The 128,068-nt window shown below is 40.5% G+C and overlaps 5 protein-coding genes across 9 annotated transcripts; 3 read left to right on the forward strand and 2 right to left on the reverse strand.

The window, feature by feature from the left end:
* Positions 1 to 7,855: 7,855 nt before the first annotated feature.
* Positions 7,856 to 9,881, forward strand: id3 (inhibitor of DNA binding 3). Its single transcript, XM_034675867.1, has 3 exons — positions 7,856 to 8,280; positions 8,646 to 8,724; positions 9,112 to 9,881. Exons 1-2 carry the CDS (start codon positions 7,981 to 7,983, stop codon positions 8,697 to 8,699), a joined length of 354 nt encoding a protein of 117 aa, XP_034531758.1. The 5' UTR covers positions 7,856 to 7,980; the 3' UTR covers positions 8,700 to 8,724; positions 9,112 to 9,881.
* Positions 9,882 to 15,553: 5,672 nt separating this feature from the next.
* e2f2 (E2F transcription factor 2) lies at positions 15,554 to 30,039 on the forward strand. Of its 2 annotated transcripts, none has more exons than XM_034675862.1 (7): positions 15,554 to 16,409; positions 23,368 to 23,467; positions 24,886 to 25,105; positions 25,748 to 25,909; positions 26,022 to 26,136; positions 26,310 to 26,505; positions 28,045 to 30,039. In XM_034675862.1, exons 1-7 carry the CDS (start codon positions 16,134 to 16,136, stop codon positions 28,317 to 28,319), a joined length of 1,344 nt encoding a protein of 447 aa, XP_034531753.1. In that variant the 5' UTR covers positions 15,554 to 16,133; the 3' UTR covers positions 28,320 to 30,039. The 2 variants fall into 2 exon arrangements, with proteins under 2 accessions (XP_034531753.1, XP_034531752.1); XM_034675861.1 differs by having other exon boundaries at positions 15,556 to 16,409; positions 26,307 to 26,505.
* A 4,015-nt stretch (positions 30,040 to 34,054) lies between these two features.
* asap3 (ArfGAP with SH3 domain, ankyrin repeat and PH domain 3) lies at positions 34,055 to 62,622 on the forward strand. Of its 2 annotated transcripts, XM_034675543.1 has the most exons (27): positions 34,055 to 34,686; positions 39,231 to 39,303; positions 41,517 to 41,662; positions 43,016 to 43,090; positions 44,101 to 44,150; positions 44,768 to 44,885; positions 45,837 to 45,922; positions 46,274 to 46,349; positions 47,357 to 47,443; positions 47,643 to 47,752; positions 48,340 to 48,409; positions 48,508 to 48,595; positions 48,860 to 48,908; positions 49,756 to 49,922; positions 50,312 to 50,445; positions 50,582 to 50,673; positions 50,775 to 50,955; positions 51,870 to 51,955; positions 52,086 to 52,201; positions 52,289 to 52,356; positions 52,899 to 53,006; positions 53,189 to 53,414; positions 53,734 to 54,010; positions 54,104 to 54,320; positions 54,481 to 54,612; positions 54,747 to 54,870; positions 62,406 to 62,622. In XM_034675543.1, the coding sequence occupies exons 1-26, from the start codon at positions 34,561 to 34,563 to the stop codon at positions 54,819 to 54,821; spliced, it is 3,033 nt and encodes a 1,010-aa protein (XP_034531434.1). In that variant the 5' UTR covers positions 34,055 to 34,560; the 3' UTR covers positions 54,822 to 54,870; positions 62,406 to 62,622. The 2 variants fall into 2 exon arrangements, with proteins under 2 accessions (XP_034531434.1, XP_034531433.1); XM_034675542.1 differs by lacking the exon at positions 62,406 to 62,622 and having other exon boundaries at positions 34,056 to 34,686; positions 54,747 to 56,500.
* Positions 61,715 to 62,332, reverse strand: LOC117806476 (TMF-regulated nuclear protein 1-like). The gene has a single exon (XM_034675428.1). It carries the CDS (start codon positions 62,330 to 62,332, stop codon positions 61,715 to 61,717), a length of 618 nt encoding a protein of 205 aa, XP_034531319.1.
* Positions 62,623 to 70,367: 7,745 nt separating the features above from the next.
* rps6ka1 (ribosomal protein S6 kinase a, polypeptide 1) lies at positions 70,368 to 119,963 on the reverse strand. 3 transcript variants are annotated; one of them, XM_034674577.1, is made up of 22 exons: positions 119,273 to 119,963; positions 112,153 to 112,197; positions 80,844 to 80,960; positions 80,658 to 80,739; positions 79,765 to 79,845; positions 79,047 to 79,126; positions 78,813 to 78,919; positions 77,548 to 77,585; positions 76,905 to 77,047; positions 75,896 to 75,966; positions 75,683 to 75,771; positions 74,987 to 75,051; positions 74,768 to 74,870; positions 74,348 to 74,478; positions 73,912 to 74,037; positions 73,599 to 73,688; positions 73,344 to 73,502; positions 72,898 to 73,059; positions 72,688 to 72,764; positions 72,476 to 72,593; positions 72,242 to 72,379; positions 70,368 to 72,153 (listed from the first exon to the last, which is right to left on the reverse strand). In XM_034674577.1, exons 1-22 carry the CDS (start codon positions 119,333 to 119,335, stop codon positions 72,031 to 72,033), a joined length of 2,208 nt encoding a protein of 735 aa, XP_034530468.1. In that variant the 5' UTR covers positions 119,336 to 119,963; the 3' UTR covers positions 70,368 to 72,030. The 3 variants fall into 3 exon arrangements, with proteins under 3 accessions (XP_034530468.1, XP_034530469.1, XP_034530467.1); XM_034674578.1 differs by lacking the exons at positions 112,153 to 112,197; positions 119,273 to 119,963 and adding exons at positions 86,635 to 86,688; positions 87,618 to 87,725; XM_034674576.1 differs by lacking the exons at positions 112,153 to 112,197; positions 119,273 to 119,963 and adding an exon at positions 83,614 to 84,133.
* Positions 119,964 to 128,068: the final 8,105 nt, after the last annotated feature.

Raw genomic sequence — 128,068 nt, forward strand, 5'->3', positions numbered from 1 at the left:
AGGCATTTCCTGGTAGTGTTACTCTGTTTTGGGGGGTGAGTCATGATTGTGAGAATGTTTTATTCTCAGAAACAATTGTTTACACATATTGTAATGCATTTTAGCTTAGCATTGTTTGTTAGCATGGAAGTAAAAAAAAAATATTGTGGATCTTTTTAACTCTGGCTGTTTGTCTGAGATGGTTTACAGTCAAAACAAGAACAGCAATATGTCATAAAAACTCCCACAGCAAATTACTTACATATGACACCACTACAGTTTAGTGATATGATGGGGGGGTTTGATGGTTGCACACAAAAAGCCTAATTAAGAGGCCTTCCAGTACGTTGTAGCTGAGCTGACCAGCTGGCATACTGTCCATTTTCCCTGAGTACATCAATCTCATGATGCTTTGCACATCACACTACCAAGATTAGAGCCACTTCAGAGCAAGAGGGGGGCAAGGGGGGAGTCAGGGACAAACAAAAAACTCAGAACCACTTTCAAGATGATATATTTCACTCTACGTGGAAGATCTTACAGTCAGATGAGTTTGTGACAGCTAGTTAGAGTGGTAGACAGTCCAGTATGGAGGCCAGGGTATGCATGTGTTTGATTGGTTATAGAGCTCAGTAGTCTGTGAAGGAGCTTTTAATCAGGTCACCAAGAGTCCAGACCTCTCTGCTCCCACTCCGTCTGGAGGGCTCCGCCAGGGGTGACCAAGAGGGGCACCACTGACCCAGATAAGGAAAGGGTAAGTGTGTGTCTTGGGGTGTGTGAATGTGTGTGTGTGGGAGCAGTGGGAATCAGCTGTGTATCATGTCTCAATCCCCACTGTTTCAGTTCATTAGCAGCAAAAAGAGGAGACACGAGAGGAGAGGTGGCAAGTGTGTGTGTGTGTGTGTGTGTGCGTGTGTGCGTGTGCGTGTGTGTGTTCCAGCATATATCCCTTTGTACATGCATATGTGCTGGAACAGGATCGTGTGTATAAACACTCAGTCACGTGCACACTTTCATTTGAATTAAAAAGTATTACAAAAGACCCTAAAGTAAATATTCTATCTTATTTTTGTTTCTTAAAATGTAAAAGAAACAAAAGACCCCACTTTGTTTGTGACACGTGATAGTTCTCTGTAATATAAAACTGTATGTGTGTGTTTGTGTAGGGGGTAGAAAAAGAAAAGAGATGTGTTAAAAGAACACAAAGCCAGTGACAGAAGGAGAAAGTCACTGCTGCTGCTCATCTTACATTTCAGGGACACACTTGACCTAGAAACACATGACACACACACACACACACACACAGGTGCAGAGATACCCACCAGGGACCTAATGGCCTCCGTCTGTGTGTCTTTGTGAAGCCTGACCAGCTGAACCCCTGCAGCAGCAGCAGCTACAGCGTCTTTCTCTGTCTGAGTGTGTCTTTCTCCTTCTGTCACTAGTCCTCTCCTGCAGTCATTTTCCACACTCATGTTCTCTGACTCTCACAGTTTGTTCTGTTCTTTGGACTCGGCTTCCTGATCATCCCTACAAATTTCCTGTTTGTATCTTTCCATCTTTCTCTCCCAGTCCATGTCGCCTCCCCACAAAAACACATCCATGAGCTTTAGTTGTGAGACGTCTGTGGAGCAAATGGAGATTCCTGTGTTACATCTGTGCCTAAAATATGTTAATTTACACTTATTCGCTGCTACTTCAGTAGATTTGACATAATAGGAGAAGTTTGTTGTAGGTTTGAAGTTTTAGGTTCCTTCTCCCTCTACTTTACATTTTAAAAACTCTGATCAAGCTGAATTCTGAGTTCTTGTTTTTTTCACAATACTTCATTCAAGAGCAGTTTGAAGCCAAAATGGGCACAGACTGGAGTATAACAGAGACATGAAAGTGCAGGAATAGACTTGGATCGCACTGTGTTGGGTCTAACAAAGTAAGGACTTAGACAGTATGTAATAACAAGGTCAAAATTACAGTTCAACTGAGTTTGAAGTGCTTTTTCCACAATCATCCTACTTGCAAAACAACAGTAGTTTTTTTATTATAGTCATCATCATGTCGTCATCTGCATAGGTCATGATTTGGGTTTATGAAGCTCTAAACTGGGAAACTTGACAACGTTCAGACTCGCTCTTCCTTGGCACATTGAAGACTGAGACAGTTTGTCTCTGTTGGGTCTGCAGACACTCATTCTGGTGTTTATTTGCAGTTTTAAAACAGATTGATGGTTTGAGTAGAAGAGAGATAAGAGCCTGCAGTTTTTCCATGAATGGTCATCAAGTGGAAACTACTGCACCAAGTCCCCTATCCATACTTGAGAGACACTTCATTTTTGGTCTGGCTGCCTGATAGACTACAGGAGGTTTGAATAAATCAATGTATGAATTAAAAGTGGCCATATTAGATTCAAAATCAAACATTTTCAAAGTTGTTAGAGAAAAATAATGAAAGATTTTGGGACCAGATCACACTCCTTTGCAGCCAACTGGCCCCAGCTATAATCACAGTATCTGACCTTAACTCTGCTTTCACAAAGTCAGATGTTATCCTCACTGGACGGCTTCAGAACAAACCATCAGTTCCAGACAGGAATGATGAAAACGTCAAAACAATAGTGTGACCACCAGCTGGCGGCCTCTGCACCAGCCCAGTCAGCTACAGTCAGCTTGTTTTGCCCTGTGTGGTGGCTTTATGGCCTTCTGGGGCCTGAGTCCCACCTGCAGACTGTAGAACATTTGTGTGGCCTCCATTTACTCCTTCATGGGCCGGTGAAATATTCACACCCAAGGACAGAGACAGGGCCACCTGACAACATGATGATACCAACAGCAAAGTTCCCACAATGAACTGCTTCAGGAGTGCAAAACTACTGTTACTGAATAATTCCAGGTATTCAGGTGCACTCTGTTTCTAAGAATCACATGATCAAGTTTTGACTACCACCAATATTTCTGTCAGGGTTAAATGAAGCATAAACTCAGCCCACAATTATTTGAACTCACTGAGGAATATGTCAAGGGATTATATTTAGCGTCAAAACAAAGATACAGAAGCACTATTCACCCTAAATGGCCATACCCAGATTTCAATAACTTCCAATAAAGACTGATAGTAGTTCATAACTGAGATCAAAAGGCACTTTTGAAATGTAGGATTGGCATAATGCCTTATCTACTAACCAAAACAAACATTTATCCTACAAGTAAATCCGCATTCCCTTCGATTGGTATCGTTGATTTGAAGTATACACCCATGGTTATAGAAAGTTCAATGACTCTTGTGTCAGTGTTCCATTTTCTCTCTTTGTTCCCCCTCTACTCTGCCAATCTGGTAAAGAACACTGCAGAAGCCTGCATTTGCCGAAAGAGCTGTCAATCATGATGTCACACCGCCTTTTTTTAGCACTGAAAAATAAACACTTTGCTTCAGACATATTAGTTTGACTCATGTCCCATCTGTTACAATACAAAAAATGCTTTATGGCCTGGTTTTGGCTTCACTTTGAAGGAGTGGTTGTGCTGTCCATGTTCTTATGCAGTCTATGGTTAATAACCACTCTTTTCTAAACACCACTCCCCAGCTTGTTACTCAGATTTTCTGGTAAACTTTGTAAAGTCCTAGCCCTTGCCGTCTGATGACACCACCATGACATCAGAACGGTCATTTCTTCCAGACTTGATAAAGCTTCTCCACGGCATCAGAACATGCAAGTGTTTCTATCAATTATGTGAGTGAACTGAGAGTTAGTGAGTAGTTTTTGTTTCCTGCCTTGTGTTGGTCTTTTTTGCCTTACACCTGATTAATTCATGTAAATCTGAGTGTGTCCGTCTAGAGCCCCCAGAGCAAAGGGACTCTTTTTCAAATCTGATCATTTCTTCATTAGCATCACTTTTATCACATCGCCAAAACGCATGTTTCCCTAAAATAAATAAGGCTTCACTCTATTATTGATTCTGTTAAAGTCTTGTATGATATTCAGATTCATTGAAATGTTTGTGGCAAAAAAATAAATAAATAAATAAATAAAAAAGAAATGTTTGTGGCATACACTTTGGTTTCTATTTTATGACCTTACAAAATTAAAGCTGACTAAAAACTATGGCTCTTCCTCACCTCAAGCCTTGCATGATGAATTTCCTGTTCAATACTTGCTTCTCTCTCTTGCTTGATGTTACACCAAGGGGGGCATTCAGTTTGGATTATGTGGTTTAACTGTGAGCTCAGCAAAGAAAAGGTATTTTTAAGTCATAAGGTGAGAAAATAAAAGCACTACTGTGACATGCTCCAAGTTGAACTTGTGTCCTAATAACCCTTTATTCGCTCTACTCCATGTGATCTGTTAACTCACATGTAGCTGTCACATGTGACTGTGGTAAGGAAATAACATATTTACAGGTACAGAGTGAAACAATGTCCAGATTGTTCTGTCTTTTATTGGAGGTTAGAGGACGATCTGTTCTTGGAAATGAGATCCCCATATGTCTTCAGTATGTTGAATGCAACCATGCTGGTATCCAAAACTGGCTCATTGTATTTGCACAACCAAGTTACAGTATATTTTAGTATTTACCAAACGTTATAGCCTTTGAAGTCTGCAGTGCCACCCAGCATCCACAGTGTTGAGTGTCTGAACCAGTCAGAAAATGCAGTAACATAACGTGGGTGAGTTTCTTTGTTAACACACTGCTTACCCTCTCATGTAAAAATCAAGTAGGGTCATTATGCACAAACTCAAACAAGAGACTCAAACAGAAATAACAAGTGACCAGTGCGAATCTACAATGTGCATGAAATGTCATGTCACTGCCTGGGTCACTTGGGACAAAAGCTCGGGATCTGTAGGCTGTTCAAAGCTGATGGAGAGGACTAAAGCGTCTTTGATGGAGGCAACAGTGAAAGCAGCTGAGCAGAGGAGGAGCAAAGGAATCCTCCATGACACACACCAGGGATACAATGAATGAAGTTTCACAGTGTTTTTGCCACTTAATGATCCCCCCTCCTAAGATGGGCCTGCACTTGGGCATGAAAAAGATCCCCCTCTGTATACAACACAGCCTCTCAACATGCCAGTATGGTGCTTACCCTCCCTCCTTCTGTGTCATCTCACAAGTTGATCCTAATTACTCTCTTCTCTCGGTACCACAAGTGAAAACTGCATTTGATTATGATCAGTGAAGGTGCTCTTAGAGTGGAGGGCTGAGATTTGGAGCCTGCAGGTACGGAAAAGGCACATTCAGTCACAGAAGTGGAACAGATGTTCTGGCTTATTATTAAATGATAGTATTTTTTAACTTCCTGTGTAGTAAAATATGGTAGATTGAGATTTAATAGAGAGAAGCAGAGAGGGCAAAGAGAAAGGGGGGCGCTGCTAATTATGCATGGCGATTGTTGATGCCTTGATTGTCTGCGTCCAGCTGCACGGAGGAGGAGTGGGGAGGGAGGGAGAGGGAGAGGGAGGGCGGGGAGAGAGGCAGACTCACTGACGCCAGGCTCGGAATTCTCCCATCCATTGAAAGAGAGACCCGATTGTGTCCGGGGCCTTTCCGACAAGCACCTGATCCCTGCCCAGACACACCAGTGAGTTTGTGTGTCTGTGTGTGTTACGCACATATTTACGCACTGAAAACTCTGGAATCTACAGACAAGCTCTGTCATAGAAGGAAAATACTTTGTTTGCACTATTTTTTTAAATTATTTTGCTATACATGAAATGTACTAGTTCCTGAAAGTGACACGAATTCAAAGGCGTGTTTTCAAACGGGCTCACGTTTTAATGTTTAACTTCACATGAGAGCTGTAATCCCGAACACGTATTCCATTTAGTCAACAGTTTGCTCAGTCAGCAAATAAAAACAACATCTTTCCCACCAGACCTGGGAAATTTAGAGCAATATTTGTCCTCCCAGTGACATATTTAAGAAAGATATTTAAGGTCAAAGTCTTGTTTGGATTCTCTGCACTGCTCACACAATGTATCTCCAAAATAGCAGCAGACTGAAGTCCTGTCTCACGGTTCAATATTGTGCTTTGCTCTAAAAGTGAGGCTGCTGAGTGACTTGTCATACAGGGTCAATGGCTGTTGGGGGGATGAGGAGGAGGGGGGTATGATTGCCACAACTGGAGGAAGGCAGTGACTTGAACATCTGTTAAACCTCTGCATGAAGTGGGGAGGATGACTCTATTCGTGCACATTTACGCACGTATGTGTCCAGAATAGAGATAAGATTCTAAAGTGCCTATCTATGATTGCTCATGATCCTGAAATAACTTTTTTTTTTTTAAGGAAATCGTCTTGTTTTACATGATGTGACACAATTTCAAAATCTGAATCCTTTAGCATTAGTACAAACCATCATGATTGCATGGCTGAGGCGTTCACAGTGTTTGCAAAATGTCTCGTGAAATACTGGCACTCCCAAATAGCTGAGCAACCCCTTTTTCTCACTACTGTATAAAAACCACATCACTTGTTGGTGTAGAGTTGGATTAATATTAATCTTAGCTTTGATTTTAATCTCATGTTGGCTATGGGTCATACCTGAAAACTCATTTCTTTCCATTTTCCATGAAGGAATATGCGTTTTTGGGCTATCTGTTTTTTTCGTAAGAAACTCGCTGAGTATTTGGAGAGACTTTCCTCCTAATTTCTCTGACTACAACAGGAGGAGGGAAACCTGGATCCATGGAAGTGAGTGACAGACCTGTTCAGCCAATCGGATCACCGAGCGCCTCTGCCTCTCTCCTTTCTGCAGCCGGACGGGGGAGGGCGGGCCGTCTGCCAAAGAGGGGAGTGCGCGTCGGGGTGAATGGATGACGTCGGGAGGCTGGCGCCAGCATGTCTGGGACTGGCGCGTTAGATCAACACAGCTGGGCCGGGATAGGACACACAGCTGGCTCAGGCCTGCATTCCTCCACAAAACAGGATTGTGAGAAAAGGGGAAAATAAGACCCAAATAGGAGCAGAACGGGACGTGCTTTGATGTAAACTAAGAGGGAGCAACATTTGGAATTGTAAAATATAAGTTTCAAAAGACTGCTCCACCAAGAGGTTAGCTTTTAGCAGTAAGTGATCTGACAGATTTGGAACAACCTTAATGTTCTTTTCTAGTTTGAAGTATTTCAAGTTATACTTGTCATCGTGAAACTTCAAAACAAGTTTTTTCAACTACATAAAAAATCCAGTAGTGGCTATGTATCAAAAAAGGCAATTAAAATAACATATACTCAGTTATTAACTGATATAATAAATAGTCTGACCTTTTACCTATATAATGTAAATTTCAGTTTGTCAACACTCCATGTTTGCATGCTGACTTGTGGGACTGTCAATCCTAGAATAGGCTGGATGTACTCATGTAGAAGCCTTTTATTATTCATCCATCCTATTCGAGGAAACCCTGTATAAAGTTTTTAAACATATTTAGTCATGCAGTCAAAGAAAGGATTTACAGCACAAAAGAAGGGTCATAATCGAAAATGAAAGCAACAACAACCATTTATATCAGAACACTTTTATTTTCACATCTTGAATTAAAAGTTACTAAACTAACAACTGATGTGTAATCTATAAAGCAGGCCTTCCCTCTTGGATGTGAGCACTTAAAAAAAAGAAGCTTCTTTCTGTTAATTATTTCAAATGTGTCACGTGCTTTCTTTTGACAATTTGTATCATCTTTTTCAAATTAACAACACCACCTGAAACCAGGTAACTTACTGACTGACAATCCCCTTTGGGCATCTCATCCTAATTTCCTCATTCTTTCCAACCCTTCCACAAGGTGGTATCAGCCAATCAGAATTGTCTCACTCTTCGCACTGGCCAATCGGAGCATTGTGCGAAAAGGGGGGCGTTAGCAGGCTGATGTGCATGGTATAAAACTAAACTGTACGTCGCTGTCAGATCGTTGTAGCTTTTCAGGACAGTACGAGAAGACCTCTTGAGAAGGATACGCATCACAAAGTTACACTCCAACATCAATCCGCGTCTTTTTTGTTGTTGTTGACATCATGAAAGCCATCAGTCCCGTCCGTTCGGTGAGGAGCTGCTACAAGGCCGTGTGCTGCATCTCGGAGCAGAACCTCGCCATCAGCCGGAATAAACACTCGTGTCTGGAGGAGCCGGTGGGCGCCCTGTGCGACATGAACGACTGCTACTCCAAGCTGAAGGAGCTGGTGCCCAGTATTCCGCAGAACAAGTCAGTGAGCCAGGTGGAGATCCTGCAGCACGTCATCGACTACATCTTCGACCTGCAGATCGCACTCGAGGCGGAGGACGCAGCGGCACCGGAGATGGTCCTGTCAATAAAGGTGAGGACTGTTGCTTGTACTTAAACATTGGGAGACACTGACATGCACTTACAGTAGTATTTCTACAGCTGTTTTTCCACCACATACATTTGCAATACCCTTAAAGTATAATAATATATACATTTAAATGTTCTTTCTGTGTATTTTGGAAAGTTAATTCTGGCAACTTGTGCGTAATTCTTGATTTCTGTTTGCACGCATGATCATGTTTGTTGGAGTATTTTGACGCTGTACAGATGCTTATGTCCTTTACATGCTGCTAAAGGACCTCCTTACTAACAGTTTATCAGAACTAGACTGTATGTAACAATAAATAGTTTGTGTAACAGGGTCTAAACCTGCCTCTCTTTTCTATATCCACCCAGGCTGCAGATCTTGCTCGTAATTTCTCCAAAGAAGGAGGACGATTGTGCCACTAGGCTATTCTAAAGATGACAGATTGTGGTACGTATTAATCACCAAACAATCATTTTCTTTTCTTTCTGCATACAAAAAAAAATCACAAGATGAATGTGCTTGGAAACATCCTGCCTCCAGGAGATAGTCTTAAACATACAACAGTGGCTTGTTTTGACTTTTGAATTTAAGTAAAACTTGGAAATGCCAGTGAGAATAGTGTTGGCATTGATGTGAAGGTCTCCTTGCCCCTCCACATTCACCATGGCTGCCAATTAGACAGGCTCAGTGAATGTGTAGCGGATTCATTGCTATCTGCCTGGGGTTAATGAAAGTTCCATGCTAGGCGCCAGTCTGTCTGCTCTCCTCTGGAGGGAGGGAGGGAAAGAGGGGGGAGAGATCTGACTTCACTTTTCTTCCTTTCTCTCCATGCAGGTGCAGGGAAACACATGTCTCCACTTCACTCCGGGCAAGAGGACAAGAGGGGCAGAAAGGGTGGGATAGGTATTTGGAGGAGAAGGAGAAGAAGCAGGAGGAGGAGGAGGGAGGTGGAGGGTTTAAAGAAAGAAAGAAAGAAACAAAATACAGAAAACAGTGGATTGTTTTCTAGATGAGTGGGGATCAGCAGTAATGCAAGAGCAAGAAAACAGAGACTCATTCTTTGGCCCTTGGAAAGACAAATCAACACACCAAAGCAGAAGCCAGGAGTGGAAACTGAAGCAGATCACCTTGAAAAGGACCTGGGACCCCCCTGTTAGTAGAAGTAGACATATTGGTACAACGTTCTGTTTTTGTCATTTTGAATATCAGTGTTGCATTCCAAACAAACTTTTCATGGCTTAAACTCCACACCCAACCTGACCCCTGTCTACACAGAGTCTCACACCATCTCACTTAAGTATATCCCTCCCTCTTAATCTGATTTGTAATGATCTGGAGACTGTTACAGCTTCATGTGATTGTGTACATATCTGCTGTGGGTATGTATGGTGTGAGTACTTCTGGATGTTGGTATTTTTTCTGAATGGGAGTTTGGGTTTTCTTAGGTATAATCAGAACTCTATAATAGAGTTGATTGTAACTGTTTGTAGGGATTGTGTTATTTCTACAGACAATGTGTTGTGAGTTTTATAAACTCTTTATTATAAGGTTTGCTTTGTATGTATGTTCTTATGTAATGAAATAAACAAAACACATGAAACAGTCTGGTTGTCATGGTTATGTTTTATTGGAAATAATGACTGAGTGTGAACTTTCTTCGTGTTATTCAGAAAGGCGATGCTGACTTGACTTTCTGGCTTTGGATGACAATGAAATGCTGATACAACAGGATGTATTCAGATGAATCTTGAGGTTGAGTGGTTGGAAATCAAACGGAGGGAGTTTCCTGTGAGGGTTTCTGATTTTCCAAAGAATGATTTACTATCACTTGAAGGCAGCTGAACTTCCTAAATGATGAAGAGGATGTTATGTGAACACTAACCAACCCACTTTGACAGTTTAAATAGACTGAGAGTGGAGGTCATTGTATTTATAGCAACATTTTTTCAGGACTTTAATAGTCCTTTAATGTAGGACTGTAACTATAGCTTCATGTGTGTAATGACCATGGCCTACAGGAAGAATACAAATGCTGTAATGGTACATGGGCTGTTTTGGAAAATATAAAACTGTACTTTGCTGACGTCAAAGCTGATCAAACTGCTCCACCTTGTGGATCAGTCTGGAAATTCGGACATACACACATGACACTAACATCTCTTCTAGCATCGTAATAGACGTTTTTCATCCCAAATCTTTGTGACAGTTTCATTAAAGCTCCTGTAAAGAGTTTTTAGCTGGATGTAAAACATATAATAATTAAAACGGATGCCTATATATGACCTATAAATGTAAACAAGACCATCAATAAGGAGACTATTTCTACAGTAGTTTTTAAGGCCAGAAACTGCTGCTGTGCGGTAAGTGTAAGATGAGTATGCTGCTAAAAAAAACTTCTATTTACATTTTATTATTTTTATTTTTTTTACTTTATATTTTATCTATTTAAATTTTCAACAGCAAACATTCAAACAAAGGGGTATATTTGACTGTAAATGATGGCAGGTTTAGATTTTGTATCTAAAAATTACACATGAACAGGACAAGGTCAGGAGAAGATATGATGTACCACTTTAGCCACAAGGGGTGCCAAAATGTACATAAACTCGAAAAACCTCACAGGAAAGTAAGAAGAAAGAGAAAATGAAATGAAAAATGCCAACTGTATGCTGAACAACTGATATCATGACTCTAGTTCTAACCATGAACTGCAGTCTACACTCAAACCGCCTGCGGATAATGATGCTACAACTCCATCTAGTGGTCAAAATTGGTTATTGCACCAAACACTAGTTTTTAAGACTTGTGGAACACCTCGAGCATTCTGTATATGTTACAGATTTTTTTTCTTATATGAGTTTATACAACAAATCTGTTGTGGTATTTGTTTTTAACCGTGTGCAAAGAGTCACTGTCTGGGGCTTGTTTACATCTGTCACATATAGGGCTAAAATCAGGGAAAATTCTAAAAAAGCTTGACCTTTAACATATGGAGGTGGTGAACATCTTAAACTGAATAAGGCCATGCCTCACACAAATGGATGTTGAGTGAATTCCTTTAAGTATTTTAGACCATTGAACTTCAGGGATATTGGTATCCAAGTCAGTTTCCCAGTTTTCTTTGACAATTGAAAGAGACGAGCCTTCGAAATCAAATATAGTAGCATACAGTTTGGATATTGTTCTGCTTGCCCCTGGTTTGGTTTCAATTATTACATCAAGAGCAGTTTTTGGTGGCAGGGTAGGAAATTGAGTAAATTGACTTTGTATGAAGATTCTAACTCATCCATAACTTGATCAAATGACATAAAGATGTTTTCCTTATACAACAGTCTACAGTTTGAGACTCCTTTTCTGGACCACTGATTGAACGCAGTGTCGATGAGGGAGGGTTGGAACAGGTGATTGGCTACAATTGGGGCATAAGTAGACATTGAGACAACCCCTTAATGCTTTCTTAATTGAGCCCACAATTTCAAGGAGTGTAAAACCACAGGGTTCTGACAGGCCAGGGGATTGTGCAAAGGAATTGACGAGCACAAAAAAAAGCAGCGAGCGAACTTGGACATTTTTGAAAGTAATTGTTGCTTCATACCCATCTTGCTATTTTCTTTGTATTTAATTTCATCAATGTTTTGCTGTCTTGTCCTTGTTTTAGATGTATGTTCATTTCTACATTTTGTCTTTGTCAAATACTTAAAAAAGAAAGTGAAGCTTAATTTAATTTTGATTGACTATTTGTTTAGACTGTTAAAGAATGGCTGAGCTGTGGAGTGTTTTCAATAAGTGTAATTAACGTGCTTGTATCATAACTCAAGTATGCAATAACAAACACCAACATTTAAATGTACTCACATTTGACAATGTAAACTCCATGATGCATGTTGCAGATACAAACATTTGGACTAAAATTACCATGAGAGTGGACAGTCTGATAAATAACAAATGTAATTTTGACAAAGGTAATAACTGTCACAGTGTGCAGGGACAGCATCACCTGACATAGTGCTCCGGTCAAGCAGTCAGTGGAGGGTTTATTATATAGAGCTGACAGTGCCTTGGGAGGACTCAGTGGAGGAGGCGTATGAAAGGAAAAAGCTTAGGCACTCAGAGTTAGCAGTAGAGGCAGAGCAGCGAGGTTGGAGGGTCAGGGTTTGTCCAGTAGAAGTAGGATGTAGAGAGTTTGTAGCCCGATCAACTGTCTCACTACTGGGAGAATTGGGAGTGTGTGGACAGAATTTGAGAAAGACAGTAAGGGAAATGTCAGACGAAGCAGTTAAAACTAGTCAGTGGATCTGGATGTTGAGGAAGAATACCAGTTGGGGGGCCAAAACAGAATAATGGAAATATTCACAAGGGGGAAGGTAGAGCACACAGCCTAGACTGGCGGGGATGAGTAATAGCCTAGACCTGCACCTCATCTTGGCTCTGCCTCCCCTGTCTTCTAATATGTAGCTACAGACTCTGTTGCTATGGGTTGGGTGGTGGGGGCTGCTAGGGGCCAAGTGCTAGAGTAGGTAGTATCTGTGTTGTCACTACCTGGAGCTTGCATGTACGGAGCCTGGGTCCGTTGAAAGTGGGAATACTGTTTAGGTTGGTTGATTCAATTTGGGTATTCTGCTAGTAGATATGATGGACAGTGGGAGCTGGCATCGAGGGGGTTTGCCCTAGGACGCCAGAGTTAACTGTTTAGCCTCTCTGAGGTGTGGTGGGTCTAACTAAACGAAACATCAGTAAAGGGAGGTGCCCACTTGATAACCCCAGTGATTCGCTGTCTCTCGCTGCCCATCTGTCCTTTCTATCTCAGGCTTTGAGGGACATGAGGAGTCATAGGGTTGGCTACTAAACTTATCAGTAGAGGGCATAATGGGGTGAGTTTCTTCACTGAGCGCTCATCCTTTCTTTAAGCTCAAGTACCTTGTGTTTATCTCGAGTAATGACACATTAAAAAAAAACAGAACTATGAAAAAGGTAATAGCTGTCAGTATTATTATATTCGACTGCATCAGACATGTGGTCATGTTACTGTATTTAGTGTAGATACAAAACATCTCTAACATCTGCTTGTGACATATGAATCCACGAGGACACTAGGAACATCTGGGGCTGGCCTATTAACTGTCTCAGGAGGAGTCAGAACAAAGCATGGAGAGGCAGCATTTTGTCATTATGAAGCACAGACCTGGAATAACCTCCCATACGATGTTTGACATGCCCTGAGTCTGACCACTTTTAAGTCCAGACTAAAAATATGCCTATATAATACTCCTTACTATGCCTATAATGCTTACTCATTTTTAAACCCAGTTTTATTTTCTTTCAACTTTTCAACTTCAACAAACTTTAACAGTTTCAATGAATTGTAATGATTTGAATGATTCATTTTTTAGACATGTGTTTTTTTATATTTTAACAAACTAAGTTTTAATGAAAAATGTTATTAATTTTACTTTCTGTCCTTCTTGGTCATATATTTTAAAATATTCAGTGTTTTAATTCTATATGTTTTGTTTTCAACTCTGAAATGCACTTTGAGTTGCTCTTAATGTGAATGGATATGTGAAGAAACTTGCCAGAAGATAAACCAGAGACAACACTTCAGATGTCACTGCTGAATTTTAGGTCCCGTTCCACACCACAAGATGGAGATGTTTGATGAGGATACAACAACTTGTCTTTCCTGGCACTCCATGAATCTAAGAACTATAAACACAAGATAAGCTAGTTGCTTTGGAAGTCAAACTGAAACTCTACAGGTCAAGTGCTGCTCTGACACACACACACACACTCACACATATGCACACACATAGACACATTTGTTTCTAAACCAGTCAAACCATGTTCAAGCAGAAGACATGTACTGAAATAGAGCTACTTCAGCATTTTAATACTATGTATTTATTTCAGACCTCACCAAAAATGCACTGCAATTCTAAACAAAATTTGAAACTGGATTTTATGTCAGGGAACTGGAAATGAAATCTGATGAGCAGTAACATACTGAATAACGTAACTTACAGTAAAAGAGGAAGAAAGGGAAGGTGGGGCTGATATTGGTTGCACCATAATAAAATCTGTTAGTATTTCTTTCTTTATAATGTTGCAATATCATGTAATATGAATCTTAGTTCTTAACCAGCAGCCAGCTAAACGTTATGTTATCTTATTTGAGGTAATTACCACCCAACTGTTTCAGCACTTCTCCTCACCCTAACCTATATATGCTGTGTTTCATTCATTGGCTAATATTTGGAGTGAATGCTCAGCTTATTTAGTATGCAGAGCATATATTTGGAAATATAACCTGAAATGTAGTTCAAACTGAAGCCTGACAAAAGGTTTGCTTTGGGTTGGGTTGCTACATTGCCTTGGCCAATTGGGGTCAAGCCATATAGCTTGGGTTTGGTCGCTGTGGATGGGGGAGGGGTTGTTTTCTTTCAATATCTCCTGAGAGCCAATAAGGAAGAGTGGTTAGTGAATCCAATTATCATCTTCAAACTATCCCCACCTAGCAAAAGGCCACAATGCACTCTCTTCAAGTGGAAACTCATGTTACCAATAAGAGGCCCCTTTTCAAACTATATGAGAGACCATGAATATTTTTTATTATTACAAATGTATATTTAACATTTTTTCACAGCACTTCCTTTTTTATTTTAACTTTGGTCTTAAGTCTGTACCCCACTCTATACATGAAGGCTTTAAATTATCTGATTGTTTCCCTTGTTCTCTTTCCATACTTGCTTCATCAAAATTAGGTTAAATTCTCATTGTAATTTGTGGATGCACCGCTAGCCTACATCACAAAAGTAATTATGCATACTCATTTATAATTGTTTTTTTTATACATTTGAAATGGTGAGACCTAAATGTTTCAGAATATATTGTTATATTGTTATTTCTAAAATGTTGTTGTTAAAATAAACATGTCCACTTTTTGTGTTCAAAGAAAGGCAAATAAGGCACTTGTGGTTACATTTGATGCAGGATATGTTTCCACTTGTTGCTTGTTATAGACTGTTATAACCACAAAACGCAGTTACAGCCCTATAATCAAACGTCTGAATAAATATACTTTTACTTATTCTTATTCTAATGAGAAGTGGTCTTTGTCTGCAGCTATAGCTTTGTAATAAAAGAACATTATGTCCTGAATCATGCTACTGTCCCTTTAAGAGGACTGGCCCGATGCACATACAACTGTTTTATGCAAATGTGACAAGCCGAACGTGCCATCAGCCAATCAGAAACAAGTTCTAACCGCGGGAGATCCAAATTTCGCGGGACGAAGTTTGGCGGTAAAATAGCTGTTCTTTCCCAGCCCTTGTCCTCTTGAATGGAGAGAGAGGAGCTCTGAGGTGGACGGACAGGAGACACAGACTGGGTCGAGTTCCGCATCAGAAGGAGTAACAACAAGCTGTAAATCTCAAGGTGGGACTGACTTTCACTGGAACTTTGAAGCCTTTTGGACTAGGCTTCAATTAGTGGATGTTTGCAAATATTTATTTATGAAGCCGGCATTTTTAATACAGTAATACAACTGTTAGGCTGCTCTGCACTTTGTTCCCGGACAAAGGATAACAACAAGTAGCAGTCTGCTGCATTAAGTGATGAGAATATTATCGGAAAATACAGCACAGTTGCATGTTTTAAATTGACTAGGCCAATTTAACTGAATGAATCAGCATCTTTGTGATTATATTCACAAGCTAGACATTTACTATCACACGAAGCGTGTGGAGGCAGCTCTTTTGCTGATTCAGACGACATTTTAGCAAAGCATTTACTACTTTTAGCTGCTAGCAAACTTCTCCCTCCGCTTGACCAATCCGGTTAAATTCAGTTAACTCAGGAAAATGATGCGGATGCCTAAAGGCGTCTCTCCGGCAGCGACTCGGCCGGCTGTCGGACTGTCCTGCTCCCAGAACAAAATGAAGATTTTATCCACCGGGGGAGTGAAGGCTGAGTTCTTCGGTTCCGGGCTGTCCAGCCCGTTAATGAACACGGTACCGGCCGGATATTTCTCCCAGATCTGCAACACCGCCACGGCCGAACAAAGAGCCAACAGCCTGTACTCAACCCCCCACGGACCCGAGGCTAAACCCATCAGATCATCCTCCGGGCGACTGCCGGTAAGGAATCGAACACAGTACATTTACACGCATTTTTTCAAACTAAAAATGTGCTGTCCTGTGAGTTATGTGCCTGCATGTGGGTGGGATAATCCTTCATTAACACTGGTATGCATGTTTAGCAGGATTCAAAGCTCAGTCAAATATGTTTTGACGTGATAAGCCACAGAGGAGCCAGTGTGCCTGCTGTGGATATGAGTGTCTGCCATGTTAACTTGTGTGACATCTCTCCCCGCAGTACAGCTGTAGCAGGACAATATCAGCCACTGTGTGTGCGATGGTTATGATGATAATACCGAGGAGGGGGGGTGATACTGTTTGGAGAGTGTATGAGGCCCCAGCTCTCATACCAAAAGTCAGGATGAGTGGCCCCCACAGTGGGAAATGGCTTTTAGACATTTCAAACAATGACCCGGCTGGTGGAGGACCCTAATGTAAACACAGGATTAAACTATAATTTGCCCTAAATTAGATAAGTATCCTGTTATTTTGCCAGGCACCATTAACTTGTATTTGAACAGCTTTTTTTGCTATTACACTCATATGACAGCTGCTCCAGCCGCACCTGTCTTTAAGGCAATACAGGACCTGTGTAACCTGCTCCTATCACTGTAGGAAGGAGTTGGGGGTCAGAGGTCACAGCCTAACAACTGGTGTTTTCCTGGGAGCAACATGTATACAACCAAGCCTTTCAATGGGGGAGAACACACTGCCTTTAATATAATCAAATACATTATTTGCTGCTATGTAAAAAGTGTTTGCCTTTTTAAAAAGCTGTATGATTTGAGTGTTGAAATCAAACCCACCCTGGCCCACACCTGCTGCTGCTTGTTATTATTTGGCCACTTTTTTCTAACCCTTGCAGTTTTTTAGAGTTGCTGAATGGCTGTGAGGCTAAATGGGTTAAGGGTTAGAGTGTGAACAGGACAGGGTCTCTAGATCTCAGGTTAACCCCCTGCCCTGAGCCTGCATTCACTAGGCCCCTCAAGAGGATTAGTTGTGTGTAAGTAAAGTTGGAAATAGGTTACCACCTGGCAATATTTTATGTCAAGGTGGATTTTAATTACAGTGTAAGTCTTTCCTTTTCCTCTCCAGCACTGAGACCAGCTGCATGTGATATATACAACAGAACGGGCTATACTAGAGGGTCTGATGGAGTTTATTATACAGCTATGCTATTATCACAGGATGGTGACAAGTGACTGATAAGGCACCAGCTGAGTGTGTGTTTTCTTCCTGATAGTGGTGATGTCCACTCTTTCTCTTTGCCTTAAATACAGTCCATACATAAGATAAGATCGTCTTTTACTCTTCCCACAACGGGGAAATTCAAGTGTCACAGTAGCAAAGTAGACAGTGCAAAAATAAACAAATATATAAAGCAAACAAGAGCCCATAAAGTAACAATTATTAAAAAGTTATTAGCAATTAAAATTAAAGAGTTAAAAAATAAGCATATCTTACACATAGTGTAAGATGTTATATAGTGTGACCACTGCAGAAAGCAAAGACATGCTGTATCTCTCCCTGAGACACCGCGGGTGAAGAAGTCTGTCTCTGAACGAGCTACTTATGGCCCGTTTCCACTGCACAGTTCCAGCCCTACTCTACTCGGCTCTACTCGACTCGGTTTGGGTTTCTTTTCTGAGTACCCACTCACGGTGGGCGGGGTCGTCATAAACACAGCTGCGCGAAACTGCATTCATGTCATTTTGAACACAACACAAACACATAAATCACAAACAATGGAGGACATGGAGGCAATGGTGCACTTGCTGCTCGGTCTGTGGCTTTTTTTGTCGCAGGCCGAGTGAGAGAGGAAAGCAAAAGAGTACTGATGTCATTTTTTAAAAATGGGAGGTTTGATTCCTGTGTTGAGCGCATATGACTCTTCGGTGACCTTGACATTGTTTGCCAACCGCCAATAAACCCAAGGAAGAAGAAGAAGACTCTTCGGTGACGACATTCTCTGACCAATCAGTGGCCGGCAGTCCGTCTACGTCACCTTTTAGTATCGGCTCAGCTCGCTTCGAACCAGAGCAGAGCAGGTACGAAAAGCTGGTATCTGACACGAGGTACCTTGCCCGTGGAAACGCAACACAAACCGAGTAGAGTCGAGTCAAGTCAGGTAGAGTAGGGCTAAGACGGGCCGGTGGAAAAGGGCCACCTGGAGGGGGTGTGACGTGTTGTCCATCAGAGAAGATAGCTTTGCTATCATCCTCCTGTCAGCACCACCTCCACAGGGTCCAGTGGGCAGCCCAGGACAGAGCTGGCCTTCTTCACCAGTCTGTTCAACTTCTTCCTGTCAGCAGCAGAAATGCTGCTTCCCCAGCAGACCACTCACATCCATGGACGTCCATGGACGTGAGTATGATAATTGTTAAGCAAATCATCAATACTTGTATTAATTGTATTAATATATTATTGGGTCTAAGCTGTAGAGCAGCCACCCACCACAAGAGCTGTAGCTTCAGCGAATGGCTACTGCCACAATAATGGTCTGCTGCACACATGTTAACATGCAGAGATGATAGACGACATCTCACAGTAGGTTTTGTTTACGAAATTTGACATATAATGTTGTACGTAGTGTGTGTCTGCTTAAACTTGCATGAAACTCAACTGGAGCAATGCGTAACCAGCACAGGCATGTGAATGTTAACCTGCAAGGAGGACTGAAGGCTGGTGGTGCTAGGCCTGCTAATGTTAGGTACACTCAGCAAACCAATTTGGCATTGGTTTCTTACCGTACAACTTGTCTCACTGTTGGAATTTAAATTCATTTTAGAAGGGCAGCAGAATGAGTTGCTTTGAAACATTCCCAGCTCTCAAACACTGCACGTGTGTGGAGGAGAAATCCACTGCCAAGATGAGAACTTGATAGAGTCAAATAAGTGATGCACTTTTGAAATTACAGGTTAGGTTTCATAAGTCTTAAAGTCCCATGGTTGTGAAACTTCCTCAGAACATTACAGTGAATGAAGCAAACTTTCAACAGCGGAAAAGCACCTTAAAGTCTCAAAAATTACACTATGAGTAGGTGACGGATAACGCTTCTATCTTGTTCGTGTCATAAAAAGGGTACAATCCTTTTTGATTCCCTTTTTGAAAATGACACAGTGGGCTGTAAGGAGATTTCTCCTTTCTCTTTTCTCCTCTTTGTAGAAGACCTTCACAGCTGTCACCTTGTAGATTTATTTCAATGCTTAGAGGAACCCATGGCTCTCAGCCTTTTATCTCAGAGCTTTATTATATCTGACACTGACCTGAATATTCAGACTAGAGACGGCTGCACATGCAGTGTTTAGACATTTAGGGTCATATACTGGATGTATTTTGCCCTCCTCGTATACTTACAACACAGACATGTAGATATAGTTATTGATTGTGGTATGTACAACATCAAACTGCAACTTTTTATTTCTCCTCACGAACTGTTTAGGACCACAACACAAGCCTTAATGAACTTTGACATATTTAAGTACAAAACAACACAGAAAATCACAAGACATGCTGCCCCTTGTTCTGATATAGTGTCTCTTCTTCTATTAGCTGACACAGCTGCTGCGCTTCATGTTCACTCATGGGTCTCATGTTTACAGGAAGTGTTGCTTCTTCATCACAGCTCACTTCCTTCGACTTAAACCACAATAATCAACGTTGTCTTTCACTCTGTAGTAGGATACTCTGCCAATCTGAATCGGATTTTCTTGAACACATCCACAGCCTCATATAATCCCGTACTCTGAAGTTTGCTCATGGGGGCACATGCTTTCAAAAACACCCAGAAAAAAAAAGTTAATGTTTGAGGGAGTGTGACTGAAGCAACAGGGATCTCAGGTTAGTGATTTCTCTAACCGTAATAAAGGGTAATGTATCAGTGGTTGTTAATTTAAATTAGGATGGGTTTAGCACGTTCTGTGGGTCATTCCTTCTGAATGGTAAGTGGTGTAAATGTGTAACAGGATCCTCTTGCAGGCCTCCCTGCAAAGTCCAGGGATGCGGTCACATTCAATATCAACCTTGTCCTCCTTGCTCAGCTGCATGACAGATGAATGAATTTATCTGTCTCACATACACAGAGCAATAAAAGAGGTTTGATGCATCTGGTTAACACAGACCAGAAACAATGTCTCTCTTATTCCCTGCTTGTGCCACATGTGCAATGTTCCCAGATTTACATGGAATGTCTGCTGAAACTGTTTCAGCATTATTGCCAGCTTCTTTACATATACTTCTGGCTTATATGTGAGGAGAGAACATCTCTGCAGTGAGCTTCTGTATAACTTCCTGTGGTCTCTTGAATCCCAGTCTGGTTCCAGAGATTCTTCACAGCTCCTCTGTTGGAGACTGATGACACTTGGGTGTGACATTGGCCACATTGCCAACTGTATGCACTCATCCCAAACCCCTTCACCTTGTTTTACCCTAGCCTCAGGCTGATGCTGGCCCTGCAGCATAATGTCATCTATAGGGGGAGTTTTGCATTTCAAAGCAGCCTGCTCCCACCTTCTTTACCAACAACCCAAATGGGCAGCTGGAACCACCCTTCTTTCTTTTTTTTTTACCTCTTGAGGGACATTGACGATCTCATCAGCATTGCATGCATTGTTCTTCTCCAGGGGTGTGGTGCTGAGGGGTTTGTGTACAGAGGTGTAGATATTTGCGGGCAAACTGCAACTTGCCCTTGGGTTGGTTTGGAATCTGAGTCCCATGTAGCTTGACAGACAAGCTTTGTTGTTTTTTTGTTTTTTTTAAAGAGAGGTCTCCCTGCAGAAGTCCTTCACGTGACTGTGACTTTGAGTGTTAAATGCTGCTGTGGACATTTCGCCACAGCAGCAAGAGACGGCAGGAATCAGCCAAAGAATGTACAGCAAACAGAGGAGGCCACGTGTGGTGCTTGGGTGTAACTGGGCAGGCAGGCAGGGTGAGGTTTGAGCAAACGTGGGAGGAGTGATACTGCAAGAGTGGGAGATAAAGAGCTTAAAGGAGTGTGTTTCACTCTGGTCTTTCCTATTGTAACTGCAGCATTTATCCTCAACAGGAGCTGCTTCCAAATATCCACATTAGAACTGATCCATTTATAGGAGAAAATCCTGACTGTTCTTTTTTAAGACTACTCCTTATGATCACATTTATATTTTTAGTATGCGTGACAGCTTCTGCAAGTGAAAAAAAAAAAGACGTCAGAAATTGAAAATTGTGTTTGACTCACCTCAGAAAATCCCACACGCAAGAAGTGGAGTGTCAAAGCCCCCTCCCTAACCCATACAGCTGCAGGCTGAAACGGTTGGTGCTCTTCTAACAACACGTCATCATGCCTGTGGCTGAAACTCTCAATGTGTCGACCTGTTAGCCTGGAAAATACAGACATGGCATGGGGCTTCTTCAACTCCACATATAGGTCATGGAAGTCTTGAAATTCAACCTTACACTGATGTGTTTTTGCAATTTTCTGGCAGGGGTTGGAAAAGAATTGTCAAATAAAAGAAAGCTGATCCTCCTTATCTTTAAAGGACTGCTGTCATTGATTGTAGACTGCTTTTAAAAGCTACCAAAAATAAATAAAGTCAAGCAATCATTTCGTTCAGAGTATCTCCTCATGGGGTCAATCTGAAGTTTCAGTCCAGCTGCCTGGATGCTGTCATTATTGAAAGCTGCCCTGCCAACAGCACAGACACTTGCCGCACTGCTCCAGATGTCGCAGGGCAACAGGTGGACATGTCATAGAGCACACTAGGACAATGGCAGCCTTGATTTTCTCGACACTTACCTCCACACATGGTCACTTCATCACTCTCTCTGTCTCAGTCAGTCTCCAACATCTATTAGCTCAAACCTTGCAGGGACATAAATGTTGGTCAAGTAATTTGAACATGAAGGGAAGAAGAGTTTATGGGACAAATCAGAGCTAAAGGGAGAAGAAAGGACACAATCATACATAACCAGATGCTTCAAATGACCCTGCAGTTTCTGTGATGCTAGCTGAAATACAATGCTTAGTCACTAGAGTGTTTTTTGTGGGCACCATGAGTCACAAAATGAATTACAGATTGACTGACAACTCGTTAAAAATTAGCTATCAGAAATTCTGCTTGTTGGGGGTGGCAAATTTGTGCAGCTTGTCATTTCATCTTGAATTAGAGCCTGCATTGACTTTCACTTTTGCTTTTATTGGCCCATATAGTTCATTAAAAAAAAGATCATGGTCACTTGGTAGAGATATTTGGTTTACAATGTGTTCCAAAGGTTGTATAGGTGCTTTGATTGCAGCAGCAGAAGGTCCTGGTGTAATATTTTACAGTTATAGCCTTGTAATCATCTGTGTGTGTATGTGTGTGTGTGTGTGTGTGTGTGTGTGTGTGTGTGTGTGTGTGTGTGTGTGTGTGTGTGTGTGTGTGTGTGTGTGTGTGTGTGTGTGTGTGTGTGTGTGTGTGTGTGTGTGTGTGTTTATGTGAAGAGCTCAAGTGTTAAGCTTTGGTTGTAAGGGGAGGATGGGAGGCCTGGGAGGGGGAGGAGAGGTCATTGAGTGAATCCAGGGATTTCCTTGCGTTTTGCAGGCAGTGGGTCGAGAGCCAATCATCCCCCATTCCCTACTCACACACTTGCATACACGATCAGCCCCCTCTCTCATACTGCTTGGGAAAGTGTTAGGGGGGTGCTTTGTTCCTGCACTTGAGGGCTGTTGGCACATTTACGGCACTATTCAGCAACCCCCTATTTAGCACTTCTGCTGGCATTGATGTCACACTTTCACAACTTGCCCTACACACTTCATTCTCATGACTTAACTTTAACTTTCAATTATGTAAAATCAATGACATTTGCCAGGAAGGGCAGCCTATTGTTTCCACTCGATCACAGTGTGGAAAAGATGATACCAGATCACTGCACCCTGTAACTACAAGTATAAATACTTTTTTGATTCTAAGACCGACACTCTTTTCCCTCTCTTAAGGCTAAAAGGAAGCTGGATTTGGAGGACCCTCTTTATCTTCCAGAGTTCCGCACACCCAAAGGCAAAGGCAGCATCGCGGCGAGGATACCAAGTCCAAGAAGTGAGTTCAACACTATAAATCAGTGGTTAAAGAAATCTAAGAGATTTTTTGCGATGCAAAATAGGATTATAAGCAAGGAGATACACTTTCAGCAAGAAGAAGTCAGGCAATCAAGGGACATTGTAATAGAAAATGACAATAACATAAAAACAGTGGAATGTGCTCAACAATAGAGTTGTAATAAAACCAGTTACATTTTATAAAGAGCTATAAAGTACTCCTAAGTGCAAAGAGATAAGCCAGGAAGTCATCCACTTTACAATGGTAAGAGTCCAAAGAAAGCAGGAAGGGTTGGGTGTTTAGGGTTAGTAGGTGGGAGATTGCAAAGAGGACATGGAGGGTGGTTAGCTTAAGGAATAGCAGATACAGCACTGAGGCAAACTAGCCTAACATGAGACCCCCCGTCCCCCCCGTCCCCTCACTGGAATTACATCGAGTTGATTGATTAGTCCTTTTAATGAGTTGATTTACTGGTTAGAAAGTGATGTCTTGTTCAGGGCCTGTGTCCACTAAGTGCAACTTCAACGCTGGCAACATCTATTTAAAAAAAAATAATAATAGCAGTGCAGTTCAGCATTTCAGCACTCCGAACACAAAAAAAATCCCTTGGTGTCAGCTGTTTTTTATCATCAACATCATTGTCATGGTTCAACTTTTGGTTTACCAATGGCTCGTTAGTGTCACTTCTCTGCCACCAACCAATGAAATCAAGAAGGGGCAGGAGTTTTAATCAGCTTCCAACTTTGTCAACTACATAGGTGGAGGTCTGTAAGGAGAAGAAACTGACCACACTAGTTAAATTAAGGTCACAATTTCCAGAGACAGAGCTGCTAATACTGGAACAAAATGTCTACCAATTGCTTCTTCAGGGAAATTCCATCAAAAAGTCTAAAGCATATTAAATAAATAAACTGTATATACAGAGCATTTTCAAACTGACTTAATGGTCACTACAGAGGGAAGAAGAAGTGATGTGGGAGAACTTCCATAACCTAGCCACCGTAAGATGAGAAGCGCTCGGAAATTGAAGTTGTGTGTTCTGACAGTGCAAATAAATGAGGTCAGTCGACACAGTGCTAATGTTAGCATGGGGAAGAAAGCGTCACATCAGGACTGTAATCGAAAGTCTACATGACTCAATTCAAAGGAACATTAATGAATGCATTGCAGTGCAAATCTACTGAATGAATAGTTTGGATTAGCTCTGTAAAAGCTGCCAAATATACTTCAGCAGATGTTTATTTTCGTACACCTTTAAGTTCTCAGTAGGTTGATCAGCTGCTATATTGATTTATGTAATCAAATGTAGTGCATAGTAAATATTTTTCTCTCACATATTTTCATTACTTAATTATTTAAAACCTGTTGGATTTTATTTCTAACTGTTCCTCTGCCTTTGCTTGTATCCTTCCTCTTAGCTCCAAAGTCTCCAGGTGAGCGAACACGGTACGACACTTCCTTGGGCCTCCTGACAAAGAAATTTGTGGGTCTGATTGCCGAGTCGCCTGATGGAGTTCTCGACTTGAACTGGGCCACTGAGGTCCTGGAAGTCCAGAAGAGACGCATCTATGACATCACCAATGTCCTGGAGGGAGTCCAGCTCATCAGAAAGAAATCCAAGAACAACATCCAGTGGCTGTGAGTACCAGTGCAGAAGAAAAGATTGTAGTCAGATCTTTTGGTATTGGAATTATTTCGGCCGTTATTCCATCAGAGACACATTATTAGAGGTAAAAAGGGTGATTTGGTACAATAATACTTTTGGTTTGATGCTTGGTGGGAGTCTTTTTTAAGACAGAACTATTAGTGGACTATAAAATAGGTTTGTGGTTGTTCGCCACATGACATTGACAATTTAAACCCTCTAATGAATCTTTCTTTCACAGTCACCCAGTTATTTCACTTCCGTTAGCCGGAAAAGCTAACATCTAAACATATTTGCTGTACTCAACTAGTAGTTTAATAGTATTGTAGAATAAGCCTTTAATCATACAGGTTGAGCATTAGAATAGAATAATCTGGATGAAGTGTTGTAAAGACGCATCAATCACCGTGTCAAGTACTAAAACACTTGCAATATTTTTAAAGTTGAGACTACCTTTTTAATTGTGCTAATGAATTGAGTGAATGAATTCCTGTTGTTTGGTTTGCTTCACCAAAAACATTTAACAATTCCTGCCCTGACTGAACTAAATCGCCCCCTAGTGGCTTTAAGCAGGCATTGCAACAACCATAGTCAACAGTGCATAACCTCATCTGAACTATGTTGTGTTCCTGCAGTGTTGGAGATGTATTTGAGGGTGGTGCAGGAGGAGGAGAGAAGGCCTGCGCCCTGAGGAGAGAGCTCGGAGCCTTGGAAAGAGAGGAGAGATCTCTGGATGAATTGATCCACTCCAGCACCGCACAGCTCAAACAGCTCACAGAATATGATGATAATCAGAGATATCCTTTACAAACCGCAGCTTTCTACATATTCCCTGATGGTCTAATGTGTCTTGTTGCAAATATGCACTCAATATGTGCAACTGTTTTTATCCTTGACTCTATATTTTACATTGGGCTATGTAACGTATCAGGATATCCGATCCATCGGCAGTCTCAAAGACCAGACAGTTATTGCTGTGAAGGCACCTGCTGACACCAAACTGGAGGTGCCAGACACAGCAGGGGTGAGTGCACATCTTTGTTTGAATCTAACTTTATGTTTTATGGGTTTTTTTCTGCAAATTACTCTGACAAGGAGAGTCAGTAGTCTATTTGTAAATGCAAATATACAATTTGTAACCATGGTGCATTCCAGACCAAATAAAGTATTTTTCTGCATCTCCTCTTCTTGCAGCAGGGATCATTACAGATCTATCTCAAGAGTAAGAATGGTCCCATTGAAGTCTACCTGTGTCCAGAGGAGGGTCTTGAAGATGCAAGCCCTGTTAAAAGCGCTGTCACCCCTAAGAAAGAGTTCCCTCAAACCCACTGCGCTTCAACTCCAACCCCCATGGGCCCACCAAGCTACTGTGTCAAAGATGAGCCAGTAGAATGTAAGTACAGCGTACAATCAGGTCATAAAGTACATTTAGTACTGGAGGAATCTGATTGTAATGTCAATGAGAGCAAATGGTTAATCAGTCACCTTAATCCAGCAATGAGTGAAGTGTAAAGCACTGATTGCACCCATAAATTGCACATTGGCAGCTAGCTTGCAATGTGAGGTCTGCACTCAAAAAGATTGAGAGTTTCTTTTTTAATATGAGAAAGAAACTGTACTTTTAAGTTTATACTTTTCTTTATTATTATTATTATTATTATTATTATTATTATTATTATTATTATTATTATTATTATTATTATTATTATAACCTTTTTTTAACCAGGAAATGCTCATTGAGATTAAAAATCTCTTTTCCAAGAGAGTCCTGGCAGCAGCACAGTTTGGAGTTACAATTTTACAATAGACATGAACACACATATCAGATGCATACAACAGCTACACAAAAAGCATGTCGCATTTAAACAAAACCTCTACAGACAGATTCTTCAGCCTTCAAGTCATTTAAGGACTACTTAAAAGCATTCAAAGATATCATATCAGACAGTTTTAGATCCTTTTGTAAAGCATTCCAGGTCGAGGAAGCAGTAAACCTGAAGGCCTTTCTCCCAAGTTCAGTCCTGACCCTCTGAACAGATAATATTAAAAGATCCTGAGATTGAAGATTATGACTTCCTGCGTCAAACCAACGCCGTAGCCTATATGCATTAGTCTGTGCAGCCCCTGTACCTACACAGAGGCCTACACATGTAGCAGACGCGCACCTCCTCCAAAATGTTACTACACCTGAAATCAACTTAGACCGCAAGCCCTGTGATTGGTCTGCTCGACAGCAACAGGGTTTCCTGCATTTACAGCACTTCCAGAATTGCTGCACACCGGCTGTGTATTCCACCTCTTCTGATGTATCCTTTCCATTCTTCCATGTAATCATTGCTGAATGATAAACAGTAACATTTATCAGCTCTAAATTAACATAATATGCTCTTAGAAGAGATGTCACCGATCAGCATAGGCTCAGAACGGTTGAAGACAAGTCTGAAATGAAAATAAAATCTAATGCTTTGGCATGAGGAGCTTTCTAGACCACCCAAAGGCAGCCATACAGGAGTTTGCAGATTGTGAGTAGGAAGAATAAGATGTAAAACACAAGATGATTATTGAATCTTTGAACCATTGGTAGGGTTTTATATCTACATTTCCAGGATATATACTAAGGTATGCTAACCACCTCTGAATCCGGCTTCATAATAAGATAATAATAATAATCAGACCGAGATATATTGGGTGCCCTACTCCAAAAATGTCCAACCATTCAAGAAATCAGGCAATAAAATATAATACACTTAATAGTATTTGAAAGGGGCGTACAAATAATTGAAAATTAGTGTCAGTACTTCTATAATTTGAAAAATTAAACAAAGATGGCTAATGTACAAAAATAATAATAAAGCAAAATGCAAAACAATGCAACACTCTAGAAACAAACATTTTAAATCTAACCTGACTTTTCTCCTGCTCCTAAACGCAGCAAACATCTCTACAGCAGCCCCAGCCGCCTCCTCTGCTGCAGCCTCCACTTCCTCTCTGCTGGACGTTGAGGGTCTGCTGGGTTTGCCCCCGAGTCTCCTCCAGATGACAGAAGACCAGCTCCCCTGCACCTCTTTCACCTCAGACCCCAACACCCCTTTTGTCAGCTTCTCTCCACCTCTGGACCACGACGATTACCTCTGGAGCCTGGAGGACGGAGAGGGAGTGTCAGATTTCTTTGACACTTATGATCTTGGAGATCTGTTGAAGAGCTGAGGTATAGATGGAGGAGAGGTGAGGGGGGGATTTAGGAAGGGGTTATTTAATGAAATGCCTTCTCGAGGTAGGATATATTACACTATGAAGCCATCACTCTTTATTAATGCCATGCTTGTTTTAATGCCAGTGATTCAAAGAGGAGTGACATCCTTTGTTATTTTAATAAAATAAAATAATTTGTATATATGGTTGTAAAATGTGATCAGACTGAGAGGCTTGGTGAGAGATGTACACTGATTGGTGTAGTCTCAAAATTTAGGAGAACACTGTTTGAAAGGGGGGCCTCTTTTGGATTTTCTTCCACATTTTCAGAAACAGCTTCAAAATTAAAAATATATTAAATCAATTTGCAAAACTAACAGGAGTTATTATGCATATCAAATCACCAGTAACTAAATCAGATGCGTTCAGGTGTCAGGCCAGAGTTTACAGTGTGACAACTCAGGAATTTCTTGTTCTTTCTTTTTTTTTCCAAAGTCTAAATGTTTGTACCACTCTGTGACCCATAGGGGGCAGCCTTGTATTATGTCAGCTTTAACTGCCAGGCAGCTACACAGGATTGAATCACTGGATGAGAGTAGGCAAAAGCCATCAAGACCAACATGCCAGGTGTGTTTTTAAGAGTCCTACCATCTTCAACACGCATTGAATTAAACTGTGAAATCCTCTGTTCCATTTCTTATAGATAAACAAGCACCTACAGATTGAGCTAACAAAATCTGTAATGGTTGCTCATGTTGTTTCTGTCTGATCAGGTTTGCTCTCTCCTTCGTTAAGCTTTGTGTCAGGCTTAGTGCTGCGTTCTGTGCCAAAATATGAGACACCCGGTGCTGGATACAGATCCAGAGTTAATGTCTGATAATGATTACTCTGAACAGACACAGTCTCTACATTGCAGGAGTCACATCGCATTGTTGGTTTGGCAGCTTTATTAACGAGCCATGGTGCTACTCTGTTGATTTTTCATTAAGTAGTTTGATATAGTGGTATAAAACTACTGTTGTATTTCTGAGGAAATTACCCCAAGTAAATGAAACGCAGCCTTTGTGTTGCAGTAAATTGATATAATCAAGGTTTAATTAGAGTAGTAATAAATGTCCCTTTTGTTTTAAATGGGATGAGCTCTGTTGTCAAGAAGCATCAGTTTAAATACGTTTGTTTTTACTGTTCAAATTTGAATCCCTTAAATGCTTTCCCACGTGATGCAACCCTTTTAAATGTCAAAGTCATGCACCCAAGTTCAGGGCAGCTGTGGCTTTCATCTGTTCAGAGTATTTTTTCCTCAAAGGGTTTTAGGCATTTGGACGTTTGAATTTGATGCTGATGTGTTTTTTTTTCTGGCTTTCCCTCTCCGCTGCAGAGATAAGCTAACTGTCCTGTCCTAACAAAACTTGAAAACGTGTGTTTGTGAGTGTATTTGACAGCTTGGGAAAATGGGTGTCGTGGTGTGTTTGAGGTGTGAGTTTTTACAACATAGATGAGAAAATATGTGAATTCAGAATTTGTAGTTTTTTTTCAATGAGCATTATTTTTCTGGTATTTGTACATAGTTTGTTTTTGTATTTATACCTTCTTCTGAATTTTTTGAAAGTTAACGCTGGCTTTTTGTCAGCACAAACTGCTTTTGTATGACATGCAGCACTTAATATTTTTGTAATATTGTGTGGTCTGTTTGAAATGATAAAATAAATACTGAAGCCATGGTTTACACTCTGAATGCTGTTGTAATTTCATTATGCTCTCTTGTCATGCCTGGAAACTCCACTTCCTCATTTTTTTTAGATTGGATTCTTTCCATAGTATTCAACTAAACCGCTGTGGAAACACATCTGGGCTTACATAAATAAATCAAATTGCATATTTTTCCAAGCCTCTGCAACATAATTTTGTTTGTGCTGAATTATTGACTCACATAAAGGCTGTCTTCCTCAAAATCTATCACACAACCCCCTTAGGAAAAATCAATACATGGATATTTTCTCTCAAACCAGCAAGTTTATGGTCCCTGAGGTTATTAATCTAACAAGAAGCGACATTCCCTAAAGAGAGAGAATAGGTCAACCTGAAGAGTGACAATGACACTGAATGAGCTATGAACACTTTCAGACAGATAGACAAAAAATCTTCCTGTCATTCTTTGTGAGGAGGTTGCTTTGGAAACAAGCTCACAAAAGGGAGCAGACGCATAGCAGGGTTAAAGGTCAGTGGGTCACAGTGGAATAGAGAACAGGGTGATGACATTAGTGAGAAAGTTCATCACAGATCTGTAGAAAGAGCACGCAGGGATGTTGAGCTCTTTGTTAGGTATTTATTTTATACATCAGTATCTTCAAATGAAAAGTGAAGCAGATGATGAAAAACTCATTAGGTCTCAATGTAAGCTCATTACTGCAAAGAGCTCAAAGTGTGCGTTCAGTAACACTTTGTAGAAAATAAGGTTTATGGCCTATAAATGTATGGAGGTTCTGTTTCTACCACAGGAAACACACATTTATTACAGCTGCCACTGTGGCCAAATGTTTCCTTTCCTACATACCAATACTGTAACTCTCAGAAATACAGACATGTGAAAGAGTCAACTTGTGCAGCACTTTTCTGCAAACTGTGCTAGCGCAAAGTGTCTATTAGTTCTGAGTGTCTATTAACAGATTCGGCTCATGTGTTTAACAAGAGGTCTTAAACCAAAATGTCAGACGTGGCGCCACGTACACATGCAGAACCTCTGACCGCGTGGCTTCCATGCTATTTAAACTGCACACATCTTCAGCTCTGCTGCATCACACCTTCAAACCAAAGCTGCAGAAACAACAGCTTGACGTGAATATTATAAACCACCTGTAACTAAAAGAATCTGTGTGCAAACATATCATTACCAAAGTGACAGCTTGTTAATGAGCAGCACCAACCTGTAGCCGCAACATTTCAGGTATGTTTTTGAGGTGCAGCTGCGAAAGAGACACATAATGTTGGTGTTGTTTTTAAGAAGGGTTGGAACAGTTTAGTTACTAAGGTTGGTGCGTTTAAGGCCACACACACATTCTCATTAAGAGCTACAGAAACCTTGAAGTAACTCTTTGCACACAGAGGCTGAGTCTGAACAGGTTTTATGCCTTTGAGGTTTTTACCTGGGTGGTATAGGAGCAGATTATCCTTATAATAGATATTGAATAGATACATGGAAGTTATTCATAAAGCAGAAGGGCTTATTCAAAAAAACTTGAATGTAATTGCACCCTGAATCCTCAGCTGATGTCTCAATGACTGTGATGTGAGATTTATGTAATACTGCCCTTGCCATGACGAATATGAATCACAAACAAGTTTAACCACCTGTTTTAAGTGGAAAACTTTTCGTCTCCATAACAGCAGTGATGAGGGTGTCTGTCTGAGGGAGGAGTTTGGCAGGTAGAGTCTAATTCCAACTGTGGAGTTATTGCAGAGAAGACATGCATGCATGACACTTGATTTATTCAGGAATGACACATCACTAAATGTTACATCAAGATATTATTCTTTGTGCAGTTTCCAGAGCCAGATTGCACTCAGTGGACGCCCTGCCCTTTTCAAGGCACTTTGTATTCTTATTCCAGCGGGGAAACCAAAAACCTGCTTCAAACAATAAATCAAAATCCTCTCCCTCTTTTTCTTCTCTCCCTAAACCTTCCATTCTCAGTCATCCATGTCGACCAGAAGAGGGGGTATTTTACGGTAAGCAGGGGCCTCCTGGCTTGACAGGGGTAGTAAATTGATAGCAGGACTCGTGGAGCTGAGTCAACATGCAGAGTGCACGGGAGATTTTGCAGGAGATTTCTGCTGGGAAGCCGTGAGGAAATCCTGGCAGCTGCAGCCTTTACTGGAAGATGCTGCTACGACCTCTGTGCTGCGTCACAAAGAAAGACAGAAACTGTAGCTCATCCTCCCACTTCTGCCAAAATGTAAGTTCTTGCATTGTTTGAGGAAGCAAGACAGAGGTTGCTGATAGAAGAGTGAAACTGTTTAAGCGGAGGCAGAAGTATGATGAGACATGACAGGTTTGAGGCTATTAGGAAGGAAAAAGGTGGAGACAAGGATGGAAAACAGTGAGTGAGTCACTGAAGTTTGTGCACTCAGATAATGAAGCTTCTCTCTATCTCTTCCTGTCATTCATTTGCTGTCCCTCTGCCTCCCAACACTATTGTCTTCTTCAGACTCCCCATTCCTATTTCCTTCGTCCCTGCCTTTGGACTTGAGTTCTTCACTATATGTTAGTGCATCGCCTGCACAGACCGGTTTGTTCACTTTTACAATAAGACCCAGGCTGGAACCCTGGCAGACGCACAAAGGCTCTGCTTCTTTCACTAGGGGTGCCGCAGAGAAACTGAAGGAGGGTATTGTTGGGATACAGAAAGCGTCTGCATTACATCAGCTCTTTTGCACTTCCATGCAAAAAATGAGTGCATGCAAAATGAGTGTGCAATCTCAAATATGTTGCACATTTCTAACAACAATAAACACCTACAAGTATCCATGCAAACTGTTTGCATTCATCTGAAACTCAGTCTATCATTGTGCTATTTCACGTATGTAGAAACAGGCATGCAATAGAAACAATGACAGAATGAGGGCCTGCTTAACTGGGTCAGCAGAGCTATTTATGTGGCTCTTTTGTTTGGAGTTTGTCGCGTGCCCTCACTTCCTTACAAAAGTGGGTGTTTTTCTCAAGGATTGGTCGAGTAAGGAGAAAGTGGTCAAGCTTTCCTCTCTGGAGACTTTTCTGAATGGCTTATTTCCTTAGCTGGTGTGGCGAATCATATTTGTTTGGTCTTCTCACTCCGTGCTTCCACAGGAACACGTTTGATAACCGCTCCTTTAAGCTTTTCACTTTGAAGGCTGTGTACATTCATGTGTGCATGTGTGCAACACAAAACAGAAATCAAACACTGTGCGTGTGTATTCAACAATGTCTGACTTTGCTAAGTGAAGAGATTCAAAACACAAACTGGGGTGTCTATCTGTATGAATATAAACACAGCGTCACTGTGAACATACACAGTTAAAACACAGCATTCATTCTGCACTGGTTACTGAGTGTCAGCAGTAAGTATTCACAGAGAGCAGATAAAACTCTTTTTTCCTTGAATGACTGCAGTTAAAGGAACCTCCTGTGTCCTGCATAGCTGGGGCTAATTTCCTCTTTATGAAGCTTATGTAGGCAAATATGTGGTTTTGTGGTTAAACCAAAGGGAGCCACTGAATCTGATGCAGCCTCCTGGAGTCACCCATCTGTGCTGCATAGTGTATGGTATCACAGCTTTGCCTTGGGCAAGATACAATGATACACCTCTTTTCTTTGACTTGACAGGCTTGACAATGCCATCCATGCAAGAGTTATGGACTATACACAACACTGCAGTTTTTTTCCCCCTCTCTGACGTACTGCTTTTTGATCACTTTGTCAGATGATTTCAGGAGTTCAGTGGGGAAGGACATAAAAATCCTCCCTCAGCAAAAATAAGGTCTTTTTATGAGATGAAAAGATGAGGAAGATGTTTTGTCAATTTGCAACATATGCCTTATATGCCTACTTAATGAATGTACAACATTTCAGCAAACGCGTGGGATCTAACGAAATAGACCCTTTCCATCAGTTTTCATGGGACAACATCAGAGCTTTGAGTCATAATGTTATTCAGGTATGCCTTTGCAAAGCCCTTCCTCAAAACCATCACCTCCTCATCCATTGAAATTCCTCTCCTTCAGTCTGGTCCGTGAATGAGGCATTCTGCATATCCATGGCGACCACACTGCAGACTCTCCGGAGTTTGCATAGAAATGAGAAAAATAAGAATGAAAGAGACGAGGGCAAGGACTCACACTCACAAAACCACGCACACACTCCCTTTTCTCTCCCTGCAGTGTGCCAAAAAGCACAAACATTCCCACGTGATGATGGAGTTTGCTCCCTCCCTCGCTGGGCGGACAATAGCGCGCTGCTGGCTGGCGCACCTCCACGCGCACACTTTCGCAGAGTGGAGTCTCAACTCGGTCAGGACACGGGTCAGATTTAAGATACGTTTCCCCCTCGGAGACGCTGTACGGAACCGACACTCTGAGGAATACAGTCTTGCTTCTTCCCTTCTTGGACACAGTGGAGGAGTAAACTGTAATTTGTTTCCTCCAAATGGGAATTACATGTGCGCGTGAAACTTCGGCTAACTTTTCTCCTCAGTGATTGTCAGCTCTGCTTCGCTCGTGCAACATGCCGGAGCGAATCAGCATTTCGGACTTTGTAGTCCTGACGAACGAGGACTTGTCTTCGCCGGGGACTTCAAGTTTTCAGTCCAAAATGAGCGACTGTCGGAGCACAGTTTCAACCGTGGAAGAGGTGAGAGGGGTGGAGGTGTGCAGAGAAACGTGTGTCTTTGTCTGTTGTTTACCTGTTCATATAGCTTACATGTATCTGTGGCAATAAAGTCACCTGTAGACCAGCTCATTCTTGAGCTTTGAGCGTTTAAACTTCACACACAGTTCTTTATGTCGTTTTTCGAAGTTGTTCAACTGAAGAGTCTTAAAATAAAACAAAAAATAAATACATTTATTTTTAAATATTAGTTATTGCTGCGCTATAACTAACTTTTGCTAACTACTTTGGGATACATGTGCAGGGGGCAAGTCCAATATGTTTTAATAGCATAAATACGTTTAGCATTTTCTGTAAACACATGCATTTCTGCTGTATTTTTTTATTTTGGAGAGATGGTTGAAACGTTTATTTCGCTTTAACTGGCCTAAAATAAACGAATGTGTTCTCTGTTTTGGGTGATGCACTTGTATTGTCTTCAGATGTGGCTCTGTGGCTGGATGGACCATTTCTGATGATTCAGTGAAGGCTAGTCTGGCTCAGCAGAAAAGTAAAGGTTACATGAGGTAGTGCAGCTTAGTGAAAGTTTGACTTCTCTCTTGTCTCATGGGAGTCAGATGGGACTTAACCAGAAAACAAGACACAGCAGAGCAGGTTGAAGGAATCGTTTCCCTTTAACAAACTTGTTTTTGTGAGGGTAAGATGTTTGTCCATTCTGACAGGCATATCTGTTGAAGGCCAGTTTGCTCTCTCTCTCTGTCTGTTTGAACTCGTACTTTGGCTCAAAGCCTGTTTGAGGTCTCTGTGTGTGAACATTTGTGTTTGTTTGAAATCTGTTCTCCAAAAGCTCCTCAGGCAAAGGAGGAAACACAGGGAGGCTGCCATGAACTCTGCCATAAAACAAATAATCCAAGTTTGCACACCAGAAGATCCTTCCTTGTTTCTGTCTGACAGAACAGCATGGTTCACTGTTAACAAAGTGAAAGCTGGAGTCTCAATATGAAGTAATTTAGTATACAGTCTACAAAGGAACCCTATAGTTCAGTACACTAATATTAACTAAAAGATATCAGTTATTAAATCCTCTCATTATATGTCTTTATAGAGGGATTCCTGCTAGAAGCAAACAGCTGATCAGATATGGGGAAGCAGAGTTTTGGATTTATAAAGAGAGCCGTTTCAGACAGCTGTTTGATGTATTTAACTTGTGCTGATGTCCTTATTTATGACCATGACATACTGTAAAGTAAATAGTTGGAATTTCTGCTCTGGGAAGGGACATACAAGAATCCCACACATGTGCACACAGACAGACAGACAGACAGACAGACCGACACACACACATGTAAATGCAACAATCCCTTTATAGATGGATCTGGGTTTGTTATGTTTAGTCTGCTTAGCTTGGACAAGTTTGATTAATGGCTCGGGCAATGTGTGGGCATGTGTGTGGTTTATGGCAACAAGCAGGGAAACAGAGACACTATTTAACCTCACACACACACTAGCCTGCTTGTTACTCATTAATCCTGATTTAAGGAAACGTTAAAGGGATAAGATTAGGAATGGTTTCGTTTCCTTTAAGCTTAAAAAGGCAGCTCTTAACTCACGTCCTATCTCGCACACGCTGAAATTAAATACTGTATGTTTTCCTGCAGCAAGGAGTGTCGTCATACATTGTTGATGCTCTAAATAAGGGTCAAATGTCTGTTAGTCATGAAATGTCATATCTGTTGCCACACACCCTAAAGCAGGTGTGCACAACTTTTCAAATGAGCACAAGCAGGGACTGTAAAAGATAATGAATGCTTGTCTCTTAACCTCAGCACACTGTCAGATTGAGCAGTAGGGATGTGTATTATTCTTTGCTAGTTTCCCTGCCTGTGTGCATTTCCATGTTCACCCTCCCCAATTTATTCCACAAAATCCAACATAAGCAACCTGTCTTGTTGACCTGCACCAGCTTGTTTCCATTATTTATTCTTCTCCTGCCAACCAACGCACCAAGCAGAAAAAACTGCAGAAGCAGCATGGACGAGCAACTCCCAACTCTCCAGTCTCCACTTAAATCACTTTCCCATTCATTGTCTGCACGGTCCAATAACACGACACCCACTGCCTTTTAATTAAGCAACTAACACTTAGGGAGTGGACTTGACCGGGAAGGTCTGGGGCGTGTAAACAACACCATCTTACATGGCGGAGTCTCTGTTAAGTCTAGATTACTGGCTCATTAAAGCTATTCCTGGTGACAAATAGGTGGAGTTCAGGGTGTCTGAAGCAATGAAACAAGTGGCCTGTGTGAAGAGAGTGAATAGGGTGTAGTTTCAAACCTTGTTGGTTTGGAAGAGATTACTTTTCCACATACAAAGACGCCTGTTTGCATCTTGGCTTCTTCATGTTTGTAGGAGGAAGTCTTTCCCGCAGTGAAATAAAAAAAAACCCTGTCTGGTCTGAATGTGAGAAAGTGTTGTTTGAACCTGAAAAGTGACAGTCAGACAGTCAGGCAGGTGAAATACACGCTGGGACGTCACTGGAGGTAACACATGACGATGCAAGACAGACGGCTGTCTTGCTAGCCAGGAGCTGACTCACATTTCTGCCTGAGTCACACACAGCGTGAGAAAATGAAACACAACTGAAGTGAGACATACGTATACCTTCTGTAAACATGAAGAGTAAAGAAACACAAGTCACAAATGTGAAGCTAGCCCTGTTTCTAGGAAAGGTAGTAACAGATAATCTGAATAAGTGGGAGGGGGAAGCCAGCCGCTGGAAGTTGTGGTTAAGTAATGAGTCCAATTTAAAGGTTCTTTCTGCTATAAGGGAGCTTTTCATTTCCACTGTCACCAAGTACTAGCATGTGGTGAATTGAGTTGGATCTCTGTCAATTATTTTACCAAAGTACGCTTTAAACCTGATCTGAAAGTTTCAGGATATACCTTTTTATTCACTAAACTTTAGTTAAAATTTATTGAATTGATGATTTGAATGTAGTTTTATACAACATCGGTCGAGGCAGATGGCTGTTTAACCCGAGTCTGGTTCTGTTAAAGGTTTCTGCCTGTTGAAATGGAGTTTTTCCTTGCAGCTGACTGGATCTTGGGACTACGGATGAAATTTAGCATCTGTGCTAAGTCCGGCGCATTTACATTGATGCTAACTGCATTAATGTTGATTAATGTGCATTGTCCCAACTCAATAAACAAATAAATGAAATGACTGAAAATCTTATCCTGTCTTGATGTTGGGTCTTTGTTAATAATTTAACAAAAAGTACAGTCTGGACCTTCTATGTTTTTAAAAGCATCTTGAGATAACATTTGTTAGGATTTGGTACTATACAAATAAAGCTTGCATTACTTCATTGTAAATCTCATCTATTCTTGTCAATGAACATGTCCTAGAAAGTGCATGTCTCTGATTTCTTTCACATTTGACCATGAAATCAAATCAGAGTTTGCTCAATAAAAAATGTCTTATCTGAATTAGCAAGTATACTAACTGACCAGCATGAATTTAATGTGATTTAGATGTGATAATATAAAGATAAACATTGGTGCATGATAGACTATATGCTGCTGTGCTGCTGTCTGTTAACAGTACTGATATCTGTTGATACCAATGTTCGACTGATACATCTGTACATCCCTAATGACATACTCTCCGACTTATACAAACTTGTGATCACAGATTTTCTCACACTGCTTATACTGTATTTATCTGCTTCATCATTGCGGTGTGTATTTACTACTGTATGACTGTAATGAAGGTATCAATCAATCAATCTTTATTTGTATAACGACAAATTACAACAAATGTTATCTCAAGATGCTTTTACAAACGTAGCAGGTCTAGACCGTACTCTACAGTATGATGGATTATTATTATTATTATTATTTTTTTAAGTTATGTTGTCTTTTATGACAGGACAGCTGAAGAGAGACAGGATATGTGGGGAATAGAGAGTGGGGGAGGACATGCAGCAAATGGTCGCGGCAGGGAATCGAACCGGCGACCTCTGCAACGAGGATTATTGCCTCAGTATGTGGGGTGCCTAGGCTGCTAGGCCACCAGTGCCCCAGTATGTTAAATTATTAATAAAGACTACACATCAAGACAGGGTAAGATCCAGTCCCTTCTTACTGACAGGACTCAATCTTATCTCATCTTAATCCACCATGAGCATTGCGCCTCTCAGTATTTAGCTAGTTACAGCCGCGAGGTAAAACGTTCTTTTAACAGGCAGAAACCCAGAGCAGAACCAGACTCATGTTAGACAGCCATCTGCCCCGACCTAGTTGGGGTTGGAAAGAGGGATGGAGAGGAGAATAAGAGAGAGAGAGAGCAATGATAGCAGGCCAAAATCTGTCTTGTTTGGTGTTGGCGGTCACAGTTGCTCAATTTGATTTCTAGGGACTATAAAATTTTACAAAATGTGTTATAGAATCACTGGTACACAAAGAAGGGGATTTCCAACCCTACTATGAAGGCATCATCAAGTGCAACAATGTAGTTTGAGTGTTACTTTTTGATTAAATGAAACCTTTTCTTTCTGTTTATTTCAGTCCCTGGAGATGGACCACACAGCCCTACAGAAAATGAAGAAGATGATCAAAACTATACACACCTCTGGACTCAGTAAGTGTGGACGCAGCACATTGTGCATGTGCTCGGTGGCTTTTATGATTTCATCCATCTTTAACATCCATAACAACTTTGGAGTCTGGTAATATAGTGTGGATTATAGATGTAAGCTCATTATTGACTCTGGACACAACATTTTCAAGGTGCTCTTAATAGCTTTCCCAGTGTTTTTTTCCCACATGGACCAAGTATACAAAAGACAGCACCACTAAAAACACAGTAGATCAGCCGTGAGTTGAGGTGACTGTGTCAGAACTTCAGTTTGCAAATGAAGCACGCCAACTCAGCAGCTAAGTAAAGGGCAGCCTCTATTATGGCAGGGTGATGAGTGCATAGGGGAACCACTCCATAATTCATTGTACAAGCCTAGTTAGGATGACCTCATCAAGCCTGTGTGGGCAGTGGTGTTTATGAGTGAGGCCCCTTGTTATGGGTGCGTGGGATGACGGGTGATTGTGTTTATATCCATACAGAGTGCATGATTTTGTGGTGCTTGTGTGTGTATAAAAGCAAAGTGAATGAGCGGTTTCGGCAACAACAGGGTGCTACACAGCAAGCTATCAGATCCCCTGTCCCACTAAGTGAATGTTTTGTGAGTATGTGTGAGTCATGCAAGCCCACAGTACGTCATGAACAAATCAATCAGGAGTGAAAATGCTTGAGAAGTGAGTGTTCACCTCAAAAATGCGCGGGAGAAATAAAGAAACTGCATAACATATCCTGAAGTTGTTTTTCTGCGCTAGCTAACAACCTGCTTCCCATTTCCAGGCTTCAACTCATAGCTTTAGTCAAAGTGAGTCACAGATCCAGCTGCCCAGAATTAGGCAACCAGATACGGTCAGCGGTGATGTTGCTGCAGAGAAGTGCTCCATTTATATTCTCCATACGTGTCCACTCTATTTCTTTATTTCCTCTGTATCTAAGTAGAATCATATGGGCAAGTTCCAGTAACATGACAACATACCCCCCCCCCCCCCCCCCCCCCCCATCCCCCTCTTCTTCTGCTGGTATGTTGTTGAACCCCTCAATCAGTCCTGATGTTAATCCACAGACTGACTCACCACTCCTTCGCCCACTCCTCCCCCGTGCAGTCTGATGGTCTGTTACTGGGTCACAAATGCACAAACACACACATATGGTGAGATGGTCTCCTCTTTCGCTCTCTATTCCCATGAACCGCCAAGTGCCACTTTTCTGCCAAGATGCTGTGGCCTGCGAGTCTGTGTGTGTTCTGGTTGAGGAGTGAAAGAGCCAAGTCGCTCTGCTGGTATCTGTTAGTTAAAGGGCAGCTGTAAAATCATCTTCAGAGCTCCTTGCTGACTCAGCGGTTTGTTTTTGATGGTTGCATGAAAGTTGTTTGTGATCATACTTATAAATGCATGAGCATGCAGCCACAGTTCCCCAGCTCCCTTACTCTTCCTTGATTTGGTCCTCTCAGCACAGATCTGCGTTCTTTCCTTGCCACGAAAATCTTCTACTTTTCGTTTTCAGAAAGTTAGCACAAGTCTGTCTCCTAGCTACAGATAGTTATTGTTTCATATTTGTCTTGGAGTGGGAACTAGAGCAGAAGAATTAGTGAACTGTACTCTTTCTGCTTTTGTCTGTTTTGTCTTCCACTGCCTCAGCTGCATATGTCTGGTCCACCCATATGTTCCTCTACTACTTCCCCTAAATCTCAGATCCTTAACAACAGACACCTTAGTGTTAACGTTTGTGTTAGTGTCTCCAAAAGTTTTCCTTTCCACTATCCATTGTTCTTTCATCAGGTCCATCATTGTTGGATTGAGGAGTAGCGATTTCCATGACTTGAATCGTAATTTTTGTTCATTTGACGTCCTTATCCAAGCCTTATTCTAAAATAGCTGTAAGGTCAAAGCTCATTTAATGTAATGTAAACCAAAGTGGTGCCAGTCTGGAGATTCTTCCAGTCTTTTTCCACATAAATCCTAACAGACTGAGAGCCTACTAAGGTTATGACCCTTGGGAAAGTGACCTATAAGCCCTAGAGAAACATGGGTCTTGATAAGTCTGCTTGGCTCCTTCTCCAGGAGGGGTGGAAACCAACACTAATTTATCCCACATGCTTGTCTTGTTAAAATACTCTCACTGCAACAGGGCCAGTCAGCCCGACTTCCTCTGATTTTGTGCATTTGTAACTTAAGTCTGAGTCACCAATGACCGTCTATTCTATGTGTTGTTTTTTTCAGCCCATGTGGACAACAAGGAGCAGTATATTGAGGTGCTGGAGAACCTCGGGAATAGTCACCTGATGCAGGACAACAACGAAGTCTCCACGGGCTTCCTCAACCTGGCAGTGTTCACTAGAGAGGTCACAGCACTCTTCAAAAATCTGGTGAGGAAAGAGAAAAACAGTGTGGGGGGAGAGAAAGAGGAAGGTCTGATGAAGTAGACGTCTTAATAAGAGAGATCAAACCACAAAACCTAGAGGACATGGGGGAGGGGTGGAGATAACAAAACTAAAAGTAATGTGACTCTAAAACACTCATATTCTGGCATTTTCTGTAAGTTCAAGAAGGGGGACCAGAAAAATGTAGTTTGTGTGTCCAAAAAAGAGGAAGATTATGTATCAAATCTCTCCATGTATGTAGTATGCACCCACATATACGCATGAATGGGTGCATGCAGGAAAGGGGCTTTCAACAGCTGCATGCTCGTGCCTCTGGTCTCCAAATCTAGGGCAGTCATGGACCCTCCCACTGATAGTTTCTATGGTGATAATAATTCATCCCAGACCTCCATATGTGAGTCAGCAGTCCCACACACACTGTCTCACACACTCCCTCCAGGTGTCAGTTAAGGTGTCACAAGGGAAACTGTGCCTTACAGAAGGGAAGATAAAGTAGGTCCAAATGACTAACAAATCAACATGTGTGCGTGTGTTTGCCTTTGTGTGCACACACTTTGACATGCAGTGACCTGTGTTACGTGTATGCCTCTTGACACTTAAGGAGGAGGTATTTCCCTGTGTCAGGGCTCCATCTACTATATATTAGTTACCGCAGCATTTGAAGGCCAACCAAAACAATGAACCATTCTCTAGGCCTCTGTGTCAATACATAAAGGTTAGCAGAAGGAAGTGGTTGGATATTATTCATGTAAGGAGCCAGGTGCAGCAGGATTCAAGGAAAGCCCACAGTGACATTCATAAAGGGACTATGTCAACTTTGGCAGTGGTCAACAGGAGACTCATGGACAGGATATGAAAGATGATGTACGTTGCCCATGCTGCATGCTGAAATAAAGATGTGTGACCCCATGAGGATGTGAGGAAATTGAGAATTAGTGTAGAGCCCAGCAGTCATGGTTATACTGGATGTTTTTTCATTTGTTCCCTTAACAGGCTACCTTATTTCGATCAAAGCAACTTAATTTGAACTCCCACTTTACTGTACAGTCATGAAAACAATCACATCATAATCCCCCTTGAATCAAAAAATCTCAATGGTGCATATTACTGCCCAGTGTTTTCATTCAATGAGTCAACAGTACAAAGTGGCTGAATCACCATGTTTTGGGGTTATTCGGACTCATTCCCAGAAACACAACTCCACAGGGACACAGGAGTGTGTAGAACTACGTGTGTGCATATGTGATTGTTTATTCATACAAAGGGGGATAAGGACCACCTGTTAATATGGGATCATTTCTGTTAACTCATAAGTCCTTTGCTCACATTTTGTTTCAGGTGCAAAACCTCAACAACATCATGTCGTTTCCTTTGGAGAATGTGCTGAAGTCAGAACTCCGAGACAGCAGACTGGTAAGTTTTATTTTACTTCATCAAAATAGTGAAAGAGGGTATCTGGTCAAGCTGTTGTACACAAGATAAAAACGTGCCTTGAATGCCTTGTTTTAGAACTAAGAGACCACATCTACATAAAAGGACATACAAGTCTGGCTTTTATTTATTCTATCCCTCAGTTCTAAGAAATACTTGGCCCATGATCCAGGCTGATTGTCTTAAGCTGATCTATAAATTAGGGCCATATGATGCTCACATTCATACTTAAGCCTTACATAAAAATAAACGCAAATCAGGTCCAATAGGTTACACAAATAGCATTGTATTTATTAAAAAATATATATATTTAGATATAGATATGCTCAGAAGTGCAAGTGTTTTTCTAGACGTTAACTTCCCTTCTCATAATGAATATCCCAACATCAGCTTCAGACTGGCTTTCCTCCAAAAACACTGACTGCTGTCTGTCTATGCCTTCAGCTGCAGCTGAGCCCTCTAAGATATTGGCTAAGATGTGGCTGTTTATGCAGATTAATGAGTATAAGACAGAGCTCTGTTCCAGCACTGAAAAGATCTCGCTGGCTCAGTACTGGCCTTTTTTGATTTGCCACGCCAGCAGACATAGTGAGTAATAACAGGCTAATGCTACTGAAAGCTCCTGTCACTGCCCTGGTGTGTTTGAAACAGCTGATCTGACAGATGAACATTGCTTCACTGTTGCAAAGAGCTACTGAAATCCTGTTCAGCCAGTTAGCAGACGGGTTAGCATAACATGAGTAATCATGTCTGTGCGTTAGCTGTCTAGCTCTACCCAGAAAAGAATGATACATACTCAAAGCTTCTTTTGGGTGTATGAAGTCTGTTTAACTAGTCATATAAACACTACTGTTCCTGTGGGAATTCAGTCTCTATTAAAGAGCACCATTTTCCTTTAAGAGTTTGAAAGTAATACTGATAAGTTAATAAGGTTTTATGTCCATGCACAAAGTCAAAAATAATCTTCTTCTCTTCTCTTTCCCTCTTCACAGGAGCTCAAGAAACAGATGGAGAAGAGTTGGAAGGAATATGACATCAAAATGTAATCAACCATGCCGTTGCACTTATCTTGTTACCTCAGAGTCATATGGCTTTAGTAGTCGTATGGATTCCATTCCCACGTTTTATCTGGAAGCCTAATTGCCACATTACAGTAAGAAAAGCATCCGAGGCCAGAGACAGATGTGATTGCCTGAGGAGAACCACGCCACACTTTTAGAGTTCTTGTTCGTCTTTTGCTGGGTCACTGAGGATGGTGTAACTGTAGAGGTTAATATGATAATAGTTCATTCCCCTTGGCCATCTCTATTACATCGCTGTGAAATAAAAGTGCGTCATTGCACTTTGCAGCCATCATTTGATCTCACTCTGAATATGATTTAAAGTCTCTTATAATGCTGTAAGAAGGGGCAACCTCTACCTTATCATCTTTCAGCCAATTCCTCTCCCTCTCTCGCTTTAAAGAAGTCTGATGAAATACTAGAAGTAGAATCAAAGAGTTATAGTGGAAGCTTTAAGCTCTTGAATTGCTTATAAAGTCAATCATCACAAAGATAGAGTCTGGATTAGCAGATTTAAGAACAGTGAAGTACATTGTATTCTAAAAAAGACTGAAAATAATCTTTCTCTTTTTTTTCTTACCCTTCCCTCCTTTGTCAGAGGGAAGCTGGAGAAGGAGAGGAAGAGCAGGCAGCTGGGGCTAATCAGGACGGAGGGATCAGATGGAGGGGAGGAGATGGAGAGAGAGAGACGGACCTTTCAGCTGCAAATGTGTGAGGTGAGGGATCAGTGCCAGTCAGACTACCCGATGCAGACACCTTTCACATACCTGAGTTAGGCTGGATTAAGTTAACGTGGATAGTCTGGTTTGTTGGTTTTGCATTCCATCTTGTAGTCAACTTGATGGCAAGGTTTGATCCCCTTTGTTTGTTAGTTTAAAAGGAAAGAGTGTGTTCTAAAAAGTCATACATTAGCTTAATTGGTTGATCCTTTCATATACATTAGAAAGTGCAGATCAAAGGCAGATAAAAATGCTTTTGTAAGTCACATCTGGATTCCAAAACTCATTTAAAACGCCATGGAAACACTCCTGAATACAGGTGGTGTAGTCTCAAATCAGTGTGTCAGTTCACATGTAGAAAACTCTGACCAAAAAAAGGTCTTAACTCTGACTGAGACCAGCTGTTGAGACAAAGAGGAGAGGCAGGGAAAATGGAATTTCCACTTGTTGCAAGCCACTCCACCCCTCTCTGTTTGACTGTCTTTCTTTCCCCCCACATACACACAAACACTCACACAAAGTTGCACCAAGATACACTCTACAGAGTCTGTTTCTGCTTTAGCTTCACAGATCCAGATCTGGGTTTTTATGAAGCAAAGACAATGTAGTCATTCCTTCCACACAGCTATGAAATCCTTATACTGTAAATAGTACTCAAAGCTTTTTGTAGCTTGTTAAAATATGGATTTATTCTAGGGCCAGGGTGGAAAATTCACTATAAAGTCTACATTGTGTGCCTGTCTTTTTCATTTGTTTCCACGGGTCCTGTTTGTTACTTTCTAAACAATAGAAACCAGTTTTCCAGAGAGTGACAAAATCTGAAATACACATGCTTAGATTATGACATTAGATTAAGTTCTAAGTTGGGCTGGAGATTCAGTTTATAAGCCCCTCTATGAAGAGTTGCTATATTTGGAGCGTTTCATAACTGCCTGTTTATCCTTTCAGTATCTTTTGAAGATCCAGGAGCTGAAGGTGCGTCAAGGCCCCGATCTTCTCCAGAGCCTCATCAAATATTTTCAGGCCCAGCTCAGGTCAGTCTCAGCCTGCATTTCTTATACTTTGCTGCCATTTTGTTTAAAAAGAATCAGATCAAGAGAAAAAGATTGGACATTTTCCTGGCTCAAGGGACATATGGATTCAATTTCTACCTCTGGGTTTCAGTCTGAAAGTTAAGCATAATAGTTGAGGTTCTTTGGTTTTCATTTTCCATTTACAAGCTATTGTTCCCTCTGTTAAAGGGTACGCATTTTGATCACACAAAGATTTTTATATGAGAGACGAGTTGCTTATGCAGCTTCAGCATGTGATGTTTTGGTTGGTGTGAACTAAGGATGTTTGGACTACTATCATGACTCAGCATTTGTTCTTTTTTCTGATCTCAGTTTCTTTCAGGACGGGCTGAAAGCTGCAGAGAATCTTGCCCCCTTTGTGGAGAAGCTTGCTGCTTCTGTTCATACGGTAGATACAAAGAAGTTTCTTTTAGTTTGTCTACCTACGTGTGTTATATCTGTCAGTGTTTATAGGGGTAAATGTTAGTCATCTATACTTGTTATGAGTCAGAACAGAAGAGCTTTTGTCACAAGGAAGAGGTACAAATGTTGGGTCTGTGCTTGCTACTGCTGCTGCTGCTGTTTTTACCAACTCAAAAGTGATGTTATCAAAACACATATGATGTTGATGTTGTCATACTCCCAATCAAAACACAACATTAAGTAAAGAGAAATAGGAAGAAGAAGAAGAAGTCATCTGTGCTTTTTTTTTTTGTATTACCTCCTTCAGCAGTCTTTCTGTTTGCCTTTCACAGCAGCAAAAACCCCCAGACTCTCTCCACCTCCTCTGAAACTTCCCCCCCAGCAGAACCCACAGGCTGAGACTGTTATTGGACTCTTTTCTCAGAAATGTTCCCCCTAATTTCCAAAAAGACGAAACCAAAAGCATCCTTCATTTTAATTCCTTCCCCGTTGCACACCTATTCTTCCAACCACTCCAACCTGTTTCCAGTCAGCACAAAACTTGCTTTCTGCCCCTTTCTGGATAGAGCCTTGGAAACGAACAGCGACACTGAGAACGTTAGAGGTTTTTCTGGTTATGCATTGACAGACCAGAGACCCGCTCAGACATGCCAGACCTCAGATATTGTCAGGATTTCCTTCTTGAGGCTCCTAGGGAAAAAATCTGAAATATTGTAGTTAAACTGACTCGTGTTGCACGAAAGACTTGACCGTTTGCTGCTTTAATACAAAATGCACAACCACCCAGGACGGCACACCCCAGTACTGAACTCTGTTTTATATTATTTAGGCCATTACACAAAGCTCTGATGTGTTGTCATTCCAAACCCAAATCTAGGAAACAATAATAAACATTTTATATGAGACGAACTTTGGCAACAACATGCTGCTCTGTCATGTCTTTACAAAATTCAAATACTGAAACTGAATAATCATACTTTGAATGTGTTGTAGGTGCGTACGGACCAGGATGAGGAGGTTAAACAACTGACTCAACTGAGGGATTCTTTGAGATTACTTCTGCAAGTGGAGGGGAAAGAGGTACGCTCACAGCATACATGAGCCTCGATTTGGCAGACTTCAGATCCTCAGTTTAATGTCAACAAACTGTGTGCTCTTCACGTCCAGCTGCAGATGGCTTACACTGCTTCTCAGTGTTTCCACTGCCATTTTTCAGTTACTGAACATTTTCATGACATTCAGCCTTTGAATAAAGTCCTGACCTCTCTTTTTATCTTAGGAATACTTGAACAGGAAGAACTCAGGTAACGGGTACAGCATCCACCAACCCCAGGGCAACAAGAAGTATGGGACAGAGAAATCTGGCTTCCTGCTCAAGAAGAGTGATGGGTGTGTAAGAGCATTAGTTACACTGTCTGAATGCCAAATTACAAGTAGGAGTCCAGTGAGCTGGATGAGGAGTTAGCAAAGAAGGGGGGAGTTCTTCCTCTGTCTCACCCCACCTGGTCTTCGTTATTGTGGGGTAAAGATTCCAGCTGGGGCCCCTCCTTTGGATCTTATTGGCAGACCAGCAAACCGAGTGCATCCAAGTTTTGCGTCATGCTCACATGCACACACACACAGATTACAGTGAGATAAACAGAGGGGATATGGTTCAGTAGGATGAATAGAAGAAGGGAGGAGAGCAAACTGTCCTTAGACCCCTGAAACAAAACAGAACACGCTGTCAGCCATTCTTTCTGATTCAATCAAGATAATGAAAACAAGAGTTAAGCCCTGTGAACAGGAGTTAGCACTGCCAGCTCTGTGTTATGATCATCATCACTCACCTCAAGGATACATATTAAACTGTTGGATCTTAACCGGCTGTACAGAAACCAACCAGGTTGATGACGTCATTGCAACAACATGTGCATATCTGTTTTTCTTCCCTCATTCTGCTCTCTTTTTTTTTTCTTTGGGACTTCACTGCGCAGGATCAGGAAGGTTTGGCAGAAGAGGAAGTGTGGAGTGAAATTTGGCTGCCTTACAATTTCTCACAGCACGGTGAGGTCACATGTGTTAAACTGTCACCAAGCTTTCAGATAACTATATGTACAAATTCTGCTGTATGTACTGACATAAACATGTGTCTGTGTTTTCAGATCAATCGACCGCCAGCTAAGCTGAACCTCCTGACCTGTCAGGTGCGACCAAACCCGGAGGACAGAAGGACCTTTGACCTGGTCACTCGTAGGTTCATTCTTTACTACTGACCCTTAACACTTTTAACCCCCACATTAAAGACTATTCACACTCATGTGCAGTGCAGCTGTGTGCACGCCTATGTGGTCCCAGCATTTAAAGAAATCAGGATAAAGTCATGCTTTGTGTACACCTTTTCTATTCATGCAACCTGTTTCCACCACCCTTTGCACTCTATAACCTTTTTTCACATCCTTTATTTGGCAAATTTATGTGTTTACAGTGACAATGTCTAACCACTGTCTTCCTTAGATAATCGGACGTACCATTTCCAGGCAGAAGACGAGCAGGAATGTATGATGTAAGTGTTGATATGACTGTAGGCAGCATACTACCTTCTCTTTACTGCCTTATCACTAGTACAGTATTTTCTCTCTATGTGGGCAAGTTGAGACATGTCGTGCAGCTTTATTGGAACTTGGGGCTGTTTGTTGGAAAGCAGCTGGGAAATGATCATTTAGGAGGAGCAAAGATTGTAAACAGATCCCTGAGAGATGTGTTCAGATGAAAATTAGAAAGAAAGATGTGGAATAAAAAGAAGCATTGGTAAGAAAAAACTAGGCTGACAGCGGACACAAAGGAGAAGAAACTGAAGGGTGCACAAAAAGAAGCTGTACTTGAGGAGCCCCCTGGCCGAGCTGGTGTTGGGGGGGATTTCTCTTTCTAGCTCTTTCTCTTTTCAACATCAAGCGAGGGGAACTTTGTTTTGTGAAAAGGAGTGCATATGGGTACTTTTTTTCTGTCCTCTTTCCTTCACTTGTGTGAGGGCCTCCAGGCAGATTCTTTGATGTGATGAGCTGTGTGAGCTTGGGGACAGAGGGAGATGGAAATAGTTTGAAGGGAAAAAGTACCAGAGCTTCAGAGATGAAAGATGTGAGGTTTTAGTCTGGGTGGTAGAAGTCATGAAACTTAGAAAGTGAGAGCAATGATGACTAATCATTAAATAACTGAGCACATGTGCAAAACACATGGTGGGATGCCATTGATCTTCTGAGCAGAAGATTGAAATGATCAATCTTTTGGTTTCTCTTGATGCTATAAACTGAAGGGTTCCCGCCCAAAGTGAGCTGTTACAAGATGTAAAGAGTGAAAACTTAAATCCCTGCTTCTTTCATTTACTGTGATCTCTATGTGTCTCTGTTCTTAAGTTGGGTGTCAGTGCTGCAGAACAGTAAAGAAGAGGCCTTGAACACAGCATTGGGAGGAGACCAACTCCACCTCCAGGACAGCGGGCTTCAAGAACTTTCCAGAGCAATCATCGCCGAGCTCCGACACATGCCTGGAAACGAGGCCTGTGCTGACTGTGGAGCCCCAGGTCAGCCAATCAAAGTTGTCGATGTTGAAGAAGGAGATCAAGTTGCAAGAATCCTGCACACTGTCCAACTTGCATTTAAAAGAGTTTGATAGCAACGTTTCAATGCTAGACCTTCATCGGGCAAACGCACTGAAGATCTAGCACTGAAACGTTGCAATTAAACTCTTTTATATGCAAGTTGGACAGTGTGCCGGATTCTTGCGACTCAAAATTTGTGAGCTTCTTACTTCTCTCCTACGCACTTGCCCTTTGAAGTTGATGTGCGAACCCTTTTCTTCTTTTCTGAAGAAGGAGATCAAACCATGATCATTTCCAACCACTTGTATTTAACCTATGAGGATTTACTGATTAAAGCTTTGTTTCTAAAAGTCTGTTAACTTCTCTTTCAGATCCAACATGGCTGTCGACCAATTTGGGCATCCTGACATGTATAGAGTGCTCCGGCATCCACAGAGAGCTGGGAGTCCACTACTCCAGGATCCAGTCCCTTACTCTGGATCTACTTAGCACATCTGAGCTTCTGGTACTAAAATCACATAAAAATAAACCCACACAGTCCTTGTGGATTTTATATTATCAGGATTTACTAATTAAAGATATTAAGTAACCATCTGCTCTTCATTAAATGCTTTTTAAGTAGCATCTTTGTGTCATTTCAGTTGGCAGTCAGTATTGGCAACACAAGATTCAATGACATCATGGAGGCAGGCCTTCCAAATGACTCCATCAAACCATTACCACATAGTGACATGTGAGTTTCTGATATTTAAAGCTCATCAAGAAAGAAAAAAATGTTGATTTAGTTCCATTAAACATTTGTTTATTTCTCATCCTTGCCCATTTTCCAATCAGGAATGCCAGAAAAGAGTACATAGTGGCAAAGTACGCCGAGCGCCGGTATGTCCTGCGCAGGGAAGAAGCAGATCCTGGCCGGCTGTATGACGCAGTGAGGAGTCGTGACATCACTTCTCTTCTGCAGCTCTTTGCAGAGGGAGCAGAGCTCGCCAAACCGCTCACACTCCCTGATGGACAGGTGAGGATAATTTATTGAAACTCCACAGCTGCTTCCCTTCCTGAAATGTATCCTGTTCGGCTGGAAATGCATGTTGTGACAAATTTAAACTATAACATTCCCACAGATGTCATGTATTTAGTTTGAATGGCAGCTACATCCTGAAGAGGCCGCCCACCCAGCTTGTTTAAAGCTGCACACACATTTGTTGAATGTGTCAAAAAAAAGTCTTAGAACTTAAGAAAGGTGGCTCAAATATCTAAAAATAGAATCAAATCCTCTACACGGTTAAGAAATGTCACCACATACAGTATGTATGAAGTGTGGATGGATACAGTATGTAAAGTATGTGTTAATTGTCCTCTAGTGTGCATGCTTCATGTGGGTGGGAAGTCCGAGGCCTTCCCATCTCTGCTGGCCTTTAATCCAAACCCTCCCTCCTCATCCTCTCATCTCGTTTCCCTCCGCCTCTGCTGTCTCTACAACTCCTCATCTCCTCGTCTTTAATCACCCTCTACTCTCCTGTCATACACTTCCTGCTCAGCATAAGTAGCATGTGCAGCACCGTTGACTTCACTCTGTGTGTGCGTAAATGTGAGTGTTTGTTTGTGTTGGTTGGCCCTCGTTTATTATTTCAGCTTTGAGGTCAGAGCTCATGTCTCTTGAGAACAAGTGAGACGAGCTCATTGAATTACGCAGGCACTTTTGTGTTTCTTCTGCTCGTCTATTTGCACTTTGAGCAGATAGTGTTTAAAGCTTGAGCCCAAACACAAAGTTGCTGTTGCACAATCAATCTTTTACATTTGCGTCACTGCAGTCCTTTCAGATCTGGTTGTTTAACACAAAATTCAACCACTGATTAACATTACAATTTTAAATATTTCTAATGATGGTGAACGGATTTGCTTAATTTATATCTGTTTATGTCACTCAAGGGGATCAAAGAGACTGCTCTTCATCTAGCTGTGCGTCTGGAGGAAAAGAGCTCGTTGGCACTGGTGGATTTCCTCTGCCAGAACAGGTTAGACACTAACAATAAGTCAGGGATTATCTAGCCTTTGTATGCAGATCATTAAGCTTTTGATGAGTAATGTTGCTTAGAAAGCTGACAACACTAACCAATCTGTCTTTACTTTATATTCCCTCACCAGCAACTGTTTGGAGAAGAGGACAGGAGAAGGAAACACGGCTCTTCACTACAGCGTCCTGCATCACAAGCCGGAGTCTCTAAAGTTACTCCTCAAAGCAAAGGCAGCACTTCAAACAGGTACCATAAACCCCTTTAATCTCTTTCTTCATCACCCACTGAAATCAGTAAATACTTTAATCATTACTTCTTTTACAACTTCTGCAGTGAACTCAGCAGGAGAGACTGCCCTCGATGTCGCTCGGAGGCTGCAGCACACACAATGTGCTGAGCTGGTGAGACTGAACTTTCTCTCTCTTTTTTTATTCGACTGTAATTCATACATTTGAAGAACACACACACAGAAGGAATCAAGTTGCAACATAAAAATGCCTACCAGAAAGACAACTTCCACAGCTGGAAACACTACCTTAAAATAACTCCCTGTGCAGCAAAGCTCGGCTGAGAGCTCACTCCCAAGACGAGGAATCTTATCCTCATCAGGTCCCATTGTGGATCATTTATAAACTAGTTTTATTTTCTTACCGGCCATCTGCCCTGCTACATCAGACCTGCTTTGTGTGATATCCTGTTTGATCCTGCACAGCCTTGTTTTTCAGACCTGCTGTGTAGAGTTTGCATTGTTCATTTGTATTAGTCTTAGAGCAACAATACAGGATGACTACTAGGAACTAATATCATTACTTCTGCAGCAAGTGTATCTGATTAGACAGAGCCAAATACACAGTTACTGCATCATAGCTGTGCCTGTTATTCAGTGTGTATTACTGTATGTGTGTAATATGTGTATTTGTGCTCCTGTGTTTGTGTGTTTTAGTTGGAACTGGCCCAGAATGGGAAGTTCAACTCACAGATCCACGTGGAGTTCATGTGGGAGACACAGTCTCAGGAGTTTTATGACAGTGAGGATGACTTGGATGAGAGGGTAAACAACACACACAAACAGAAACACAGTCAATCTCATGACCCACTTTCTGTCTATGTCAAATTAAGAAACTTCTCAATGTTTGGAAATCAATGTTGTGTTATTTTTTCCCACTGCAATCACTTTTGACAGGAGAAACAAACATTTTTTGAAACTATCACTAACCTTGGTTTCCTTTCCAGGTGAGCCCTTTACCCAAAAACCGCTCTCCCTCGGCCACAAACGGAGGTGGCGGCTCTTCCTTTTCCCGCTGGAGTGTGGTTAACGGTGCCAACAGCAGTCCGGGAAGCAGGCCGTGTCAGACGTATGAGAATCTAGAATTCTTATACAGAAATCCTCCAACCAACAGCGCCCCATCTGGAGCATCAGCGCCACCACCACCACTTCCAGCTAAATCCATACAGAGAGGTGAAGAACTTTGTTGTCTTTGTCTCCAATATAAACCTCAAACCCCTTCTCTTTATGTTAGAAACACTAGTTCACTAGTTCATGAAGAAGAACAAAGTTAGTTCAAAACTCAGAGTAATTTTTTAATTTAGGGTCTTTGCAAGATGAATATAAAAAAAATAGTTGAAGATTAATGCTATTTTTAACATTTATTTTTAATATTTATATGATTTATTTAATATGTATTTCTTATTTAATATTGTTTTTTCAATATTGTAATTAATTTAACAAGTACAATATTGCTTTGTTCCAGTTTTTAACTTCATGTATTTTTCCACAGGTCGCTCAGACCCCCAGATTTCTGTGACTACACAGGAAAGCAATGGGGTCCCACGGCGCTGTTCTAACCCCAGCTCTGCCAGCCCCCAGACACAAGCAAGACACAGCACACATTCACCAAACACAGAAAACCAAGGCCAAGGAGGCAGAGCACCAAGGTCCCTCCATGGACAAGGAGGTCTAGCGAAGGGGATGAAAGAGGGCCAACCTGGTGCTAGTTTTGGCTCTCAAAGTAGTGTCACATCAACATCCTCTCAGAGTCACATAGGGCCTGTTAGGTAAGAAACTATCATCTTTTATTCTACTGAAATTGAGATGATTAGTCAGATTAATTTGATCCTTAGTTTGCATGTACATTCTTTACCCTCCAGTTCAGAGAAGACCACATCGTATCGTCGGACTAGCAGTGGAGGAGGCAGTCAGGGGAAGTGTGGTGTATTGTCCCCCAGCTGTGTGGGCAGTCAGGAGGAACTCTACTGCAGCTTAATTGGGAACAGTTCCCCAACTCCAGCTCCAACTCCAGCACCAGCACCAGCACCGCCCTCACCCACTGTGACCTGTGTCCCACGACCCCGCAGGAATGCTATGGTACAATCACATAAATCACTTTTCATTCAACTTCAACGCCATTTCACAATCAGCAGTTTAACAGAACTTGTCCTGTGAAGAATCTGAAAACGCTGTGAGATGAAATAAATCAAGTAAATCTGTTAGTGTCACACTGAAATATGTATCATGTCTCCTGCAGGTGTCTGGCAGCAGGCCACATCAGAAGCGTGTCAGGGCTTTAGTGGACTGCAGGGCAGTCAGTACAGAGCAGCTTGCCTTTTTCAAAGATGAGATCATTGTGGTCACAGCCACTAGTGACCCCCACTGGTGGGTAAGTGCAACTACAACTTCTTTTTTTTTATTTGCGTCAACTCCTGCATTGGGAAATGATGTGAAATAATTAAAATAACTCAAACTTTTAAACTGAGAACATCTTAAATAATATATCACTCTTTTTGCCCACAGGTTGGTCACATAGAGGGGGATCCAACCCGGAATGGGACCTTTCCTGTCAACTATGTACACAAACTGTCGGACTGAAACAGAATGAACATTAACATACAAACCTAATGTATGGTTATATAGCCAGGCAAGTAAACCAGCATGGGGTGTACTGAGTCATCACACAGTGGATGGACAGCGTTTTTATCCAAACTCAAGCTGAGACTAAAATGTTTGAAAAAATGAGAGTATGTCTGTGCGAGGATATACCAACCAAAGGATACCTGAGGAATCAAATGACACCGCTTTAGAGATTTTACTCTCAAACATTTACTCATGATGGAGACATAAGGGGACAAAAAGCTTCTGCAGCCTCAAAAAACTTCTCATACATGACATTATTTGTGGGTCTATCATTTGTTTCCTGACAACATCATGTTTCTCCAGTTGTCTAAAACCATGAACCATTGTTAAAAGGCATGCATTCATTTGTGGTTAGGGTATAAAAGTGCTCTGAAGACACATGATGTTGCAGTTCTGGGATCTGCTCCTAGAGGCAAAACTTACCTGCAGGGAAAAAAACCCTTAAAGGCACTTTACACAGAGAAGAAGACTTCTGAAGATTTAGCAGATATGTAAACATGAGCACAGCCAGCTTCTGTATAGGGATGTAGCTGCTTTAGTTGTGAATGGAACCTTCCTTGTCTTTTTGAATCACGGTGTACTGAGAGAATGGTTTGAGCTCCAAACCTGCCCAGTGTTTGTTGCAGCCTGCCCTGGGACTCTAAAAGTGGCTTTGAGCCTGCCAGTCTGTCTCCAACAAAACTGGCAGGCGTCTGGGCAAACCCGTGGAGAGATGTGAAACTTTAGCTCACCATCGTGAATCTGGGCACCGTGCACCGGCTGCATGAAGAGTGGGGGGGGATCTAATTTCTTCTGGCTCCAAGCTGCTTGTCTCTGGAGAACCTGGAATAACGGTGCGCTGTTATAGGAAAAAGACTCTGCTATACCAGGAAATGGCACTTTGAAAGAGCTTGTTAGTAACAGCACCCTGCTGCTGTAATACATTCAGTGAACACACACACACACACACTGTTGTTGCATGTGTGTGAAACACTTCTACAGCATGGACTGAACAGCTCCCAGGATTTAGGAACCTAAAGGGAAGACTTGGGAGTGTGTGTGTTTGGGGGGATGGGGCAACTGCTCCACTTTTTATACTAGTAACAAACGCCAAATGTAACATTTCAAATCTATGACACAATTTGTTGTACATACTTGTCTAAAAATGTCCACAGATGTACAGTATATATAACCTGTTTTTATGTGTTGTAAGCATTGTAAAGGATTGTATCATAACATATAGTTTAGCCTCATTTTGGTGATTTGATGTCCTCAGATTTGATTGCATTTATCCTGGGATCTGTTTGTCCAAATGGCTGTCAGAGAGAGAAAAGGGGATTAGAGACATGATCAGTGTTCTCAAAAGATCCTCTGTTATAAAACTGAAATCAAACACTGACAGTGATGAGCACACAGTAGGAAGCAGGTTGCCTTTAATCACTCCTGACTTTGAGCAACCTGGTGAGTCGTCTGTTTGCTTGTCACTGTTTCTCCTGATGTCATCTCCTTATGCTATCGATCAATAGGCAAAGCTCATTAGAGTACAGCTTCAAGAAGGAACCCAGCAGTAAGTAGATCTACTTGTTTTAGCTAGTATATTTGTAACAAACCTTAAAACATGTTAATAAAGTGCCATACTGCTTTTATTGTGTAAAGTAGGTGTTAATTGTTATATATGGGATGTGTTGAGTGGACTAATGCTGCATATTAAACCTACTCCCAGGAAAGGTATATTATAAAACATAGTTGTTGAACAAAGGCAGATAGATAAATGCTGTCAACTGTGGATGAGAATAAAATGGATCAAAATCCAGTACTGTTGGATTATATAAAATGTTTTTTATTATAATCCCAGACTTAAAGCCTTTGATACCAGAAGTCCAATGTTTGATAACCCACAGACTCAAACTCTCTCATGAGCTCAGAGTTTAATACCGGCAAAATCCACCGATGGTTATTTAATCTTCAAACAAAATTATTTTTTTTATTTTATTGTAGTAGAAACCTAGCATAGCTCTACCTGAAGCTGAAAAGGTGCAGTTTTTAAAGGAACAACCCCTCTTCAAGTTGTGATCTATAGTTAAAAACTTTTAAAGTCACGGTATCCGTTTTAAACTACCATGTGGAGCATATTCAAGTGAAATGAAGGATTCTTTTTTGATTATATCTGAAAATAGCATTATAACTTCCTCCATCCATTTCTGGCATCATCTCATCTTTTCCCCCACTCCTCATCCTTCTATTTTTTGCCTCCCTGAAGCTACATTCCTCCATCTATCTTGCTGGCAGTTTTCCCCTGTAGCTCTCTGCCCCTCCAGCCTCATTTTATCTCCATGTGGACATTACACAGCCTTGATCCTTCGCCTCAGAGCCAGGATGATGAAATTCCAACCTGCCACTTATATAACGGGCTACCTCGCTGACAGCCAGGCTGGTAATGCCAAGGCCTGTTCTGCCCTGCCAGCTGAGTGGCCTGTGCACACACACACACACACACACACACACACATTTCCCACTGTTAACTCTGGCACTGCACTATCACAACAAGTAGTTCCTGTAAATTTATGATATAGAATATGGTATCATAAATGTGTCCATTCATTAATTCTCTCATCATTTTATGTTCATTAATACACATGATGTAAGGTATAATTCAATGTCCTGTACACACTGTAAAGAATAATAGTAATCCATGAAATATATAAAGCCAGGACTAATCTCTGGATTTAGTTCCCAAGCAGAAGAAAATAATTCCTTTGGTCTCCCATTAGAATTTATGATAATATAAGTGTGTAAAGTTTTTATGAATCAGGGTGAGTAATCTCTGAAAATGAAATTTAATACAGGACGCTTTAACTTCTAATTCTCTAGATATGGAGATTTGCCTGTCTAAAAGCCTTCTACATGGTTAATGCCTCTCATTAAGTGAGCAACAGCAGAAACATCAGCTTAATGGAACTTCACAAATCCATGTCTGCTATAATGAGCACTTGGAAATGGGATATATTTCCAGTAATCATGCTCTTTCCATCTGAACTCAATGTTATCTAACATCCATTTAACGGCATCATCAGCTGAGAAGAGGCTGTGACAGACACGCTTACTCCAGAGTAACTCTTTACGACTGTATCTAGCCTTTACAGGTCATTCTCTGACCCTGTTTACTTCCAAAGGCTGCCACGGAACAGCAAGAGGATGCAATATTTAGAGGTCCCACCTGGAACACTTTCATGTTAACACTTTCAAGCAGAAGGATAAAGAAATCTCTCCAACAGTTTTTGTTTTTAGATTATTTATTCTAATAATTCAGCCTATTGTACAAAACCTGATTATGCTTTGAAGGAGATCTGTAACATTTACTAGTCTTGTACATTGTAGCTGCTTGCTCAAGTAAAACAAAGCGTGAAGAAACTTAGATAAGTGGTGGTAAATTGAAGCATTAAAGATAGCAGAACATTCATTCTTTAAATGTGCAGCAGGAAGCAAAAGACATTTCATAAGCAGTGCAAGTACAACAAAAAGGTTTGGGGTCAACTCACTGTCAGTCTGGCTACTTTTCTAATACATTTTAAAAGCCGATTGTCTTTGTGTCACATGGCCATAAACCTTCCTTAAATTCTTTAAATGAAGGCTCTGTAATTTTAGTTTTCATTTAACATCTGGACCTGACAGCAAACTGACTCCAAACATTCTGTTTGCAGTGAGCAAATAACATTTTCCAAGTAGAGTTTGACTTAACATTCATAATGAAGTAGAATATACAGCTTAATAAAATAATTTATCACACTGTCGATGACAGGTCATAAACACCTGATTCAAGGAAAAGAAAATGTCCTGCCTTTACTCCAACAGAACCGAAAGATCCTACATCACGTATTCAAACACAAAATATCAAAACATTCAGAGGATAATTCAAAATAAGGGAAGTTTTTTGGACCTGTGATTGGCCAGCATTTGTGTTAATAAAGGGATGAAAGAGCTGAAAAAAAAGTAGTCTCTACTTCAAATATATTTTTGGGCTGTCAGTGAATATAAAAGAAAACATAATGCCAACCACAGGTTCAAACAGCATGTATGAACTCTATAAACAGTGTTTCATGGAATAACGAAACATTGAAGTAAAAATTAACATTACATTCATTCTGCAAGTGGGCCCAGAGATCTTTGGGAAATGTAGTCTTCTTTTTTCACTTATAGAAAAACACAAACGGTGTAGTCTCACAACAGTGCATGAGATTTTTGTTCTTCATTTCAGAAACTGACGAGGTCTGTGATGGTCATGAGTTGTTCTGTTTACCACCTCCTTCATCTCTTCAACAATTCTTGCCAATGCACAAACGCTGCATAAGGCATATGAATGACGCAATATATAGGCCAGCTGTATATGCAGTATTATCTCCAGCTATGTTCATAGGACCATGAATACATTTTTAAGGCCGAGGAGACCCTTTAATTCTGCTAGCCTAACTAGCTTAGCTGAATATTGTTTGGTATAGATGTGCACAGAGACAGCAAGCAGTACTCTCTTGGCCATGTGGAATGCTTCTATAGAGAGAGTGAACATTCAATGGTAAGGTCTTAATGGCGATCAGAGATCTGACAGCTGAGGACGTTAACGGTAACAGTGAATCTGTAACATTTTTGTAGCTCAGAGGGGACTCCATATTTATGTCCATGAATTTGGAAAAATCGTGACTAACAAAATAAAAAGGAAGAATGTGTCCAGAGTTTTGTCCTCTTATGGTTCAAAATTGGGTCCTTTCCAAGAGGACTAAACTAATGGTGTAATAATGTTAAAGTGCCCCTTAAAATATGCTCTCAAAACTTACACAGCCCGATCATTTAAGCCCTTATAATAAGAATAGAAAACAACCAAGGCTAACTTGACTTGATTCATCTCATTTGCATCAACCTACATTTTCTAACTCGTGCATTTTGTCCTTGCATCAAATTTACATGCATTGCGTTTTCCTCCCACTTTGCCTGCAGGATCCCTGATACAGACAGCCTGCTGTCCGAGTTACACATCAGTGCTTTTACCACCACCCTTGACTTGACACAGACAAAGAGCAGCTCTGTTGCATCTCAAATGATGCAGTACCATGTCCAAACATGCGTATCTTTGCTAGGGTGCAATTAAAAACCTTTAAGAATTAAGAACTTTTAAGTGCACACAATGATTTTCTAGAAACCTTAGCAAAGATACAATCAAACCACGTGCCTGTCTTTGTTCTTCAGTGAGGTTATTTATGACAGGAGAACAAACAAAGCAGCATCAGGGATTCTCCATCTGCAGAAACTGCAAAATGATCCTTGTAGAAAGTAGCACACTCAAACATAAACTATCATCTCTATACATGCTTTTTCAAACCAACGCAGTGCCAGGATTGAATGCCTGCCTCTCTGCCATAACCTTCCCGTACCAAAAATAGACATCCCTGGTGTATTGGCTGTGCTTTCTATGCACACACACTCACGCAGCTGAAGCGAGGATTGGTTTGGTGGAACAGATGAATACAGGAGATACTCAGTCAATGCTAATCCAAAGAGAGGAGACATCAGAGGAAGAAAGGGAAGAATTGGGCCAAAAATGATTCTGATTTCTATAAGTGGAAATCAGGTCATCGTCTGCATGTGGGATGAGATTGCTCAAAACATGTTGTTTTGGCTTTGACAAAGAAACCTTTAACAAAGACATATTTCTATATTGCCTAACAACCTTTGTTTCTACCAATGCTCTAAAGACTATACTTGTGCAGTGTCTTAAAGCTCTAAAGAGCCTGCCTTTGTAACACATTAGGCAAACAGCATTGGCCAACCATAGCTGTTCTTGCTTATGCATGCATGACATAACCTAAATGCATTCCCTAGTCATCAAATAAATGAACGCCTTGCATCACTACTATGTTGAGTTCTAATTTACTTTGAAAAATTAGAGCTGATAAATCAGTTCCTTAATCCTTCTAGGTACAGCTGTCTAGTTGTGTTGTGCTCTGTTGTTCAGTGCTCTGCTGAATACATTCTGTATTTTTGTGAAAGCGGATTTAGGATGGAGAGATGAGTGGTTGCTAGGTGACTGGATAAAAAGAGGCCACAGGTGGAATCATCCCAGCACCAACTCATCTCATCCTACTCCTTTGCCTTGTCTTGTTTATGCTTCTTAAAAAAACACTGTTTGTTATAGCAGAGAAGCGAAGGCACATTTTCTGCATATGCCATCTAAAGTCAACACTTTTTCTCTCTTTTTTTCATGTTGCCTCTTTTCCTGCACTCGTGTTTTTATGTAACAGTGCAGCAATCCCTACCATAGCCTCACCTCTGATTCTCCCTCACTGCCCTTCACTCCGCTGTCACTGCATCTCTTTTCTTGTTTCCTCTACCTCTACTCTGAGGAGAAGTTTTGCATTACATAATCCTCGTTAGCTTTTCACTCATTGCTGCATAAGTTAGGAGGTGTACAGCAAGGCCGGTCTCGATTCTCTCCTTCCACATCACCTGAAAATGACTCATCCGAGCCCCATGAATCATCCATCTCTCCTGTATCACCCTGAAAGCAGCAAAGTAGCTCTGAAAGCAAAGAAGACAAAAGGACATCCTGTACACATTGCACTGGTACTAGCTTGATTGGCTCTCTAGCAAAAGAATTTCCTTGGAAATGCACAGAACAGGAAGCTCCTTACTAGCATTTGTGATAATTGTAGGCACTCTAAAGACCAAGAGGACCAGCCTCAGGATACAAGAGCAGAAAGGTGGAAACTTGAGAGCAGCTGTGTCGATAAGTGATAGCTTAAGAATGGAAGTCTATCTTCCAGATGATGCAAAGCACATTTCTACAGCAGGGGTGGAAATGTAAACTTCTTTTTCTGGTCCTATTTGAGTTTTACGGGCCAGGGGAGGCACGTGCGGAGTCCCAGCATAGAAGAGAACACAATGGTGGGTCGATGCTTCTTGAACTTGAGGCCTTTCTTCAGCCGTTGTCCGTTCTCCGCCACGTATAGCTCCCCCTGCTGGGCTGCGGTAGTAATCCGCGACACCAGCTCCCCGTGAACCACAACCTCCTCCTCCGAGCGCACGAACACCTCCCTGAGCTCCTCCAGTCGCCGCTCCATCTCTCTGATGACGCGTTGACGCTCCTCCACCTCCAGGAGGCGCCGTCGAGCCGCCTCGAACTCCATGCTAGAGCTTGGGGTGACCAGTTTGGATGAGGGGGCCGTGGCAGAGGTGGATGGGGGCTCAGAACCAGCTAGCAGCGCCCCTGTTACCCTCCGGAAGTCTCCCATGGAAATGGAGCGCCGGGTGGCTGGAGAGGCCAGGGCCAGGAGGGTTGAGGTTGATGTAGAAGGTGGCATGGCTAAAGGAGGAAGAGGAGAGGATGATGATGGTGAAGGTGAGTCCGGCGGTTTGATTTCAGGATGTGGATCCTTATTCTTAATAGCTGCAGCCATGTCCTCATCATGGGTGTCTCTGTTTCTTTGTCGTCGCTTCATTGCTGCCGTTAAACTCTTCTTCTGCTGCTAATTTCCTGGTTGTCAGTGTTGTTTCTTTCCTGTGTCTCAGCAGAGAGTTGCAGAGAGGAGAGTGCAGAGACGTTCAGTGATCCAGCCTGAAAGCCGCTCCATTCATTAATAAGAGATCTGAGCCAGGCGAGTGCTGTCTCTGCATCTGAGTGGTTGTCCTGGGGAGGAGCCTCCTGGCAGCTCATTGGCTGCACGTCAGCTGATGATAGGGCAGCTTGCCTCGTTGCTGCTGATGCTGGCAGGATGTCGTGTCCTCTGCCTGCCTGTGTTTTTGCTCTGTTGTCGTCATCTGGAGCTCACGCAGGCAAGGCAGAGCGAGGCAGGTAATGCAGAAGTAGCAGGTTTTTTCTCCTCTCTCTTATTTCTCTCCCAGCCTCTCCACTGCACCCCCTAGACAATCCCAAAATGTCCTTCTATCTCCCTGTCTCTTGCTCAAATGGTTGCCCTTAGCAACACCGTCTCCGCATCAGATGGCACAAGCAGGAGGGAGGGGTAACACTCCTTTCGCTCTCTCTCCCTCTCTCCTCTTTATCACCTTGCTGCTCAGCATTATCAGCCTTTCCCGGTACTCGTTTTCCACACATTCCCTCCCTCTTTTTTGACCTATTTGACTGCTCTCAGCTTTACTAAAAACAACATCTTCTTTTGTCAGTCACATTTATTGTTGCACGCAAACAAAGACATGCAAATAAACAGCTGTATGCACATTTAGATTTTCTCAAATAACAATAGTGCTTTATCCCTTGCTAGTGTGGACGCAAATTGGACAGTACTAAAACAGCTTTCGATGCAGACTGACAGTTGCTTAGAAACTGCTTTTTGGTTGCCTATACGCTGGCTTAGGAACACAAAACTGCATTCACACACTGTGAATTTGATTGATTAGTAAAACTCATACCACTCTCTTGCACAACACACACAAAAAATTAATGCATGGTAACAAGAAATCATACAGGGCTTATAAAAAAAAATGCCACTGTGTGTAATCCTCTCTGCGCTTCCAGTGCCTCCTTTTAAATCCATATTTCAATTTAATATAACAGATACTGCTGCGGTTCCTTAATTAAATCTTCTATTTATGCAGAACAGAAGTTAGAAGATATAAAGAACTGACTCAAAAAGCAATCTCTGCAGTCCCTTGATGTTTGGTGTCTGCTGCGACATGTATAATTCTGGATATTAACATGTTTATTATTAATCCATTACCTGTTCTGTTGCCCTATGAAGGTGAAGAAGTAAACCTGTCCAAAAAAATGTAATTCCTTTACAGCCAGACTTTAACATTAAAAAAATGTAAGGGTTAACTCCTGTTTTAGCGCTGAATTGATGCAGCGATATTTAATGAATGTTGACATGAATGAACTGAGAGTATGTACTTAAATCATCTGACATGATACCTTGATTTTTCGTCTTTCTGTGCTTCCTGTAATTTCTACTCCATTGAGAGCTGTGTTGAAGCTCTCAGTCTAGACAAATATTGATTGGTTCAGCAGCATTGTGGCTGATATAATATAATAAGTATGATGTAAGACACAGGATATGGTCTCTTTCCTACTCAAGAGACACATTTTTATAAGATTATAAAGGGTCATACTCTTGCATTTTTGCCTCCCTTCAGTGAGAAACAAAGAAGCTTTTAGCAAGTCAAAGGTGTTCATGCATGTGCATGCATATTTGAGTGTTCACTCAGGCCCTTGCTTTTATCTCAGGATTGGCATTGCATTAGCAGAAGCACTGACTGTTCCTGCCCTGCTTTCAGCTCTACCGGCCTCCTGATCTCTGGAGAGAACAGAGAGAGAGAGCAAGGGAAACATAAAGACAGAGGATCTAAATGGACACTTGGAAGTTGTACTGCATGTACCTCCATAAAGAAAAGATGACCAAAAGCCCCAAAGAGTCTGAATTCCTCTGTTTAAGATTATAGAAAAAGGCAATCAGACCCAAACAGGATAAGAAAACTAAAGCGACAAAGACAGTTGTTGTTGACTATCGAGTGAAAATCTCAAAAAGCTCATAAGAAAACTTTTATTTTGAAAAGAAACCAAGGACAAAAGGATGGACAAGTTTTTAGAATATCCACTATCCACTTGAATAAGAGTAATGCAGTGACGCCTGATGATGCTGAGTTGCATGTGTTGCACAATTTCCCCCAAGTTTAATACAGTTGTGCAATATCAACCCTACAGCTTGAGTCAGCAAAGATTTAAGGGATCAGACAAGATGCTACAGCGGGGTTGTTTTTTTTCTACCATGATGCCCATTTTTGGAAGATTTAAATTGATTACACAACATCCCGCTGTTCGAAACCACTCAATCTAAACTAATCCCACATGCTGCCTGCAGAGCTGCACACACAGATTGCCTTCATCACTGACAAACATCTTGAGCAGCATTTGGCCTGCCTGTAAACACAAGGATGCCTAACCAAAAAAATACAATCTGTTCTCTTACGACCAACTCAAACACATGTAGAACTCTTCCAGTCTGTATACAAGCACACTGAAAGCAGCAACATGCACAAGACAAGCTGTTCTTGACTCTTTATTGAGTACACCAGGTTAATTCAAGTGAAAAATCCATGCAGAGTACACGTGTCCCATTCTAGCATTTCTAACTCTGTTTTTCTCTCCTCTCTTTTTTTTTTTTTTAGCAAAAAATGTGATAAAAGCCTGTTCTCAATCTCTCTTTCCCCTAGTCACTGTTCCAGATTACTTTAATCCGGGCAGTTTGGGTGTGCGTTTGGAGTGAGTGCAAGGGGAGGAGTGTGCACATCTGGGTGCCTTTACCTCAACCCATCTGTTACAAAATGCTTATTTTGCCTTTCCCTCAGCTGTTAGCCTTCAGCGTTACACTTTATAATTTGTGGGAACTTGGGACCTGAAGGTGTGTGAGTTTTTAAGACCCTGTTCAGCAGTTTTAACAACCTTTTCACACATCTCTGTTTAACACTCCTCTATTGTTTGAATGGTTTGCAGCCTCAGGCAGTCCTCAGAACTGTACAAGGCTTTTTTTTTTATTGGTTAGTTATAGAAGCAACCAGACTCTAGACATTTAATTTTATTATTATGATTCTGTGATAAAATGTATAGCTCTTGTATATATCAGAATGCTCACACCTAAGACAGTATTAAAATAAATGAACAAAGAAATAAGAAAATTAAAGATATATTTTAAAGAAAATGATAAGTAGCTGGAATCTTAGATTAAAATATAGAAAATATTAATTTAGAGTTTTGTTAATGGAAATATCTGAAAATATCTTCTGATTTTTTTTCTTTTAAGATTTAAAAGTTTCAGAATGTCAAGTTGATTTTCAATGCATATTTTTAAAAAAATTAATTACTTTTTTTTTACACAGCAATGGGAACTTCTGATTATTTTAAATTTATCATTTTTGAAACTTTTTGGGGATTTCAGGAATCTTCAATAAAGATATTCATGATACTTTTTAAGAATGAAAAAAATAAAAACTTTTAAATTCAGAGTTAAAATTAAATAAAATTTCCCTATGTTTTCCAGAACCTCTTTTTCTTTTTCAGGGATTAAAATTAGAATGAATCAAAACCTACTGTAATTTTCAGGAATTTTAAAATGAAATTTTCAGAACTGGAATTTTGTCAAATATTGAAAATTTCTGATGGAGATTTAGATTGTTCAAATATATATTAGATAGGATATTACATTTTTTGTGTGAAAATGTGAGGATATTCTCATGAACTTAGAGAACTGCCATCAGAAACCATAATTACATTTCAAATACATTTTTCTAAGATCTGTTTATTTGAATTTTTTCACATTATATACAGAGGACTAATTTGAACAATTAAAGCAAGTGGTGTTTTTTCTAATAAAAAAAAAATGAGTAGACAGGTTAAGAAATCAGTTAATAAAAAAAAAAATGAGTATAGGAAGTGTAATGGACACAACAACGTGATTTCACACACTACACTTCTTTTTTATTTTTTCCTCTGCACGTTATAGGAACTATGAGAAAATGTTACAGAATGCAGCCAGGGCTTTCTAGCAGAATGTTGATTATTGTTTGGTATCCTTCTTAGCTTGAGCAGCTTCATATACATTACGTGTACATTACATGTGTCATATATCACTCTATCTAGTGACGGGTTGAAGGGTACACAAACATAATTTCCCTCAAGCATGAATTTTGAGTATGTGGTGTGTGTAGATGAAGGATGCATAGTGTCCATAAATGTGTGCAGGGAATTATGGGGTACCATTTGGTTACCATGACAATGATTGATTAGCTTGGAGAAATGTGCTGCAGAGAGCTTGTCTAAGATTGAGTGTCAATTAGGTTTTTGTGCTTGCTTTGCAGAACAACAGGGGAAGCTTTGAATAGCACATCAGCTGGAGCAAAATATAAACAAACATAGAAACCTCTTCACATCAAGAGGAAATCCTGTTCAAATGTATAGCTTTTGACAGGAGGCCTTTTGAGATCAGATCACACAAAAGCTAATACTGTGAACAAAGAAAACATTAGTCTACATTTGAGCAGAGCTTCAGTCAGCTGACAGATGCAGTAAACTGAGGAGACAAACCTGCGCCTCTTTCTTCTCTACAGCGACAGGAGACAGACGATGATGATGATGCTGGTTTTCCGTTGTTCTGTAATCAATATCATTTGACTGCTGTGGGCTGACTCAGTCTGTTTGAATGTGTGTGTTTGTGTGAGTGTGTGCAAAAGAGCAGGAAGTCATTCATTACAGTGTGAACTACTGGTACAGTGACGTCAAAGTACAGAAACCCAACAGGGAACAAAGAATGAAAACGTGTCAGTGTATAAATAATTTACCTTGGACATGATTTTGTACAGTCAGAACATCTCCAGCATTAATAACGTCTGTAGACAAGTGAGGGAAACCAGCAACTACATACGCAGGAGCAGCAGTTACTGTGTGACTCTTATGTAAGCAAGTGCTGCTTCACATACAGAAGCAGGCAATATCAGGTAGAAGTATGGTGATACCATGAGTTGTAGCTGAAAGGCAGAATCTCCTGAAATGCTTGCTGGAGGAAAGTGAGCATGAAGAGGATGAAGAGGAGGGGAAGAAGGAGGAGGATAGAGATTATGATGGCAATTTAAATGCTACAGGCAAGAGGAAGCAGATGGAGAGGAGATGAAGCAGAGCTGTTTACATGCAGAAATTGTGTGGTGAAAAAATTGTGCATATATGACTACTAATCTAATTACATTAAACATGGCAAAAAAAATGTGTAGTAGTTATCTGAGGCCATTATTTATTAGATAATATATATATATATTTTTAAAATGGTAGGATGCAAAACTTGCAACACAGCATTTAAAAATAAAGGTAAGGAAGAATGTTAAATCAAAAAGACATCAAACTATGTGGACAGGAACTCAGTATTATAGTTGAACATTAGAAAAACAAGCTTGCACTTTAACTCCCTCTAGTGACCAACTGTAGGAACACACAAAGCTCACCAGGGAAGAGTTAAAGCAGACAGACATGTACTTTATGGAGGAGCACTGATTCAACTTATATCTTTGATACCAATTTTAGAAGTTTAGAACTTCATTTCTATGTAATGTAACATAAGGCAAAAGCCCTCTGGGACACATTTAATCTAATATTAATGATTGAATGTAAGTAATAGCAGTTTTCTGATTACATTATCCAATCAATCAATCAATCAATCAATCAATCAATCAATCAATCAATCAATCAATCAATCAATCAATCAATCAATCAATCAATCAATCTTTATTTGTATAGCGCCAAATCACAACAAACGTTATCTCAAGATGCTTTTACCAACATAGCAGGTCTAGACCATACTTATTATTAACCGAGACACAACATCAAGACAGGGTAAAACTCAGTCTGATCTCATCTTAATCCACCATGAGTAGAGCACTTTGCAGTATTTAGCAAGTTACAGCAAGGAAAAAACTTCCTTTAACAGGCAGAAACCTAGCAGAACCAGACTCATGTTAGACATCCATCTGCCTTGACCGAGTTGGGGTTGGAAAGAGGGATAGAGGAGATGAAAAGAGAGAGAGAGAGAGAGAGAGAGAGAGAGAGAGAGAGAGAGAGAGAGAAAGAGAGAGAGAGAGAGAGAGAGAGAGAGAGAGAGAGAGAGAGGGGGATCCACTGAGGTGTACCTATCAGTAAAGTCCGGACTGACACTATAGGCAGATCCAGGATGTTGAATCTTGAATATCATGAGCCAACCAACATTTTCTCCTTCCCTGTTTACATAAAATCTAGTCAGAAAATCAGCTCTGACAGAGAGATGTTAACTGAAATGCATTTTCTCAACCCATCAAGCGTAACTATGAGGTGCACAACTTCCTAAAGTTAAAAGCCCCTTGATGTATTAAAAGAAGTCTCAACTTTCACGTGGAATCTGCTCAATTTTAGCCATGCTTGGGAAAGCTCTCGTAATGTCAATGCTATGCTAATGGATGGTGCCCAGAGGATCATACATACCCAGATTTTTTGTGTATTTTCTTTAGCTGATGTTTTGCTCACCAACATGCTAAAACGAATGTTAAAGATACAAGATACAAAAATGGAGGGTACTTATTATTGCTGTTAAATATCAGAATGCTTGCATTGTCACTGCAAGCATGCTAGCATGCCAATATAGCACTGTATATAGCATGGTTGTGCTAACAGGACAATAGACTCTTCTTTAAAGCTAATAGTTAATAGATGTTAATGGTTTGTAAATCATGAAGTTAATGATGTAGGTGTCCATTAACAGGGAGGGGGTTGTATTACTTTCAGATATACATTCTCACATCTGGTGACCCCTTAGGGGGTCCTGACCCCCACTTTGGGAAACCTGTGCTAAATCAAATTTTTGTCACATCTTCATTTATTACATCTGTTACATCTGTGACGTCTGGCCGTAGAAGGCTCTGGATAACATGCAGACACCCCAGAAAAGAATTTGCTGGGTACTAAATAAATAAAAACTTCCGTGAACAAACGTCGTTGCTGTCGTTTTATGTTTAAGTATGTAATTGCCTATCAAGGGACATGCTTTGCCAGTTCTACAGCTAAAGCTAGAAGAAGCACCTGCCTTGAGAAGGGTTTTTGGACCTACAATAGCTAACAGCCAGGTTAGGCTATGTTCACACTGCAGGCAAAAGTGGCCCAAATCAGATTTTTTCGGGGGGGTCAAGTGACCAGGTCAGATTTTTTAGAGGCAGTGTGAACACTGAAATCTGGCCCAAATCTGATTTTTTCAAACCAGATTTAGACCACTTCCATATGTGGTCCTGAATCAGATACAGATCTGATTTTTTTCAATGCGACCTCAGTGTGAACGGCCAAGGCAGATTTGATGCGCATTTGATACTTTCACTTCAATTTGTAGATGGAGATGGAGCGCCTCAATTAAGTGTCCTGCCGAAGGAGTCCTGGGGAGAGCCGCTCATAGATGTAATTGAAAATTGCCCTTGACATCTGGAAGTGTATAAACTCTGTCACTGTGAAACTATTAACAACGCAGACCCACCACTCCTGACTTTGTGTCCGCATCCACATAGACCTTTCAATCGTATTTGCGGCCACAGCTCCGCAAAAAGCCGAAACAAGCAATTTGGCTCTCTTTTTCTTTACACTTGACCTCCTCCGCACCTGGTCATTCATTCTCCGGCTCCCACTGCACAAAAACTTTGTGACAAAGGCAGAAATGCTTACTTCCTCCATGTTTACGTTTGTGAAACAGCTGCATGTGACGTCATTGTTACTGTTCTTTTGTACATGCGGGGCAGTTCAGAGCTGCTAACAGTTCACACTGGAACCGGATACAGGTCACATTATAGATGGTAATGTGAACAGGCAAACAAAAAATCGGATTTGAGCAAAAAGTAGGAATTGAGCATTAAGCCTTGCAGTGTGAACGTAGCCTTAGCCTCCTCTAAAAAGCTGGTCCATTGATTTGCATAAAGCTACTTTTACAGTGGAGTGCCTTTAAAGCTTTGCCAAAGCACAACAAGAAACAGTTTGTCATAGCAACTGAATTTTTAATATTTGTAAGATATAAAAATCTTCATCTTTATGATACAATAACATCTCACCATAAATTTAGTCAAAGGAGGGAGTTTTGCCACCGAACAAGAATTATAATATCACTTTGATCCCTTTTGAGGTAAGACAGCTGGTTCATTGATTCTTTGGCCACACAGGTCTTCCCTTCGACACGTATACAGACTGTTTTTTTTCTCATGTGTCATCCGTAAAGGACATTCTGCCTCACCTTTAGGCCCAGGCACCGAGCTGAAAACAGGGCCTACCCTATGAAGCCAGTCAACAGAAATTCAAACATGAATAAAAGGGTTAATTAAAGACTGTTAGCTCATGGTGAAGGCATATCTCTATGATTTGACATGTTTCTTGAAGGGTTCGGGAGGCTGTTCTGGAGTGCTTAAATACAGAAAATATCAGCCTTTCTGCCCTTTTATATTTCAAAGCAGAAGGAGAGACCTGTGGGGCACTGAGTTCACAGATTGTGATGTGCTCAGCGTATCTTTTACTACTTTTAATCACCACTTTCTTTGGACAAAATGAAAAAAAAAAACAGTCAACAACAAAAGCAGCCAACACAGGAAACAGCATTCAATATGCATTATCAAAGAAACACAGTGGAAAAACAAGAAAACAAAGCAAATATAGATTTTTTTTAACATGCCACATTGTTCCTTTGGGCAAGTTTTCTTTCACAGAAAGCCACCTATGTTACTAGTTTTTGTGGTAATGAAAATAAGAGACATCTCAAATGGTTGCCAGCAAGTTGACCAAGCAGAGAAGAGGGAGAGAAACGAGGAAGCCACATGACATCATCACATCACCGGACCATGCACATGACCCTGCAGAGTCCAGCAAGACACCCCACACTCGGCAAGTCATGCAACTAACACACACCACACATACACTCTCTCTGTAAAACAAATACAAGCATTGATTGACATTAACAAAACATCAGCATTGACATTTCCCAGAATTCACATATCCTGGCTGTACCAAGCCAAAAGAGGCATTTGTGGCAGAAATGTGTCATATTCATATTAACTTTGCTCTTCCAAAAACATTGAACAGCAGTTGGACAGTACTCTGGTTACGTGCTGTCGGCACAGTTTGATTTGGCAGCACAACCGGTAATATAAAGCTCATCAACTTTACAAAAAGAAGACAAAATACAACAAAACAGGCAGACAGACAGGCGTGCAGCAAGCCGAATGACAACCAATTACAGCAGTGATGAGGAGAGAAAACTGTCATCGTCACAATCCAAAACATGGCTGCATTGACTCTGAGGCAGGTCATGCACAAACGCGCTCACACACACATAATCATACACACAACACTTACACATCTGCCCAAACCTGCACTGTTTTTATTCTGCCCTAATTGCCCCCATCTATTTTCATGATTTTTTTGCTTGTCCAAAGATTGGCTAAGAGCAGCCCAAAGGAGGAGAATGATACAGTAGCAAGAGCAGGACGAGTGATGTCACAAGATGGGGGCAGGACCACAGTCAGTGTTCCTTGGCTGGTAGAGGCGTGTGGACTCGGAGTCCCCAATGCAAGCTGACTGGGTGGTTGGAGCCAGGAGGTGTAGTTTTGGTCAGTCTCCAGTGAGCTGATTGGCTGTTCTTTATAAGAGTCTCTACAGGGAGGTGGAGGGTAGCTTCTTGACCCGCCTCTGGGCCAGGAAGGAGCTCTCAATGGGCTTGAGTTCTGGAGTCGGTTGGGAGTTTTTCAGGGCAGAGTAGGTGGCCGCCATCGCACCCTGTGGATAATCAGTAGTATGATGAGTGAAGCTCAAATAATAATAATACATTGTGTTAAGTAAGAGCATCTCAGGAGGGCTGTGTTACCTTGACCAGTTTAGGGTCGTGGTGTGGGAGCTGGCTGTTGGGAAGTTTGTCTCTCTGGACGATCCAGGGATGTTTGAGGACCTGCTTGGCTGTCAGTCTTTGAAGAGGGTCCACATGAAGCATCTTGGACACAAGATCCTGGAGGAGCACAAAGTAAGTATGACACTAATAGAGACAGAAAAATGTGTGTACTATCTCGGTCAATAATGGATGTATCAGTTAGATTGGCTTTACCTTTGCACTATCAGACACAGTGTCCCAGTTTCCTCCAGTCAGACTGAAGTGACCATTGCCTATCCTGTTCAGGATCTCATTAGGGGTGTCCTCGGGACCATTAGCAAATGGAGTAACCCTAATGGAAGTAATGGGAAAAGATAACAGTGAGTATTGAAAGGCACTTAGACAGAAAATCTGCTAAAGAAAAAGGTTTAAGTGTTGGTATTCACCCAGCCAGCATGGTGTACAGCAGGACTCCCAGACTCCAGATGTCACATCCTTCATCATAGCCCTGACGCTTCAACACCTAGAATACAAGTAATGAAAACACATATTTCACTGTGATGTTTCAAATCAAGTCACTCAGTGGTTTCAGTTCAATCAGCGTCAGAGTACATTCAATCAATATCCTCACAGCTTCTGTAAATCCTTCTGCTTACCTCAGGGGCTACAAAGTTAGCGGTGTAGCACGGGGTCATCAGCAGGCCGTTGTTGGCTCGCAGTTGTTTAGCAAAGCCAAAGTCACAGATCCTGATGGACTCTGGATTACCCGACTCATCAACGTAGAGGATGTTACTTGGTTTCAGGTCTCTGTGCACCACCTGGAGGATAACAGAGGATAAATACAGGGACAGAAACAGAACAGAAACACTGACATTAATGAGGATTAAAAGTTTGTGTCTCTTTTTATTTTGCCACTAAAAAAAACCAACAAGATTTGTGAATGGTTAATATTGATTCAATGTTGGTAGCTTCTTTTTTTGTATTTGTTGTAAGTTTTATGGCTTGAAAGTCATAAAAACATACGGAAAAATCCATAAACAGGCAGGATAGACAACACTGACAGGTTGTGTTCTGTGTTATCAGTATAAACTAGTATCCTCACCCCCTGTGAGTGCAGGTACTCCGCTGTCTTGGTGATGGTGTGAAGTACGGCGCTGGCCTCTCTCTCCGAGAAAAACTTCTGCTTGAGGATCCGATCCAACAACTCTCCTCCACGCATCAGCTCCGTCACCAGGAACACCTGCTTACCGTTGTCATACACCTGACACAGAAAGAAACACACACAAAAACAGTCAAATCACCAGCTGTTAACCTCAGAACAGTGTGATACTCAGTACGCTGGTGTTTTCATACTCACATCCTTCAGGGTGATGATGTTCGGGTGCTGTCCATATCGAAGCAGGATCTCAATCTCCTCAGAGGGGTCTGTACTGGTCTTGTCAATCATCTGTCAATCACAAAAACAACAGCAATATATGAAGCTCAGATTTTCACTTTTCTCTTTAAACCCACATCTTGTGCCTGAATTTTCTTTACATTTTAAATTAGTACCTTCTCTATCAGTTCTTCACCCACAAAAAAGTTTGATTAACACTGTTTGGTATCCTCCCTCTGACGGTTTACAACATCAGTGAGCTATGGGATGTTGAAATTTGATATTTAAATCATACCTTGACGGCGTATTCTGTGTTGGTGGTTTTATGGATGCATCGTTTACAGACGGAGAAGGAGCCCATGCCGATGTCCTCCTTCAGTACGTAGCCATCGCTGAACAGCAGGTTCTTCCCGTGTAATTGCTGCAGAGAAAGAGTTGAGGATGGAAAGGTGAGCAAAGGTTTGGAAAAAACAACAGAACTACTGGAGGACAATGGATGATGGTCGGATTCAGTTAGGACTTGATTCTATTTTTGGAAGCACTTCTCTTCCCCTTTACCTACATCGGCAAACAGTCTCACCATGAGTTTCTGAGGCCAAACTAAACTAAACTAGGATACAACATGTCAACACTTATCCTTCAAATTGCTAAAAGCTGAGCTGAAGGAAATCACTGCATTATTTAGACTTAGTTTGAAAGTTTGAAAGAGTGAATCATCTTCTCAATCTGACCTGGACCACTGGGTGTGGCGGGGGCTGGACTGGCTCTGCGAAACCTTCCTCATCCAACAGAGTTGATGCAATAAAGCTGAAACCTCTGAAAAGCTGGTGAGCTCCGGCACTGGGGGGAATACCAGGGGAGTCTAGGAAATAAAAGAACAAATTCAGTAATAAAAAAATGAGTATTATTCCCCTAAAGTAATGCTAGAGATGCCAATACCTATGTGCTGTATTATTTACAAGCACTGCTATAATAAAAAGTGACTGCATCTTTATGGTGCTGTAATTCGAACCATGCCTCTTTTAGACAAACACATCCTGTATTGATTTGTTTTTAAGCTGAGTATACTGAAAATAACTGCTGTCAGTTAAGAAACAGACACTGATTGATGTAACACACAGACACACATGAATATTAATCTTAATCCAAACCTTTGGGAGTGCGGGAGGTGAACTCAGAGTCAAAGTAGAAGGTGTCGTCAGGACGAGCCACTGCCGGTCTGAATGGAGGCTTTAGTTCTCTTCTGAAGAGTTTCTGAAAGGAGAAGAGATAATTCAAACACAATATGTGGCTGTGGGCTTTACTCACAACATGACAACAATGTTTTGAAATTATAAAAGTTATAATATCGTTGAATGATGGACACTTACATTCCAATCTATTGTGGAGAAGAAACCATGCCGTTTGATCTCCTCTGCACCATCGGCTCCAGATCCTGGAAAAAAACATCAATAGAAGGTGATTAGTCTCAGCTTACACTCAACTCTACTCAACTTTATGTTTAATAGGACTTTTCATACAGATATGCAGCCTAAAGTGCTTCATGTTGGAACAAACTGATTCAAAATTAGAGCAGAAATCGACAAAATAAGATTTAATTTTAAGAGCCTTAAAGAATTACAACATTACAAACAATAACATGTCAGGAATAAACTAAGTCAAATCAGTAAAAAGTTAAATAAGAAAAAATAAATACCAGAAATGTAGCTGTTGTAAAAAAAAGATTTGAACTTTAGATGGCAATAAAATCACTCCAAATGAAAAGCCAAAGTAAATAACTTTCTGTTAAAGGTAAAGAGAAAGCTTGACATTTTGGTATCAAATGGAAGCAAGTTCCAAAGTTTGACATTTTTACGTCTGTAACCTTGTTGGAATGTACTTCTGCCGATCTATACAAGGACATTCTTGTAAAAGAGCATTTAATCTCTGGGTCAATAAATGTAAAAAATAAAAATAGATGAATTAATGTAAAAAAAAAAAAAGGCAATGATCTAACCCTTCGAAATGAAAGAAAAAAATGATTGTTTTTCCATTTGTAATCAATGTGGTCCTCTATTGATACTAACCCAGTCTGTTGGAAGGGTTTCTCTTGAAGAGAGCCCTGAGCAAGGACTGGGCCTCTGCACTTAGGAACTGAGGCATTCCTAGACGTGCCCTGCAGACAGAGAGACACAGCTCCAATTATTTCAACTGATGTTAAGAGATGTGTTTCTATCAAACAACCGTATGTGACAAAATTATTCTCGGTTTAATTATCTTAAATTATTACAAATACTTACTTTAGAATCAGGCTCATAGTTTCTTTGCGGTCCTTCCCTTGAAACGGCAGTGACCCGGTCAACATCTCAAACTGGAAACAGAAAACAAAACTGTGAGGTTAACCTGACTACACTGAATGCCTCTGTATGATTTACAGCAGGGGTGTCAAACTCATTTCAGTTCAGGGGCCACATACAGCCCAAGTTTACCTGAAGTGGGCCGGACCAGTAAAATCATAACATAATAACCTATAAATAATGACAACTCTACATTTTTCCCTTTGTTTTAGTGCAAAAAAAGTACAAGAACATTCGGAAAATGTTCACATTTAATGAACTATCTTTCTACAGAAACAACTGTTGTAGTTTTTGCCATGCTGAGTCTCATAGTGGGGCCAAATATTTTACTCTTGAAGCCCTGAAACCTGCTGCGGACACACCAAACACACAGGTTAGCCATTCAACTGACACACAGTGTGTAATGTTTACTGCAAAAGGACAGAGAGACTATAATAATGAACAAGGTAAAGTTGACTATTTTGGACCCCTCAGCTCAAACATGAACAGTCTGCTTGCTGGACAGTGTTGTATGAAGGGATAGTGCTAGTGTTAGTAGTGACTGAGTGCACCTGTAAGGCATGCACATGTATGGTAAGCATGCGTATAATTTGTGGCTCCTTTTGAAGACTGTGGATCCACCGTTCCTGCAGTAATAATTTTAGATATAAAGTTTACATATATGTAAACTTTAGTGCTAATTGGATCATCTTCAAGTGCTTTGAGAAAAAAAGTCCCGGAGCGCTGTTCAGGTGCACTCCATCAGCGCTATGATTTTATGCGACCCCCAGCAAACAAATCTGAAATAGTGGTTACTTTTATTGAAAAAATGCAGTTAATGTCTTCTCTGTAGTTTTTCCACTTTGCAAAGTTGTTCCGTGGGCCGGATTGGGACTTCTGGCGGGCCGGTTTTGGCCCGCGGGCCGCATGTTTGACACCCCTGATTTACAGTGTTTGCTGTTTTCATGCTTACCATTAGTACTCCAAATGACCACCAGTCAGCGCTGTGGGTGTGCCCCTGCCTGTTCACCACCTCTGGAGCCATGTACTCCACAGTGCCACAGAAGGAATACGCTTTCTTCTCATGATCGATGGCCTCCTTACATAAGCCAAAATCTGGAGATCACACCAACAGGTACAGTCAGCAGAAACTTTTGTCTGATATTCATTCATGACAAAATTAATCTTTCATCATCAATTTACAGCACTTCTTAAGTTCAGAGCAGTTTTAATAATGCTATGAATCTTAAAAGATTAATAACTTTTTAAGTTTTCCTTGAAAAAGCTGTAGAGTTTAATCTGTGTCAGTATTTACCAGTGTAATACATCATCAGTGTGAGCTGTAATATTGCTTTTCTGTAATCTCACAGAGTCACCTTTGAGTCAGTGATGGCAGGACCCAGGGGTGAATCAAATGTGGTTATTACAGAGATTGACAATAAAGATTAAGTGTAATAATTAACTTTGATAATGTGTGCAGGTGTGTATCTGGAGTCAGGGAGATAAGGCTGCTTCCCCACTGTGAGAAATGAAGGTCAACAAGGTAGAAAGGAGGGAAGAGTGTGTGTATATTTGTACCCCAACAAAGACAAAGGAGGAAGAAGCAGCAGACTCACCTGTAAGTTTGATATGACCCTCCTCATCCAGCAGAATGCTAAGAAAAAAACATCACATATTAGAACACGAGTGTCTCAAAAGGTGTGGACACTTCAATCATAAAGACATCAAACTGTTCCCATAATGGTCTAAAAATGGGCTTCACTCTATCTTTGGCTTTACTCTGCTGACACCAGCGGCATTATAACAATAATGTTGGAGACTTCCAACCCCAACATGGTCAAGGCAGATGGCTGTCTAACACGAGTCTGGTTCTGCTCGAGGTTTCTGCCTGTTAAAATGAAGTTTTTCTTGCCACTGTCACTAGCTAAATACTGCATAGTGCTCTGCTCATTGGGATTAAGATGAGATCAGACTGGATCTTATCCTGTGTTGATGTTGGGTCCTTTTTAATAATTGAACATAGAGTATGGTCTAGACCTGCTATGTTTGTAAAAGTATCTTGAGATAACATTTGTTGTGATTTGGCGCCATATATAAAGATTGATTGATTTGGTTGTGTGTCTCATGCATTGGGAAACTGCTGAGGCTCAGTAATGCATATTAAAAACCGACTGCCTTCATGAAGCAGTTAAAGTAGCTATGCACCAATTTAATATGGAGAAGAAGAAGATCACTAACTGATATTAAAAGTGCAGCGTTCAAAACATTAAAAGGCTGAACAAATGTTTAATGAGGCGGGTTTGCATTCGTACTGTTTGTTCTGCTCCAGGGAAACACAGGGATAAAAAGTGTAAATTAAAAATCCCACTGAGTACTTTTTTTGTGCAGTACAGCAGAATAACTAATCATATTTGAGAGACTTTAGTTAAATTCTAAGCACTGAATAAAAAGGAAATAAATGTTTGACATTATTTAGATTTCTCTCTTCCGAGAGCACTGCAGTGAAGATAACAGCTTTTCTTTACAGCAAATATGAATTGGTATAACTTCCCAGTTTTGCATTATTCTCTTGATATTTTGTTTTAAAATCTAGGATATGTTCAAAGTTTGTGGAGTTGTTTCACTGACTGCCAGAGTTATTTCGCCTGAATTAAAGCTCCTTTGAGGAACTTTCCGCTTGCTTTGGTTTTGGCACCCCCTCTCAAGTTCTTTGCTGATTTTGTCCTGTGCACGTTGAAGTAGTATGTTTTGATGAAAATCCCTAATAGGCAAATGCATCACTTTTTGTGCATCTTTGCTGTGGAAAATGTTAACAAAGACTATTCTACAGCGTGTAAACCACTTTGTTTCTGTGTGATAAGGATGACTATTTTGCTCTTACTTTTCAGGTTTGAGGTCCCTGTAGATGATGCCCAGGCTGTGGAGGTGGTCCAATCCCAATGCCAGCTCTGCAAGATAAAACTTCACATCCTCCTCTGTGAACATTACCTGAGAGAAACCAGACAGGATGAGAAACAATGAGAATAAATAACATCTAAAGAAAAAATAGAGAGAATAATTTTTTTGTAGCATGATAAAAAACAAAACATAACAAAGAAAACAATATGACCCTCACCTCTTTGGAGAGTCTTGTGAAAAGATCTCCTCCTCTGAGAAAGTCCAAGATCAAGTACAACTTGCCTTCAGTCTGGAATGCTGCAAATACATGTTACAATTAATCCTGACTGAAAATGATTTCAAAGTTTCAAGCAATTACATATTTTATTACCCAGATTTCTTACTTATTACCATGCTGTGCTAAATACTTGATTCTGATTGGTTAAAACCCTCCAACATCAGTTATTGATTCTATACAGGAAAGATCATGCACACCATATGAAATCAATCCATGGAAAGGAGTAGGTCTCTCATATTTATTACGTTTATGAATTCACAACTTCTTGTTGACAATGTGGCAAAAAGATGATTTTCTGGTAGCATCAGTAAACACCATGGAGAATATTTTTAATGTTATTTTCAGTATATTTGGAGAGCACTACACATTTGTTTTGCGGTTAAAGGCTGACCAGAGTGGAGAGATGACACAAAACAGTGAGGAATGTTAAAACTCACAAAGAGCTGAGTGACTGGGACATTGACCAAATTGTAGAAAACAGACACGAAGCAACCACAAACAACAACACAGTATGGGCTTTGGCAGCGTGACAGGACTGATTAAGTGAGAGGAAAATGCCATGAGGGAAAAAGGGCCTTCTACATTATTACTCACATAGAAGTAAGTGGATCTGAAAATAAAGTGGGTTTGAGAAGTAAAATCCAACAGGTTTGCTCACCATAGTGCAATTTGACAACAAATGGGTGGTTGACGTCTGCCAGGATGTCTCTCTCCATCTTAGTTCTCACACGGTCTCTCACTGTAGGGTTATAAAGAGCACAATAAAGTGTGTATTATTTAAGTAATATGAATATCTTCTTCAAGGAAAACGATATGTTACACAGTGATAGCTCATCCATAGCAGCATGCACAGTAGCAATTTCTAAAATGTCCTTTTGCAGAGGACACTCTGCTCTAGCTGTATGATAAACACAGATTATCTAGAAGCATATTGCCATGGTGCGGTATCTAAATTCTCAAGCAAACACAAACCGAAAGTAAAAAAACATCTGCACTGTTTGTACCAACCACATCACATATCCAGGGGGATGCAGATCTTTACAGAGAAAATAAAAACTGCATGTGTTCAAAAGTAAAAAACCTGCAAGCCGAGGTGGGCTCAAATTCTCCCACCGTGCAGTTACTGAGATACAGGAAAAGCATACACCCTTAACATGAAACTGAGAGTACATACCACCTGAAAGTAAACTATGAAATCGCCACAGAAGCCGTGAAACGAAAAATACTTTTGAAAAGATCTCACATGAAGGAGTGGCTCTTTTTGTTTGAGAAGCTGGAACCTGTGAGTGTTTGTTTGTTAAACTTTTTGCAGATTACTTTTCTGACTGTGTACCAATACTTGCAACTGAAACTGAAAAGTTGTCATTTCATCTGGACAGCTACACAAATACTCCACCACACTCAATGGTGCATTCAAGGACAGGTTTATAAAGTTTGGAGAAGGATATTTCAATCTTCTTTTTTTTTTAAAGCGGTTCCTTTTTAATCAAAAGCCAACATTTTCAACAATCCAACTGTGACATCATTAAAGTGCGTCAGAGGCTAATGTACCTTTGAGTGTCGCCTTCTTGAGCACCTTCATGGCGTAGAGCTGGTTGGCATCAGGTTCGGTCACCTTTCGCACCAGGAATACCTGCAATGAGAGGAACAATAACACAAAACTGATATATCCGCTCAGGTATCTAGAGTCGGAGAGGGGAGAAGGAGTGAAGGGGAGGTTGTGAGTAAATGTGTTACCTTGCCAAATGATCCCTGTCCCAAAACTTTGAGCAGTTCAAACTGAGAGGCATCAGCCTTCTCTGAGCCCTCCTTGACCACATGGGTGATGTTGATCTCCTTGATTTCGCCATCGTCCTAAAGAGTGGAGAAAAACAAGGACAGTATAATAAACCTGTCAGGTATCATGAAAACAAATGACTGAGGCAATGAGATCCTGAGTGTGCATCAGAGCTGTGTGACTGTTAGAAAAGAGATGTTTTCTGTGTAAAAAGTAAATATTCTATTCAAGCTTCTCAAACTGTGAAAATCGCTTTATAAAAACACTTCAGACAAAAGAAGCACAGAAAAAAGTGAGATGTGCGTGTGTGTAAGAATGAGTAACTGCATCCTGTGCTACTCGTCAAAAGAGTTCAGTGCAGTTTCAGGATTAATATGACTGCAACAAAACAGGCCAGTGACAGTGAAATGTCACTTCAAACAAAGCAATTTAAAGATCCTCCTGCGGTTCAGTTTTGTGTTTTGGGACAGAAGTCGTGTAACCACAAAGGGCTGTACAGAGAAACGCTCTCTGTTTTTCACAGGGTGGAGCACTAACACAGCTGACGACTCCATCACATGTGCACACTGCAGCTGACCCTGTGTCAACCTCAAGCAACAACACCCAACAGAAAAGCGACAAAGCATCAACAAGCATGCATCAAGTACAACATTACTCTTTTTAGATGCTGTATTTTTCACTGCTCTGTACTTTTAGTTCCCCTGGGTTTCACGCAAGAGGCCACTGATGAAGCACAGCACTATGGTAACCTGCAGGGAGAATGTTATATTTCTACAGCTATGGGAAAATTTTTGTTTTTGAACACTTCTGGGAGACTCAAAACTTCATAAAAAGTAAAGTTCTACAATTTTTGGTGCTTAAGTAGGGCACCAAAACTGTTGCACTTTTGAATTTGTGCAACATCTGCAAACCATAATCAAATAAGCAAAATATACATTTCAATATGTAGTTAATGTGCATCATGCTTCTTTACAACCAGACCCATGTAGGACTTGCTCATCTTAAACATGATGAGAACAACCAGTTTAACTTATTCGCCTGTTCAAAATTCAAATTCAAAATGACAACTGTGTCTCAAAGGTAGAGTGGTAACCTTCCAGTGGAGTTATTGGGAGTTCCCCCTCCCCGCTCCCACAGCCCACATGTTGAAAGCGTAGCTATTGTATGTATAGGTGTGAATGGGGTGGGTGACATTGCTGGGACAACATCCGTGTTTTGTAGCATCTATAAGTTTGAGGTGCATGAATGGTCTTTAAACTAGAGAAAACATATGTAAGTGCAGAGCATTCATCATACTGTAATATTACAGAATTTTGCAGCTAAATCAGAACCAACATGCTTAACAGCGTTGAGAACATCCTGCATTTGCAACGTGACATTAATTCCGGATTTTTGCAAAAAGAAAAACGTCACAAAGCATGATTTTATTCTGTGTTTCAGGTGTTGGTTGAGGGGAATCTAGAGCTTGTAATCCACAGGGCTCGGTTCTTCTAAAGGGAATCTTATCACAATGAGAGGCAGAGAGTGAGGATCGAGTTCCTTTTTTTGTGTACATAAATATGGATGATGCTCCTCCATCTCTTCCTATTGCAAAAAAAGTGAATCCAAAATACCACACAATTATTGGGTGGTGACATATTTTGGAGTCAAGACATGTGGAGAGGCAAACTGGCTGGGGTGGCCATAGAATTTATCTATAAGGCAAGCATATGGTACAGCCGCTCCCATGTATTAAACACTTCAAATATCCTGTTAAGTTTGATCTACAACAGTTAAACATTGTGCGATTAATCATGAGTTAACTGTGGACAATCCTGCAGTTAGTCATGACTAAAGAAATGAATCGTTTGACAGCAGTAGTTATAACCTATTAACCTGTTATGAGTTACTGCAGCCAGTCACTGGGGAGAGCTGTAAAAGTTTGGGTTTGCTTTCAGGGAGCGCTTGTGCCATCCATATTTTTCTACACCTAATTATTATAATTATTTGTTAGTAGTTGGGTGCAAGCTGCTATAAATGCAAAGAAATTATGCTTGTGGGTTCTTTGATGGTTTGAAATAAAAGCGGGCTTTTAAAGTGCATCACTTAGGGCCTTCATGTGGAAATGTGATGGACCTACATTTTTCTTTAATATTTTATGGATTAGATTTGATCTATATAGTTACTCAGTAAGATCACATATGATTCAGAGTTATCTAATACATTATTTTAAAGAGCTATCAATCACTTTTCCTGATTGGAACACAACAGTCAACAGTCTTTTTATTTGTCCTGAAGGTTACACAAAACAAGCCCCTTTGAACATAGGGTTGGGTTCTGGAAACTCATTATTAAGGCCAGTTTCCTTATTACTTTGGCTATTGGAGATAAAACTGTTACATATAATCATGCAAAAACAAATTTGTCCTCAGTTACAAATAAATACGTATCTGTTAATCAGAAGAAAGAAGACTTCAACTGAAAGCTTTAGCAATTTATAATCAACAGCTACCACCACAGGCCACAGCAGCTCGCTACTTTATTTGTCAACAGGAAACCAGAGTTTGGTTGAATGTGCACGCTCTCAGCTGCACTGAGTTTCTACACAAACACAGATAACGTCAACCAGTCTGCACACTGCAGCATTAATAAATCATCATTTTTTGCCTGCTCTTTAGCGATAACGTAATGACAGTAACACCTCTCTGGGGATGAAACAAACTTTATCAAGATGAAGAGGAATCACTTTACCGTCCAGTGGTTCCTCTGTGCAGGTAATATGTCACAGCTGCTTTCTTTTGCAGATGTTGATTTGAAGCTGTTACAGTGAGCAGCTCTGCCAGCAAGCGCTTTGTTCTTTTTGGACAGGTAGACGGACAGAAAACGGCTCAAGTTGAACTTTCTCTTATCCTTCTCCATCTCAGCACACCTCAAACTTCTGCTTCATCTTCCCAACAGTGTATAACAAAGCAAACACTGCTCTACCTGGTATAACTCATCTCAGAATCCTCACTTCATCTCAACACAAGCACACTTTAAACTAATTTGTGCACTCATGTTGGGATCAGCTCTGTGGACAGCAAGCAAATATGTAAAAATCTCTCTTAGCTTCAGCCCTCTATCTCGTCTCTGCATAGAAGCCCTCTACTGTAATTTTTATCAACTCTTCATCTTCATTTTCTCTTCCATTATCTCTCCTGTCCTCCTACTCTGTGTTTCTCCTCTCCTTGTGTGAGTGTGTGTGTCCTCAGTGGCCGACTGCAGCTGAACTGAACTGGAACCAGAGCAGGCAGGAAGGAAGAGCCTGTACTTATTTTCACAGTCCTGCACCCAACAAGTCTCACACACAAAAACACTTACTCACACAAACACATACACACACACATCTGTGGCTGAGTAAGAGAGAGAGTAAGAGAGAGAGTGAGAGAGTGAGAGAGTGAGAGAGAGAGAGAGAGAGAGAGAGAGAGAGAGAGAGAGAGAGAGAGAGAGAGAGAGAGAGAGAGAGACACAGAGAGAGAGAGAGAGAGAGAGAGAGAGAGAGAGAGAGAGAGAGAGAGAGAGAGAGAGAGAGAGAGAGAGAGAGAGAGAGAGAGAGAGAGAGACACACAGAGACACACAGAGACACACAGAGACACAGAGAGAGATTATCAATTAGAAGTGACTGATATCAGAATCGAGACACCGATACCAGTACTGATTTTAATGATAGTGAATTGTGCAAGAATGTGACAAACTTATAAAGAAGTCTGCTTTCTGAAAACACATAGTGATTCCATAGCAACTCATTTTCTAGTTGTTTAAATTCCAAATAATGACTAATCTAAAGATAAGGAAACACTCAGTCTAAACACGGGATCACAGAGTCTGCAAACAGAGTACGGCTGAGTATTGCCAATACAATAATATCACGATATCACAATATTGTGATATATTGCGATATTCTACACAGTAAACTAAGAAACAAGAGGGATGGTGTATATGTAAATCACACAATATTACTCAAAATTGAAAGGACAAATTAAGTCAGAACTATTTGATTGAGAACAACTTTTCCACTTAATTGTTTTTGAAATACTGAGTTGTATTTTAGTTCCAACTCGGCTAAAATCAGAGTTTTTATTATTACACAAATATCGATATTAAGAGTTGAACTATCGATATCATATTAGAGGTCAAAGTATTGTGATATATTGCTGTATCAACATTTTTTCACACCTCTAAAACAGAGTGTGGCTACGTTTAGCTGAGCTAGCACCACCGGCCTTCTGTCCTTCTTATACATTAATGCCCAGATGCCTGTGCATGTTACATATTGTTGAAGATAACCAGACACAGCCTACACACAACTTCATCTCCATTTTCTAAGACACTACCAAACCGTGCAGCGCTACGAGATGCACTCTGTCACCTGTGCTTGTTTACATCAGTGTAGTAGATCATTATGGTATTACATTACTAAGACATTAACCAGAACTGCAACCCAGCTAATAGCAGGTTTACAGCTAAAAACAACAAAAACAAAATATGACCAGCCTTTTCGGGCTTTAATAATACAAATATTAATATCTTTTAACCAACTAGCAATTACGGTGCTGACTTGCGAGGGTGACATATTATTGGCTGAATGGCACATCCCTAACTTTCATTTACAAATCACCCTAAGCACTTTTTTTTATGTTCCGTAAAATGAAAAAAAAAAAAAACATCAAGTACAAGAAAATATATTTACACCAATAGGATACATTTGGGTTCATATTGGCCAGTAATTGCAGGCATAGAATATTTAGATGCTCTACTTATAAAGCTCATACAAGTTGTTGCTGCACTTTCTGTGTAACCCCAATCTTCTGTCCCATCTTATTATTATTATTATTATTATTATTATTTTTATTATTATTATTATTATTATTTTAATCATTATTATCTAAACCATTCTTTTAACAGGTATTTATATATCTTATGTATTTCTTGTGTTTATCTGATCTTGTTAACTGTACCTTATTTTTAACTTTTCTTTCCACTCTTACTTATCTTATTAGTTTTATTGTGTTGATTTTCTTTTCTTTTTTAAGTATTTAAAAATCATGCCTTGTATCATTTTACCATTGCTGTTGTTTTCTGAATGTGTTATTCTGTGAAGCACTTTGGGCTACATGTTTTTATGTATGAAAGGTGCTACATAAATAAATTTGAGGTGAATTGAGTTGTCGACTCCAGAATCAGGATTTATGACACTTTCTTTTACCCACAAACCAACAGGATAGAAGAAAGAGGAAAAGGGGGAGACAGCCAGAGGGAGGATGAGGTAGAGACAACTCACTTGCAGATGACAGAGATTTTCCTGTCTCCAGTCAGGCATGGTCTACTCGACTCCAGCTCATCCTGTCTCTTAAAACAGCTCTCACCCCTTCTTAAACATCCCCTCACCCTTTTCTCTTGGCTCCATCTTTCACTTTGTTGCTGTTTATACAGTGAACACATCTCGAACGGAAGAGAGAATAGGCCATTTCACACCAGTATGATTGCAGCGCATGAGTCAACTTCTCTCTTGACCAAGCAGCAGCATGACCAAGCCATGAGCAGACCAACTTTTATAAGCATGTGATTACACTGCATTGCAGAACACACCCATGTAATGGTTGACTTTGCAGTAACTGCTGGAGGAGAAATATGAAAAGGTGTGAAAAGACTTAGATGCTGAGAAAGACGCAAAAGTAAGCTTGTTTGCAGATTTCAGGAAGCAGATGCACAGTAGATATGGTCAGAGCTTACCTGGGCTCTAATATTTGCAAATTCCTTCTCTATCCAGGAAATGTGAGACACGTTCTATAGGGGAGGATGGTTGCATGAAAGAGTTACTATTTGTTTTTGCGAACATGCTGGTTTGTACAAAACATAAATATCAGGTTAACAGGAATAAAGATGACCTTAAATACTAAAATTTCATTGCTGGTGAAACTCACACTTACACACAGATGGGGATAAAGAGGGCATAATGGTAAGGGTTGCCACACTAGTGACAGGAAACCTCTTTTTTCTTCCCTCAGAGTTCTCACTTCCTCTTTTCTTGAACTGATCTCACGTCCTTCCTGCTCGATGATTTGAGCATGTTTCTTTAAGCAGCGGGGGAGCTGTCGTTCGTTTTATGACTGTCTTTCACAAAAATGTTCAACTTCAGAGAACTTATTTAGTTTTTACACATAAAGCTGAAAATATCTCTTGATTCGACAGGAATAAGTGGGCACAGATAGCACTTGACTTATCCCAACAGTATATATGGTCTAAAGAGCATTTTCAGTGAAATATATCAATATTATAATATAAATGTAATAAAATGCATGAGATATTCTGTAAAAGATTGTTTTTCCTTGAGATACTCAAGAGATAAATCATCAGGTAAAAAATGAAGATGGTTTGATCAAGATGGAATGAAACAAAGATTTTGAGTTTCCATTACCGAGCTAAGCTACCCCCTAAAAGGTGCAAATCCGGGTTAAAGGAGGTGGTTGATAAACATGTCCCTCTGCGTTTCCTTCAGCTCAGCATCCATCCACACAAACACACATACACAGGCAACCCCTTCCTCTCCTTCTAAAATATCCCACACACAACTACACACACAGCTTCCTGAAGCTGCAGGGCAGGCCCCCTAATCCTCATGTCCATCAACCCTGCACCACCCACACTGACAGAGACTCTAACTCTACTCCAGCTGCAGGTCAACGATATCATCATGAAAATGAAAGTCCACTTGCCTCTTTTGTGCGAGTTTTTGTGCGGAAAATGAGCCTCCACATGTCTGAGTCCAGATATGTCCATGTCACTGGAGTCAGTGAACCTCTTTGACGTTCACTGTCTTACATATACACAGTATCTGTGTCAGAGTTGGTCAACATTATCTGTATGCAACACCACAGTGACAGATACAATCTGTATACACACACACACACACATCAAAATGGGAAGTGAAGGTTGATAAAAGTGAACGCGACCGGCAGACTGAGGAACCAGGAAGTGCATCTTAGGAAGTGTTTTGGTATAAAGAGGAAAAGAGCAAGTGCAAAGAGACAGTGGACCTAACTAAACTGCTGTCACACACTTTGATGTGATTTTGAACAAAACAGACTCACTTTGCATGATGAGGCACTCACTATGATTACAAAAGCCCCTGCTGGCAGTCGCTGGAGTTACAGAGAAGAGGAGGAAATTGATTGCACACTGATGCATACTTGACAAGAATCTTGAGAGGTTCTTGTGAAAGTGACGATCCTGTTTGACGTTTGTATGATTCTTTAGAATCTAATCCAGCTTAAATCTAAAAACATGTACTGAACCTTTCATGATGAGACACTGATACATCGTTAAATACATGCAAAAACAAACTGCAGTGGTTGTAATAAAAAGTTGCATGAAACTACGTCCCCTGTGACTGACTGTCTGACAGCTAGAAAGCACACAGGTCTTCCTCACATGATGTAATGCTCTCTGATAAACACTAGGAGCCAGTGCAGGTCTGCAGCCAGGACTGGAACTAATGCTTAAAGGATGAAAGGGGCTTTAACCAAGTAAGGGCATGTTTACATTGTTAACTCTTGCCCCCTTAAGCACGCCACAGTCCTGACATGCTCCATATCATGATGAGAACTACACCAGAAGAAAAAAAGACAAAAAGTTGAGGTAATAAAGAGAAAATCGGAGTGATAGAGTGGGAAAATCCAAAATCAACAGATGAGAAGAAGTTAGTTAACACAGGCAGCTGGCTAGTTAGATAATTACAGTACTCATGTCTCTCTGTAGCCACTCTACTTTCCTGGAAAACCAAGCAGCAGCACCTGCATGACTTCAAACCATGACAGCTCAGACTTCAAGGGGGAGGAACAGAGAGAGAGAGAGCAGAGAGAGAGAGCAGAGAGAGAGAGTTCAGAGTATGAGACTGCAGAAAAGTAGAGAGTACATGGAGGGAGACAGAGTAGTCCAAACATCCATCCATCCAGTCTTATTACTGTGAAAACAAATATCCTGCAGTAGACTCTGTCTGGAGGAGCACGCACGCACGCATACATACACACAAACGCACTTAAGATAAAAAGTTACAGAAATATTGAAAGAAGAATATATTATGTGTTTTATATACCCTGTAAAAATATGGATCCTAATTTTAGCGATCACTCCTGATAAAAAACTTAAAGAAGCTCTAAGAAATTATAAAAGTTGGCTTTATTAATGACAAATCAATTAAGCCTCATCCACATGTTTGTGGATAAAACAAACACCTCTTTATGCAATACAAACACTTGTATTATCAGTTACATTTCTATTATTATAGGGTATAACAGATGTCCAATATGAGGGGGAAGATTTAAGAAAGAACAGGAGCATTGAAAGCTAAGCCGAGTAAAGGAATGTATACTATTCTATGTTTTCTACACGTATGAACTGGGTGAAGGAATTTGGCGTTCATGATAGCCACAAGTGGTCTTTCTTCAGAGTTTAAAAGTTCATACACTTGTGTATTTGTGAGAGGGTCCAGACATGTCTGCAGGCAGGCACCCAAATCTGTCAGTGCAGAGACAGGAATGTCTCTCTCCTTTTTTATCAGTCCGAACCTCAGTTCTCCTGCTGCTACATTTTAGCAGGCAGTGCTGACTCATTCATTCAACAGCTTAATTTCCCATTCATTATCTTTTTTTTTTCCATAGACGAACAGGCTGCGACACACCTTCTTTCCATTCGGCCTGACAGACCCTCCATCTGTCCACCTACATCCTGTTCTTTTCTCTCTGTCCTGTTCCTTCTCACTTTCTCTTTGCCCTCCAGAAACACATGTTGGGAGAGCTATGACTGACAGGCTGGTGAAGGAGGTGGAAGGAGATGCATCAGGGCTGCAGATGGATGTGCACCAAGTCTCAGTGCAATCCCCCTATAATGTATTTTTTTTTAAAGGACTTAGCCTGGGGCGGGCAGAGGGAGAATACAGAGAGATATCAAGAATGCTATAAAGTAAGAGACAAATGCAGAAAGAAAGAAAAGTTCAGTTTCAGTTTGGCAGACTGACTTAAAGGCTCATCAAGGACAGAACATTGTCTAGTCTTTATCCCTCACTACTTTAAGTTATGATCTTTGTCTCTGCCAGTTAAGCTGTTGTTATCCCTCAGACAGTTGTAATACAAGAGCTCCAAGTTAAAATGATCATTTTTTAAATAGTAGAACAAAAGACAGATTCTTTGAGTATTAGTGGAGAAGAAGGGGAACTAGTACCGAGTACAAATTAGCAAAAGTTTTAGCATTAATGACAATAGATGATAATGTTTGTGGAAGAGCATCATGACACAAACAGACGTAAAGCGAGGGAGGAAAATGAAAAAAAAAAAATCACTGAGTTTGGTTTGTCACTGCTAAGAGGTCATATGTTTTGACCTTTGACCCTGTGGTGGAGCTTATCACAAAGCCAGACTTAGGAGGCTGTGCAATAGTGGATGCTGTTTGTATGCACACACTCATGCACATGCTCATACACATATAAGTTGAAAGTGGATTCCAAAGGAAATATAACAATGTTAGCACAGGATTAGCACAGATGCTAGAGGAAATCCTGTGCTGGCATCTATAGTATTAATAGCAGCAGCAGTAAGATGATAGGCAGATCAGCGCTGGGCCAGTTGACATAAGGCCATAATGGTGTTGCATAATATCCACAGTGGCAGGCATAGTCAATAAATAAATAAATGGAAACAAGAGGGTCAGAAATGGCAGGAAGGACTCAGAGAGAACAACAGAGAGGGATGGAGGGATGAGTGGGAGTGAGGGGTGAGACAGAGGAAGGAGAAGAAAGAGTGGATGTTGGTAATCTAAACAATGAGGTCATCCGAGCTGAGCTGGCTGACTGCGGTGGAAATGTGTAGCAAGCTTACGTCAGCAAGAAGAGAACATAGAGCAACACCTGCATGCGCACAGCAAAGAGTACAACCTATAAACATAAACAATAACACCATTCATTAATCCTCCTGAACACCTCTATCTCCACGTAATCACAGTTCAAACTCTTCACACCAGCCAGAGAGGTCTAAAATAGCAGCTTCACATCTCAGCCAATACTTCCTGCTTCCTCCCTCTCGTGGCTTGCCTAAAATATCAATCCAACTTCTTGCCAAACACACACACTCAAAGGACACAACTCAAAACTCTGGTGCACACATCCTTCCTAAACCTTCCTGTATTAAACATAACTGACAACCTGTAGTATTAAGCAATAACAGTTCTACACCAGGGCCCTGCTACTTGAGATACAAAGGTTTGTAGCAAATATTTAACCACACTTGAGCTGCCATGCCTCAACCTTCCTCCAATGAGACAAGTTTAGGGCTACTTCTTGATTAAAGTAACGTGTCAAAGTAAGTTTGCCACTTAACTTAAAATTCAGAGTATAAGCCACACTTCAATACCTATCTTTAAAGTTCATAAAATAGGCTTCATCCTATGTACCAGTGTGACCAATATAGCAGTTTATTACCCGGCTTTCTCACTGATCTTCTGGTTGTGTGGGATGCTTGATTCTGATTGGTCAAAACCCCTTGACAATGGTGATTAACTTTCACTAACATGAGCAACACCAGAGGCAAACTGATCACACGTCAAATCAATCCGCGGAAGAGAGTTCCGGCACATTTTGACACCATAGACTACAAGGTGAGGTAAAACCGTTAGTTTCCGTTGGTATCAAAACAATGTGGCTAAAACGCTAGTTTTGGTTAGCATGCTAATTCGGCGGGCTATGGAGATTTGCATACTGGATCCTGTTCAGCAATATTTGAAACAGAAGCCGAGGCTGTGAGAGCAAATTTAAGTTAACGGTTGTGAAAAAGAAACTTAAACCATGAGCGCTGGTGAATATAGTGGCAGTGATAAAGTCGTGACATTGCATTGTTTATTTTTTAAAAAGGTGCGTCAACCACAGATCTCAGAGAAGAAGGGAAGATGAGTGATGAAGAATCCATTGCCATGGAACGCTAACTGCTGTGGAATCACTGGGAGTTAGTAGCTGGGTAATATGTGGGATAATGTATGATTAGCATGTAGTTATGGGAAATAGAGTCATAACAGGGTGAGATAAGACCCCTCAGCATCGCATCAAGGTCTTATCTCACCCTGTTAGGATCTATTTCCCATAACTACCGGCTAATCATACATTATCCCTTACATAAAATGCAGATGTATGCCTTATTTCATTTGAAAAGAAATGTTAGTAGTTTTGGATCAGTTTAAAGGTTCTTAAATTGGTATTTTTTTGGTTTAATTTAATATCTGAGAAGGACTAGGAGAGATTTTATTAGCTTTCTTACCTAAGGGATTTATGCATTTGAATTTTACTAACACTGTATTAATTGCTTTGAGACTAGGCTAATTAAATTTCTCCTGAAGCCATTTTTCTCTTTTGAATTTGGCCTCTTTACACCCATAGGATGAGTAAGTGTGCTGCTAATGACATGAAGTGTGAATTTATTGCTGTCTATTGCTATTTGATATTCAGATGACAGTATTACGTCAAAATGCAAAATGCAAAAAAAAGGTTTAAGACTTTGAGGTACAAATCTGTGGTTTTATCGACTTGTTCAATGCAAATAAATTCAACAAAGTGATGTATACTGGATGCATTGCCTCTTAAGTATGTAGTCTTTGTTAATGGATTGGTGCATCGTGCCTAACATGCCGCTACTGCCATAGCAGCTAAGGTCAAAGGTTATATAGACCTGGGGGCAGTACTTATTACTGCTGAGGAGGACAAACAGATGAGCGGAGAGAATCAAAAATAGAAAAGGAAAGAAGAGTAAGGATTCCTTTTATTCATGCATTTCCTGGACAAATAAACCATCTAATGTAAATTTAAAGAAGAAAGCACTAGATGGTTTTGTTTAATCAAGAGGGAGGAACAAAGGGCAGACAATAATCACCATCAGCATCCATATTAATGAGAACTACGAGAGGATGAGAGCAACTGGTCGGAAAATTCTCCTTAATCGTTGTAGAGAGCGTGAAACTATGGCAACTGTGTTTTTCTCAGCATCCTCTATGTGAGACGAGAGCTCATACAAGAGGCAAGGCCACACACAAACACTCACACAGGAAAACACTTTTTACATGATGCTTCCAGGTAAGCAGCCAGTTGCCAGCCTCTATCTTCACAGATAGAGCACTTTGGGGCCCTCACACTGCACTTCAATGTGCGATTTTTGGTGCCAGAATTCTGGATCCGTGCTGCAGGAGCCTGAATTTATCTGTGTCTACTCAGGAAGTTATTTTTTGTGATGGCCTTTAAAGGTTGGAAATGAAGCTCTAATATCAGAGACCTTTCAGAAAGCGCAGACTTATCTATGAGACAACGCGTAAACTCACGCTGGATGATTAATGGGGATGGCACTCTGTCTAAGCAGCCCTGTGTAATATACTGTACAAGTGTGTGTCTGTGAGCGTGTGTGTGTGTGTGTGTGTGTGTGTGTGTATTAAGCGTGTGCGTGTGTGTGTGTGTGTGTGTGTGTGTGTGTGTGTGTGTGTAGTGTTGCTCTGTTTGTGTGCACGTGCGATTGAAGCCAAAGTGATCCATAAATGAAAATCCATAAGAGAAGACCTCTGTGGATTTATGGGAAGTGTGTGTTTATGTGCGTCTGCTCTTGTGTGTATTTGCGTGATCATAAACCTTTGTGCTCCTGGCGGTACATTCAGGGCTTAGCGATGGCAAGGACACAGTAACCATGACAACAAGGTCCATAGCAGCCATGAATGGATGGAGGAGGGGAAGAAGTGAGAAGATGGATTGAGCAAGAGTCTGAGGGGCTGCTGGTGCGAGTCTTGTAGGTTGCCAGTTTGTCTTGTGATGATGAAACACATTAGTATTTGGTCACAAACGCACATACCGGCTGAATTCATTCACAAAAATCTTCTGTAGTTTCCAAATACTCCAAATATTTTCCATAACATACATAAATAGTGCATTTAAACAGCTTATCAAAACTAAGACAGGGAAAATGAAGAAAATTGACATCCCCTTCCAGCAAGCCATAACTTAGCTTGAATTATATTGTTTGCTACAAAACTAGTAAAGCCATGTGGTAACTTTTTCAATACAAAATAACCAACAAAGTTTAGGCTGTGTTAAAGACACTTTGATTCACACATAAGAATGTGGGGAAAAAGTGACGGTCAAAACCAAAGAGTGATAATTTCAGTTATTCCAATGCCTGAAACTGCTGCCAGTGTTTTTTTAAAATATTTTCCACAGCAAAGATTCACAGTGAGGGTTAAATTGGACTAACATCAGGAAGCAGGGTAATTAGCTTTTGACTTTCACGTGTACAGGACAAAAGCAAAGAGATGAGAGCTTTGTCCACAGTTTGCATCGAATTGACACAAACCAGGAGTTTCTCACAGTGGTTTAAAGTCACTGTTTACAGATAGTTGTTAATTAGTGGGGTTCACCTTTAAAATACCCTCTATTTTTGCGTGAAGACACATGTTATGTGTATGGATGGATAAGTTCAACATTTTAAGTTCATCACTCACTTCTCATTTTACCTGCCAATAGTTTATTAAAGTTGTTTCAGACTAGACAGGTTGCAAATAACAAAGCATTTGTAAACTAGCTTCAGAAGCAAAGTATAACTTGGTGAAATATGTTAAATGGTACTTAAGTACTTAAAACTATTTGAATGTGATTGCCTGTTTAGAACCTGTGTGGTTGCTCAAGCATTAACACATGTATCCAGATCTCAGCAGCTATATTGGTGAGTAAAATGCTCTCATATCCATTTGTCCCAGACTGTATGCCTCACACTGCAATTGACCACAAATCTGGCATTTGTAACACTGGAAAATCTTGCACAAATTTACAATAGGCTAATATGTATAATGCCACCAAATGACACGCAGCAGCAAATGTTGGCACAGTTGTGTACTGAAAAGACTGTCTGATCAACTTGCTCCAAGCTCTCTCACAAATATTTGGCAGTAAAAAGAGGTGACAGTCTGACAGCACAACGCTTTAGCGCAAAACTTTAGTGTACATACAACCTGCAGGGTATTTCTTTTGCACAGATAAGGTATGCGACGTTAACTGCGTTGGGTCAAAACCATAGACTGTAAATAAAATGGACAGCGTCGCTCCGCCTTTTCTCATTGAACGGTTTTGAAGCCAAAATATCCTGTTCCAGAGCGCTGCCATCTTGTGCAGCCAGAGTCTGCGCAGTAGAGAATTTCTGTGTTGCCACGGTAATTTCTGTGTTGCCACGGTAACGAGCTCCGTCCCACAGCGTAGCGTCAAGAGATCCTACGGAGTTTCCCTCTACAACAGCTGTCAATCAAAGCAAACCCGGAAGTAAAACCCTGTTTTTTAAACTCTAATAACTAACGACAAAGAAACTTTTCAGAAAAAAGAGGCCTTGAACACAAAACAGTTAAATAATAACTACATATCACCACAGCAATTGGATGTGAGAAACATTCATACCACGCGTTTTTGACCTATACTGCAGCCAGCCACCAGGGGGAAGAGTTTTTGTGGAAGCTTCACTTCCAGCCAAGCGAGCTGGACCCCTGGCAACTTTGAATGTTGTAGAAAGGGTTTCAGTATGCTGCTCAGCTGCTCTGATTGAGCTGATTCATGTGCAAGCTAACCCTAGTGTATTCGCGTAATAAGCCAATGGTGGTGGGAGCTAACACTAGCATACTGGAGCTAGCATAAGTGCACTACAGTTACTAAGTAGACGGACTAGCATTCGCTACAGAAGGCTAATGTTAGCGAAAGGAATTCTTTTTTGTGTAGCTTTACAGTGGGAGGTACTATGTGTTTATGTGAGGAAGTCACTCACTCTGACTGTTGAGACTGATACGGTGAAAGCTGTACGGTACTTCATTATCTCTAAAAACATTAGGGTTAAAATGACAAGTAATGACACACTATCACAGCAATCTCTGCCTGAATATTCCTTTTATGATTGCTTGCAGCAAAATTGATCCTCAAAGATAATCTGATGAAGAGATGATAGAAAGCAGAAGAGCACTGAGGTTAGTCGAAAAGCTCATACAGATTAAAGGTGTACAGAGAATCCAGAGACATAGAGCTTCCTTCTAGCTCAGAGAGAGACTGGGTAATTGGGCAGTCCATCACCTAGCTTCAGTGCGAATGTGTGTGCGTGCGTGCGTGCGTGCGTGCGTGCGCGCGTGCGCAAACCAGCACTCTGTTCTGGCTACAGTAAACTGCTGCTGCATTAACTACAGACTCTATTGATAATAGAACTCAGACACCATACTCCACATGCGCTTTGATGAAACCCCAAGCTAACACATACACTTAAAACACACACCATTACAACACTAATGATCTCTGATTTACTTCTTCCAAGCACATGCAAACACATGGTTTCCAACAAGGGCTGTTAGCCACCGCACAGAACAAGAAGCTGTTTTAATTTGTGTTAAAACCTTCTGGAGAGGCTCAATTAACGTGGCCATAAACACAACACTGAGTCACACTCAATAAGATTAGAATGATTGTGCATGTGTGTGTGTGTGTGTGTGTGTGTGTGTGTGTGTGTGTGTGTGTGCGTATGCTTTTATTTGCAAGTGGATAAGTCTATAAATTTTCTTCATAACTAGAAGATTGTGTGCAAGGTTTTTTGTGGGTGTGTGTCTGATCAAAGTCCGTCTGTCTTGTGTAATAAAGTTGATTGATTCACCGTTCCTCACTCTTGTTAACTGACTAACTTGCAATGTACAAGTAAGAACACTAAGAGCTGTTTATACGTAACAGATGAACCAAAAATTCCTCAGAATATTCAACCAGAAGGGGCTTTTGATTTGCTGCACACCTTTCACTCAGTAAAGCGTCACAATGTCAAATATCTTTTTTTTTTTGCAAGACTGCGCGGCCTTGTTGAAAAAATAACATTCACCATCTGACAAAAGGTGGATTCAAGTCTGTCCTCGCCTTTGAGAGACTAACTTTATGAAAAAGTGAGAGAAGTTTGCCTCAGAAACTTTTACAAAAAGCTGAAAGGATAAAAACGGAGCAGGACAGCCAAGCCAAGGACGCCTGCTAAACAGATCGTTAAATAGCTGTGTTTTATCTGGACTACAAGACATAATGATGTATGAGACTTTAAGGAGGGAAGCTGAAGATGAAAGATAAGGCAGGGAGAGAAGGAGGAGAAGAGGATGCTGTGGTGAGAAGTGATGAGTGGCTGCGGGACGGAGAGCGTGAAAGAGGGCATCTTCAGGCCTCGCTGCTTTTTCTCATTTAGAAAGTGTGTGTACGAGAGTGCAGATGCGTGTGCGTCATCAGGGTTCCCTTGCTGTCGCCAGCGAAAGCGCAGCAGGACCACCAGAGTCCACTTTGACACGATCCAGAAGCTCTTTCCACTTGTTGTTATCGCTGTGATTGTTATCGTCTGATCAAACAGGAGTAAGAGGGACTGACGAGCAGGTCTGCTCAACCCTCATCGGTCGGATCAAGAAATAATCAAATGAGGCAGGGCTCCCTGCCTTTCAGGGTGACACAGTCAATCATGATGTCAGAGTGATGGACGAGGATGGAGAGGCAGAAATATGGGCTAAAGCAGACTGAGAAAGATGGAAAAGAGAGGAGATACAGTTGACATATTCAGGTCAAAATGTTTCATATTGTCAAGTCCTCATGATCAGAACTTAAACATGACGTTGAATTGACAAGACAAGCTATTGTAGTTTACAGTAGCAAGCTTGTGGTGTGAAAGCAATTTTGCAGGATTCTTGGACTGCTGGTCTGAATAAAAAAAGTTAGCCTTAGCTCTTGAAAACCAAAGGATTTTTTTTATGATGATTTAAAATATAAACGCATTGAACAAATCAAAGTATGTTGTTTTAAATTAAAATCATAAGTAATTGTGGTACCGTATTTACCAGTGATACAATAAAAATGTAGTTTCTTTGTTAAAATGCTGTTCATCTCAGTGAAAACATAACCACATGGGGCGTCTAGGCTGTCACACCTTCGACCTGTTTATCAATAAAATACTCAAACACTCTCCCGTCGTTCTCTTTTACCTGTACGACAAAAGTTTCCCTGAGATTTCTATATGATTGCTGTTGCCTGGACATTAAACATTTCCAGCAACTTCTCTCTTATTGTTTGAATTCATGTGAACTCTAATCAAATCATCAAACCGGTAAAGAATTTTTGTCCTCAATTGACTTAAAAGTTAGCTACAGCTCAGCTTGTAGCCCCAAGAGACCAGCAGAAATGTAATTTGGAAAAACACACAATTTGAACATGATATTTATTCTGTACTTTAACTGGCTGTTATTGTGTCTGTTATTTTCAGAGCAAAGGAGAGCTCTGTGGATAATTTGGCTTTTATATACAGTATAAAGTTTATGCTGTATATAAAAGCCAAATTATCTGCATAATTATTTATACTATAAACCTTATGAACACTGAAGGGTCATCTTGAGACTGGGTTTGTTTGGTGTACAGCCTGCCATGCTCTGGGTACAGTGGCACAGCTCAAAAGAAACAATTGTGGAGATTAGTAAAGAGATGCAAGTGTATCCCAGGCTTTCTCAAATAAGGATGTCTGTCATCAGCTTTATAAAAGGGAAAATCTATTAATATGTTATTTTTAAGGGCTCACTAACACACTCAGAGGCTTTGGCAAAATCCATCCGGTCAAAAATAAATCAGTCCAATTTTATGTTTCGATTAAAAAGGTCTCCAGTCTTTTCTGGGAAACAGTCTGGTAATTAAGGAGACAATCATGTGGCTACTTTATCATCATTCAGACATAATCAAAGCCAGTCACTGCAGAATATTTTCTGCAGTTTAACATCTTGTGCTGCAGGACAGAAGCTGAGAAGATGACTGTAATCAATTCACAGATGGAAATACTTTAGATATAAAATGTGTCTCTGTGGTTGGCTGAAATTCTACAGACTAGCTTGTATCAACTCTAAATCTGCGTCACAAACACAGCATTGTTTTAACATATTTATAATGTTTTGAAAATATGTAAAAGGTAGTTACCGTTCAAGGTGAGAAAAATTGTTTTGCAAAAAAACCCACAAAAATAAAGCAGCGAGACGCATTTCACTCAATCCTTGAAATGTCATTCCTCCTGTGTTATTCAACCTCTGTTTTCTTATAAAGATCTTGCATTTTGAAAGAAGGGACACTTCAAATCCTGACGCTGCCTCTCGAAGCCTTGAGCTGCTTTGTTCGAAACACAAAAACACCATCTCTTTTAAAACAGAGTTTCCTCCAGAATACAGCTCACATTGACTGCAAAGACATTATATTTGTTGGAAATAAGCAAGAACTTTTGAAGCTTTGTTTTAACAGAGACTGCAGAAGTGAGAGTATATCAGCAATCTTTTGAGAAGTCCCCAGAATTTTATATTTGATCAGACAATATTCAAATCTTCCAAAGATTATCACCACAGCTTTTAATCTCAGAGATCAGCGTTAGGAGTCTCCAGCTCATGTTTGAACTAATAACTCATGCTGTTTATTTGTTATACATCAGTAACTATGAACTTATTTATATGTCTATCAACAAAATATCTTGTTTCTACTTGCTTCTCCTGACAATCTAAGGAGTTCTAAAGCAGACTTTATTTTTTTAAGCTTCTTTGAAGAACTTCCTGTTTGAGTTGGATTTGGCAACAACTGTGGCCAAAACAGGTATTACAAATTTTAACAAATAAAGAGTAAATCTTGTCGCTGCTTGTCTTGTTTACTGTCGTTGCTGCTTAAGAGGCATCACTGTTAAGTTCAATCTGTTAAAACCACTCAAAAAGTCCTCACAGGAGCTTTAAAAAGCTATTTGAATTCTCTTTTTATATAACCCTTTGTTTACCAGCCTCTCCTTTATCCCTGTAGAGGTACACATTTAAGTGTGCAGGCAAACCAACAAACAACTCTCAGCTCTAACAGTTAAACACTAAACCTATAAACAGACTATTCACACTGCAGGGTCTATGTCCACTTTTTGATGAGTCATGGAGAGAAACATTTAAGCTCTGTCACAGCTGGATAATTCAAGCACTCTGTTGACACATCCAAGTCACACTGCAATATTATCCGACTGTGAACTGTGGTTATGATAGCAGTTTGAGAAAATTGACTGTATTTGATATAATATCTGTGAAATGGTGTAATTTATGAAAGACATACTAATAAAGGCAGTCTTAGTAAATAAATTCACTATGCCTGTATACTAGACCTGACCTTGGTTACATCATGAAAGCAACACCTGCTTCTATTCATTCATGCATTTTATTTATGCACGGAATGTTCTATTAATAGGCCTTATTAATATACCTATTTAAAGATGCATAGCAGTGTTACTGTTTTAAAAGGGTGTGCTGTCACTTTAGGGGTTTGGCTGTTTGATTTTCCATTGGCCTCTCTTATATAAAGTGAATGATTTACAGCTTTTTAATTAAAGTGTTGAAACTATGATAAGAACTGAAAGACAAGGCAGTTAAAAAATAACCAAAACTCAATCTGTCCATATTTGTTACCTGCATGCATCTTGCCCACTGTGGATTATTAAAAAACACTTATATTGTCAAATCTTTCACAGCTTTCTTACAATAGCACCACAAGCTCAATTAACAATACTGATTAATGTGAAAGGGAACAACAACTTAATAAGTTTGTGATTTTATTTAAACCATGCGATGTAGGAGGTCTACTTTAAAAGTATTATCACTGAGAATTGAAGGATATTTTAGGGATGGAAAAACGTAAGTGAACTGTATGAGTGGAAGAATAATGCTTGCATATACATTCATACAAAGGGGGACCAGTACATTAGCTTCTCAGTCCCATAATTATAAAGCTGTGCATAATCACAATGTGTAATAAAACACTGCCTGCTCACTGCTGCTCAGACCTTGCCAACTCTGCATGACAGCGAGCACAGGTCTTTAGAGACCGTGTCGATTTTCTGGCCTGAAACAAAAGCAGAAACAGAACGCAGTGTTTGTTGCCTGCAAGGTTTCTGATCTCAAAGCAATCTTTATCCGAAAATCAGTGTAAAAGCGTCGTTGTTTTGTGAGGCAAAGGTTCCTGCCAAGCAATCTTATACCCTGTCTGGAGATGAGAAATACAATTGCTATGATTTCTTTGTCCCTCTCTAGTGCACTTGATCCAACACTCCTGCATCCTCAAGTGACACCTTTACTTGTTTTTCAGCAACAAGTTTGAATTCAAATGCTCTGTGAAGTTACCAGAGGGAAAGTGGGAGAGAGATTTAGTTGTCATACAAGTCTTTCTGGTGTTTGTTCTAAATGTTCAATTATTTTGAATTGCAGGGTTATTATTTTCTGTTAGTTCCACTGGTATTAGATGTGACATCATTTTACCCTGCGACAACCAGCATTAATTTGCAAATCAGGTGAAATCAAGTGAATTGAAACCTATTTTATTGAACTCTTGTCATAGATACCAAGCTAATGCACATGCACAGTTTTACAATGGTGATGCAACAAAGCAGTGCCACCCTTGAGCAAGGTTTATAGGTTGTAGGTATATAGTGCTCTGCAAACACAGACTTCTAATTGTAAACCTGCAATGTTTCACATTTCCTGCTCAGGGTTTACTCACCCAAAAAATGGATTACATTGACAAAATACATCTACACAAGATGCATAATTCCTACACCCCTCTGTTTACCTGATACACTGCATTTCTAGACTTTCGCTTTGATCCTACATTTAAATATTCAGATTGCACACGAAGAGGAGGCTTTCATCTCAAGATCTAATTTTACAGAAGTGTAATCCTCTGACATTTTATCAAAACATCTTATACTGTTTGCTTCATCTGAAAATATTTTGATAGTGGAAAATGCAACTATCATTATCCTCAAAAATAGTGTATTAAACGTCAGATTTTCTGCTTTTACAATCTCATTTTGTACTTCAACCCTCGCCCCTGGGTGTATCTTTTATGAACATCTACCAGCTTGTTACTGTGATGGCTTACTAGCAGATAATCACACACCCAGAAAATGAAAGGAGTTGGAGAGGTTTGACAGGTAATAATGTATGCTTCCAAGGAAGGAACAAGAAGAAAGAGCAAACACAGTGGGTCACATGAGGACAGCAAAGAGCAATACACCTCTTCAACTCTGAGCCCGGTAGATAATCCACAACAACAGTCATATCAGAGGTTTGTTAATAGTCTGAGTCATGTTTGAGCGGGAAGTAAGTGACTATAACGCATCAAGTAGTGAAAAGGATAAGCACTCAAAATGATTTTTTTTACAACAGGCAGACAGAACCATTAAACACTGTCTGTCCATGCTTCATCTTGTGTACGTGTATTTGTGACACCTGAGGACACCTGCAGCCTCTCACACAGTCATTCCAGGACAATGCTGTCAAACTACTGAATGATAACAATAGAACTGTTAGCATTGCATTGCAAAACAATGGTATAAAAATACCAACCCAACAGCAGAGAGCTAACACCCTGCATACTACTCTTAGGGTGTGTATGTAGGTATTTAAGCATGTTTATGTGTGTGTGCTGAAGCTACATCTGTGCTGCGCACAACCAATGTCACCTCTGAGTTTGCGCAACAGTGCTGACATTAGCAATACTCCACATTAAAATGTAAAAGTTGACATTTTCGTTTCCCTCACTGCTTCATCCTGTACAATCAAACTCACATTTTCAGGAAAATGAGTGCATAAAACCCATGAAGCCCTTACAAAAGAGGTTTTACAAGCTAGACATAAACATATCTGGACAGCTTCAACATTTTAGGAATTGTTGTGGCCACAAGAAATATAAACTGTGCACATTTTAGCTTATGCAAATTGTACAAGTTCAACTGAGTTCAGGACAGAACAGACGTAATATATACCCATGCTGTGTGCACTGGCGAGACACTAACACCTTAAGTGCATGTTAGGCTACATCCTGAAGCCTGCAGTTGTATAATGACCTCTGTGCTTTTAGCCTCTCTCCCATGTTCATAAGCCTCCTTCTAACCCTGCAGAGGAATGTGAAGTGTTTAGCTCTGTCAGGCTCCGAGGCGTGTCCAAACCTTGTTAATACAGGCCTCTTAGCTCACTGGGAATCACGGCCAAGCAGATGCTGGGCATAATGCATTACTCCTCCTGGCAAGATTTCACATTTGGCTGCAAGATGGATATGATCAGGTTTTCGAAGAAATGTTCAACACTTCCAGGCAATATTTTGGTGATGCCATGTAAACTAGGAAAACATAACAAGGCACATATTTGCCATAGCCTGTCTTTATCATGATCCTGTCAATTCAGTTTTATTGTATTATCAAACCTTTATGTTACGCGCTTTTAAGGGTATGCTAAGCATGCAACCCCTTTTGCACAATCATCCAGTTATGCACATTTATACCCAAAAGCTACCTTATGCAGAATCCTGATTCCTTATTGCACAACTGAAATGACTTATTGTTGAGTCACTTGCACATGGTTCTTTGGAGGTGTTAGGGAACAAAGAAGGGGGTAGAAAATAATATGTTAGTGGAATTAATAGGATAAAGCCAAATTCAGATACAGTGAAGATCTGGTGTTATGATCATCAGAGTATTAACAAATAATTCTTGGCATTCACACAAACTTGGCAAAAGGGAGAAGCAGATGGTTCAGGAGTAGCGCCATATACAGATAGTGGCAGGTTATTTATTAAACACAAGAAAACTGAAGAGTATGTGTTCCATGTTGCAATCTTAAACTATCTAGCACTCCATGTAGGCTGGAAGGATTTATTGCAGCATGCTGGTGGTAATAGTGGATTTTTTTTTTTACAGTTGAACACCGTGAAAAAAATACTGTTGGCAGTGTAAAAACAACTGATAGCAATTAAGCTAGCAATAAAGTCTGATTTGCTTTCTGAAGTAGCCTTTTCTTTTAATGTTATTTATTTATAAACTGAAATGTCAGAAACTTAAAAATGAAGGGAGAAATGTTAAGCACAAAATGGTCTCATTGTGTTAGTGAAGGAAGTGTTTAAAAGATTAGTAAACTTGAATTAAATAAAGCCTTGTTTGAACAAGAGGGAAGACACTAGCTAGCTGTCAAAGCTAGGTCACTGTCAACTAATTAGCATTATCTAGCCATGGTATGACTTAAATCATGATTCCCAACTGATGTGAAAAATGTCCTGACAGTAGAGGTAGATTTTAATGTTAGCAAGCTTGCTTGAGAGTTTACCCTTTAGCTAGCTAAATGCTGCATGTAGCTGCCAAAGGATACAGGCAATGTGCCACAGACTTTCTGGCATTAAAGTCAAAGCATCACTTTACAAAATGAAATCATTGTTTGAGCAGAAAATGTGAGCACTTTAAGAAATAAAACTCATAAGTTATAAACCTACTACTGATTGTAATCCAATTTAATTCCTGAATATGTGCTTCGGTTGGAGCTCCATGCAAGCAAGCCCTGTTTCTTCTCATGTTTCTTACCATTAGTCAGCAAAACCCAAAGGGGCAAAGAGGGGAAGTGATAAAAAGGATATGCTACATCACATCAGGAGGTACAAATGCAAACAGCTGTACAGGAATGCAAGCCAAAAAAAAAAAAAAGAAGAGAGAGAGAGAGAGAGAGAGAGAGAGAGAGAGAGAGAGAGAGAGAGAGAGAGAGAGAGAGAGAGAGAGAGAGAGAGAGAGAGAGAGAGAGAGAGAGAGAGAGAGAGAGAACCTAAAAGGAAAGATAGAATTAATTCCCATTTTCTCTCCCTTCCTCTATCTTTCAGCCCCTCTGTCCTCTGAGGGAAGTTCAGTAAATTAAGCAGATTGAAAGCCCTCATAGGAGCAATACTTGAACTCCTCCTGCTAAAGAGAGAGCTCCCCATTACTGACAGACACAGAAAGGAAAGATGGCAGCTTAAAATAAGCTAGCAAAAACAGCAGACATCTCAGTGAGAAAAAGCTTGACTTCTTGGCTATGTGCTTGTTGGTTTTCTTACAGAGACTGAGACTGAAAATCTTTCTAGTAAGTATAAAGCCAAATCCAGTTGATGGTTAGCTCAGTATTAAATAAGTGTCATCTTATTTTTCTTTAATTTATTCCAAATTGAAGTATAGAAACAATTTGGAGAGGTAGGGTTAAATAAGGATAAGCTAGCTGTTTGTCCCAGTTTGTCCGGTCTTTAGCTAGCTGAATGTTTGCTAGAGGTAGATTCTCCTTCAGCAAGGTTTGCATCAGTATCCTTAGTGAATACAATGCGTAAAAGCAAGTTGTAATTTGAACCGGGTTACACTCAGGATAAGCTAACTGGTCTGGTTTCTAGACTGAAGCTAAGCTTACGGTTTACTTTTATTAGCTTCGTTATCATGAGTTCTATTCATCATGGATGTTTCCTTTGCCTTCCTTCAATTTCCCTCACTTTCACTGGCTTTTTTTACACATCAGTTTTTGTAATATCTTTTTCTTCATCAACCATCCAAGTCCTTAATTTTTGTCACCGGCAGTAACTTAGCAACCACAACTATTCATGAAGAGACAAAGAGTTGTACTAGTTTTTACTCTCACATAAACACACATTCATACACATACAGGTCTGGTACCTCTTTCTCACTGCAGCTGTCACAACAGGGATGGGGAGGGTTAATTGTTCAACTCCGCTTCTGAAGCATCATCTCCAAGATCATCTTCAATAGAACAGTAGTCATACGTGCAAATGACACAAACATACAAAGACCTAGAACAAGGGCTTCAATATACACAATCAACCCCTGAACACATAGTGTGATAACTCGTTCAGACCGTCTTCTGGGTATAATCTTTACTCCATCAAGGATTTCAAGATTATACAGCTCAGTGGAGTACAATAAGTGTGTGTATTTAGTCAGTGTCTCTGTGTGGAGGGAGGTGGGGGGGGGGGGGGCACATAAATCAAGTGCGAGGTCAGGTTTGTGAAAGAAGGCGAGAGCAGTTGCCATGCCTACACCATGCATGTGCACACAGAGAGGCTTATGCTTACACAAACACACACACACACACACACACACACACATCGCCGGGCTACATAGCCTTGACTTTCCCATTTCCTGACTTGCCAGCCCTGCTGCGCTCTACGGTAGCCCCAGAGGTCAGAAAGCTCATCATGTAAGCTGCAATCCCTGCCTACACACTCTCACCACTGGTAAATATTTAATCAGCGCTGGAGTCAGTCACCACCAAAGGCTGCACTAGCCCACCTTCTGATAAACTTACACATATGCACAGCCATACAAGGATACAGATAGATCAGCCAGAAGTAATCAAGTGTTTGCGCCCGTCTACTCTGCACTTATTTCCAAGAGACCCAAAAAGTACACCTGAAGTATGAAGTATTTCTGCAACATCCCTTTGTGGTTTGCTGCATGCAGAGTCTCTCTGCAGTCACATTGTTTTGTACTGTGTAATATCGTTTTGTGTCCACAACCAGAGAAATTGTGCAGCAGCGACAGTCACTTTTTCTTCTACTCCCCCAATGATATCTACTCCTCCCTTCATTCCCTCTCCTCTCATGTTCTTTGCAATCCCCTTGATGACGTCTACCCTCCGCGGCACCCTCTTGTCACTCGCTCAGTGAAGCACAAATAGCAGCTGCTCTGCAACTACAGCTGCAATAAATAAAACATTATCAACATTAGAAACTACAAAAATGTCAGCAATGCCAATGGAAAAGGCATCACCTATTCCTTCCCCTCAGGCTGGGAAGGTGGGAGTTCATGCTGAAGTGAGAATCACAGTAGCAGAAAAAAGACAGGCAAAGGAACACAGAAAAAGCACAACTGCTAAGAAGTGCTGTGACTACACGCTGTGTTCCTTTCAAAAAGATTTAGTGAATGTTGGCTTTCAGCAACATTCAAGGCAAGAAGCTTGGAGTGTGAAATCTTGTCTCTGTGCCTTTCTCTAAAATAAGAATAAAGTGCATAACATTGCATTGTATCTGAATGGATCTTATAATGTTGACTCTTATAATTTTGCACTTAGCAAAAACAATCATACTCCTGCAATGGTTTGCTGATTAAACAGCATTTTTTTGATTAGCAATTAACAGATCATTGAGCTAAAATGCTGACTATTTTTGGCTTTTCAGCTGTGAAAGTAACTCACAGTCACATATGTATCGGAGGAGAGGGCATCCACCATTCTGAGCACTTTACAGACATCTCGTTCTTCTAAAAGGTTTATTGTTATTTAATCCTGACCTGATTGTTTGTCAAAAACAAAACCCAAATTAATGAAATGATGAATCAAATCTACCTCATGGCTGAGGCCTGAATAATGACTGTAGTGTCTTTGTTAGTGAATGGTTTGGTAGTTTTCCCAGGGAGACAACAACAAAGAATCTTTTCAGTCCACTCCTGCAGCATCATTCACTTCCATACAGTTCATTCACATGCTTAGTCTGATGCACAGTGACATTTAGAGGTATATGATGTCAATATAACGAGCAAAATTCTGAGATTAAGAGAGAGATTAAGCCTCGTAAAGTTGCTAAATATGACTTTTCACTTTGGGTCTCAATCCTAACAAATGAGCCACAATGTCAACCAGTCACTAGGATATCCCACCTGTCTAGCTTTGATGGGAAATCATGACAAACAAAATTTCCCAAATCTATAAGAGTATTTCAACTTGTGGAGACCAGGGGATTGCTTGGTTTGTAAACATCTGTAGACAAAAAGTAAAAGGAAAAATTGTCCTGACTGCTTTGATGGACACTGCACACCACGTTGAGATTACTGTAATTGTTTCTCCTTATCTCGTCTGTTTCAAGTGAGCAGGAACTTTGTTAGAAAACCAACAACGCAAACATCACCAGGATGAGGATGTTTCAATTAAATAGTTTAGAATTAAAACCAGGTGGATGTGTATTCATTGTGCATTGATAGCAGATGATTAGCGCAGCCAACAAAGCAAAACACAGCTAAAAGAGATAGTAGCAACTTCATTAGAACAGCAGATTAATGTGTTTAGGCTGGAGTAATGACATCAGGCTGAATTACTAACCTCTTGCAAGCTTTGCAAGGTAATTTGTGAGTCAGGACAGTTCAGTTGCAGCTGTCTGACCACCTTGGTTGGGTTAACCTGTAATGTTGTTAAATGGCTATTGTAAACAACTAACATCTTAGTGTTAGGAAATAGTCTTTTTTGAGTATTGGTGATGTTTATAAATAAACTGCTTGTCTTGGTTTTGCTTGATAAAAGACTGAAAATATTATTCCATATTATGCTTTTTTTTTTTAGAAGCAAACCTGTAAGAGGTCTATCAACAAAGCAGAAACCAGGTCATGGGAAGAGGTTGAGGTTAAAATAGACCCGATCAATACTCTCATAAAAGGTCACATTTATCTGCTTGAGTGAGTCCCTCTTTTGACAGTTCCAAATAGACCGCTCTGAACACAAATCCTCTTTTTTTCTTTTACAAATTCACCAAACTGTAGCACCTCCAGGCAACTGAAGCTGTCATATCCATTGTTTCAACTACAGTATATGAGTGAATCCATCTCCCAGGTTGCTTGAAATACGCCAATTTCCACACTTGAGAGCTAGCAGATCATCTTGAGCCTGGCTCATTGGCAGAGAGTGAATTGCTGGGTAATATCATCCCCCAGTGACAAGACCTCTCCTGTGACTGTGCTCTATTGTCTGAACATCCCATCAATACACCGCAACATGACCATTTGTGTTTCACAGCATCTGTGCTGTCACACCAGAGTCAAAGTTTTCTTTCTCAGAGTTTGTGTTCATTTAAACTGAACATTGAAAATGAGTGCATGGAAACAAATATGCAATTATACAAGTCTGTCTTGTCAAACCTACCACTTTCTATACTTTATACATAAACAGAAAATGTCTTTATTTACAAGTGGACAAACGAATCTCTTATTTTCACAACTAAAGAATCCTAAAGTACTTCTACTACTATCTGTCTCATCACTATCATCGGTCTCTCTCTCTTATTCTCCTCTATCCCTCTTTCCAACCCCCATTCAGTCGAGGCAGATGGCTGTCAAACATGAGTCTGGTTCTGCTCGAGGTTTCTGCCTGTTAAAGGACGTTTTTCCTTGCCGCTGTAACTAGTTAAATACTGCGAAGTGCAATGCTCATGGTGGATTAAGATGAGATTATCACAGTGATCCCCTCTCGCATTATCGCTTGCTGGGCTCCTTGATGCTTACTTTGGAAGCATTTGACTAACTAATGAATCCATTTAGCAAATCAAATAAGTATCCAGTTGATTTTCAATAGAAAATGTACTACTTTGTTTAACAAAAAGTAGGTTTCAACTTTTTTTTGTGTTCAAGTGTCACCTTGTCCTAAAATCCACTACAAAAAGGGCAAAAAGAAAAGTCAATGGGTTAAAAACTGTGAAAGTAGCCTGTCAGGGTGCCTTACCTACTGCGGTCACATTCACTTTCAGGCTAATGGCTCAGGAAAAGCACAGGTGGGACAAAAGCAGCATTGCTGGCCAAATAAATTCCCCTGTGTGTTCACTGATTTTTACACTTAATAAAAGAGTCAAACTGAAACTGAAAAGGAGAGAGAGCAGAAAGAGAGAGTGTGTCAGCAGACAGAAGATGGCTCATTAGTGGTGTGGATGTTTTCTCCAGGGGCAGAGGACCAACTTAACCTCACTGACACCAAACCCACACAAAGACACACACACCCTCACACTATGGACAACCACTTCTGAAGCCTTTTCCAGCCAACAAGGGCAGCCACTTTCTCTATCTTTTCATCTCGATCATTCCCTTCATCCCCCCATCTACCCCCCTCACCGTTCCTCCCATTAGGTCGGCTGGAGCCAGGTAACTCCCATGGCTAGAGTAGATAACAGCAGCCATTATCAGATTCCCAGCATTTAAACAGCAGCTTGGCATCGATTGCTGCAGCTATACTGGTCTCAACTGTCCTGCCTGCACGGTGCCAGAACAGTCTGAGAGTGAGATATATACCTCCATACACAACAACCATGATCTGATCCTTCAGTGCAACAAATTTCTCGGAAGACTTCTGACTCAATCCTTCATATTTATGTCAGAATCCATCATCATATCCACCTGTGGTGTATCGTAGTTGAGAAACCTGATCTATCTCTCCTGCAGGCTCAGAGGCAGATAATCCAGCCGTCTGTTTGCAGAACATCCTAATTAACAAGATTACATAACTGATCAGATTACTGAAATACTTCCCAATCAATTAAAACAACATGCAATGTACATAATTAGCCAGGCCTGAGTGAAAATGACATATAATCATCTTCCAGCAGAGGCATGTTGTAGTGATATGATTAGGGATTTACCAATCAAATATACTGGGTTGGTATCAGCTCATTGTAATGCAGATCAGGTTACTGCCATGATGTCACCCATCTAGGCCCTTTCTTAAGACTTGGGAATCTGTATGTGGGAAGTGCTCTGGTTTTGGATTTCTAATACATTTATAGTCAGGCAGTGTCGACCAATCCAGCATCAGCATCAATCTGCATCATGATTTTACCATTTCAGCAAACTCAAGACCTGTAAATTGTAAGTAAGTTACAGGAAATAAGGATTCTATTCAATGCTTCATAGCCCTGATATAAGATAGAGTGGAGTCTGTGTAACTCTGTTTTCTTTTAAACTGAGATCTACTTGTAACAGTTTAAAGAAATGATGGGCAGTGTTTACGGCTTATCACGCATAGCGCCATCAAAAGAAGATAGATGTTGACTGTGTTCAGAGATTGAGGTCAGAAAAAAAGTTGGGTTCCAGGTAACTGTGCTGTGATAATCTGCTACCTCTATTTTCTACTGGCACGTCAATCGCTGGCTTGTTGTTACCTCACTCGGAAAGATCTTGGAGGATAAAACCCTGCTCAACCTAACTTTTGTTAGCTTTGTATGTCTTTTGACTGTATTACATTGATTTAAAATGATTCTTTATTTCTATTTCCTTTATCAATGCTATATTGACATCTATTTTGTTAAAAACCTGATGATTGGGTGCGCTGGTTTTGGCCTAGTTGTAAAACTAGTGTGCCCCATGTACAGAGGCTATAATCCTTGGCCTGGTGACTGGGGTTCCATTCCAACCTGCAGCCCTTTGCCTCATGTTATCTCTCTAAATAAAATTTAAAAAAAGAATAAAGAACCTTAGAAATCCTCTGGTGAATTATTAGGGAAATTTGAGCTCAGGCATCAGCAGATAAACAATGTTAAGATTAAGGTATTAGATTCAGATGCAAATGAAAATGATCTTTAACATACAGCCATTTCTATTAAAAACACTATTCAAATAAGTTCTTACTGAACGTCATTTCTCTTGCCATCTGGAGTTAGAGTCCCTGAAAAAGCTCTGCTCCTGTGTGCCCTCTCCTTTAACCGAAACCCCTCTTTCTCATCCAGCTCTGAGCACACAACTCTGCCTCAGTCACAGCACATTGTTCTGAACTGAAAGCGAAGACGATGTGTTCTTCAGACTGTGTCCCCCTTGAGAGTGGGGACAGTATAAAAAAAGAGGCTAAGCAGGAGGGAACATTTCCTAATCCTCTGCTACACGATCTGAGAGTAATAGTCTTCAGGAGGAAACAGGATCACGTTTCAGAGCTGGACAATAAAGCGAAGAGAAGAGCCAGGCCAGGAGGCAGGAAAGGGCTGACTCAATGCTTCTCAGTGTGTGTGTGTGTGTGTGTGTGTGTGTGTGTGTGTGTGTGTGTGTGTGTGTGTGTGTGTGTGTGTGTGTGTGTGTGGTTGTGTGTGTGTGTGTGTGTTTGTGTGTGTGTGTTTGTGTGTGTGTGTGTGTGTGTGTGTGTGCATCCAAGCTTGTGTATGTTCTTGTGAACAGGACACATGAGGACATGCTGCTTGTGTAATAACACTGCCCTATTATATTGACCCAGACACATCAGAACACAGTAGCTGGACTGTAGCTCGCTCAGACAGTATTCAACACATTAAACTCTCTCCAGCAGATGCACTTTGAGTGCCGTTGATGCAATTGTTGAAAAACTGACGCACGGCCGCACATTTACATGGATGTGTGTGAGCATGACAGCTCTCTTTTCCTCCTTCAGTTGATTTAGAAACAGCTCACCATGAAGATTCACACCAAGATTTGTCTTTAGAAGGAATCTGGCCTTCATTGAAAAGCATCAACAAAAGCCAAAGGATTTAGTAGTTGTGTCCAAGTCCTCACTTTATTTTATCGGATGCTAAGCCACAGGAATATTGGCTCACATTCGTGTGTGTGTGCAAGTCTTTGCATTTGTGTGTGTCCCAGAGATGCAATGTACCTTGACAGCAGGCGTGACTCCATCCTCAGCAGTGCTCTGCCCATTCTGTCAAAAGAAGCAGATACAAGAAACAGTCAGAAAGTGTGACAGTGCAAATACTGTGTGTGTGTGTGTGTGTGTGTGTGTGTGTGTGTGTGTGCGTGCGTGTATGCGTGTGTGTGTGCGTGCGTGCATGCATGCGTGCGTGTGTGTGTGTGTGTGCGTGCGTGTAGAGAGAGAGAGGGAAGTCACACAAAGAAAAGAAAGAGGGAGAATATTTGCAAGACTGTGTGGGTGGCAGCAGTCCATTGAATCTAGCACTTTGCTCCTCAGCTAGCAAACCTAATAATGTTAGGCTGCGACACAAATGCACATCCTTCATCTATCCCCTGTAGGTTCATCTTGCTGAAAGGGGTAATTATTGTTATTTGGAAAACAAAGGCTCACCTGAGACTATTCACAACCTCCACATTTTGTTTCAGAGAATATAAGTGGGTGGGTAACTTTGAAGATATAGACAGAAAAGATATGGGTTCCCCTTATGTGGCACACAAATGCACATAAGGCCCAGTAAAGCAGGCCTAAGTTAGACAAAAGGGACCTGGATCTGTAAAGATAAAACAAGTTCAATTATGTGTCACATATCCATACAGTTTACAAAATGGAAGGAGATCTGGTCTGTCACAGATGACATTGTCCATATACCATGTATTATGTACCAGAGCTGGCAAGTGGTGTCTGTGTATTTCAAAGCAACTGTACAACGTGATGTCTGAAGAAATTCAATTTTTTAGGGGGAAATAAATGATTATTTTACTGGGGGGGTATCCAAATTGTGTATTTTCCAGGGTCCAATATTGTCCATTTACAGAAATCCCAAAAGAAAATCTGTCAAAGATGTGGTGAAAAAATAGTGTTCAAATCTCAGACATGTCCCTCAAGTGTCACTCCTCCAGGGATTTGAAATCAAGGTTCTCAGAGTGATTGATTTTCTCAGGCCTGGCAAAGCTGCCCCAGAGCCACATAAGACTTCAGGCTGATTGACAGGAACATTGACTTTAACAAGTACCATAGGCTGAGTGTTTGAGTATTGATGCGTAGTGCTCTAACACATATGAAAACAAATCTATGCTGATAACTGACCCCTCCTGTCAGAGATCAAAGAACTCCTGGATGTAGAGCCAAGTATTCTGGCCAAGCGTCAGAACCCCTTCAATAACAACTCCTCCTGTTTCCGCTTCATGCTTTGTTTTTCCATTACAGAAGGGCGACTCGGAGGTTGCACACTTCCTTCATGCCTTCTTCTCTCTTCCACTTCCTTAAGACTGCACAAAACAAGACAGGCAGCAATGACAAGCAGGCGCCTTAACAATCAAACTATAGTGTGTAGAGCTCAAAATGTAAAGGAAGCATGAGTAGGGACAGGGGAGGCTTCTGTATGCTAATAAAAAACAGCACACACTGGGGATCCTATATTATGTCCCTGTAATGCCACACAGCATTGTACATCCTCCTCTGTGCTTAGACTGGATTTCATTGGGCACTGGATGTACTTTCTATTTTCTGACTTAAGTTTGCTCTAGCAACAGCAGAGAGCTATAAATTGAATGTGCTGGGCATCTTAAAAGACCAACAGTTAATTTGTTTAATTGTTAACTTGATCTCAAAGAACACAATATTAGTCAGCCAAACTGTGTGCCTTTATACAAGCCTTGAAAAGTAAGAGAATGAAGACAATTTACCATATCCAAACAGTGGCCATTTACCCTGATGTCATGTTATCATCAGAAAAAAAACATTTTCATGCTTCTTGTTTTACTAAAGACGCGATTTCTAAATCTAATCTAGTGAGATATTTGGCCATTTTTCATGATAAACCCTTTTCCCATTAGTCACTGTTAGGCAACAGCTAATGCTAGTATTCAACAACTTGCTAGCTAATGTTCTGTTAGCTAAGAATTAACATTATGTTAATTAGAAATGTATATCTGTTCTGTTGTATGTTACCAAATATAATATTTAGCTTTAAGACGCTTCAGAGGCCAAGGTGGCAATTTCTAAATCCGTTCTAAAGTGTTGTTTTAACTTGAAATATGGTCAGATTTTCATGGTGTTTTCCCTTGCATATCAATCAAAGAGTGTTTAAGTGATATGTTAGTTAGCTTAAATGTATCTGATATAAAATAGTGAACAGCCATACAACATTATAACAACATTTTAACTTCCTACCCTCAGTGTGATATCAGAAAAAAAACGGTTGCTATGTGAGTAGTAGCAATAAATTATCCAAGTTCAACATAAATGTGCTTCATAAGTCAAAATGAGAAGATAAACAAGATGTGTGTGTTTTAATTTTAAGAGGCCTCAATGTTTTGAAACACAAAGATAAACCGTCTCTCCTTACCTCAATGTTTTCATGCTGAGGTTCAATATTCCATCAGTGAGGTGTGTGTAGCTGTCTGATAACTCAGTATGTTTAAGATGAGCCATGGGACTCCTACAGTATGTGTGTGTGAGTTCTACTGTCTGAGTATGTGTGTGTGTGTGTGTGTGTGTGTGTGTGTGTGTGTGTGTGTGTGTGTGTGTGTGTGTGTGTATGTGTGTGTGTGTGTGTGTGTGTGTGTGTGTGTGTGTGTGTGTGTGTGTGTGTGTGTGTGTGTGTGTGTGTGAAGTTTGTCAGCAATGCCTTCTCCACGTTGCCTCTCAACACATTTTGCCCTCATTAGCTTTGCATGGCTGATCCAAGTGGCCCAGTTAATGGTGTTTTCCCTCCCCTGGGCTCCCTCAATGAGAGTGCAAGCATGCACACACACTAAAACAACCACATGAATATGCTCAAAGTTGAATATATTAATAAAGAAACGTGATTCGAATGTATTCAGAAACACTGTTACGAAGAGTGTGTGAATAATAGACATAGGGTGGAATGTACAGGTCACAAGCATGCTGTGAAAAGATTTATAGCTCAGTCTATTAAAAAACTTTAAATGTTTCACAGGAAAACTTTATGTGGAAAGTAAACAATGTAAGTAGTGTATGTAGTGGTGTGTGTTTAAAAGATAAATCTGTGTTTAAGCAACCAGATTGAAGCAGTGCTGCCCTGTATCTAGGCAACTAAGAAATACAATAACCATGCTCATGTCTGTGCCTGCAACACTATCTGACAAAGTTTCTTGTAATCTCACTCTCCAGTGAGTATTGACAGTAGGTCACATTACTAATGTCCCCTTCTGGTCAATGCTGGAAAATAGACAAAAGCTATTTCTAGCTTTTTGTTTCAGTGAGTGATCGGCAACTTTTTCTTGACGCCAGCAGCCTCAAAGTGAAAGAAAGGATGATTCTTTACTCCCTCAGCTCAGCTTCCTGGCCTACACGTAACACTAAATACAACGTACAGTTTTAGCTTACTTTTAAAGTCAAAAGGAATAACACTTTCTCTGTCAAGCTACGTGTTGTGTTATCACATGCCCACCCTGCCCTGCTCAGGTGTTACTTAGGTCACACCCAGATTAGCTACAGCTAAGCCTACGTGTGTGCACAGGAACACACTGAACATCAAGTGCTCTTAATGTAAACCGCTGACCACGCCTTGCGAGCAAACATGGCACGCATTCCCGAAGTTAACCCTACTTTCTCCGCTACATGCTGCGTTGCATAATAAGTGAGGGAACTCCACTCCAAAATAATCTGCAAAAAGTCTTTTCCCTTCACCATACGCTTGTAAATCTGCTCTTTAAGGCCTGTCTGGAGTAGTTCCATTATACAAATTCTACAAACTGTATGGAGGTTGGATTTCTCTATTACACATCTGTTTTGATTTTTATCAAAGCCAAGAATTAAACATAAATTTGCACAGTTTGGGGAACAGCTGAGTTGATGGATAGGTGGGCATTGTTGTGGTTTGCTAGGGGATTAAAAGCCTACCTGAACTCCACCTTTCTGCCTGTTTCTAGGTTGCTCAAAAGTTAGGTTGGGTCAGCATTTCCAATGCAGCGTCTGACATATTTTGGCTTCAAAACTTACATTCAGACACAAATGGATGACATCACAGGGACTATCTCCATGTTTTATACAGTCATTGGGATTGGAAAGCAAGCACTGGATTCATTTTTTAGGGATCTCAAACATGATAACACAAGCTAAAATAATTTGGTTTAGTTAGTGTTGTTCAGCTTTTATTCTAGTACCTTCAAAATATAAGTTACGTTAGAACTGCTACCAGATTTTCCGTTTCAGAAAACAAAAGCTGATTCCTTGTTGCCACCCTGGTAACCACTGTTAAAGTTAGTGTTGAGCCTTAAGGCAGATTTTGATTGTTTACCTGTGACACATTGCTATCATTTCACCTCAGCTTTGTCTTTCAGGCACTAGTAAGCATAGGTGGTTTAAAATAAGAGTGCAGGTTGTAAAAATAAATATATAAAAGACAAATAAGAGTAGAAAAGAAAGGCTGACGGGGAAAATGATGCAGCAAAGGATGAGCACAGTGCAATATTCACAGTATTCTTGCAATGAAACAAGTCATTTGCATCAGGAGGACACTGAGACAGACAGATGAGCAGATACACAGACAGACAAACCAGAAAAAGAATTGCTCTGGCTGAGGCTTTTGCCAGCATTGAGGCATAAAATTGGCCAATTAAAGATGCAGTGAGAAGAGGTGAAATAATCATTAAATAATCATGAATACATTTATGAAAAGCACCAAACTAAGTGATGAAAACCTCAACGAGTGCCTTTACACTTTTTGTGCCTCAGTTCAACAACAACTAAAGTGTCACTTCTCTTATTGAAAGTATTTTTTGCAAACATTTATCAAGTTTTAAGAGGCAGTAACAGCATTGGTCCATGCAGGTGGTAGTGACTCAACTGGAATGGGATTGACATGGTTTACTGAAGAGCCTTTATCAGAGATGACTCACTGACAAGTTAATTCATAACAGACGCGGTTTGGTGATGAATAAAAGGGTTCAATCAAGCAAACGTTTGTGAATAGCCCTTTTTACACATTTCCAGCTTGCTTTGCCACAATTTTGCAGCACAAAAGGCTGTCGATCTGATTTCAATTCATGACACCTTCTCTGCTTCCAAACACAGGCACTCGCATAATGAGCAACGTGGAAGCAGACTTGTCACCAGCTGCCGTATCATTGCACATCATCTGTGAGAGCGGTGGGTCTTTTTTTTTCAAAGAAGTGATTTTGTTTTCTACTGGCTTTTATTTCCCAAAAAAACAGCCCGAAGTGTCTGTTGTCTGTCCGTTCCATCTGTGAATATGACTGCTCCAAAAGACATGCTTCCTGTTTGACTCTCCAAACATGTTAAACTGGCATGGCCTCCAGTCTCGCTTGCACTTTCTGCTGAGCTCAGCCCTGAGGTACCCCTCTTTCTATCTCTTACTCTCTCTCTCTCTTCAAAGTGTGCAGCTAGCTGGAAGGTTTGTTGCAGTTTCTGGTGCGAACAAATTAATCACAAACACTGGATTTGTGCTGCAGATGCTTCTCTGTGACACTCCAAATATTATCTCCTTCTCATATTTTGTATAAAAGCTGATATTTACACATGGATACTGTTTTTTTGCCATGACCTCACCACTTTAGTAATCCAAAGGCTGTGTATTTTTACAGTCTGAAACTTAGCACTCTTCACAGGCTCTGCACCACCATCTGTTCAGCTGTGATATGCTACCCTGCCAACTCATATGCTGCAGGATACTGTAAACAGTGGAGTCTGCAGGAAAGAACTAAGACATGATGACACAATTTCTAAATGACAAAGTGCTTCTTCTGCAGGTTTTTCATTCATCATAAAGCACCAATAAAACCATCCAACTGCTCTACGATCATGTCTACTTCTGTGCGTGTGCTCGTCATCTTTGAATTAATCTTACAGCTAAATTAGTCAAATTAAATGAGCCTTTGGTGTTTCTAGATTCAGCCTCAAGTCTAATGAACTAATTCAGAATCAGAGAACAAAGGTGATCATTTTTCACTCAGTTCCTCTGCCTTTTTTTTCTCGTCCTCATTACATTTTAACTCCCATCAAATCAGAGAGATTCGACACCAGGCAGGGAGGGACAGGAAATCAGCTTTGTTTCTAATCAGACTGATATCTTGTAAGGCTGATTGAGGACAGTGTAATATTGTGCTCTGAGCTCTTCATTAGAAAGCGCACAAACACAATAACACTTCACATGCTTCATTTGTAGATTCAGGTTTAATTAAAAAAAAAGAAGAAAAAAAAAGAAGCAATTCACAACATGGGAACAGGTTGCTTTAATGCTGCCCATGTGAGCTCATCTTAACCAGAATATGATGGCTGCTTATTCACCAAGCAACCAGTCTGTTTAAGAGGCAACCGAAGAAGTCATGAATAATTATGGTGCAATACAAGGAGAGGGGTCTGGAGGACAATATAAGGGTCTCAAATCTGTCTTAATTCTTCAAGTTTGGAGTCAACTCTTGAAAACAAAACACTAACTTCATGGATATCTGTGATAACAAATTAACTTAGACTGTAAATATGGCATGACATGCTGTCTGCACATAAGAGCTTGTTTAAACTCTAAATCATTATCAAGATAATACTTTTTGCAGTGTGTCTTCCTAAAGTCAGAGTCTGTAAATTTCCTTTAGATCACACACTGCTCTCCCCCCTCTGGCTGTGAGGTTAGAAAATGAGTTGCACAATAGTTATAAGAAGAGAAAGAAGTGAAGTGTCTCTGAGTCAGGCTCTTAAACTTATTTTTTAAGGATTAAATTGCACAGGTAGGGGTAAAATTCAACTTCTCCCTTTAGGCTAGGCTTGAGTCATACAGCTGTAAATAGGCAAAAAAATGGGCCGCCTAAAAGACAGTCTTTGGTTGTACTCTAATTAAAAATGCATACTTCATTGAAACCAAGATTAACTTCTGAATTATTAATTCAGTCAAGCCACCTTCATCTATGTTTGACAATAAACCTGGGGAGTCAACTCAGATCAATCTTTTCAACTTTTACTTTTCTTGCAAACTGACTCGTGAGCACCTTGAACTGAGTCCTGACGCTCACCTGGTGCGCCATGTTCAATTTCACCTTAAGCTTATGAATTCAGGTACAACCTCGTCAAACAATGTATGCACAGTAATGTCACCTCCCATTACCTCTGTCTCGAGCTGCACTAGTTCCATCGTGGGCCATGGCTCCGATATCTGTGCAAGAGGCATTTTCGCCGGATCTCAGTTCCCCTCCTCAGCTGCTGAAATGTGGTCTCTACAGATTTTTTTTTATCGCCGCTGCTCCTCCTGTCAAGTGCAGCTCGGGGAAGAGGAAGAAGAAGGAGCTCCAAAGTCCAGGTAGAGTAGATTTAGCCTATCAGTACTTTGCTCCCGGCTCAGAGAAGAAGACGCGCATGCAGACGCTGCGAGCTTAGAACACAATTGTAATCCCTTGCTCTTGACTCTGGTGTCGGTTTTGGCACTTGCGCATTTGCGCGCGTTTGTTTGGGGAGATAATCCAGCAGAAATGACCAATACAGCACTTATGGAAGCGCTTCTCTGTGCAGGTACCCGCGTTGCTTTCTCAGGGGTTTAGGTTTTACGAGCACGAGAGGAGAGGAAAGCAGTGCCAAAGACTCTGATTCAAGCCAGTGTGTTCAAATACTAAAGCCACCTGAAGGAATTAACCAGAGCCCCTTCGACGCCGTTATCCGCTCCTGACGTCCTCCTTCCCGAGTGTACAGCTGTGATTTCTCCCCGGGCTGAAGGCGAACACTTCGCTCAGTCCGCCTGCTTTCCCCACAGAGACCTCAGTGTGGCTCTGTAGTACGAGCAGCCTCCAAACTCGAGCTGTTATTGGCAGACTCCAGCAGAATTTCATCCAGCCCCTTTCCTTTTTTTCTCCATTTGTACCGCCCAGGTCCGACTGTGCCGCCATCTGGAGGAGAGAGGAACTGCAACTACGTAATGTGAGAGTTCGAGGCTGTTATTCATGAACGAAAGGCTGGTTTCTTTGATGCTTTTGGTGCAGCAGGTGCATCAGGAGAAAAGCAGTTCAAAAGAAAAGCTGTCAGTCAAATCATGAATGGCAGCCAAAGAAAAAAGGGAAAATATGAGGTTGCACTATTTAAAAAATAGCAAGACAGTGCAAGATTGTGCAACTTTAACACCTAAAGTGGTCTTCTTCTATCCAAAAATTCAATTTTCTTAAAACCATGGAAATAGATTCAGAGCGCTGCTTTTAGATCCAACACTTCCTCTAAAAGACAAAACACATTGTTCCAGAAATTACATAACACAGATTACACAATAACGCAATGTACAGAAGAAAGAGAATAGAAGAGACTTGAATTTGTGTCGTGACCACTGCTGTTTTATTCCTCCCGGACACAACATTTGATGCAGCACTCCATTTCCATTGATAACAGCGCTTGTCATGGCCCTTGTATTCTTCAGTGATATAATACACACACCTCTCCACCCTCAATGCTTCATTCACTGCTGAGTGGATTTTGCTCTTGGCCAAAGCTTTGGTTACTATTGGCAACTGGAGAGCATCAAATAGTCTCCTCGCTGATCGTTTAGATAAATTTGATTCAAATCCAGATTGAAAAGGCATGGCATTTCAGAGAAACAAAAAAGAGGAGTTAAAGAAAGGTTAAACGGAGCTCTGATGTGTTTCCATGACTTCAGATGGATGTGTTGTCTAACTATTGTACATGCAATACAACTTTAACACTAACCAACACAGGTTTGATTTTCCCTTTATTGATAATGGATACTTTGCATATTTTATTGTAGAACCAAAAGCAGAATGACAAAAGCTGCAGCTGATCAGAGTTAAGCCTTCATATTAGTGATAAAGGCATCTGTTTACATGCAAAATCTCATCAGCTCAGGAACACTACAACATGCCTTAATATTTGAGTTAATCTTCCTTTGGATAACAGAACTGCTGATGCATCTGTGCATATTCATATGATGCGCTGTCTCCAAAGGATGCAGTTTGTTCACATGGACACAAAAGATGTGTGTTTGTGCAAGCTTGTCAGCTTTTTTTCTTCCATCTTTCAACCCACCAGGGAAGGAGAAGGGACAAGAGAGGATGCTTGTAAGGTCAACGCACTCCTCATTTATTTTCTGTCAAGTCCAATGCACCAAAGGATGGTCAGAGGGTGAATGTACTGTAGGAGGAGGATCATCCATCATGGGCATATTGTATGTAATATTAAAAGTCACTGCCTTCCCAGAGCTCACATTAACCCGTCGATTCATCTCGATGATTGATAAGCAGCTGTTGAGGGAACGCTCATGGCACCTCATCATGCTAGATAGGCGTTTTTATTTAGTGCAGCCATGCAGCGCACCATTGATCCTTCTCTTCTTTTTGCTACTTTGTTCTTTTCTTCCTCTATCTTCTTACATTTTTTCTCTTCTCCATTATGTGCAGAAAAATTGCAGTTCTCATCCTGATCATTTCTCTCTGTTCATGGCTCCTCTTATCCAGTATGATGAATTCAAGACATCCACTTTGAGCCAAGGGTGAAAGTGAGAGGTGCAATAATGGCAATTTATGGGAATGAATCAAAAGAAGACAAGTAAGGGTGCAGACTCATGATATTAGACCTGGGAAAAAGAGGGGAAAGCTGCATTTGGTAGCCATTCTTTCCAAAAAAAAAATCAATACATTGTCAGGAAAGGGTCACATACATCCTGAAGGAAACAGCATCTTGCAAAAACAGACAACCTTTCAAAAGGACAAAGATATTGATTGACATGTTTGCTGTTAGATGTGACTTGTGTGTCTTCTCTGTCTGCGGGGGATCTCTTCTTCTTCTATTCATGCTGCTCCAGTGACATCACAGGTGACAGCAACGATGACTCAGAGGTGTCTCCCGTCCAGGGACACCCTACCCCCCAGTTCATCTCTAGACAAGAGGCATCATGGGTAATATGACTCAGTCCAAGTGCACTGAGGCAAGAGTTCACCCTGGCTCTTTGGTGTATTGATGCAGGAGTGTTTGTGGAGGGACTGTTCAAGCTGTGACCAAATAGCAGATTTGTTCCCTGAACGGCACTCACTGTTATTTAACTTTCTTTTCAGTGGAGTGGAACCAGAGCCACGATGAGTACTCACTTGGAGAAACAATGAATCATACATTATGTAGTTCCCTCTTATCAGCAGTAAACAGTGATATTAGAATGCAAATGCATGCACACTCCAACTGTGAAGTGGCAGCTGCTCCTGAAACAGCACCTTGGAAATTCAACTGTGCATTTATCACCTCCGCTCCTCTCTGATAGTGTTACTCCTTTAATGTATTTGCTTTCACTCTGTTCAGCCTATTTCACAATGCCATAGACATTTGTGTTTTTAATGTTCCTTATTTTATGTTCTGGGAACTTTGCTTTGTCTGTGTTTCTTTCATTCCTGCATTTTCCTCTTATTGCACTTTTCAGGATAAATGACGTAGATAAGATATTCATTACTGATCCCACATTGAGAGAAATTCACTTGTTACAAAAACTAAAGACAAAGGTAATCCAGTGAAATATTAAAAGACGAAAGACAAAGACAAAATACTGACAATACTAAAATAGAATATTAATGATAATAATAAAAACATACACTATTTAACCCATTTAATCACTTATGATGGATGGCTTTGTTAACACACACGGTATGTAGCATATTAATATGAAATCTGCAGAGTAAACTGGATAAAAGTAATTATATTTACATAACCGTCCAGCAGCAACCTTGTATCTCCAAAACCACTACTTTCCACAAAGTAAAAAAATGTCTTTCTCATAACTTAACACTTCATAAGATTCCATTTTCTTGATACTTTCATCAGTTATGGTTTAGAAAGCTTATTGACAGATATGAAGGAAGATCAATACTATTGATTCATGGAAAACTATTAAAATGATTAAATGTGGAGATACAAGGTTTCTGCCCAACAGCAACAAAATTAAATTACTCTTGATGCCACATAACTTAACACTGGACTACTTTAATGTGGTGTCTTTCAGGTACACATTTGTTTAAGGTTAGCTCACAGATGTTCCATTGCTATTTTTTCCTTCCTGATATGATTGGTCGATAATGAGTACCCCACTCAAACTGCAATACTACTGCAGATATTAACACTAGTACTGAGACCAGTTTTGATGTATGAAATTCGATTTAAAATGTCACTTCCCTAATCACAAAACGAACCACACTGCCATTTGGATAAAAAACAAACTATAAGCTTAAAAAAATCTATTCTTCCTCAAAGGGAAAAGCAAGATAAACAAAGTCCTGTGGTCCTTTAAGGATAAATATGGTAAACTTTGGTACTGGTGTTGTGACCCAACAGACTGTTGTTCACAGTGCTCTTTATCAGCAGGAGATGTAGAGTGTCTCTGTCACTTGATTTTTTTTATAAAGTCACTTACATGGGCCATTCATGGTTATGATTTGAGAGAGTTTATGACACTTCCAGTCACATGATAGAGTTTTCAATTCCCAGTTTCACAGAGTCAGGCTGAGAAGACACCAATGTAAACCCTTCAACTTTGATATATTTTTAAAATGTTATGTGGCCAGGTGCTGGTCAGAAAAGTCATAATTTATGTTTGCATCACTGGCTATTATATTTGGGCTCTCAATAGCCATTAAATTATACCATTTTCTTATTTTTAAAGTGTGTGGGTGTGTCAGTGGCTATTAAATTGCCACTGAAGAATTTTCATTGACTGTCAGTTATTTTAGACAACTAAAATAAGTCACATCACAGCACAGAGACCGCCCTTGTCAAGGTCCTGAATGATATTCATTTAAACACAGACAGTGGCAAAATTTCAGTTTTGGTATGACTTGATCTTAGTGTTGCTTTTGACATGGTTGACCACAAGATACTACTGGACAGACTTGAAAACTGGGCGGGACTCTCTGGTGCAGTACTAAATTGGCTTACGTCCTATTTAATTGACTGGGACTACTTTGTGTCTACAGGTAAATACACATCTGAGTGGATAAAAATGGCAGAATGGAGTACCTCGGGGGATCCATTCTGGGGCCTCTGCTATTCAACATCTACATGCTCCCCTTAGGTCAGATAATAAGAAACAAAAAAATAAAATACCATAGCTATGCAGATGACACACACATTTACATCACCATATCACCAGGGGATTATAGTTCCATACAAACGCTGAGTAAATGCATTGAACAAATCAATGACTGTATGGGCCAGAATTTTCTTCAGTTAAACAAAGAAAAAACTGAAATGATTGTTTTTGGAGCCAAGGGAGAAAGGTTCAAGGTTACTGCTCAGCTCCAATCTGCAATGATGAAATATACAAACCAAGCCAGAAACCTTGGTGAAGTCATAGACTCAGTCAGACCTTAATGTCAGCAGCCACATTAAGACAATTACAAAGTCAGCCTACTATCACCTTAAGAATATATCAATGATTTAAGGACTTATGTCTCAGCAGGATGCAGAAAAACTTGTCCATGCATTTATCTTTAGCAGACTAGACTTCTGTAACGGTGTCTTTACAGGACTCCCTAAAAAGTCCATCAGACGACTGCAGCTCATACAGAATGCTGCTGCTCGAGTCCTAACAAGGTACAAAAGTAGATCACATCACTCCAGCTCTTAGATCTCTACACTGTCTTCCTGTCTGTCAGAGAATAGACTTTAAAATCCTGCTGATGGTTTATAAAGCACTGAATGGTTTAGGCCCAAAATACATTGCTGATCTGCTACTACTTTATGAACCATCTTGACCTCTGAGGTCATCAGGTACTGGTCTGCTTTCAGAGTCAGAATAAAACATGGTGAAGCAGCGTTTAGTTATTATGCACCACATATCTGGAACATACTCCCTGAAAGCTGTAGGTCCGCTCCAACTCTCACCTCTTTTAAATCAAAGACTAAGACTTTTTTATTTACCTCTGCCTTCCTATCTTAGCTTATTTTAACTCGCTTTAAATGCAAATTTTAAATTAACTTTTAGTATATTTCTAATTATCCTGTTCTTTTCTGTTTTATTATATTTTTCATTTTAATTGTGCTTTTTTATGCTTGCCTGAATGTTTCCAATGCTTTTAATGTTTTAATGTAAAGCACATTGAGTTACCCTCATGTATGAAATGCGCTATACAGTAAAGTTGCCTTGCCTTGCCTTGCCTTGCCTTGCCTTGCCTTGCCTTGCCTTGCCTTGCCTTGCCTTGCCTTGCCTTGCCTTGCCTTGCCTTGCCTTGCCTTGCCTTGCCTTGCCTTGCCTTGCCTTGCCTTGCCTTGCCTTGCCTTGCCTATGTATACAAGTGTTCTGAAATCCTTACATAAAACAAAATAATCTTTGATATAAAGTTTTAGATAATGATTTACTTTTCCTTTCCTTCCCAACATTATAAGGATGAGTAAACCTGAATTACATCTAAAAGAGGATTAGAATACAGTTTATGTAAAATGTCTATTTAATCCAGGGGATTATTTTGTTGATGCAACAAAAGCACCAGGAGTTGACTCCACTTGAAGATAAGAGCATCCAGCATTAAAACCCTTCACTGAATATATAACATGCCTACAGTGCAGATAAAAACAACTGCCTGACAATAATGGACATGTTATTTAAAGTCACAACTCACTACATGTAGCAGATTTCGTCTCTATACGGTCATTTTGTGGTGTGTTTAATGCTCTGGGTGTGTCAGGTTTCTACAAGACTGAGCGCAGACCTTCACTGATGATTCCTGCTTAGCTGAGCTCAGTGAGAACACGTCTGCAGTGCAAGGATCACCATTCTCAATGCGACTACAGCACTGAACAAATTAATTAGCTGCTCAATGGTGCAGCAAAGGTAATAATGTGATCTCTACTGGCTGACTGACTACAGCAGGTGAAGGTGGCACTGTAGTTGTTTAAAAGTGGCTCTGGGTCTTTGACATGTAAAGATAAGGACTGAATATTGTTACTGTATTTATCACACAAGTGGCCGGCCTGACAGTGTGGTTGTAGAAGGGACAGAGAGGGGAGTATTAGAAAAAAGAGAGTTGGTGGAGAGAAGGTGAAGAGAAGGCAAGTGCCTTTATATCTTTTACTAATTTTGGTGTTGATGCACACTCTTCCCATTTGTTGCTCCTTGCACTACATGTTACAGAATCAGAGTGTGCTGACTCCATATTGTAACGTGTTTGTGTGCACTGTGAAGCTAAAATAGCGTGTTGAGGCTTGAATTTGTATCTCTGGTATTTGGGATGGGCAAAAAAGGGCAGGCCAAGCACAAAAAAACACCTCTGAGATCAAGTTCAACACAAAACAAGCTACAGTAAGAGAGAAATGTGTTTTCAAATTTCACCCAGAAGTGTATTAACGTTTTTTTTAAGTACTACAGCACCTGCAGTGCATAAGATGTGGTTGTTCAGGTTGAGAAACAAGATAGAAAAAAGATCCAAAAGTTGTGAGAATGTTTTGTGGTATAAATCACTGCTATCACTGTATAAAAACTCTGGAAAATGCTGGACAGGATGACAGGGGGTGTGCTTGAGGCTTTAAGCAAGAATGGACAAGCATTTTCCAATTCTCTGCTTGTCTATAATCAAAGATCAGCCTTAATTCATCAGACTAGCAAACTGATGTTTCAAAAGTGTGATCAGTTATTTTCCTCTCACTTTAAGCAGAGAACATCTTCATGATTCATATTCACCATAACCCCACACTGTTAAAAATGTATTCTTGATCCATGATGGTTTTTTTTAGTAAAACTTGGAAAAGCTTGGAAACTTTTAAATGAAATTTTTTTCTAAGGAGAAATCCCTGCACCAGACTTTGTCTAAATTTGGAAAATAATGGCATGAAACATGTATGAGGACTCTGTGCCATTTCCCCCGACACACTATATAAACCTGCTACCCCCTCCTATTATAATCTCTCTTGGTTCAAAGAGGAAAACAGCAGGGGGTGCCAGATATCAGAGGGCAGCTCTTTTATAAGCGTGGCCTTTTCATCAGGCGTTGCCCTTTACTTCTAAGGAGACATCCAACAGCCTGATTTGTCGGTACCGTGACGCTGACAATGACTTCCTAGAGTCCCTCACAGCACAGATTACATGATTCATTAACAGATTCCCTCTTGGTGCCAGACTTAATAACATAAAGCAGTAAGCAAACTGCTTCAAGAATGTTTGACAGTGCCATTTTAATCAGCGACACACATGAGACAGACGCTGGTGATACTACTCATGGAATTCCTTTAAGAGAATGTGTGTAAAATTGAACTTAATAAAGTTAGTCATTATACATTACAGGAACTTTGAACCCCAAAGATTGCTTCACTGCAGTTATGGAAAGTATGACTCTGAGTTAAGCAGTGATTCCTCTATGTAACATATACCACAGTATTATAACGTTCAAAGATAGCGCATTCACTGAAAAGCATCCTTTGCGTTTCACTACAATCAAAAACTCTGGTTTTGTGTTATACAGGTGAATTACTCATACCTCTCTCTACTATATTTATTTATCCTGGCATTAATTTAGAAAGCAGACAAGCTCTTTTATTGGATACTAATAATACTGTTAATAGTAATGCTCTTTATTGGGCACACAGTACAAAGGATAAAAAGGGAAACATTCCCGGAAATTTCCTTGGACAGCAGCCTTACAAGTGGACTTAGAAAAGAGGATTAAACCTGCTTGAGAGTTGTTGGAGAGCATGTTTGTTATCCCTTTAATTCCCTCGACAATTCATGAACTATGAGGGGAAACCATGCACTAGCATTTCTATTTAATTTTGAGCTGACAATCATAATTGAATAGTAAAACAATATTCTTATAAAAGGCAGATTGGCATTTTTTTCCCTTGAGATCTGCTGCACTCTAATGCAACCTCAAGAATGTCCACACAGTTAATCATGACCTTCCTGTTTACCCTTAATAGGATTACTTTTAGGATTACATGATAC

This window comes from Notolabrus celidotus, chromosome 22 (assembly GCF_009762535.1).
Source record: "Notolabrus celidotus isolate fNotCel1 chromosome 22, fNotCel1.pri, whole genome shotgun sequence".
In the NCBI taxonomy this organism is placed as follows: Eukaryota; Metazoa; Chordata; class Actinopteri; order Labriformes; family Labridae; genus Notolabrus; species Notolabrus celidotus.

Bases quoted from the DNA above. Each gene is read 5' to 3' on its own strand.
- id3 (XM_034675867.1), top strand. From the start codon at position 7,981: ATGAAAGCCATCAGTCCCGTCCGTTCGGTGAGGAGCTGCTACAAGGCC. The intron at 8,281-8,645 runs GTGAGGACTGTT...ATATCCACCCAG, and splicing joins AGATGGTCCTGTCAATAAAG to GCTGCAGATCTTGCTCGTAA.
- e2f2 (XM_034675861.1), top strand. From the start codon at position 16,134: ATGATGCGGATGCCTAAAGGCGTCTCTCCGGCAGCGACTCGGCCGGCT. The intron at 23,468-24,885 runs GTGAGTTCAACA...CCTTCCTCTTAG, and splicing joins GAGGATACCAAGTCCAAGAA to CTCCAAAGTCTCCAGGTGAG. The intron at 26,137-26,306 runs GTGAGTGCACAT...CTCTTCTTGCAG, and splicing joins AGGTGCCAGACACAGCAGGG to CAGGGATCATTACAGATCTA.
- asap3 (XM_034675543.1), top strand. From the start codon at position 34,561: ATGCCGGAGCGAATCAGCATTTCGGACTTTGTAGTCCTGACGAACGAG. The intron at 48,410-48,507 runs GTGAGGTCACAT...CTGTGTTTTCAG, and splicing joins TTACAATTTCTCACAGCACG to ATCAATCGACCGCCAGCTAA. The intron at 48,909-49,755 runs GTAAGTGTTGAT...TCTGTTCTTAAG, and splicing joins GACGAGCAGGAATGTATGAT to TTGGGTGTCAGTGCTGCAGA.
- LOC117806476 (XM_034675428.1), bottom strand. From the start codon at position 62,332: ATGAAGCGACGACAAAGAAACAGAGACACCCATGATGAGGACATGGCT.
- rps6ka1 (XM_034674576.1), bottom strand. From the start codon at position 83,781: ATGGAGAAGGATAAGAGAAAGTTCAACTTGAGCCGTTTTCTGTCCGTC. The intron at 77,586-78,812 runs GTAAGAGCAAAA...TTTTTTTCTTAG, and splicing joins AGGGACCTCAAACCTGAAAA to CATTCTGCTGGATGAGGAGG. The intron at 73,689-73,911 runs GTATGATTTAAA...TGTGATTGACAG, and splicing joins ACACAGAATACGCCGTCAAG to ATGATTGACAAGACCAGTAC.